The sequence below is a fragment of the Suncus etruscus genome, chromosome 6 (genome assembly GCF_024139225.1).
Source record: "Suncus etruscus isolate mSunEtr1 chromosome 6, mSunEtr1.pri.cur, whole genome shotgun sequence".
In the NCBI taxonomy this organism is placed as follows: Eukaryota; Metazoa; Chordata; class Mammalia; order Eulipotyphla; family Soricidae; genus Suncus; species Suncus etruscus.
This window is the reverse complement of record NC_064853.1, coordinates 98,535,978-98,680,156: the sequence shown is the minus strand read 5'-3', so window position 1 is coordinate 98,680,156 and position 144,179 is coordinate 98,535,978. Positions and strand designations below refer to the sequence as shown.

Here is a 144,179-nt window from a genome sequence, read left to right as displayed (position 1 = left end):
GGGCCCGGGTCGCGTCGCGTCGCGTGGGGACGGGCGGCGGGAGGACGCGGGTGCGAGCGGAGGCCCAGCGGCAGGCGCAGGGCGCGCGCGGAGGCGGGGCGGGGCGGCCACGGGTGGCCGCGGCCCGGGGGAGCCCCACGGTGGGAGCCCAGGGGAGGTCCGGCCCCGCCCGCCCCGGAAGCCCGAGCGCTCGGCCCGGATCGGCCCCTCGGCCCCGCCGCCCCCGGAGGCCTGGTGCGGCCGCGGCTCCGAGGCTCCGGCGGCTCCGGCGACGTTCCCCGCGATCGCAGGCGGCGGGTCCGAGCCCCGCGGTGAGCCGGGTGCGGAGGGACGGCGGGCGGGCGGGGCGGGCGGCTGCGGGGCCGGCCGGGTCTCGGCGCGGAGGTGAGGGCCGCGGCGCAGCTCCGGGGTCCCCGCCCGGTGGAGCGTCCCTGGGCTGCTCGCAGGTGCCTCCGCAGATCCGGACCGGAACGCGCGCTCGGAGCCTGGAGAACCGCCGCGGCTCTCTCTGGGCGTTCCTGCGCCGCTACGGGGTCCGGGGCGAAGGGTTGGGGGGGGGGGGGAACGGGACGGGGAGCGCCCGCGCGGCGCCGCCCTTCGCTGACCGGGAGCCCCGAGGGCGGACCGTGGCGGAGGCGCGTCTGCGGGCGCGCACAACGGTCCTGGGGGTCCTCCGGGCTCGTGGAGCACCCGCGATCGGTCCCCGCGTGGCCGCTGCCCTGGTCCCGCCGGCCCCGCTCGAGGAGCTTGGGACCCACCAGCTCGACGGAAACGCCCGGTGCGCACACTGTGCCTTGGATGGAGCTCCACGAGCAGCCGGATCATGATTTGCTGGTTCTATTTTGCGTCTATTTTAATATGACTTATGTTGGCACTAGCTACTCCCAGCGATGCTCAGGGGTTACTCCTGACTTTGTGCTCAGGAAGCAGGCGGGACGCTGGGGATCAAATCTGGGTTCACCACGTGCCAGTCAGGCGCCCTAACACGAACTGGAGAGCACAGGAGGGAGGCTAACTTCTATTTTTTGTTTGTTTGTTTGTTTGTTGTTTTGGTTTTTTTTTGGGGCCACACCCGGCCTTGCTCAGGGGTTACTTCTGGCTGTCTGCTCAGAAATAGCTCCTGGCAGGCACGGGGGACCATATGGGACACCGGGATTCGAACCAACCACCTTTGGTCCTGGATCGGCTGCTTGCAAGGCAAACGCCGCTGTGCTATTTCTCTGGGCCCGAGGCTAACTTCTGAGCAGCTGCTGCTGCTCATCCAGGATTCCCAGAGCACCGTCAGGGGTCACTTTGAGCCAGGAACAGGCACTGAGCACCGTGTAACCTAAAATACCAAAAATCAAAACAAAAGAGAATGATGGTAGATTTAAGTCCTCTCTGGACCTAAATTTTAAACCGAAGTCCTGGGTTGGGTAGGGAGGAGTATCTTTCTCCTGCTCCCTTTCCAAGGACACTTTTTTTTTTTGGGGGGGGGGGCACACCTGGCTGGCAGGTCCATCCTGGGTCAGCTATGTGTAAGTCAAATGGCCTACCGCTGCGCTATTGCTCTGGCCCCGGGCTTCGACACTTTTGTGGTGGTGCTCAGAGTTTACTCCTGGCTCTGTGCTCTGAGATCATTCCTGCAAGCCCTGGGGATCATTTGCAGTGCCCGGGATCCAACCAGATGAGCTACGTGCAAGGCCAGCACCCTGACACTATACTCTCAGTCCAGCCTCAGGACTCTTCTTTGAGAATCCCATCTGGATCAGATCCTAGTAGACATCACTGATAATTACTGCAATGCAAGATTAATTTAGATTGGGTCTTGTGTTAAGCAGATACAATCTGCAAAAATGATCCGTGTGGTGAGACCACAGAGATAGCATAGAGGTAGGGTGTTTTCCTTGCATGCAGAAGGACGGTGGTTCGATCCCGGCGTCTCATATGGTCCCCCGAGCCTGCCAGGAATGATTTCTGAGTGTAGAGCCAGGAGTAATTCCTGAGCGCTGCCGGGTGTGACACCCCCCCCCTAAAATTTTAAAGTCCTACTATCTCATATTGTCAATTTTTTTTTGTGTGTGTGTGTGTGTGGTTTTAGGGTCACACCAGCAGTGCTCAGGGGCTATTCCTGGCTCCAGGCTCAGAAATTGCTCCTGGCAGGCACGGGGGAGCATATGGGACGCCGGGATTCGAACCGATGACCTCCTGCATGAAAGGCAAACGCCTTACCTCCATGCTATCTCTCCGGCACCATATTGTCATATTTTTAAAAATATTTTGTCCTTTTAAAGTATATGATTCATTGATTTTAGAATAGTATGTTATTGATTTTTTTTTCAAATTGGGGTAAAAATATCTATACCAAAATTGGCTTTTCTAACCAAGTGTACAGTTCAGTGGCATTAAGTATAGTCATACAGGGGCCGGCGAGGTGGCGCTAGAGGTAAGGTGTCTACCTTGCAAGCGCTACCCAAAGAAGGACCACGGTTCGATCCCCCGGCATCCCATATGGTCCCCCCCAAGCCAGGGGCAATTTCTGAGCACTTAGCCAGGAGTAACCCCTGAGCATCAAACGGGTGTGGCCCGAAAAACCAAAAAAAAAAAAAAAAGAATAGTCATACAGGGCTGGAGCAGTGACGCAAGCGGTAGGGCATCTGCCTTGCACACACTAACTTAGGACTGATTGCGGTTCAGTTCCCTGGCATCCCATATGGTCCCCCAAGCCAGGAGCGATTTCGGAGCACGTAGCCAGGAGTAACCCCTGAGCGTTACCGGATGTGGCCAAAAAAAACCAAAAAAAATAAGAATAAAAAAAGAATAGCATACATTTTATAGTTATTACCACTGTCTAATTCCAAAACTTTTGATCATCATAACAGATACACCACAAATAAATGTTGCATGTGTGAATGACTGCTGATAGTTTAAAGAGGGGGAAATTCAATGTGATATTAACTCTCATGCACCAGAACTTTGGGGTCCTGGCTTCAATCCCTAATACTGCAAACAAATCCACCCCTAAATATTGTGTGTTGTCTTTTATAGCTCTTTATAAAAATGATTAATTTAGATAGTACTGTGTTTTTACTCATTGTGATCATATTTGGAGTTCCTTCTCCTGGAAAGTTGAGCAATTCTACCAGGTTTGAATTAGTGAACTTTCTGGAATCTCTTCAAGTTGAAAGCAAAATTTGAAACACCCACTTGCGTTCTGACTTGCAAAGGATGCTTTATCCAAATTTCTGTTGCTTGGCTCAGCTTTCTCTCTGGCTGTGTAAGTGCTGCTTTTAGACATGCTGGAAACCCTCCTCTCTCACAGCTCAGGGTTTCAGAAGAATAGAAAACCCACACATTTGAGGACTGCTCATTTAAAGAGAGTTTTCTTTTCAGTAAAAGTGTTTCTGAACCTATATCTAGTTTTCATTCTAAAATTCTTAGCTTTTCTTTGAATTGCTTTTATGGGTATCAGTCTTGTCATTCACACACACAAACACACACACACACACATACACACACACAAACACACGTGACTTTGGATTGTTTCCAGCCAAAGGTAAGCTCTTGTTTTCTTTTGTTTGGTTGGTTTTGGGCTACACCTGGCAACGCTCAGGTTTTACTCCTGGCTCTGCACTCAAAAATATCTCCTGGCAGGTTCAGGGCACCATATGGGATGCTTGGGATCGAATCCAGGTCCGTCCATGCTGGGTTTTTGCACAAGGCAAATGCCCTACCACTGTGCTATTGCTCTGGCCCCATGCTCTTGTTTTCAAGAGAGATCTCCCTTGGGCATCTCTTTGGGCGAAGGCAAGGCTGGTTTCACCTGGGCAGCAGAAAGCATTTGTTTCTCAGGTTTGCCAAGCTACACCAATTAGTTCCATGTAGTCAAATAAAAGGTGGGTGGTTTCCTGTGCATGTGAGTCACATTGCTTCTGCAAAACTGAATGAGTGTCACAGCCAGTTTGTTTATTTCATAATATTAGCTGTAGTGCTGGCCTGAACCCAGCTAGTGACCTGAGCAACTGTGAATCCTCTGTGGATTTACATGAGCTTAAGTCAGTGGGTAATTAAGTTTGCTCTTTTGTTTGTTTGTTTGTTTTTGGGTCACACCCGGCAGCTCTCAGGGGTTATTCTTCACTCTATGCTCAGAAATTGCCCCTGTCAGGCACAGGGGACCATATGGGATGCCGGGATTCAAACCACCGTCCTTCTGCATGCAAGGCAAATAAACACCCTACCTCCATGCTATCTCTCCAGCCCCAAGTTTGCTCTTTTTTTTTTTTCTCTTGGTTTTTGGACCACACCCGGTGGTGCTCAGGGGTTACTCCTGGCTATCTGTTCAAAAATAGCTCCTGGCAGGCACGGGGGGACCATATGGGATGCTGGGATTCGAACCAACCACCTTAAGGTCCTGGATTGGCTGCTTGCAAGGCAAATGCCGCTGTGCTATCTCTCCGGCCCCAGGTTTGCTCTTTTTTTTTTTTTTTGGTTTTTGGGCCACATCCGGTAACACTCAGGGGTTACTCCTGGCTATGTGCTCAGAAGTTGCTCCTGGCTTGGGGGACCATACGGGACACCGGGGGATCGAACCGCGGTCCGTCCAAGGCTAGCGCAGGCAAGGCAGGCACCTTACCTTTAGCGCCACCGCCCGGCCCCCCAGGTTTGCTCTTAATAAGCAAATTTACATATGCCTGTCGGCTTCCTGCAAACTCAACATTCCTTTGGATTGATCTAAAATGAAAAAAATTAATATATAGGAGTCAGAGCGCATGCAGTGACCAACCTGAATTAGGTCTCATATAGCTCCCAAGCAGACCAGGAGTGATTCCTGAGTGTAGAACCAGTAGTAATCCCTAAGCAGCACTAATTTTGGCCCCCAAAACCAAAATAAATAAATAAAATATACCATATATATGGTATATGCCATATATATATATATATACATATATATACACCATATATATATATATATATATATGTATATGTCGATGTCTGCCACCACAATACAGCTTGCTCAGATTAAACTGGAAATCCCATTTGAAGTTTGTTTCTACCCAGTAACACTGAAGCTCTGAGATGGTACATCCTGTTTGCCTCCCACTTTCTGCTGTATTTCTTCCCTGATTTTCCACCTTATGGCCTGGCAGTGTCTTATGCATCTGGGCCCCAGAGAAGCCCTAATTTTTTCGCAGCTCTGATGAGATATAGTCCTGAAACAAACTAGAGTTTATCCTCTGCATTTTGGATAGTAGAAACCCATATTGGGAAAATAGCATTCATTCATGTTTTACTTGATTCTTTGAAAACTTCAGGGTTGCAATTCTATTGTATGTAAGCTGTTTCATTATCAATTAAGTAAATACATTAAAAAAACTTTATTGATTGAGCGATTAATTGATTTTTGGGCCACACCCAGTGGTGCTCAGGGGTTACTTCTGATTCTGCATTCAGAAATCGCCCCAGCAGACTGGGGACCATATGGGATGCCAGAAATTGAACTGAGTCCCTCCTGGTTGGCCACAGGCCAGGTAAACATCCTGCCACTGTGCTATCTCTCTGGCCCAAGTAAATACATGTTTGAAAAATAAAATACAAAAAAAGGGGGAAAAATAACCCCACTAGTCTATCAGAAACTGCATACAATTGAAGCTCTGTATCTCAAAATTAGAAAACCCTGTGTAGAGGTCTTCTTTGTTGCTCTCAACCTTTCTTTGCTGCAATTATGCTTTTCTCTTTCCTGCCTGCTAATTGGATTAAAGACTCTTTTGGTAACCATGGCATCTGGAGATGACAGTCCAATCTTTGAAGAAGACGAAAGGTAACTGTCTTGCATTGCAATAAAAGTAACATTTCAAACAGTCAGGATTGTTTTGATTATTCACAAGAGTTATGCTGCCTTTTTCAAGGACGCATTTTGTCAAGTTGCCGAAGCTGTCCTGTCGCTTAGAATAAGGTTGATAGATATTAGCAAGCATAAAGGGGGCCCACTACAAGGCTCCCTATCCTAATGGATTAGGACCTGAGAAGTCTGTTCCCATGGCTTAGTGGTATCACTTCAAAATGTTTCAAGTATGAAAGGAAGAGAAGGGTGAACAAAGAACAGGATGGTAAGGCTTTGGATCCAAGGTTTACATCTCCTATGCTTGCTGTTATTGTGGCCTTGGACCAGCCCCTAGCCAGTCAGTCTGTTTCCTTATATATCAAACATAAATAATAATAGATCCATCTCACAGGGTAGGAGTCTACGCAAAATTTCTCCCACAGTGACCAGTTTCATCTAAGTATAAGTATAATAATCATTATGACTATAATATTGCTTCTCTCAAGGCTAACAATCTAGATCAATATCCAAATACTTTTTATGCCTTAGATAGGAAATTTCATTATCAATAACTGCATTTAAGTTGGACCAGAAACTCATAGCAAATCAGAATTTTTTTAATTAAGAATTTTCAGGCTACTGAATAGGATACTTTCTTACACTTTGCTTACTCTGATTCAGTCTCCTACTAGGCCCGATCCCTGAGCACTGTTGACATGGCCCCCAAACAAATAAATTGTTGGAATTTGGACATATGTTCTATTATCTTTTAACATTTTTATGTCTGTCATGGGAAATTTTCCCCAGAACTTCTCTTTTTCTCAATTTTAGTATAACAAATTTGACTCTTTCTTTTAAAGTTATTAAAGTTTCTATAAGTTAATATGGAATGAGTGTAGGTAGTACTTGTTTATGTAGGATTGGTCAGGATATTAAATAGTGAAAGTGATGGGTATGATATTAAATATTCTTAATATTTTAAGCAATTTAATATTTTAAAGCATTTTAAGTAGTATATTTCTAAATGGAGGGAGGAAGTAGATTATTTTCCCTGACCTTTACAAACATTCTGTAGCCCAGCTTAGAACACTAATTGGATAAACTTAATCATATTACTGTCGAGGTGACTTTGTTGGGAATTCCCTGACTGTACCATGTATACAACCATTTCATCTTAAAGGAACAGTGAAGAAGAGAGAGAAGATGTACCATTCATAGAATTCCTTATGCAATTTAACTTTTGTATTTTGTCATTTAGTGCTTTTATCTTCATCTTAGGAGTAATTTATTATTTTACTCTAATAATGTAATAGTAGGTTATATCTCTGCATTTTTGCCCATTATAATTGTTAAATTTTATTCCCTTAGCCCTCCTTATAGCCTGGAAAAGATGTCAGATCTTGTGGCTGTTTGGGAAGTTGCTTTAAGTGATGGCATCCATAAGATTGAATTTGAACATGGAACCACATCAGGCAAACGTGTGGTATATGTGGATGGGAAGGTAGGAGAGCTCTCAGTTCTGCTATAGAGACAAAATCATGTTCCATTAGCTTCTTCACATGTGTCAATCCCAGACACGTGTAAAGAAGTGATCTTTATATGGGTGGGGGGTTGATTGTTTTGTTTAGGATCACACCCAGCAGTGCTCAAAGCCTTACTCCTGACTCTGTACTCAGGGATCACTCCTGGTGAGTTGTTGAATCATATGAGGTTGAAAGGGTCTTGAACCCATGTCAGTGTATGTAAGGCAAGTGTCTACCTGCTGTACTATCTCTTTGGCCTTGAATCTCAATTTTTTTATGCAATAAAGCAGCATTATAGGAAAAGCTTAAAGCTGTCTAAAGTGACTTTTTAATAATAGCAGTATTCTTTTGAATATATGCTAAGGCTTATTTATTCCAAATATTCCACTGAAGCTGTAATTTATGTATAAAGAAAAAATATCTGAAATGAGAAACCCAAAATCTATTTGTCTTATTAACTATTACATGTAATTAACCTACTCCAAGGGTGGCGAACACACGGCTCTTGAGCTGTATGCGGCTCCTGGCCAAAATGAATGTGGCTCTTTGTCTCTTATAATTACCTTGTATACTGTGGCTCTTTGCCAAGTTTGATTTTGTTCTGCTGCTTCTGAGGAGGGACCTCTGAGGAGAGATCTCTGAGCGAGTAGTCCCGCCCCCAGGCTGCATCCTCCCATCTCCCATCCCTCGGAAACAACTGCACGGGCCAGGGGGGGAGGGGGCACCCGAGTGTCACATGTTGGGTCACATCTTGTCTTGAGTTCTTAGAGTGGAGGACACAGCACACCCTCACCATCACTGCAGGGTTTTTACCCTCACTCAAAATGGCAAAATGCAATATGTGTTTAATAGATTATTGTTAAAATTATATGCTTTTGTGTGTTTGTCTGTTTTGGCAGGTCACTATGTGGTGTGGCTCTCTGACTCTCACAGTTTAAAATTTTGGCTCTTTGTGTCGAACTTGTTCACCACCCCTGACCTACTCTGTCTTCAATGCTTGTATTTTCTTCCCTAGGAGGAGATAAGGAAAGAATGGATGTTCAAATTAGTGGGCAAAGAGACTTTCTGTGTTGGAGCTGCACAGACCAAAGCCACCATAAAAATAGATGCGGTCAGTGGTTTGGCTTATGAATATACTCTGGAAATTGATGGTAAAAGTCTCAAGAAGTATTTGGAGAACAGATCGAAAACCACCAACACCTGGATACTGCACTTGGATGGGGAGGATGTGCGAGTAGTGCTGGGTAAGTGGTGGCATTTCTGCAGCCCCAGCTGGCCCTGTGCACTGCTGGGGAATGAGAGCCCCTCCTCAGCCTGACTTCCAGGCCTCTGACTGCAGCTCTGAGTAGGGAAATGTGTTTATGGCAGTTGTATTTCTGAGGTGTCCTGTGTGAATGATGTACTTTTTTCTTTCTTTTTTTTGTATTTTGGGCCACACCTGGTGATGCTCAGAGTTACTCCTGGCTCTGCACTCAGAAATCTCTTTTGGCAGGCTCAGGGGACCATATGGGATACCAGGAATCAAACCTGGGTGGGATGCTCGCTTCGGCAGCACATATACTAAAATGGAATGATACAGAGAAGATTAGCATGGCCCCTGCACAAGGATGACATGCAAATTCATGAAGCATTCCATATTTTTTTAAAAGAAAAAAAATAAAGAGAAAAAACAAAACAAAACAAAAACCTGGGTGGGCTGCATGCAAGGCAAACACCCTACACTCTGTGTTATCAATCTGGCTCTGTACACTTTCTTTTGGGCCACGCCTAGCTGTGCTCAGGACTCCCCCCTGGCTTTGCACTCAGGGATCATCCTAGCAGTTCTCAGGGGACCTCTGGAGTGCTGGGGAGGGGGGTTTCAAACCCATGTCTGCTGTGTGCAAGGCAAGCATCCTTCCCACTGTACTATGCCACCAATCTATCTTGCATTATTTTTGTGTTTTTTGTTTGCTTGCTTATTTTTGGGTCACACTTGGTAGTGCTGAGGGGTCACTCCTGGATGTGCTCAGAAATTACTCCTGGTAGTGCACAGGGAACCATATGGGATACCAAGGATAGAACCCAGGTCAGCCACATGCAAATGCCCTCTCCATTGTACTTTCTCTCTGACCCAGTATCTTTATTTTATCAACTGGTGTGTATCTAAAATAGATGAGCACCAGGTTTTATAGTGATGGATTTAAAGATTATAACCATGAACTAAAGAAATGTAGGCAATGATATTTGTTATTTGATTGTGCTCTTTGAAGCATGTCTAAAGGCCACTAGAAGTTTAAGAGTCATCAGTGAGGGGGCCAGAGAGATAGCACAGCGGTAGGGCATTTGCCTTGCATACGGCAGAACGGTGATTTGAATCTGGCATCCCATATAACCCCTCGAGCCTGCTAGGAGCAATTTCTGAGTGCAGAGCCAGAATTAACTCCTGAGCGCCTCCAGGTGTGACCCGAAAACCAAAATCCAAAAAAAAAAGTCATCAGTGAGGAGGACATTTTCACTATGTGGCAATAGGTATTTTTGGTGGTTGTTTTGGGGCCATACCAGACAGTGCTCAGGGGCTACTCCTGGCTCTGCACTCAGAAATCGCTGGCAGGCTCTGGGAAACATGGGAATGCTGAGTGCACTAAGCTCTCAGGCTACTCCTAGTGACCTGTTCCCTCACATGCATGTGCCCGGGCCTATACACGCCTTTTGAAGTGAGCTGAGGCTGGCACAGGCACAGATACATGGTGTTGGGTTTCCCTACATATGGTGCAGTTCCTTGGCTAACCAGTGTTTTCTTCTGCGTGGTTTTCATTTCCCCCAAAGCAGAATGGAAGCTGTATAAGGTCTGGGCTGCCCACTGAGCACACGCAGGCTAGTGGGTAGCTGCATACATGGCTCTGTGAGAGCCTTTTGGTCTCTTCATGTCCTTTTCCAGTTGGGCAGTGTGGGAGGCCTGGGAAACATTGGTTACTAGGGCTGGAGCTCATCTGCATGGCTGTGTCTATGGCAGGGAGGGCTGGGTCTGTTTCTCATCAGTGTTGGGGAACCAGGGATCTCGCTCCTAAGAGACCATCTCATTTTGATTCTGTCTATCAACAAAGAGTCAGCACCATAATAAGACTCATAGATACACGGTTAAGGCTGTACCTGGTTAAGCTGACCCTGCATTATGACCCTTGTGTGATTCCTGTCACCACTGATGGGTCCCTGAGCACCACCAGGAATTATCCCTAGCACAGCCAGGTGTGACCCCCCAAGATAAAATAAGGAACAAATTTAAAGAAATTTCAAAGTCTCAACAGGCACTGAGTTTTGGAAAAATGAGTAGCGTTATAGAAAGCCAACCATTCCGCTTGGTAATGTAACAGCAAGAGTTAGCTTGCCCTCTGCACCACCAACTAATGCTTGCATCTTGTTGCTTTTGCAGAGAAGGACACAATGGACGTGTGGAGCAATGGCAAAAAGATGGAGACAGCAGTAAGTGATCTTCCCACCCTTCTCAGCACCAAACAGGGAGCCCCCTGAAAAGTTACTGTGCTTCCTAATGGGCAGATTGCAGAGGCAACCCAGGTGATAGTATTTAACACCCTAACAGACCACAGGTGCCAACTCCAGATCCCCATCTCACTGTCCTTTCTTCCCTAGAAGAGAAGATATGCCCACCCCCACAAAGGCTGGCACTCAACCTGTTCACAGCTTTATCCCAGATCTCATCACCCAGGAACTTGCTAAGTCCCCCCGTTGATCTGTTTGGAAGCTACTCCCTGTGGTGCTCAGGAGTGATCCCTCTCTCTGGCCCCACAGGCGACTTTATGAATAGGAAATCCTTACCTCAGTTGTTCAGAACAAATGATCCTATCCTAGAAGCAAATTATGGGGGTGGGAGTAAGAGGTGATAGAATATACCCAGTGTGGGATGACCAGGTAGCAAAGGGCACCATCATGGTGCAATTTGTCGATGAGAAGCGCCTAGGCAGGGAGGCTGTCCTGGCTCATGAGCCCAGCCCACAACCTCTAAGTCCCTGGGTAGATGCCCTGGGGCTCAGCCTCTGCTCTCAGCACCTGCAGGCAGGAATAAGGGAGCTCTGAGGGGAAGCTGGAGACTGAGAAGGTCACAGTGCCGAGAGGGGTGTTTCCTTTGCCTTGATGCAGCCATTGACCCCCATTCCTGTCACTAGTGTGGTCATGGGAAATACCCCCAAATCGAATGTGGTTTTTCTCTTCCTGGTGCAAAGGGCCTTTTGGGGGCCTTTTTTGGAGAGGGACATGCAGCAGTCCTCAAGGGTTTCTCCAACTTGGGGTAGAGGACACTCGAGGCCATGTTCAGGGGTCAAACCTGGGCCTATTCTCTAGTTCGTTCACTGCTATGGGCCCCAGGAAGGCAGTGTACCCAGACTTCAATGTACTCAGTGCTCAATTCAATTCAGTATCTTCCCAGCTTCTCAGTCCTGAATTTTCTTTATCCAGAGGCTCTCAGAGCAGGGAGTCTACATTTTGGGGGTCCCTCCTGGCTGCCTTCCTGCTGCTGTCCTCTCCACTTCTCTAGCTGACAGACACCAGTTTCTAACTTATTCCCTCCTGCCCACCTTCCCTTCCTCCCTCAAACAGAGGTTTGGAATGGATGAAGGAGGTTGAAAGTAATGGTGCAGCTGCCTCATCATTGTAACTCAGCTACTGTGGCAGGAAAGCCTAAAGTGTGGAACTCACCTGCTCTGGCTGCCCCAGGCTGGATCTTGTCTTCCCATCTCAAATGCAGTGCCAGTCACCAAGATGCTGTGCCTGCCAGCACCACCGAGTTCTGGCCTTCTCCTCTGCGTATTGTCCACAAAATCTGACCTCTCTTCCTTTTAGTGAGTCTCCATATTACAGGGCCAAGAGCCACTCTTAGTGCAGTTTCTACAGTTTCTGCTGTTACTCCCAGAAAGATCTGCTGTTACTCCCAGAAAGAACTGCTGGGCAGGAGGGAGCTAGGAATAGGTTGGAGCAGGCCTCCTTCCCTGCTGCAGGTTCTTCTCTTTGCCAGGGAATTAAGAAATCTTCACTTCTTAGCAGGCAGGTAAAAGCTTCTGAATGTCAGTTTTGCAAAGCTGAGCATTTCACGAAGATGTCACCAGTTACTTCTCCTTCAGTGGTGTTCAGGCAGTAGAGACGAGTCAGAGTTCCTAGAAAGAACACTAACCCCTTTTCTTGCCCCACTGTTGGCCTAGGGTGAGTTTGTAGATGATGGGACCGAAACTCACTTTCAAATTGGGAACCATGACTGCTGCATCAAAGCTGTGAGCAGTGGCAAGAGAAGGGAAGGAATCATCCACACACTCATCGTAGACAACAGAGAAGTCCCGGAGTTTCTGGAGTGAGTCCCTGCTAACCTAATCTGAGGAAGTCAGGATCAGGACTTGGAAATTACTGTGGCGATAAAATGTGTTCGGTATAGAATTCTTGGTAGACTTAGTTGGCCAGGGTTTTATTTTTTAATTACTGGAAACTAATGTTCCCAGAGCCAGGAGTGGGGGAAAATTATGTGAATCATAAAAATTGCAATTTATTTTGTATATAGCAAAGATATTTTCGAATCAAATGAAAAACAAGATGTGAACCAAAATCACTTTTTTTGGGGGTGGGTCCACACCAACCGGGGTTCAGGGCTTACTCCTGGCTCTGCACTCAGGAATCATTCCTGGCAGACTCAGGGAACCATATGGGATGCCAAGGATCAAACTTGGGTCCCTCCTGGGTTGGCAGCATGCAAGGCAAATGCCCTACCACTGTGCTATCTCTCTGGCCTCAAAAATCACTAATGTTTTACTAAGAGGCACTTTTTACTATAATAAACACCATAATAAAAAAAATAAACACCATAATAAAACTGCAGCTGCTTCTTGTCTCTAGAAAATAATGCTTTACATTCTTGGTCTGTGTACATAGTAAAGGCGTCTCTTTTGTTTAAAGCTGTTCGTTCATACATAATTAGCTAACCTAGAGAAAGAGGAGAAATGTTTTCTTTTGGGACTGGAGTGGTGGTGCAAGCGATAAGGCGTATGCTTTGCCAGTGCTAGCCTAGGAAGGGCCGTGGTTCGATTCCCCGGTGACCCATATGGTCCCCCAAGCCAGGAGCGATTTGTGAGCGCATAGCCAGGAGTAACCCCTTAGTGTCACCGAGTGTGGTTCCCCCCCCCCAAAAAAAAAAACAAATGTTTTCTTTTCTTTTGGGGTGGGTCACACCTGGCTGTGATCATGGCTTATTCCTGACTTTGAGCTCAGAGATCATTTCTGGCAGTGCTTGAAGGACCATATATGATGCCAGAGGTCAAAGCCAGGTTGGCAGCCTGTGAGAGCACCTCAGCCACTGTACTATCTCTCTAGCCCCCAGAAGTAAATTTCATTTTTTTTTTTTTGGTTTTTTGGGCCACACTTGTTTGATGCTCAGGGGTTACTCCTGGCTAAGCGCTCAGAAATCGCCCCTGGCTTGGGGGGACCATATGGGACACTGGGGGATCGAACTGCGGTCCGTTCCTTGGCTAGTGCTTGCAAGGCAGACACTTTACCTCTAGCGCCACCTCACTGGCCCCGTAAATTCCTTTATATAAGACTATTTTGCTTCACTAAAGAAATGGGGGAGGATGGCACTGAAACAATAGTACAGCAGGTAGAGTGCTTGCCTTGACTAAGGTCAAGCAGATTTGATCCCCATCATCCCCAAGCATGCCCAGAGTAATTCGAGTGCAGATAGTAGAAGTAAGCCCTGAGCACCACCTAGTATGGCCCCAAACCAAAAACAACTCACTTTTAAAATAAAATATTGAGCAGATAGGGCATTTACCTTTCTTTCTTTCTATTTTTTTTTTTTTTTTTTGTGGTTTTTGGGTCACACCCGGCAGTGCTCAGGGGTTATTCCTGGTTCCAGGCTCAGAAATTGCTCCTGGCTGTAGCAGGACAGCCCCTGAAGAGGTTGACTGATGGAGGGATGGAGAATGAGGCCTTTTTCTTCCAGCTCAGAGCACGTGTCTGCCACCCTGTCTAGCCCACGGTTCTGAGGTGAAACGGCGGGTAAACAGCTCGCAGACAATCAGGCTCGTGGAAATATTTGCTTTATTCGGATGGACAAAACTGAAGTCCAAAGACTCAGATTCAGTTCCAGCCAGCAAAAGCCACTCGCCTTCCACAGACCCTTGCTCTTATAGTCCAGAGTCAGGTCCCACCCAATGGTGGGATCAGATACCAACCAATGGTGGAAGCAGAATCAGGTCCTACCCTAGGGTGGGGGCAGAATGCCAGGTCACACTCTAGGGTAGGGCACAATCACCTAATCAGATTAGGGTGAGCAACATAGTAATCCCCCAAAATATTTACATACACAACAATTCCCCCTTTTGTTTTTAGTAAACAAACAATATTGTCTACAATTATTAAAAGAAAAATTAGTCAATAATAAAAGAGCGGCTGTTTGCATAAGCGCATCACAGGAAAATGTAAAGAAAAACTTCTAACCTAAGCACAGGGTGTCTAAAACCAGAAACATGTATCAAGGAATCAACTACAAGCTCCTGAGAAGATAAATCTAAGACGTACATAGATCTTTCGAAGAGACACCAGAAAGGTTGTGTAGCAGGCAAGAAGAAGCACCTTTTCTTTATTTGTTGTTGTTGTAGGTGGTGGTGGTGGTCGTTTCTGGGTCACACCTGGCAGTGCTCAGGAGTTACTCCTGACTCCACGTTCAGAAATCGCTCCTGGCAGATACCGGCATTTGAACCAATGACCTTCTGCATGAAAGGCCAACGCCTCGCCTCCATGCTATCTCTCCAGCTCCATTTTCATTCAAGTTCAGGTAGACCAGAAAGCCCATCTTTGAGGGCATTGAACTAGGCCTTTATTTCGGAAGAAGTGGCACATACACCCTCTGCACAGTGGGGAGCCACTGCAATGATGATCAATAGGTATCTGAACTTAGTCCAAGTTCTTAATCCGGTCTGAAGTCCATAAGATGTCTGAAATTGATGTCGACTATTTATAGATGGGAGCTTAAGTCACAAACCAAAACAAAATGTTTAAGGCAGAGACCCTCCCTGTGTAAATAAACAACTTGAGGGCCCATCCAAAATGGATGGAACCTTCTATAAACCTAGTATTTTGCCTATGATGCGCCCACGCAAAAAAAACCTGAGAACAGACAAAAATATCATTTGGGAAATTATAGACAATAATATCTAACTCACAAACCTAAAGTCAAGAAAGCAAAACCTTAATGTAATACATCGATTCCTAATATTAAAAACTAAAATAGAAAAACATTAATTACGATAGTCAAAAGAAGTGTAGTACCAAATATAACTTCAAAGGATTACAGTTATAGGAAAAACAACAGATGTAATTTCTACAGAGTTCAATACCAATCTGTAAATATGAGGGGTCTGGAACTCCAAAAAGACCAGCAGAAGACACTTGATGGGTCTGGAAAAGCGGGTTGAAGCCTTGTACAGGAGATAACATCAAGCTGAATGAAGAAGGAAGGCCAGTACAGTCATCCATGTGTTGGGGCATCCCCAAGCGTTACATCATTACATCATAAGTTGGTTGGGCTTCTGTATTTCCTTTGGGATGGGTGCAATCTTGGGGTAGCCATTGTAGAAACGGTCAACAATAGCATTTTGTATGTGGATGGAAAACCAGAAATTCAGATAGCACAGTTTAACTGGGATCCAGAGACTGTGGGTCTTGTCCATGGATCTTTTCTCTGGTGTTACATTGTGACACAAATCCCAGGTGGCTTCATTTCCAACAAGTTTGCAGCATATATGGTGTAAAACTCCAACAGTCATGGATTTCTTCTTCCCGCCGAGATCAGGAAGCTTGTAGTTGTGGGTGAAGGAGATGGGTTGCACATGTGAAATCCTGAAAATTAAAATGTTAAGGACTAGGAAGAGAGAAGGAAGGATAAGGAAGACTAATTTGGGGAAGATAAAGTTAGGAAAAAGGAAACTATATACAAAATATGTAGAACAGACAGACACTAAACAAGACATACACACACAGACTTCACAAAAAATATGGCCATAACACTCACTCATACTAAAAAATATTTGTTGGAAAGGATCCAAAATAAAGCAAAAGAAAAGAGAATTCAGCTGAATCAACTAAAAGCTCCTTAAAATGTAATAGCCGGCAATTGTTTAGATAAATCATTTCAAATTCAAAAAAAAATTTTTTTTTTATGGTTTTGCCTAGCAGATCTGAAAGAGAATTTCATGCGTAATACAAACATGGAAAACTCTACTATACATGTATATCAGTATATATACAAAGTTATTGTATAACAGTAACTTTATGATAATCAATCATAGGCAAGAAGCACTGTGAAGAAAGTCCACCTAAAATTATCATTATGTCAGCGTCTTAAAACCTAAATTGAGGGAAATAAAGCAATGATGTTAAAATAAAAAGAGTGAAAGTCGTTAAATGAGTATACCTAGAAAGAAAAACAACATTAATATGATGAGAAATTTCTCTTTCAGGTGAACCTTGACTAAATTAATTTGTAAAATTTCATGATTAACTGAGACCTAGAGCAATAATGAAATTAAGACATAAATCCATCCTACAAGGAAACACATTGGGGATTCATGATTTTCAATCTATATTCATTGATCATGCCTGTGGAAAGAATCCTAGAGCATTAATAGCAACTGATAAGGAAGTAAAATGATTATCTGGTGTTCATTGTAGATCTCTAAGAAGTATAAAACAGGATGTATGCTGCTGTGGATTTCACCAATGTATTAGGGACTTTTTTGATCTTCTTGTCATCAAAATTGATCCAGTGTTGTTTTGCAGCAATTTTACAGTATGAAGTACAGTGTCCATAGTGAACTTTACCATAATGGTTTGACACCGATGATAAGTTGTATTTCTTAATCTTGCTTTTATTCTCTGAAGTGAATTCCTCTAAATTGAGGTCTTCTAAAGGAAAATCTACATAAGTATGCAATTTTTTTATTTGTTTGCCATCAAAAGCAAAACGTTTCAAGTGTATTATAAGTACTGGTGGCAGTTTCCATAAGTACGTTTTCTTTGAAAAATCCCTTCTATTTTTGCAACTGTTGCACAGAACTTTGTTGTCATTTCTTTTTTTTTTTTTTTTTTTTTTTTTTTGGGTCACACCCGGCATTGCTCAGGGGAAACTCCTGGCTCCATGCTCAGAAATTGCTCCTGGCAGGCACGGGGACCATATGGGATGCCGGGATTCGAACTGATGACCTTCTGCATGAAAGGCAAACGCCTTACCTCCATGCTATCTCTCCGGCCCCTGTTGTCATTTCTTAATTCTTCTTCCTTAAAAAATTCAGAGAGGCATTCCTGTAATGTACATTTATCTGTAGATGTAACAGCCAAAGACAAATGAACAAATGTCTCATAAACCTCAGACTTTTGGTGGCAAGTGAGACACTGGAGTATAGATTTGAATTGTCCTTGAAAGAGATCATAAATAATAGATTTATGAGCCTTTTGGTGTTCTGGACTAAATTGTTCATAATTTTCATTTCCCATGAGATGTGTAGTTTTGTCTGTCATTAGATTTACAGTAAGCAAGACCTGATGTAATCCCTCTATTAGGAACATCAGTAGTTCGTGAGGATCCTGCTGATTGTGTCCAGCAAACTGGTCATTAAGTAAACCAATTGTTACTTTGAAGCTTTCAGGGTTAATATATCTATGAAATCCATTTCCCATGGTTTTGATGAGCCGACCAAATTCTTCGGCTAATTTACCTTCATGCCCCATCGGATTTTTCTTGTTAATATCCTTTTTATAATGATCTTTATAAAAATACTGAGTTAAGTCTGAAATATTATACAAGCATTGCAATATTGAGTTCATGTAGCAAGAGTTTCCTATATTTTGGAGCCCAGTTAAGACAGGTTCCTGTCTTTCCTTTTGCATCTCGGAGTGTAAGGGTTTATCACTACCATCAGTCTCACTCATTGTATGGTGTGTGACAGCTAAATCGTTCCCTGCCCCAGAGACCTTAGTAATATTACTGCTATTAGTGTCTGAAGTATTCTGTTTTTTCTCTGAAGGGGAGTTTGTAGTCTGAACCTGATCATTTGTGCTAGCCCGATTTCTAACAAGACGTAATGGAACCCAAAATTTCTTGGGAGGGTCATCATTTATAGAAACATAGGCATAACCCCTTCCTCTTAGGAGAAGATAGCCAGCTATCCATTTTTCATCCTCCTTGATCCAAATAGGTTTATGGGTTGTTTCTTGTCTCTGAATATCTTCTTTAAAATGTCTTTCCGCTGCAGTGTAGCTTTCCCCTTGGGGTAAGTTAAAGTAATTTAGTGTGATAAGAGTCAAAGACAGCAAATCCGTTGGTGGTAAACCTCTTTTTCTATTTTTTTGCAATTGAGTTTTTAAGGTTCTGTGAGTCCTTTCTACAATGGCCTGTCCCCTACAATTGTAAGGAATTCCTCTGAGATGTCTTATCTGCCATTCCTTACAAAAAAATTCAAAAGTTTTGCTAACATAGGCTGGCCCATTATCAGTTTTTATAGAATATGGAATACCCATCACAGAGAAACATTGTAAAAGAAAACTACAAGCAGCCTTAGATTTTTGAGAAGACATGGGAATTGCCCACATAAACCGAGAATAAGTGTCCACCACAACATGAAGATAAGGTTTCCTTGGAAATAAATCTGTTTGAGTTATATCCATTTGCCAAAGTTCGTTAGACTGTAAGCCTCTTGGGTTTGCTCCTGCTATGTGAGTCTTTTTTGTTAACGGTGCACATACGTTGCAGTTTTCTACGATTTCTCTAGCTTGCCTCCATGGAATTTGGTAATTCACATGTAAACGGCGAGCATTTGTGTGTAGGGCTGAATGTTCCTCTATAGGTGATTTAAATATAGGCATTGCTAGCAAGTCAGCAGTTTTATTTCCTTGAGCCATAGGTCCTGGAAGACCTGAGTGGGCTCTAATATGTGTGATGAAGATGGGCTCAGTTCGTTTTTGAAGAAGCTGCTGTAATTGTTTAAGTAAGTCCTGTATGATCGGGTTATTAGCATTAAGGGATGCAGTGGCTATCACATGACATAAATTTACCACATACAAAGAATCAGAAACTATATTCATGGCTTCAGATACATTTTCTAATAGGTAAATTAACATTGCTAATTCAACTTTCTGTGCAGATTTATATTTGGTATCTATGGTCATATTAATGTTGTCTCCAGTTATTCCTCCTTTTCCATTTTGGGATCCATCAATGTAAAAAACCTTGGCATTGGGAATAGGGGAATCCCGAACAATTGAAGAAATAACAAACTGAGTTTTCTTTAAAAAGTCCCAAATTTTTCCTGCTGGATAATGGGAAGATATTTCTCCTGTGAAATCTGAGAGGGCCCTTTGTAGAGATTCATTAATTGGCAATATTGACTCAATTTCCTTTTTTGGTACTGGCAAAACTATTATATCTGGATCAAAACCTAGTAAAGATATAGATCTGAGTCTTGCCTTGATAATAATCTCTGAAATCAGTTGTAAGTAGGGGACTACTGAGCGAGGAGGTTGTTTGTTATGTAAATACACCCATTCCAAAGGTCCTGACTGTTGCATCAAGGCCCCTGTGGGGGTTTCTATAGTAGGGAAGATTAACAGTAATACCTTTTCTCCTGGGATGAATCTTAAGAGAAACGATTTTTGTAATCTGCTCAAGAAGATGTCCAATTCATTTTTTGCAGTTGTTGTTAAATTTCTCGGGCTATCTAAAGCAGGATCACCCTCCAACGTTTTAAACAGATTAGATAACTCTGCATTTGGGATTCCTAGTGCAGGGCGGAGCCAATTTACGTCACCTAAAAGTCTCTGAAAATCATTAAGCGTTCTGAGGTTTTCTTTTTTGATAGAAAATTTTTGTGGACGTATAGACGTCCGGTCCAAAATAAAACCCAAATATTGATACGGTGGCATTATCTGTATTTTTTCTAAAGCTATTTTCAGTCCTGATGTTTGTAAACAGTCAGTAACATAAGAGTATAATTCCTGTAAATCTGTTTCGTTGTTCATTGTGAGCAAGATATCATCTGTATAATGAAATATCATTGCTTGAGGAAATTTTTCACGAGCAGGGCTCAAAACCTTATCTACAAAAAACTGACACATGGTTGGGGAATTCAGCATGCCTTGGGGGAGAACAGTCCATTGGAAACATCTGCAGGGATGGGTATTATTGAGAGAAGGAACTGAGAATGCAAAACGTTTTTTATCATCTGGGTGGATAGGAATATGGTAGAAGCAGTCTTTCAGATCAATTATAATTAGTGGCCATTCCTTTGGAATAACTACAGGTGATGGTAAACCAGTCTGCAATTTGCCCATAGGTATCATGGATAAATTTATAGCTCTAAGATCCATCAAAAGTCTCCATTTACCGGATTTCTTTTTTATAGTGAATATAGGTGAATTCCATTGAGAAAAAGATGGTTCAATATGTCCTAAACTTAGCTGTTCCTCCACTAATTCTGTCAGCACCTTTAATTTATCAGTTTTAAGGGGCCACTGACCTGTCCAAATTGGTTCATCAGATTTCCATTTTATTTTTATTGGTGCTGGTGTTTTTACGGCAGTGGCCCCCACTAAAAATTTTTGGTTTTTAAATCAAAAGAAGGTTCGGGCTCTTCTGGAGCTAATGGGATGTGGAATTCTGCTTTCCACTGTTTGTGTAGGTCACGGCCCCACAGGGATGGTGAAAATGGGCCCACGTGAGGTCTGATTATTGCTTTTTGATTTTCTGGGCCGTAAAATAGTATAGTCCTCGTACTCAACAGACAGGAACTCAGGCCTCCTATTCCTTCTAGGGAATATGGGATTTCCTGAAGAGGCCAATTTTCTGGCCATTCTTTATCAGAAATTACGGTAACCTGAGCACCCGTATCTATCATTCCATCAAAGGGTTTGCCTTCAAAGTGAAGTTTGATCATTGGGTGTTCATCTTTACATTTAGTAACCAGAGCCACGATTGGGTTTTGAGCAGCACCCGGATCTGTGCTTCCAAAACCTCCAATTCTAGTCTTATCTGAAGTCCCAAATTTGACATAAGGCACTATTACTATCTGGGCAATCGCTTCTCCTTTTTTAAAGGTCCATGTAACTGGTACAGTAATAACTACAATGATTTCTCCCATGGAATCTGAGTCAATGACACCAGTGATTACTGATATACCCTTTATGTTGAGGGAACTTCTGCCAAGAATCAAACCCATGGTATCTGGGGGTGGCGGGCCTACAATGCTAGTTTCTAACATGTAAGGGCATGCTCCTGGGTAAATTGTAATGTCCTCTGGGCATAATATGTCTAATCCGGCACTCCCTGAAGTAGAGTGGATTAATTCCCTTATCGTGATGAATTTTCTTGGGCTGGGCTTGGAAGGATTATTGTCTGTGAACTTTGCCCCTGATTTGGAAGGGCCTGGGGGGAGGCCCTGTGGGCGTTTCCCTGCATCTTGTATGTGTGTTCTTGGGGAGCTGAATTTATAAGGAGACGACAATTTCTTTTGATATGTCCCTGTTTTCCACAATGGTAGCAGGCGATTTGCCTCCTGGGGACTGTGTTGAAACCTCTACTTAGGTTATTATTAATGAGGTTTCTGGATCTGCAATCTTTCGCCCAGTGGCGACCCCTTTTGCATTTTGGGCAAAGACCTGGTTTCCGGAAAGTGTTCTGTCCCCGAGGGGAGTAAGACATTGTTCCCTTGGTAACTGGGAAGGTTTGTACTGAGTCTGAGTGGGGTGGAGGTTGGGGTTCCACATAGACATTCCGGCAGGCATAAAGGTAATCATTCAGATCTGACTTTTCATTTAATGTATTCAATACTAATCTACAGGCTGAATTTGCATTATGATAGGCCACAGATTTTACTAGGAAGTTTCTAATCTCCTCATCTTCCACCTGTAACTTCAGAGCATCTTTAATCTTACCTACAAACTCTGCAAATGACTCATAAGGGCCTTGGGTAATTTTTAAAAAGTTTCCTCTACCAATGCTGTTAGAATCAATTTTTTCCCATGCTGACAATGCAATCTCCCTGATTAAATTTAAGATTTCCTTAGGTAAAGCTGCTTGTGTCTGAATATTTGCAAATTGATTTTCTGCCATCAATAATTCATACGATAGAGTAACACCTGCCACTTGCTTTTTCATACCATCCGGACTATATAATTTAGCTTTTACGCCTTCTGAATAGTACATTTCCCATTCAGTTCGCTGTTTAGACGACAGGCATATTTCAGCGATTCTTTTAAAATCATACAAAGTCCAAGATGAGTTATGACTCCAAAGTCTTAATAACTCCACACTGTATGGCGATTTTGGCCCATTTTCTTTACATGATCTTTTAAACCGATCTAATTCTTCCATCTGATAGGGTACATAGTTAGAAACATTTACCCCGTCTATAGGGGATAAGGCCTGATTAGCAAAATTATTCTGAATAGAGCTCTGAGACCGAGCATGTGGTTCATCGTTTGAATCTGCTCTGCTCTGCGATTCAATTTTGTGACTAGAAGGAGGCATACTTCGTGGAGTTAGCACTGGAGGTAGATCATTATCTGAGTCACTACTGTCAAGCAATTCACTAGAATCCGGCTTAACATTCTGAGTTGTTTTTCTTCCAGCAAAAATTTCTATATTGTTGATGGTGGGGCTGGATTCGTCAGCCTGCACCTTGGTCCGAGTTTTCGTCAGATAAATTTCCTTATTATCTATACTGGTTTTAGCCTCACCATTTCTACACTTTCTATTTCCTAAATAGAAATAACAGCAAATAACTATGCTCATAATAATAACGTTAGTCAACACAGAAATTCCACAAACTATGATGGCTAGAGACACTACACTTTTCATTTGAAATATAGACCACAACCATCCAACTGCAGTGATTGTCCTTAGATCAAAACCAATTAGTTTTAAACAAAATGGAATGATCCACTTGTATACTAGAGCACCAATGCGTAAGACTAAGGGTGGTAAAATCCACATGACTAACCACAGAAACCATTTGATGGTCAGCATAGGAAATTTCCAATGAAATATTTCACTTACAGTTCTGAGGGTCCAGGGTTCAGGTCCCACCCAATGGTGGGATCAAATACCAACCAATGGTGGAAGCAGAATCAGGTCCTACCCTAGGGTGGGGGCAGAATGCCAGGTCACACTCTAGGGTAGGGCACAATCACCTAATCAGATTAGGGTGAGCAACATAGTAATCCCCCAAAATATTTACATACACAACACTGGCAGGCACGGGGGACTATATGGGGTGCCAGGATTTGAACCGGTGACCTCCTGCATGAAGGGCAAACGCCTTACCTCCTTGCTATCTCTCTGGCCCCTCTTCATTTTTAAAAAAACTTTATTTATTGATTGATTGGTTGTTGGGTCACACCCAGTGGTAGTCAGGGGTTACTCCTGGATCTGCACTCAGAAATCACCCCTGGCAGGCTGGGGGACCATATGGGATGCCGGGAATCGAACCAGGTCCCTCCTTGCATGTGCCACATGCAAGGCAAATGCCCTACCGCTGTGCTATCTCTCTGGCCCATCTTTGCCTTTCAAATGGCCAACCTGGGTCCTATCCTTGGCATCCCATATGGTCCCCCAAGCCTGATTTCTTTTTTTTTTTTTTTTGGTTTTTGGGCCACACCCAGCAGTGCTCAGGGGTTACTTCTGGCTGTTTGCCCAGAAATAGCTCCTGGCAGGCACAGGGGACCATATGGAACACCGGGATTCGAACCAACCACCTTAGGTCCTGGATCGGCTGCTTGCAAGGCAAACACCGATATGCTATCTCGCTGGGCCCCCAAGCCTGATTTCTGAGCACTACAGGTTATGGCCCAAAAACCAAAAGGGGAAAAAAAACACTTAGGATCACATTTCTGTATTATGTAAAAACTTTTACAGGAAACATATGCAGGGACAGACGGACAGAGAAGAAAGTGACAAAGGAATGCTTGAGAGAATAGGAAATCTGTTGCTATTAAGAAGTGTATAGGGGCCCGGAGAGATAGCACAGGGGCGTTTGCCTTGCAAGCAGCCGATCCAGGACCAAAGGCGGGTGGTTCAAATCCCGGTGTCCCATATGGTCCCCGGTGCCTGCCAGGAGCTTTTTCTGAGCAGACAGCCAAGAGTAATCCCTGAGGACCGCCGGGTGTGGCCCAAAAACCAAAAACCAAAAAAAAAAAAAAAAAAAAAAAGTGTATAGGCAGGCATGGGGCCGGCAAGATAGCATGGAGGTAAGGCATTTGACTTCCATGCAGAAGGACGGTGGTTCGAATCCCAGCATCCCATATGGTTCCCCATGCCTGCCAGGGGCGATTTCTGAGTGTAGAGCCAGGAGTAACCCGAGCGCTGCCGGTGTGACCCAAAAACCAAAAACCAAAACAAAACAAAAAAACCAGAAGAAGTGTATAGGCAGGCAAAGTGAGAAGTATCTTGAAATTTTGGTGCAGGTATATACTTTGGGTTGGTTTTTTTGGGCTGCACCTGACTGCACTCGGGTTACTCCTGGGCCAGAGAGATAGCACAGTGGTAGGGCGTTTGCCTTGCATGTAGCAGATCTGAGAGGGATCTGATTCAATTCCCAGCACACATATGGTCCTCTAGCCTGCCAGGGCTGATTTCTGAGTGCAGAGCCAAGAGTAACCCTTGAGCATTGCTGGGTGTGGCCCAAGAACATAACAATCAATTAAAAAAAAAAAAAGGTTACTGGGGCTGGAGCAGTGGCACAAGCGGTAGGGCATTTGCCTTGCACAAGCTAACCTAGGATGGACCATGTTTCTATCCCCTGGCATCCCATATGGTTCCCAAGCCAGGAGTAACCTGAGTGTCACTGGGTGGGGCCCAAAATCAAAAAATAAAAAAAGTAAAAGGATGGGGCCGGGTAGGTGGCGCTGGAGGTAAGGTGTCTGCCTTGCAAGCGCTAGCCAAGGAAGGACCGCGGTTCGATCCCCTGGCGTCCCATATGGTCCCCCCAAGCCAGGGGCGATTTCTGAGCACATAGCCAGGAGTAACCCCTGAGCGTCAAACGGGTGTGGCCCAAAAACCAAAAAAAAAAAAAAAGTAAAAGGAGTTACTTACTCCTGGCTCTTCACTCAGAAATCACTCCTGACAGGCTCAGGGTACCATATGGGATGCCAGGAATTGAACCTGTCCATCCTGGGTCAGCTGCTTGCAAAGCAAATGCTCTACTGTTGTGCTCTCTCCAGCCCCAGGGATATACTTTGTGTGCAGGAGGCATGGCTTGATTCACCTTAGCTTGTAGTCCTCTGAGCATTACCAGGAGCCAGGAGTATGCCCTTGAGCACTTCCTGATGCCCACCCACCTACTCCCCCCAAGTGCCTAAGATTTGCCTCAAATGAAATGAGGCAGAAACTGGGGGAAGAACACAACACAGGGTAAAGGCATTTATTTGCTTAGCATGTAGCCAACCCACGATTCCCAGCAGTCTCCCAAGCATTGCTAGGCATGACCCCAGAACAGAGTTGGGAATAGCTCCTAAGAACGACTTGGGTATGATATAAAACCCCAAAACACTCAAATGTACACAGAGTGAAGAATTAGTAGGATTGGGGCCGGAGAGATAGCATGGAAGTAGGGCATTTGCCTTGCATGCAGAACGGTGGTTGGAATCCCGGCATCCCATATGGTCCCCAAGCCTGCCAGGAGCAATTTCTGAGCATGGAGCCAGGAGTAACCCCTGAGAGCTGCTAGGTGTAACTCAAAAACAAAACAAACAAAAAAAAAATTAGTAGGGACAAGATTAGAAAATTAAAAACAAGTAATGCTAAGCTGAAGCAATAGTATAGCAGGTAGGGTGCTCGCCTTGTATGTGCCTGACCCCCAATTGATTCCTGGCATCACAAACGGACCTCGAACCCCTACCAGGAATAATCCCTGAGCACTGCCATGTGTGGCCCACATCTTGTTCCTTCACAAAATTAAAGAACCCTTGCTAGTGAGAACATTTTTAGGCTGGAGCAATAGCACACCAGTAGGGTGTTTGCCTTGCATGCAATTGACTACTGTTAGCGTAAGTTAAAATGTAATCCTGACACAGCAGTTACTTCTTTAGGCACTAGGAATTACAAAACTGTTTGTTCAACTCCACACCCACCACCTTAGTGCTGATATCCCTCCACCAGGTCCCGCCCACCCCGCAGACACATGAATGCATGCCTTGTTTGGGTCCATGCTTATAGTGTTAGCTCTAAAGGTTGACTTGTAGTTACCTTGTCTCCACACAACTGACAGGTCAAGGCCCTTGGTCATTGTCTGTTATTGCCAGTCCATCTTGTCTTCCTCCCCATTTCTCCTCCTTCCTGGGCATTCCAGGGAGCCAAGGGTTCATCCATACTTGGTACTTCCTGTTTCCTTGTCTAATTTATTATTATCACAGAGACGTGAGGAGTCCTGGAATTGATGCTTCTGCTGACTTGCCCCTTTACCTGCCTTCTTCTGTTCCAGAACACTGAGGTGCTTCTAGGAAAGCTAAGTCCCTGTCACAACCACTGCTCGTTCCCATCCCCTTCTGTATATGGGCTTGTCTCTCCATTCCCATCTGGACACAGGCTCATCTCTGCATCCCTGTCACACATGTCCCTGTAGCAGCCGGAAGAGGACAGGGGATTTAGTTAAGGGGACTAAGCACAGGTTCCCGCTGCAGCCTTGGCCCAGCCTCACCGGCTCTAGAAAAGGGTGTCTGGAATGGGGCTCAAGACTTGCATTTCTAACTAATTCCCAGTGATGTGAACAGTCCTCATCCTGGAATTACACTTGCATAAATTCACAGCAATAAGAAACTTAAATCATTCAGAAACCTAGACACAAATACAGATATAAATAAATCAATAAATCACTGTGGATATAAATCAAATTTATTATCAGTCTCACTTTACAAATTAGAAGGCTCATACCCTGAGAAATGAAATAAATACATGGGGGCCATGGGAAGCAAAGCTGGGATGTGACAAGGGCCTCTGAGTCTGATCTGCTCACAGATGTGAGAACTTAATTGGGAATTCGTGGCTAATAGTCTCCCTCTAGCCTCAGGCACACACTGATGCTGGCCTCAAGTAGAGAAATGTTTGGCTTTTGGAAATCTTGAGGGAAAACTGAGAAAATCAAGAGTTTGGGAATAAGAGTCACGGCTGACCGGTAGCCCTGACATGCCAAACATTACTAGGTTCACCTGTCTGCCTGGTCCACTGATCCACTGAGCTCACTCATCTTCTGCCTATCTGCACCCTTCTCTGCTCAGCCAGACCTCTAACCCTCAAGGACATGTAATTCAGAAGGCTATAGGCTGGCCCGGGTCCTGGTGATCTTTGAGGAGACCCACAACAGCCAGGTGTACTTGGTTGCCACACCACCTGAAGAGGCCAGTTTTCCTTCCCTGCTCTTCTCCAAGCAGCCGTGCCCATCTCTGTCTGACAGTGATCACCTCTCCAAGCCTTCCACCACCCTGCAGACCTAACACTAGCTACAGTGCTAGGGTCTGCTCTGAGCAGTGGCCCAAGGAAGAGGCTTCACACTAGCTCCAGGCCAGCCTTAGCTGCCACCCCGAAATTCAAGGGGTATTTGCCCAGGCCTCAGCTGCACCCTGAAGGGTGGGTGAAGCTGACTGAGGTAGCCCCGCCTTAAGCTCCTAAAAGCCTAAGAATCACAGGCTGCTGGAGGAAAGTGGCAGAGGGGCCTAGGCCTCAGCTTTGGTTGTGCCATTGCTCAGAGCCTCGGTACCAAAGCCCACAAGGCTCGTGCTGCTCAGAATGAAATGCCAAGAGCAGCTGAAAGCAGCTCCCTCATTGACTTGACTGGGAACATTAAGGAAGACAAAACTAAGCAATTTTTAATAGAATTCCTATGGGAAACTCAGTCACAAGGCAAATCCTCAGCTCCCAGTCAGCGAGGACTGAGGTTCCCCAAGACCCTCTGGAGAAGGAGCAGTAGTTCTGAGGGTGACACCAGTATACTCAGCATTCATTTACATTCAGACCAGTAGTTCCTATTGCACAGATTGACATTATTTGCCATCTAGCACCCTAAATACATGGTACCTCAACAAATAAATTAAAGAATTCCACAAAACCCATATCAATTTGAACTAATATCCTTGAAAAAATCACATTATTACAAGTTTTAATAAATACAGTAAGAACAGCTGGCATTTTTACTAAAATACTGCATTTTAGCTATGGAGTTTAATCCATAAATAGTTTCCTTTTCATTTGCTTCCTGCCTTGGATATATTTGCTCAAGTATAATGCTCTATGAAGTGAACACTTTCATAGATAACCAGGTAAAAAGTGTATTAATATGTGCCTCATTAGAGAAGCATCTGGAAGAACTGGATCATATAACCAAGAAGTTACTTAAGAAAATGCTCTGCTTTTTGTAAAACGTTAAAACAGACTGAAGTAAACCAAAGAAACATCTTTTCATACAGGACTCCTAATAGAAACACTGTAAATATATATATGCAGCACATATATTAGATTTGCCTTATCAGTAGATTTTCAGCAAGTCTGGTTGAGATGATGCAATTATGGCGATAAATAACAATATCATAAATGCTTCCACAGGTTTAAAAGATTTCTTTTTAAAAATAATCATAATTTCAAATTATATTATAATTTGTAATCTATACAATTTAAAATAGAAAAGAAAACAACACCTTTTTAAGCTTCACTTGTAAGGTAAGATCAGTCACCAGACCCTGATGTGGAAAAATTGGCTGAGTAGGTAACATTTAATCACAACACTAAAATGAAGTATTTACACCTTTCTGGAAAATGTACCAAACACTTAAGAAAAAGAAGAAACACAAAAAACAATCTCTAGTAGCATTCCTTGGCGTGCAAAGTCAGCAGGAAATGATTATCCGTAATGTCGACAGTTTTCATGATGAATCTTAGAAGCATTCAAAGAGCAGAGGTGGTCATCGGGACTGGAGATTCGGTTCTGTGGAATGCCTTGTTCTTGATGGAACTGAGTTTCAGGATTTCATTCCCTTTATGACATCTCTGGCAGGGTCATGTTCAATTTAGTGCAAGTGCAAAATGAAAACAAAACCCAACGGGCGGCCCCGCCAGTGGCCAAGGTTAGGACCGGTAATCTTTCCGGACCGTGTGGGCCATCCAGTTCACTTTAGTAGTCCAGCTTTCCCTGAGCGCCTCATCAAATTTTTGCTTGAATTGTTTGAGTGCTTCTTCTTCACTCTTCCCTAATGCAAGAGAATCCTAACAAAAGGAAAAGCACATGAAGTTTTCTCCAGTGACACACAGAGGGCTCAGCCAGGTGCCCCAGCCCACCACCTCAACCAGGGAATCTAGTTTGAAGGCTTGAGAAATAACATGGGGGTTCAGGCTTTATATTTGGATGATGCCACTTCAACTCCCAGCACTGGCTAGTCCTCCTGAGCACAGAGCCAGGAGTAACAACCACATGCTAACAGAAGGAAGAATGAATTCTCTCGGTGGACATCTCTGCCACAATGTTTTTGAAGATAAAACCAATTTCTGAGTGCTGTGGGACCTCTACACAGCTCCCTGCTAACCCACTCAGGAAAAAGAGGCTCTACTTGTGGTGAAACAGATGGGGAGAGCCAAGCTCCATGTCAACAAAGTCAAAACAGGAAGAAAAGGAGTTTATACCTTAAGATATTGTATGTCCTTGACTGATGTGAGTTCAGGCAGCCCTGCAGTCAGCATCAATGCAAAGAGAGTGATAAAGAGATTCCCGTGCCTCCGCAAAATCAGGTACGCATCCTCACAGCACTGCCGGAACCTTTGGGTAATAGAACCAGACAGAAGAGAGAGATATCAAAGCTGAAAATTTCCTGCTGCTTAAAGGTTCACTTCTCTAAAAATTTATTAAAACTTACATAAAATAAATCAAGCTGTCAAATCCATAAATGTCAACACCACTGTAACCATGTTATCTTAACTAAAAGCCCCAGAACTAAAAAATCAGTCCCCCATCAAACAAAATCAATTTAAATGTCTGTAACAAGGTCTAGAGAGGTATATTGGGTAAGGTGCTTGCCTTGCATATGTGTAAGCAGCTAGCCCTAGTTTAATCCTCTGAGCCGCACCAGGAATAATCCATGAAGTAAGGCCAGAAATATGGCATGATCACTACCTGGTGTGGCCCAAAACAGAAACAATTCTATAATAAAAAGCAATGACTGGGACTGGAGAGATAGCATAGAGGTAGCATTTGCCTTGCAGAAGGACAGTAGTTCAAATCCTGGCATCCCATATGGTCCCCTGAGCCTGCAAGAGCAATTTCTGAGCATAGAGCCTGGAGTAACTCTTGAGCGCTGAGAGTGTGAGCCCCCCACCAAAAAAGGCAATGACTTTTATTGTTTTTTTTAACTAATAACAAAATAAAAATTAAAACCAATAATAAAACCCTTAATCTAGGGTTTTTAACTTATGAAATGCAAAAAATGACTATAAGTTATTTGACTATTGAAATCAAGGGAATTTTTTTAAAGAGAATTTCTGAGTATATCTTTAGATCTAGATTTTGTGGTCTGTCTCTAGAGATTAATATCTTAGTGTCCCTAAATTGATGTTAAGTTTTAAGTCATACACCTCCCTCTCATTTTTTTTCTTCTTACTCTCCTCTTTAAAATGGCTTTTCTGCCAGAGCAGAAAAGCAGACAACACAGTGGTAGGGACACTAAGACATTAATCTCTAGAGACAGACCACAAAATCCCATATAGTCACCTGAGTCTGCCAGGAGCGATTTCTGAGGGCAGAGCCAGGAATAACCCCAGAACGACACTGGGTGTGACACCCACCCCCCCAAAGAAGGTTTTCTGATGTCAGAGCAATAGCATGATGGGTAATCCTGGCACTCCTATGGTTCCCCATATCCCACCAGGAGAGATTCCTGAGCTCAGAGCCAGGAGTGATCTCTAAGCATAGCCAAGGATGGCCTAAAAACCAAACCAAATTAAAATAGTCTTTCTAGGGGCCAGAGCTATAGTACAATAGGCACATTTGCCTTGCATGAGGCTGATAGGGACTCAATCTTTTCTTTTGGGACCACACTCTTTGAGTCTCAGGGGTTACTCCTGGCTCTGCACTCAGAAATCGCTCCTGGCTCAGGGTACCAGGGACTGAACCAAGGTTTGTCCTAGATTGGCCACTTGCAAGGCAAACACCCTACCACTGCGCTACCGCTTGGCTCCTGGGGCTTAATCTTGATATTCCCAAACACACCCAGGAATGAATCTTGAATGCAGAGCCATGAGTAACCCCATGAGCACAGCCATTCAATTTTGTCTCCCTGAGTTTTTCTGGGTGGTGGGAAGGCATAAACTACCCAGCAGCACTCAGGGCTACTCCTGGCTCTGCATTCAGGGATAACTCTGAGAGGAGTTCTTCTTGGGGGACTAAACGTGTTACCAGGAATTAAAACCAGGACAGCCCTATCCTCTCTATACTATACTTCCATCCTCCCTAACTTGCCAAAGAGAAATTTGTGCCTGCTAATACAATTCTGTAGAAAAACAAGTTATGGAGACGGAGCGATAACAGAGCGGTAGGGCGTTTGCTTTGTACGCATCTGATCCAGGACAGACCTTGGTTCGACCCAGGTGTCCTGGATGTCCCATATGATCCCCCAAGCCAGGAGCGATTTCTGAGCGCTTAGCCAGGAGTAACCCCTGAGCATCATTGGGTGTGCCCCGCCCAAAAACATAGGTTAAACTAGAATAATCATTTGATAAGTACAAGCACATCAGCTCCATCACTTATCTCTAACCATCATAAACCCTAAAATTTAATGATTATTTTCTCTCCATTTTAATATGAAATAAAGGTAAGTAATGTGACAGGACTATATAAGCAGCAGCATTAGATCATAGACCACTAAATCTGTCTCAGAACCTGGGCTCTTTTACTTCACTTCACATAGAACAACAGCGAAATCTTCATCCCCAGCATCTTAAGACAGTATTGAGTGTCTTTAGATTTTCAAAATATTTCTGGGTCAGAGCCATAGTACAACAGTTATGGTGTTCATATGGCCGACATGGGTTCAATCCTCAGCATCCAATATGGTCCTCAAAAACCACCAGGAGTGATTCATGAGAGTAGAGCCAGCAGTAACCCTGAGCACAGCTGGTTATTGCCCCCACCCCTCCTGAATAAATCTAAAACATAGGTAAAGTTGACAGGTATACTGGTAGAATAAAACCCAGACACTTCATTCCAGTTTCTACCAATGTATCTCCTCTCTGACCATTTCTGAACTAGGATTTAGATCTGACTATGGATCTAACCTCTGAAAGCAGCTTTTCTCCCAGATTTATATATAGTCCAACTAAGACATGCAGATGCAGGGAGATGGGTAGCATTGGTGATGGGAAGGTTGCACTGGTGAAGGGGGGGATGGTTTTTTTTTTTTTTTAAATGAAACCCAACTACAAAAATGTTTGTAATCATGATACTTAAAAGAAGACATGCAGGTGCAGCTGGTCATCTGGAGCTCGGACATAGGGGCAAAACTCACCGGCCAAACTTTTCTGTGTTTCCCGTTTTTCCTTGTTGAATCACATGAATGAAATCATAGGTGAGAATAAAAGGCACTCGTTCCCTTTTAATGCCAAATTTGGACTTGAAATTTCCAAGAATATGTCCGAAGTCAATGTGGAAGAGCTGGGGAAACAAATAATTTAATTTCCCTGTTTCCCTGGTTGGCTCTACACAGAAGTGAAAAGTCTAGGCACAACAAGCACCCAAGGCACACCCTTCTCTCTGCTAACTTAAGTCTGCACTTCATTTCTTTGTACTTTTTATTTTTTTTTTTTTGCACTTCATATTCCAACCCCCCCCCCCCCATCGGTTTTTGGGCCATACCCGGTGACTCTCAGAGGTTACATACTCCTGGCTATGTGCTCAGAAATCGCTCCTGGCTCGGGGGACCATATGGGATACCGGGGATTGAGTCAGCCACGTGCAAGGCAAACACCCTATCACTGCACCACCACTCTGACCCCTGCACTTCATTTCATAAATTTGACTTTATATTTTATTGGGCCCCTTTCCCTCACTGTTGTGATGCCTGAGATTTACTCCTTGGGAATCAGGGATTCAGAGATTGTGCAGGCAGATATGTGTACCAAGACGCAGAATAGTCTCACTCATCTATGGGTTTTAAGAAAAATAAAAGTCATTTTTGCAACAATCCTGAGACAATGAGAGGAGGGCTGGAATTTCCAGCTCACTTCATGAAGCTCACCACAAAGAGTGGTGATTGCAGTGATAGAAATAACTACACAGGGGCCGGGCGGTGGCGCTAGAGGTAAGGTGCCTGCCTTGCCTGCGCTAGCCTTGGATGGACCGCGGTTCGATCCCCCGGTTTCCCATATGGTCCCCCAAGCCAGGAGCGACTTCTGAGTGCATAGCCAGGAGTAACCCCTGAGCATCACCGGGTGTGGCCCAAAAACCAAAAAAAAAAAAAAAAAAAAAAAAAAGAAATAACTACACTGAGAACTACCATAACCATGTGAACGAATGAGGGAACTGGAAAGCCTGTGTAGAGTACAGGTGGGGGTGGGGTGGGATGGAGGGAGATTTGGGACATTGGTGGTGGGAATGTTGCACTGGTGAAGGGGGGTGTTCTTTACATGACTGAAACCTAATCACAATCATATTTGTAATCAAGATGCTTAAATAAAGATATTATAAATAAAAAAAAAGAATTGGACTTGGGTCTCACCCTTGAGAAACAGGCACTCTACCTCTGAGCAATCTCCCTGGGGCACACAAGCTTTGATTTGCTTAGCTTTATGGTGCTGGGATAGAATTGCATCACTAGCCTCATTATTATTATTATTATTTTTGGGCCACACCCGGTGATGTTCAGAGATTACTCCTGGCTATGCACTCAGAAATTGCTCCGGACCTGGGGGACACAGGGGATGGAATGCAGGGGGATCAAACCATGGTCCGTCCTAGATTAGCGCATACAAAGCAGATGCCCTACCGCTTCCACCACCACTCTGGCCCCCAGCCTCATTTTTTTTAATGCCTAGTAACAATCCTCAGCATTGGACTGTGAATAGTCAGCAGAAAAGAAAAATCTTCAAGAAAAAACACATCCAGGGGGCCCGAGCTCAACTAGCTAGCTGTGTGTATGTTTTGCATGCAGGTATCCTGGCCCGATCTCCCACACAGTATAGTTCTCCCAAAACCCGGAGTTCATAAACAAACATACAAATAATAAAATATATCTAAATTCTAAAGACTCAATTATAGGGGTTAGAGAAACAAAACAGGAGTTAAGGTGGTTGCCTTCTATGTAGCCAATATGTTCAATCCCCAGCACCACACATGGTCCCCAAAGACCACCAGAGGTCACTTCTGAGCACAGAGCCAGAAGCAGCCTCCAAACAAAGTCGGGGAGCATACATGCTACTACTTATTGTTTTTGTTTTTTGTTTGTTTAGAGGGCTTGCTCCTGACTCTGATCTCAGGGAACATGTGGACTGCTGGGAATCAAACCCAGGTCAATCACCTCCAAGGCCAGTACTCTACCCTTGTGTATTACTATTGGAAGGAAACTTATCAGTCTTGCCTGTGTTATTCCAGACATTTGACTTCATTTTCCTAAATTGCATCCTTTTACTAATGTATTACTCTTCTCTTCCTAATTTTGCACACATGATATTACCATTATGCCATTCATGCTGGTGTGCTGATGCAATGCTATGAAATGTCACACAACTTATTTTTATTTTAATTAAATATTCAATATTTAAAACGTTAATAAACCATGTATCCATTTAAAACTAATCCATATAGAGAGATAGTATGGAGGGTAGGGCATTTGCCTTGCATGCAGAAGGACGGTGGTTCGAATCCTGGCACCCCATACGGTTCCCCGAGCCTGCCAGGAACAATTTCTGAGCTTAGAGCCAGGAATATGCCCCTGAGTGCTGCCAGGTGTGACCCCAAAACCAAGAGAAACAAACAAACAAAACAAAACTAATCCATATAGTGGTAATATTCTGGACTATATTTCTTTTTATTCTCAATCCTTTTCCTGGATAAAACTTGATGGTGATGGTAGTGGTAGTAGAAGGGGTTGGATAAGTGGAGACTGATGTTCTATAGCCTTATCTGGTAAAATTGTCTAGCAGTGTCTGACATGCTGGGATCCCATCCATCAGAGGCCCTGGAGCTCTGTCCCACAACCTGCTGCCTGGAACTCCCTTTCACATTTCTACCAGGCAGTATCCTGAGCTCCACATCATATCAGATTCTCAGTGTGATCAGGGTTCCCTAACATTTGGGGTCTATTGTGAGTTTTGTGCTTAGATATCACTCTTAGCGGGCATATGGGGAGACTATATGGGATATCAGAGATGAAACCTGAGTTGGCTACTTTCAAGGCAAACTCTCTACCCACAGTAGTATCACACTGGCCCCTACTCTTGGAATATTTGGCAGCTCCTGACAAAATATTAAAAAAGTTCCCTTCGGGCCCGGAGAGATGGCACAGCGGCGTTTGCCTTGCAAGCAGCCGATCCAGGACCAAAGGTGGTTGGTTTGAATCCCGGTGTCCCATATGGTCCCCCGTGCCTGCCAGGAGCTATTTCTGAGCAGACAGCCAGAAGTGACCCCTGAGCACCGCCGGTTGTGACCCAAAACCTAAAAAAAAAAAAAGTTCCCTCCATTCAGTATCACCTTTTTTTGGTTTGGGGGAAACTCCAGTAAGCTCGGGGCTTACTCCTGGCTTTGTGTTCAAGAACTATTCCCAGCAGTGCTCAGGGTACGATATATGGTACCAAAAGTCAAACTAGGGGTGGCTGCATGCAACCAAAGTCTCATCCCCTCTCTGATCTCAGGAATCCCATTAGGTCCAAAGAATGTCTCTATTCTACCTCTGTACTTACCATGTACATAATTTTATAGTCATGTAGCTGATGGATAGTCTACTCTTTGTGGCCAAGTGTTTGTGGGAAGATGGTAAGACTTTCTACAGGGCACACTGAGAAGTCACAGTGAAGGGACTGACTTCATTTTCCTAAATTGCATCCTTTTACTAATGTATTACTCTTCTCTTCCATCCCCTATAAAAGATCTTTGTGCTCTTTGAACCTTTATGATTATCGATGCTGAAAAAGCACACTCATTTAAATTTTATTTGGGGAGGACTACAACTAGCGTACAATATAAGGGATGGGAAGCTGGGGCACATTTTTTGCATGCCAGAGGTCCTGAGTTTGATCCCCAGCACCACATGGCCCCCCGAACACTACCTGCAGCGAGTCCTGAACACCGAATCATTAATAGTCCCCAAACACCCAGTTATTCATTCTATACCCCTCCCAAAAAAGACAAAGGTATTTTTCCCCAAAACAACTCAAGAATTTGCCTGAGTTTTCACATCAAGACTGCTGTGCCCAAGAAATCTCATAGCTAAGGCCCAAAGCACATATATGAGTAGCTCACCTGCCCAGTCTTCTTGACCATGATGTTATCACTATGTCTGTCACCAATCCCAAGGACATAAGAAGCTACACAGTAGCCGGCACAGGACAGAGTAAACTCCTCAATGGCTCGGTCCAGGTCATCCCTGCAAAACAGGAAAAAATAAACCTAGGTCTTTAAAATCCACATAATGGGGTGGGATGAGAGCTGTTTCACACATAACCTGTGCCCCCTTCCCTCTGCATGGGGAGGCCTAGATTTGAGCAGAAGGCACTGGGCAGGCCAGCCCCATGAAGGTTAACATGGCAGGACAGGTGCCTCAACCACTCTGCTGGGGCATCTTGTGAGTCTGGAGAGGGTAAGGCCTGGGTCACATAGACCATCCATTGTTTGGATGACAGTGGGGTGGTTAGTCTATGCCTAAAATTATTTAAAAATTAACTGTTGGGGGAAAGGAATGAACGTGGAGCGAGTATATAGAGGGTACATATATGTCCTGGGCATCCCAGAGCATGCCAAGAAAATTCCCTGAGCACTGCTGGGTGTGGTCCAAAAACAACAAACAAACGAAAAATTAACTACTGGGGACAGAGAAAGAGTACATCGGATAGGGTGCTTGCCTTACCAAGAGTAAGCCCTGAGCACTACTAAGCATGGTTCCAAACAAACAAACAAAAAAATTAAACTACAATAAAAATAATCAACTGGTTGGGGGGGGGTGAGGCAGTTGGAGAGATAGCACAGTGGTAAGAAATTTGCCTTGTAAGCGGCCAAACAGGATGGATGGTGATTCGAATCTGGGCATCCCATATGGTCCCCAAGCCTGTCAGGAGCTATTTCTGTGCGCAGAGCCAGAAGTAACTCCTGAGTGTTGCCGGTGTGGCCCAAAAACCAAAAACCAAAAACCAAAAAAAAAAAATCAACTATATAATTCCAACCATCTAACTCAGTGACATAAATCAGAACATAAAAAAATCCTAAGATAAGATCACATTTTAGAAGGTCAACTATAGATACAAATCACTGTATTCTGAGGGTTGCAAAATTTAAATCTACCTTCCAAATCTTCAGTGAAAAAATACTTTAAGAATGCATCCTCCGGGCCGGGCGGTGGCGCTGGAGGTAAGGTGCCTGCCTTACCTGCGCTAGCCTAGGAGACGGACCGCAGTTCGATCCCCCGGTGTCCCATATGGTCCCCCAAGCCAGGAGCGACTTCTGAGCGCATAGCCAGGAGTAACCCCTGAGCGTCACCGGGTGTGGCCCAAAAACCAAAAAAAAAAAAAAAAAAAAAGAATGCATCCTCCAAGGCCTGAGAGACAGCGTGGAGGTAGGGAGTTTGCCTTGCAAACAGAAGGTCAGTTGTTCGAATCCCGGCATCCCATATGGTCACCCGAGCCTGCCAGGAGCAAGTTCTGAGCGTAGAGCCAGGAGTAACCCCTAAGCACTGCTGGGTGTGACCCCCAAGACAGACAAACAAACAAACAAAAAAACAGAAAAAAGAGTGCATCCTCCAAGTCCTGTGTATTAGGAGGCTCTACAGCACTCTAGCACTGCATTTTTCAAAGAGATGAAGTTTCCAAATTCATTCATTTAGATCCTAAACATATAGGGAAACCCTCGGGGCTCCACATGAAATTGCAGAAGATAGTACTCTTCAATGCTTGTCACTGAAGCACTCAGTTTCAGACCCACACCAACCCCAGTCTCTGCAGCATTTTGATCTAGGTAAGAGCTGAATCCAGTGCCTTGGGGTTGTTAAGGAAGGTCTATTTGTCATTTTGCTCTGGGTGGGAAATGGAGCAGAACCCTAATTATTTGCTCTAGGACAGTGAAAAGTCTAACTAAAATGAAGTTTTCTGCTTAGCTGCCCACTCCGAACAATCAATCACAAGAGCTCACCCGGAATTGTACTCCTTCAGCCAGTTCAGAAGGGCGTCTTTATTGAAGGCTGCTGCAGCAGCCACGTTGCTACTGTTCAGCTGAATGTCAGCGATTGTTTCCGAGGTGCTCACAACCTCGATGAGGCCAGAGCGGTCTCCAGTTGCAAGACAGCCGTAAGGCAGCATCCTGGAGGAGACCAAGAGCACGTAAAACACATGAATCAGATGAGATATTAAACAAGCATGCCTTTGGATTAGTAGTAGCATGTTTAACATAAGGGGTATTAACGTCAAGAAGAAAGCTATGAATTCAGTCTTCTATTGAAGAATTAAGAGTTAAAAATTTACTAGAATTCAACTGCATGCTACATGCATAATGTAGGCAAAGAATGTCTTCCTTATTCATACAGGTAGATGATAAGTAGCACCAGGACTGATCTGAGTGCAGAGCGAGGAGTAAAACCTGAGCACCACTGGCCCAACCCTCAAAATAATTCATTAAATGAAAGGGACATATTGAAACAAAATCATTATAAACAGTCATAAAATGCATGAGAGGCTTTAAGTTTTCTCAATGTTCAAATAGCTTTGAACAACCAAAGAATCAGTAAACATGATATGACAGTCAAGTACTGAATCACGGGCCCAGAGAGATGGCACAGCGGCGTTTGCCTTGCAAGCAACCGATCCAGGACCAAAGGTGGTTGGTTCGAATCCCGGTGTCCCATATGGTCCCCCGTGCCTGCCAGGGGCAATTTCTGAGCAGAAAGCCAGGAGGAACCTCTGAGCACTGCCGGGTGTGACCCAAAAACCAAAAACCAAAAAAAAAAAAAAAAAAAAAAAAAGTACTGAATCACAAAATAGAAGAATGAAGAAGACAAGAGTCTCAGGCCAGTGCACAGCAGCAAACTCACCAAGTAGTGCAGAAAGTCAGTCAGTGGCAGAAAAATGAGACACGGCAGATATTCTTGTAGACAAACACACATACCACTTCATGACCACATTCATCAGTGCTCAAGGATCAAACTCAGCCCATGAAGAGAATGCAGGAGGCACAACACAGTCCCTGCCTCCTTCAGCTTGCCCAAAAATTCACTAGAAATCTTACCGAAGATCCAGTCCAGCTTCTTTCCAGAGTAAATCCATTAAGCGAAGCATTTGCAGTGTTAGCATATCTTGTCGTAAATCTAAAGAGAAAAAGCGCTACATTAAAAGTGCTTTCTATTTTATATTTAACATGATAATCTAGTCAAACCCAGTGATCATTCAAATGAGTTGATTTGGTAAAACCAAGAAATGTGCTACTCCCAATTTCATATTTGTCTTACCTATTTAAATTGCTCTTATTTGTTAAATTAAATATTAGAGTTTTGGTCAGTGTGCCCTGCTAATACTTTCAGAAATTAAATAAGATACTTTAAATTATGGTGGAAAGACAGCACCGTTGGAGGGTATTGCTTTGCATGTGGCCAACTCAGGACAAATGGTAGTTCGAATCCCAATATCCCACATGGTCCCCTGAGTCTGCCAGGAATGATTTCAGAGCACAGAGCCAGGAGTAAGCCCCAGCACGGCTGGGTGTGGCCCCTCCAAAAAAACAACAACAAATACACCACCTTTAAATTATTTATCATTGCAGGCTCCCATGTTAATGAATGTCATAAACTGTCTATTATATAGTCAAATTATTACAACAGTGTGCTAGCATCCACATAAATACGAGTGGTGATTTAATTTTTCCCTTCCTGTGTGCTTTGAGGAATACACAGATGTTCTTAAGAACCTCCTAACGTGGGGCCGATGAGGTGGCACTAGAGGTAAGTAAGGTGTCTGCCTTGCAAGCGCTAGCCAAGGAAGGACCGCAGTTCGATCCCCGGCGTCCCACATGGTCTCCCCAAGCCAGAAATTGGGTGTGCCCCCCCCCACCAAAAAAAAAGGACCTCCTAACATGCTGGATTGACAAATCTGTAACAGTGGATTTGATCTACTATATATCCATGCCCCCAAGGGTGACAGAGGCGAGATGATATGCTAGTACTGGTTTCCACAAAATTACATTCAAGTGGTCAATTGGAGTTAAATATCTAGCAAAGGACCACTCAGTTCTTTTTTATGGCTGTAAAACATTCTATTATTACTTATATTCTTTATTTATAAAAAAAATATAGAGAGAGATGCTATAATCCTCAAGGATACGAGAACCTAGAGCTCAATTACTTTTAAGTGTCTTGTATGTCATCACATAAGGGCAATATCAAATTTGCTACTAGAGAAACAAGATAAATAGGACATTATTATTATAATACATATTTAAAATATTCTCTTATCAGTACAGTGGTAAGGTGTTTACCTTGCAGGCAGCCGACCCAAGACAGACTTGGGTTCAATTCCCAGCATCCTGTATAGTCCCCTGAGCCTGCCAGGAGCGATTTCTGAGTGCAGAGCCAGGAGTAACCAATCACTGAGTACACCGAGTGTGCCCCCCCACACCAAAATAAAGTATTTGACATACTCTCATATAATGCAAGACTTTTTTTATTTTTATTTATTTATTTATTTTGGTTTTTGGTTTGTGGGTCACACCTGGCAGCACTCAGAAATCACCATGGCAGGCACAGGGGACCATATGGGATGCCGGGATTTGAACCACCGTCCTTCTGCATGAAAGACCTTACCTCCATGCTATCTCTCCAGGCCCATATTGCAAGATTTTAAACAAAGAAGTAGAAAGACTATGCCCACTGTGGGGGAAAAAAAAGGGAGGCATACTAGCACAATGTATGCAAAATAAATTATGTAAGACATTTTCAAAGAGGGAAATTAAAGGGATCGAGGACATACCAAATTCTAATTTGTTTCATTTTGGGGCCACAGCCAGAGGTACTCAGTGCAATATGGGATGCAGGGTATTGAATCCAAGTCAGCAATGTACAAGGCAAATGTCCTCCCCACTGTACTATCACTATGGTCCCCCCCCAAAATGCTATCTTATGACCACTGATGCCTGCCTTTTGACTGCCACCTGTTACACATTTACACATCATCTTTCAGTTTATAAAGCAAACTAAACAAAAAAACAAAACCAAGGCATCTATAAAAATTCACACCTACCATCACCATTTTTAAAAATGACTCCGACTGAATCCTCACCAAACACCTTGTTGTTGTAGACTAGCCACAAGGGTTTCATTTTGGAATCCATGTATTTACACTTTTCAACACTGAAATCAAGCAAAGTGAAAATAACCACTTTAAGTTAAACATTTAAGTCTTCTCTGCAAGTCTGTTCTGTTAGGTCTGCAGAAATTACAAACCTACAAGTAAAACCCTATCTCCTTATTACTAACCTACATGTAAAAATCCTATCTCTCCCACCTGAAAGTTTCCCTTAATTTTTTGATACTATATGGAATTAACTAAAATGACACTATTTTGGGGCCAAGATGGTAGTGTGGAGCGGTAAGGCATCTTTTGCCTTGCAGGTACTAGCCTAGGACTAACCGCAGTTTGATCCTCCAGTGTCCCATATGGTGCATAGCCAGGAGTAACCCCTGAACGTCACCAGGTGTGCCCCCGCACAAGACACTATTTTACTAAGATAAAATCAAAATATATGGTGGTGGGAATGTTGCACTGATGAAGGGGGGTGTTCTTTACATGACTAAAATCATACAACTACAATCATATTTGTAATCACAGTGTTTAAATAAAGATAAAAAATATTTAAAAAATATTTTAAAAAGTAAATTGGGCCCAGAGAGATAGCACAGTGGCGTTTGTCTTGCAAGCAGTCGATCCAGGACCAAAGGTGGTTGGTTCGAATCCCGGTGTCCCAGATGGTCCCCCGTGCCTGCCAGGAGCTATTTCTGAGCAGACAGCCAGGAGTCACCCCTGAGCACCGCCGGGTGTGGCCCAAAAACCAAAAAAAAAAATTTAAAAAAATTAAAAATATCAAAATATAATTAATTTATTCCTGCCTGCTTTTTTAAAGAGTGATACATCTTGAGTACTAAAATATGGAAATATAAATTCTACAGTGTTACTGACAGTGAGTGAAACATTAAGAAATGATTTTAAGGGGCTGGAGAGATAGCACAGATTTAAAGATTTTAAGTTGAGTACCTGGTATCACTGTGTCAATGTGTTGCTTACCCGGAGACTGAACTCTGAGAACATAGCAAGACCACCACTCCCACCCCTTCTGTGGGGTGCTACTTACTAGAGTTCGGAGAGGATCACACAGGGGTTCAGAGGCGACTGCAGACCTGAGAGGGCTTCCCGGTACGCATTCTGCTTCAAACAAGTGTGCATGGCTTCTTTCCCTTTGGCTCTGTTTAGCTTCACCGCATTCAGTTTGATCAAACTGTTTAAAGTTTTTAACTTATTGAGTGCTTCAACCTGAAATAAGTTTTCCCACCACCAAAACAAATTTGATTAATAACAATAAAAAATATTCCCAATATGATCAACAACCCCCACTCATATTTGACAACTGCCCCATAGAAAAGCAATCTAGGGGCCTGAGAGAGCACAGCAGTAGGGTGTTTGCCTTGCATTCGGCCAACGCAGGACGAATCCAGGTTTGATTGCCTTAAAGGCAGCCGACCTGGGATGAACCCGGGTTTGATTTCCGGCATCCCATATGGTACCCCTGAGGCTGCAAGGAGTGATTTTTTTTTTAGTGCAGAACCAGGAGTAACCCCTGAGCGCTGTCAGGTGTGACCCCAAAACAAAAAACAACAAAAGAATCATTCCTCAGGTTTACCCAAACCTTTGTGAATGATATAACAGAAGAAAAGGCATCGAGTAGTATGTGGCAAAATGTGCATGCTGATGAAAAAAGGCATACCTGTTTGGACAGCACTTTCATGTACCCTACACTGCCCCGGCAGTACGCCTCCAGGATGACACCAAACTGGACTGAAACAGCAGGGATGTGCACTTCTGACCTGCAGAAGGTTAGACCTGTTAAAGTAGCCTGTCAAATACTTAGACTGCAAAATAGAAACCATGATTATGCATTAGTATAAAAGACTTTCTTTTACAGGGGGAGTAAGGGTTTAGCGGTGTCATACTCAGAGATGTTCAGGAATAAATACTCCTGGCTTTGCACTCAGAAATCACTCCTGACAGTGCAATGGGATGCCAAGGATGGAACCAGAGTCAGCTGTCGAGAGCCCTCCCAGCTGTACTCCTTCTGGCAGTCTTTTGCAAGATTTTATAATGCCAAGGAACAAAGGGAGGAAGAGGACTATTTTAATCCTAACAGGATTAGACAGCAACCTCAAAATTATTTCTGATGTTATTTTGGGGTATTGGGGGTAATTCTGGATGCTGTGCACATTTGGGGTGCTTGGGCTACTCCATGCTGTATTCAGGGGATGTGTCAGGAAACCATACATGTAAGCATGCAATTCATTCCAATTTTTCTCATCTAAAGTTAGTGTACATATTTAAACAGTGTATAATTAAATATGTATACCACACTTAAATATAATAGGAATTCTTTGTTTTGCTATTCCATGAGAATTAAAAATAAAAACAAAGATTGAGGGATTGGGGAGACAGAGGTGGAGCTCAGGCTGGCAAGTGCCAGGCCAAAGTTTGATCCTAGCACTCCATCTCTCCAATCAGCACCAACAGGGGACCCAGCACTGCGGGGTATGGCACCTCTGAAAAGTGATAGTAAGCAAAAAAAAGAAAATAAAAGTAAAGAAAATTGGATAAAGACCAGTTAAAAACAAGAAAGGAAGGGGCCAGAGCGATAGCACAGTGGTAAGGTGTTTGCCTTGCATGTGGCCAACAGAGGACGAACCCTGGTTCTAATCCTGGCATCCCATATGGTCCCCCGAGCCTGCCAGGAGTGATTTTTGAGCACAGAGCCAAGAGTAATCCCTGAGCACCACCGGTGTGACCCAAAAAGAAATACAAAAACAAAAACAAACAAGAAAGGATTAAAAGGACTATAATATAATAAACCAACAACCAGAAATAGAATCTCTAAAGTGAACCTTGGGAGTTTATTTTCCTTAATGGGCTTAGTTTAGAAAAACAAAGTAACTTCACCACTCTGAGATTCAAGTCATTTTAGAATTAAGCCCAAAGAAGTTAAACAAACAAAAAAAGCCTGTGCTCCCCTAGAGCTCTGCTATGTGAGAACTCCAGCCTCCACAGCCAGCTGTGTGCAACCCGAAGGAGCACTAGAACTGAGTAAATGCTCCCACTTATCATAGTAATGATGCTAAGGTAGGCAAGAAGGGAGGGAGGGGAGTAGGGAGAAATGGGGGAAAGAAAGAAAAATGTCTGCACAAAGTCATTGATGAAGAATAGAAGATGTTTCTAGAAAAAAGAGCTTTAATTTTTTTTTTTTTTTGTTTTTTGGGTCACACCCGGCGGTGCTCAGGGGTGACTCCTGGCTGTCTGCTCAGAAATAGCTCCTGGCAGGCACGGGGGACCATATGGGGCACCGGGATTCGAACCAACCACCTTTGGTCCTGGATCGGCTGCTTGCAAGGCAAACGCCGCTGTGCTATCTCTCCGGGCCCAAGAGCTTTAATTTTTTCCTAACTTCACTCTAATATAAATTGGTGAAATAAGACTGATATGTTTCTGATAATTTATTTAGTTATAAAAATTAAGTTGCTATTATTATACTTTAGTTTAAAAAATATTTTTGGTTTAGAGGGCCACACTTGGCTGTGTTCAGGCTTATTGCCTGCTCTGCAGTTGGGGACCACTCCCAGCGAGACTCAGGGGACCATATATGGTGCCGAGGGCTGGACCTGGGCCAGGTGGGTACAAGAGAAGCTGCTTTATTCACTGCACTCTCTCCATCTCTCTACAACTTTTAAAGCTTTATGCTATAATACCATTGGTTGATGGATTACATTTACTGGTTGAGGTCACCGCCAGTTGGACCCAGGGTTGACTGATGAGGCTTAGGTGGCATACATCAAACCCACAAGGGTTGTTTGCAAGGCAAACACCTAACCCACTGCACTGTCACCAACCCTAGATGGTAGTAAATTAACACACACAAATTTTGCAAGAGTTAAATCTGCTTTCACTCTAAACATTAACATAGTAAGCACATATTGCGGAAAAAAAGCAGTAACTTGTCAGTCTGGGTTAAAAAATCTAGGAGGTATGAAAGGACACTTATATGAACAACTTTGCCTGAGCATGAAGATTTAAGAGTTTGAACAGTAAAAATATAAAGACAAGAGTATAAAAGGCTCCGAACAAACTATTTTGTTAAGTCAGATAACTATTCAATGTCCTGGATTATGTAGATTTAATTTTTACAAATTTTTACAAGAGAGAATCGAGTCGAAATGGAACAGACTTACCTAAGGTGCCAAAACAAAAACTGGCCTATCCTCCGGTTAGCAAGTGCTCTTTCTAGCAGGAACCTAGAGAGGGCGCAGTCAAGAAAAGGCTCATACTTCAAGACTTGCACCAGCTGGAGAAGATACTGGGAGAGCTCTTCATCACTGAAGGAAACAAAAGACAAAGTCATTCACTTACAACCTGTTCCCAGAACGATTCTATCTCCTCCACTCTCCAACACTGACCCTACTGAACGACAATGGTTCCTCAAGGCCATGGTTGGTTTGATGAAACGACTGTGAAAATATACTACGACAGCAGCGGATGTTAGAGGTGTTGATGGCAGAGGGAGCAGCAGAAATGGACAAACAAGACCTTGTCATTAAACTAATTTGGCCCAGGTCAGAGTAATAGCACAGTAGAGAGGGCCCTTGTCTAGCTCAGTTAACCAGGGTACAGTTCCTGGCACTCCATATAATCCTGGGCTTGCCAGGAGTGATCCCTGAGCACAGAGCCAAGAGTAAGCCCTGAGCACTGTTGGGTGTGGTCAAAAAGCAAAATATATAAAAACACCTTAAAAATAACAGAAATTAGGGGCCTGAGAGATAGCACAGTGATAGGGCTTTGGCCTTACATGTGGCTGACTCAGGAAGGATGTCGATTCTCGGCATCCCATATGGTCTCCAGAGCCTGCCAGGAGCAATTTCTTAGCCCAGAGCCAGAAATATCCCCAGTGCCGCCGGGTGTGAACAACAACAAAAAAATAGGAATTAAACTAATTTGGTTGACATATATGATGAGTATATTTACAATCAGCACAGCTTTACAATAAAATTGTGTACTTTGGGGCCGGAACAGTGGCACAAGCCATAAGGCATCTGCCTTACTCATGCTAGCTGAGGACCTACCGCAGTTCAATTCCTGGCGTCCCATATGGTCCCCCAAGCCAGGAGCGATTTCTGAGTAACCCCTGAGCGTCACCGGGTGTGGCCCAAAAACAAAACAAACCAAAAAAATCGTGTACTTTGATTGTTTTCTTATGATACTAAAACAGCTATGTGTTTAGTCAACCAATAGGGATTCTTTGGATCACACCCTCAAGTGCTCAGGTCCGGGATCCTGAGTTGGCAACTTACAAAGAAACAATTCATTCTTAACTATGGTTTGGCTTACCAGCTCCTCAAATAAAAATGCTATTGATACTTCAGCAATTTATTTTCCCTTCCTCTCATAGTTAGGTACTTCCTATTCCAGATGATCAATGAATAATAAAAATCTTAATTTCAAATAGCTTAAAGGAAAAGGAAATTGAGAGTATTTTAAGTGGGAACTGATTCACTGATGTTAAAAAGTGAACTGAGCTGCATTGTTTAGTGGCTTTCTATTCTGTATCCACCTTTAAACTATCCACAACTAACTCCAGAGGTCACTTAAGATGTGATTACCAACTTAGGTTGACTGGTTACTACAATTTGGGTAATAAATCATTGAAAAAAATAGTCTGAGAGAGATCTGGGGCTGAAACAAAGAGTAATGTGTTCCAAGAAAATAAAACCTTTATCTCCAGGTTTAATTTAATATATAAAAGCACAATAGAATTACCTATGTGGAACATGGGGATACAGCCATTTCCTCTTTGGGATCAACACACTTAAAAAGACATTTGGGAGGAGCCAGAGCAATAGCACAGAGGGTAGGACACTTGCCTTGCAATAAACCAACCTGGGTTCAATACCTGGTATATACCTGAATCTGCCAGAAGTGATTCTGAATGCAGAGCCAGGAGTGACCCCTGAGCATTGCCAGGTATGTCCCAAAAATCAAAAAAGGAAAAACATTTTGGGGCCAGAGTGATACAACAAATAGGGCATTTGCCTTGCACGAGACCTACACGGATTCAATCCACAGCATCCATGTGGTTCCCCTAGCCTGCGGAGAGTGATTCTTGAGTGCAAGCCAGGAGCAAACTCTAAGCACTACTGGCTGTGGCCCCAAAACCAAAAGCAAAACCCAAACTGTGGTTCAGCCCAGGGCAGGCAGGAAGACCCCTCCCCCAATGCAAACTTAGGGAGAGTGAACACTAACTACGAACCTCATTTCAAAAATATATACAACAGGGCCCTAAACTGTGCAGACACCAGGGATCAGGTGAAACACTCATTTTCCTCCCAGGAGCAGAGGACTTTAACACAAAACTCATGTGCCTAGTAATACGTCTCGCATGGTCTTCCACCAATGACAGTGTTTTAAACAAGTTGCAATATTTGTTGCTGGGAAACTTCATTATGCTTGGTTTTTACTCCTACAGAAATTGTTTTTAGATATTTCTGCCTAGAGTCTTCCAGACTTTCCTCAGAATTACTTTCCTTTGCCAATTCTGTCAGTACCCTTTTGCTATCATGAACAGTCAAGAACAGGACTATAAGCAGAGTCCTCCTAGTAAAAGAAATGAAGGCCCACACTCTTTGTTTAATAATACAGTTCATGTGCGGGAGTAAAAGTGGGGAGAGAGGGAGGAAGCAAGTAATTAAACTCTGAAGACATCTCTAGACTTTTCCTTTTATATGAATATTCAAGCAGAAAGCCCCTTCTCTCTCCCCCCCCCTGCATTATTCCTTGTCCCCAAAATACCACTTGCAGGAGGTACCTCATTTGTCGGAGACAGCCTACCGCATATTCTCGCACATACTGGTCTGGGTAGTTGAAATCCAGAAGCTCCAAAGCCTCTCGTGGGGGCAATTTAGGCCAAATTTGAAGAAGCGCCTGAAGCTGTTATAAACATTGAAATGGGTTCAGAGATTACTAGGGAGAAAACGAAACTATTTTCCCTTGCATGAAGGAATGGAGGCACAAAAGTAAATTTGCAGTTACTTTGACCATAAAAATCCATACTTATTAATACAGATGGTCTTTTTTGAAATAGCCTATAAAAACAAATAAAAGAAACTATCAAATGCTTACCTGAAAAGAAAATAAGAAACAGAATGGCTAGCCATTAAAAATTGTGCATCGGGCACATGAACAGTCAAGAATAGGACTATAAGCAGAGTCCTCCTAGTAAAAGAAATGAGGGCCCACACTCTTTGTTTAATAATACAGCTATTTCTGAGCAGACAGCCAGGAGTAACCCCTGGCTGACCCAAAAACAAAAAAAAAAAAAAAAAAAAAAAAAAAAATTGTGCATCGAGGGCCCAGAGTGGTGGCGCAAGTGATAGGATGTTTGCACCATATGCGGCTAACCCAGGACAAACCGCGATTCAATCCCCCGGCATCCCATATGACCCCCCCAAGCCAGGAGCGATTTCTGAGAGAATAGCCAGGAGTAACCAGTGGGCGTCACCGGGTGTGGCCCAAACAAACAAAAATAAATAAAACCACAAAATGTCTACAGCAGAAGTCGTCCAAACTATAGAAGCTACACAGATAAAGACACTGGACACACAACCACACAAAGTGCTTGGAAAGATCAAAGAAATGATACCTTACCTGGGCAACATCTTCAAGTTTATTCCACTTGATTGATAGCAGTAATTTTGGCAGTGACTGTGGGAAATTCTCTCTACAGTCTTGCCTCAAAGTCCAAATAAGATCCATTTCATTCTCACACAACTGAGACAAGGGATCCCTGTCCAAGATTTCTTTGAGTACAGCAAGAAATTTTTTTCCGCCTCGACTCTAAGAAAATAAAAATTATTCATTATAAAGCTGAATTGTGTAAGCATAATTGAAGACAACAGAGATATAGATTTTTAAAAATTCATAGCACTGTGGTAGGGCATTTGACCCAGGTTTGATCCTTAGCATCCCATATGGTTCCCTGAATCTGCCAGGAGCAATTTCTGCTGAGCGCTGCAGGGTGTGGCCCCAAAACAACAACCAAAAATAAAATACTAATTTTCTCAAAACATTTAAAGGCTTTGACTTTAGAAACACTGAAAGGTATGGTAGTTCAATTTTTTTTTTTGTATGGGAAGTCACACCCGACAGCGCTCAGGGTTTATTTCTGGCTCTGCAACTCCCTGCTGGGTTGGCCACGTGCAAGGCAAACGACTTACCACTGTGCTATTTCTCCAGTCCCAGATACCGTCATTCTACAGAACTGACCTAACCATAGAGGAGGATATAATGAGGGAGACCCCTCTGGTGGAGGGCCAATGATGTTGGAATATTTTAGGATTACAATACACATGAAACCCTAACACCCTAACAGTGCTGTAAATTTAGATGCCTAAAAATATCTTAAACGCATTTAAGTAAAAAAACGGCTATATTTAGAAATTCAGGGGTGGGGCCGGAGATATAGCATGGAGGTAAGGCGTTTGCCTTTCATACAGAAGGCTGGTGGTTCGAATCCCAGCATCCCATATGGTTCCCTGTGTCTGCCAGGGGAGATTTCTGAACATGGAGCCAGGAGTAAACAAATAAACAAATTCAGGGGTGAGGGGAGAATAATGGATTCATGGGTGGAGAGCGAATCTCAACACACATCCCAGCCTGAAAGTATAAAAGTCCACATCACAAAAGGAGATGTGAAAGACATGTGCTCAGGCACCTTGTTCTCAGGGAATACATGTTCTTCACAAAAAAGATAAAAACAAAACAAAACAAAAAAAAATCTCCTTTTCAAAGCATGGACCATAAGGCACTAGTACAGCAGGTAAGGTACTTGCTTGCATAGAAATGGCTCAGGTTCAATCCCTATCACCCTTTCTGGTCCTCCAAAGGTCCACCATGAGTGATTCCTGAGAGAACCAGGAGTAAGCTATGAGCACTGCTGGGTGAGAGCCAATCCCAACCACAACCTAAAAGTAAAAAAATAAAGATTTCCTTTTAAAAAAGAACCTTGCGGGAAGATAGCACAGCGGCGTTTGCCTTGCAAGCAGCTGATCCAGGACCAAAGGTGGTTGGTTCGAATCCCGGTGTCCCATATGGTCCCCCGTGCCTGCCAGGAGCTATTTCTGAGCAGACAGCCAGGCGTATCCCCTGAGCACCGCCAGGTGTGGCCCAAAAACCAAAAAGAAAAAAAGAACCTTGGTTCGATCCCTAGCATCCCATATGGTCCCCCAAGCCAGGAGCGATTTCTGAGTGCATAGTCAGGAGTAATCCCTGAAAGTCACCGGCTGTGACCCAAAAACCTAAAAAAAAAAAAAAAAATATATATATATATATCTCCTTTCTGGTAAAGTTTTCACTGCTGGATATTAAGTTTCTATGTTCAAAATAATGAAAAAATGGTTTTGTAAACAATAGCCATGTGTAAACGCTAGGTGGCAGAATTGCATTCTGGATTAGTCATCTATTAGTGGAAGTAATTTTTTTATTGACATTTCAACTTCTACAAAGCACATGCAGTTTCTGAAAAAATGTAGCAGATTGCTTCTTGCTGAAAGGTATAATGCTATTAAGATTAAAAGATATGGGGCCGGGAAGGTGGCGCTAGAGATAAGGTGTCTGCCTTGTAAGCGCTACCAAGGAACGGACCGCGGTTCGATCCCCCGGCGTCCCATATGGTCCCCCCAAGCCAGGGGCGATTTCTGAGCACATAGCCAGGAGTAACCCCTGAGCATCAAACGGGTGTGGCCCAAAAACCAAAAAAAAAAAAAAAAAAAAAGATTAAAAGATATATATATATATATATATAGTTAAGGCACTTGCCTGCAGACCCTGATCTGATTTGAAGAAAGGCAGGCCAGGAGTGATTCCTAAGCATCATCCAATCCTTTCTCCCCTCTTTCCCCTCCCAGAAAAAGAAACCGTGGTAAAGGACATATAAAAATTAGAATTTTATATAATATAATATATAAATATAAAAATCAAGAGACATAATACAGTAGGTAAGGTGCTTGCATGTAGCTGACGCAGGCTTGATCCATAGCACCCAATACAGTCCGGTTCCCAGAGCCTGCCAGGAGAAATGCTTGAGCTCAGAGTCAGAAGTAAATTCCAGACACTGCCAGATATTGTTCCAAGGACAGGTTTGGTTACCTAACCAAAAAATTAGAATCATTTTGGAAAAAGGTGGGAATGAAAGATGGTTTGGTTACTATGAAAAAGTCAGCTCCTCAAGAAATTAAAAAATAGAACCACCATACCAAAAAAAAAAAAAAAAAAAGCCACACCCAACATATTATCTAGTAATTCTACTTCTGGGTGTGAATCTAAAACAACTAAAAGGGGGGCCGGGCGGTGGCGCTGGAGGTAAGGTGCCTGCCTTACAAGCGCTAGCCAAGGAACGGACAGCGGTTCGATCCCCTGGCGTCCCATATGGTTCCCCCAAGCCAGGGGCGATTTCTGAGCACATAGCCAGGAGTAACCCCTGAGCGTCAAACGGGTGTGGCCCAAAAACCAAAAAAAAAAAAAAAAAAAGTTTAAAAAATTTAGGGGCCGGGTAGGTGGCGCTGGAGGTAAGGTGTCTGCCTTGCAAGCGCTAGCCAAGGAAGGACCGTGGTTCGATCCCCCGGCGTCCCATATGGTCCCCCCCCCAAGCCAGGGGCGATTTCTGAGCACATAGCCAGGAGTAACCCCTGAGCGTCAACCGGGTGTGGCCCAAAAACCAAAAAAAAAAAAAAAAAAAAAAAAAAAAACAACTAAAAGGAGGATCTCAGAGATATTTTCACACGTATATTTATAGCAGCAATTTTACAATAGCTAAGAACTGGAAGCAACCCTAGGTTTCGTATACAGATGAATAATTCAATAAAATATGGTACAGAACAGGCAAAAGAATATTATCCAGCATTTAAAAGGAGGAGCATTTTCACGCATATTACATACAAGATGGATGAAATTTGAGAGCACTAAGTAAAACAAGCCAGTTGTAAAAACATAAAATCATGCAAGATTCCATGCGCATGAGGAAAAATTTCTATGGGCCAGAGAGAGTACAGCAGGTAGGACCTTTGCCTTGTCTATCCAGGATCAATCCCAGGCATTCCATATGGTCACCTTGAGCACTCCAAAAGTGATTTTTTCTTCTTCTGGTTCTTGGGTCACACCCGGCAGCATTCAGGGGTTACTCCTGGCAGGCTCGGGGAATCATATGGGATGTTTGGATTCAATTTGAACCACCATTCTTCTGCATGCAAGGCAAATGCCCTACCTCCATGATATCTCTCCAGCCCCTCAAAGTGATTCTTTTTTGTTTGTTTGTTTGTTTGTTTGTTTGTTTTGGGCCACACCCATTGACGCACAGGGGTTACTCCTGGCTATGTGCTCAGAAATCGCTCCTGGCTTGGGGGGACCATATGGGACACGGTAGGGTGGTTCAAATCCCAGCATCCAATATGGTCCCTGGAGCCTGCCAGAAGCAATTTCTGAGCACAGAACCAGGAGTAACCCCTGAATGCTGGGTGTGCCCTCCCCCCAAAAAAACCACACATCAGAGTAGTAAATTTACTTGATAAATTACACGCGTTTGTATTATACATGCACAGATATATATTGATTATACCAATCTATAATATTACATAATACATACCCAATTCAGTAAGTAAACTGAGCTGATTGTTATCTAAAGTAAAATGACTTAGTATAATGCAAAGTGGGATCAGGCATATGCCAGGCACATATAAGGACCCTGGTTAGATCCTGGTACCACATAAATTTACTGAGAACTGGGGAAGGGCAGTTCAGATCCAGAAATGATCAAGAGAGAAGAGAGTGGGGATTCCAAAAGCGACAGTCAATCTCCCCACCAGTAGAACAGCTTTCGGTTAGGCATGGCTCCACCTGGGCTGCACACAAATTGCAGGGGGTCTTGCTTACAGACTGAGATGAGAGGGGAAAAAGATACTAGGAAGTCACCAGCCCCAAACAAACAGAAATTTTCAGCAGAGCAGATGCTGACTCTCAGCAGGGCTTACCCTTCCTCCTACATAACTGGCAGCAGATTATAGTGAGTTGGCAGACAACTAGGAAACCACAAGTGTAAGACAAGCTAACTAAGAATAGAAATCCATTTAAAGAAACCAACACCCACCCCAGTCAGAAAGTGACAACACTTTAAAAAAAAAAAAAACAGGATTTCGGGCCTGGAGAGATAGCACATCGGCGTTTGCCTTGCAAGCAGCCGATCCAGGACCAAAGGTGGTTGGTTCGAATCCTGGTGTCCCATATGGTCCTCCGTGCCTGCCAGGAGCTATTTCTGAGCAGACATCCAGGAGTAACCCCTGAGCACCGCCGGGTGTGGCCCAAAAACCAAGAAGAGAAAAAAAAAAACAAAAACAGGATTTCATTTTCAGTAAGAACTAATCCATGACCAAAAAAATGACATTAATGAGAAATCATCAGAAGTTTTAAAATACTAAAATTATAATTCCTGTTTCTTGATTTCACAAAATACTAGTATCAGGTATCAATTTTTAAATACATTAAGCTTGAAAAGAAAAATACTGCATCCATAATAAGAAGAAAGAAACTTGGGGGAGGGGGAAGAGTGGTGGCATAGCGATAAGGCGTATCTGCCTTGCATGAGCTAGCCAGGGATTAACACATATGGTCCCCACAAGCCAGGGGCAATTTCTGAGCGCATAGCCAGGAGTAACCCCTGAGCACCACAGGGTTTGGTCAAACACAAAACAAACAAACAAACAAACAAAAACTATTAACTAGAAAAACTATGAAGAGGTCCCTATATAGCTGTTATCTCTCTTAAATTTAAAAACCTGTGCTTGGGGCTGGAAAGATAGCACAGCAGTAGGGCCTTGCACACAGCCAATCCAGAACAGATGGCGGTTCAAATCCCGGCATCCCATATGGTCCCTCATCCCTGCCAAGAGTAATTTCTGAGCGCAGATCCAGCCCTGAGTGCGGCTGAGTTTGACCCAAAAACAAAACAAAAACCCTGTGCTTATATGTTTCTTACATGTTTCACTTAATTGCCTGACAAACTAGTAACATATAGCAATAATCTATTTTTCACTCAAGAGAATAATTTCCAAGGTATCTATCTGTAGTAGGTAAATAATTTAAACCAAAGGGCCAACAAAATCTTTTAAAATCCTAAAGGCAGGGGCTGGAGAGATAGCATGGAGGTAAGGCATCTGCCTTGCATGCAGAAGGACAGCGGTTTGAATCCCAGCATTCCATATGGTCCCCCGAGCCTGCCAGGAGCGATTTCTGAGCATAGAGCCTGAGCACTACCAGGTGTGAGCCAAAAACAAAAACAAAAAAACAAACAAACAATAAAAATTCCTAAAGAAAATCTGGTCCAGAGAAGTCTTTAAATTAGCCACCATAATAAGTAGAATTTTTACTTGAAGCAAAAGAAACAAGTAATATACAGCAAAGACTGCAGTTTGTCCCCCAATCCAGTCTGCATCTTCCGTGTTTTTGGTGCCAGGAGCTTCTCTTCTTGGCTAGCATGACTTAACTTTCCTGGTGCTGAGTGAGAGAATGTGACTAAGTCTAGGCAATGTGAAGCCAGCATATAAGCAATATTAACAAAGTCTAAACTTTAAACAAAAACACGAAAGCCCTCACCCAACCCTACACCCAAGGCTACCATCAATCCCTGGATGTGCCTTTGGGAGGGGAAGTGAGGGAGATGAGAGAGAGAGATCATAAGGTACTACGATAACCCAAGCTGGTATGTACCACTGAACACAGACTATCTACAAACAGCTACCATTCAATAAAGTGTTATATCACAGGCACATTTTAATAAACTGTTGTGCAACTTCTGCAAATTAATTATCATAGAGGATATGAAGAAATTGAATCATGAGCACAGTATTAAAAAACTTGACACAGGCCAAAGAGATGGCTCAAAAAGCTAATGTGCACGCCAAAAAGCCAAGTTCAAGCCCCAGCACTGTATGGTCATTTTTATACTTACTGATACATTAGCACTGTCACTGCTTGCGATTTCAGCTGCCTTTTCGATGATCTATTAAAAAAAAAAGTTTTAAAATTAGATTCATAGTCTAATATTTAATGACTTACACTTGTACTTAAACTACAAAGAACTAAGTATTAGACATGGTACTTGCATGCCCTTACACTTTATAGTGTGATCTTAATCTTCATACAACCAGGAAATATAATTACTATAAGGACTTTGAGTCTCACAGGAAACTGGATTAAGATTATCTGTAGCTAAAGCAATCACCATTTTTTGTTTGTTTGTTTAGGGGGCCCACACCTGGTGACGCTCAGGGGTTACTCCTGGCTATGTGCTCAGAAATTGCTCCTGGCTTGGAGTACCATATGGGATGCTGGGGGATCCATCTTGGGTCAGTCGCATGCAAGGCAAATGCCCTACTGCTGTGCTTTTGCTCCGGCCCCAAGCGATCAACTTTTGATGGGGAGAGTGCATGCCCAGTAGTGCTTAGGGCTTACTCATTGCTCTACATGCAGGACCATTAGGTGGGGTTGGAGGACCATAAGGGATGCTGGGGATCAAACCTGGGCAGAACACATGTAAGGCAGACACCCTACCTACTATAGTCTCATACCCAAAGAAATCACATTTTAAAAGGTAAATGTACTACTTCTCTGTGCCCAGCAAAACCTTTTAGAGAATGAGACATGAAAAGTTAACTTCAAGCAGCCAGAGATAGTACAGTGGATAGGGCTTTGCATTGCATACCAGTTTGCAATCCTGGGTAGAATTCCTGGCATCCAGTATGAGCCACCCAAGCATCCCAGGAGTGCTTCTTGAGTACAGAGCCAGGAGTAACCCCTGAGCATCACTAGATGTGGCCTCAAAACAGAAAGTTATTTTGGAAATAAAATTCAATTAAGAGCTGGGGAGAGAGTACACAGAGCTCAAGACACATCCATGTGATCCTCAGCACCATCTGGTTCCCAATCTCCAGGGGCAGCCCTGGAGGCCCCTAGCAACTCTGGCATGAGCCACCTCTTGAGACCCACGTACTGCCATATCTTAGGTGTCTCTGGAGGCAAGAAAGATCCCAGAACTCTATCTAGAGATGGGGTGCCACTGAGCATTCAGATACAATTAAAAGGCTAGAGACAAGATGTGCCTTATGCCAATCTAATCCAATTCCCATCACCACTTAAGGTACCCCCAGCACCACTTGGTGTTCTCCCTGAGTGAGCACTGTGAAGTGTGGACCAAAAAACAAAAATGGGAAAGTAAAGTTAGGTTTAAGTTTAAAGGTGGGTTAGCTTAAAATATTTACTATAACATCGGTTTTTAAAAACATCTTGTCTCAAATAGATTAAGGAAGTACAAGAAACTTCTTGTTTATTATTCGGAGCTATGTTCACTTCCTCATACTAGAAGCAGCCATTCCTCAAACCAAAATGCCAACCTGAAGATAAAAATGTGACAGTTTTGTTGCTTAACACATAGAAAGTCACATCCCAGCTTAAAGAGAGACTCTCCTCGTCACCAAGACATACAGCGTGGGGACCAAGGAAAAGTATTTAGAAATAGCTGCTGAGTAAAATTGCACAAAAGGAAGTGATATCTGCTGGTCGACAAGAATCATCTATCTTTTAGTCTAAGCTCTGACAGCAGGAAGGATGTCTGGACTCTACGTCAACAGTCTGAACCCACTCCACTGAGATTCACACCTGGTCAGAGTCCCAGTGAACACAAGATGGACACACGGACAGCCCCTTTGTATTAGAGGATCTTAGAGAGTCACCATCACTTCCTAATTTTCTAAGGGAGGAGCCTGAACTCCAGAGAAACAATCATGGCTCTTTAACCAGTGACCAAGCCGGGAGTGAGTTAACTCCCCACTGTGGGTCGTTCCACTGAACAAATCTAACATAGATGCATAAGACATTTTGAAAATTAAAGTTTATGCTATAAACCTTTAAACATACATTAAAACCATTAAACGGTGGATTAACAACTTCACAATTCCATGTACAGCTTACCTTATCAAAGGGAGGGTAGTAATAGGGATGCTTTTTATTCTCTGGGAACTTAATATGTAAAGCTGTTGCATTTTCAGTGTATGGATTAGTTTGAACAGTTCCCATTGGATTCAACATTTCTTCAAGTTCATCTAAAGCATAAAAAATAATATTTATTCTTTTGGGTTTGGGGTGAGGAGGGCCACACATGGCTATACTTAGGATTTACTTCTGGCAGCTCAGGGAATCATATGGGATGCCAGAGTTTGAACCTGGGTCAGCTGCATGCAAAGGAAATGCCCTAACCAATGCACTATCTCTCAAATTTTGACTCTTGAGAAAATGTTTCCCATGATGAATTACACCTGAGGAGTTTGCCAGGCAATTCCTTTCAGTCTCTAGTTCCTATGAATGCTGAACCCAGAGGGCCCGGGGATGTGGCTCAGTGCTAAAACTTCTGGGAGTTCAACCTGGCACGGCAAAAAAAGGAAAAAAGAGGGTAGGATAAAGGAAAGATAGAAGGTCACCCTAAATAAGTAGCCATGCCCCCAAAGTTAAAGATCTGACCCCAAATTTGAACAATCCAACAAGTCATATAAGTCCTTAAAAAGAAAGTTGCTGAAAATGAATAGCTACCTCAATTCTTTTTTAAACTGTAAGTAATCCCAATCTTAAATGCAAACTTAATTGAAGATGTCTATTAAAATTCAGTTTTCCATGGAAAACACTTGTCTCATTTCTTTTCTTTTTTCTTTTTTATTTTTTTGGGCTACACCCGTTTGACGCTCAGGAGTTACTCCTGGCTAAGCGCTCAGAAACTGCCCCTGGCTTGGGGGACCATATGGGCACTGGGGGATCAAACCGCGGTCCTTCCTTGGCTAGCACTTGCAAGGCAGACACCTTACCTCTAGCGCCACCTCTCCAGCCCCAGCACTTGTCTCATTTCATCAAGTATTTTAATCATGTGTAATCTGACTGCCATGATCATGAGCCAAAGTGAAGACTTAAGCCATCAATGACATTCTTTTATTTATTTTTGGGGTTTTTTTTTTTCTTTCGGTTTTTAGGTCACACCCAGCAGTTCTCAGGGGTTACTCCTGGCTCTACGCTCAGAAATCGCTCCTGGCAGGCTCAAGGGACCATATGGGATGCCGGGATTCGAACCACCGACCTTCTGCATGAAAGGCAAACACCCTACTTCCATGCTATCTCTCCAGCCCCATATATATATATTTTTTTTTTCTTAATATAATCAATGTGGTTGATGTTCTCTATCAATCCCTATTTAGACACTTAAGCAGCCATCTGGTAATTTCTGGAACTCCATCAAGTGGTACTTTTTAACAACAGTTGAAAGAGGCTATGTTTGGGAGTTCTTGTACTTCGGACCCAATACTGTCTGACCCTCTAATTGCTGTATGGACTAATCTACTAAAGAGAGTGGAGAGGGGAAAAGAGAAGGAAAAACTTAAGCTTACTAAGGTTAATCATAACATTTTAGTATTCCTGTCAATCCCAAATGAAGGACTGCTTAAAGTGGTGGTGATCTGCTTTAAAATCATCATGGAAAAAAAAAACTTTATTCCAAATGGAGAATACTAATTGTTCAGTATAGAACATTCTACTGAAGAGCAATTTGTGCCAACTTGCTACAACGTGTTCAGACTCAATGGAAGCATTTCTGAGGTGGTCACAAGCACCAACCATTCTTAGCAGGTCAAGGGTCTGGCTTAGCAGTCGAGTCTCCCTTGCATGGGAGGCCTTAGGTTTGATCCCCAAATCCAGGGAAAGAGAGAGGGGAAGGGGAAGGAGAAACATCATTCCTAAGTAAAGTTTCTCAAAACACAATAAATATAACATGGTAATAATAAGAACACACTCACTGAAATAAACATACTAAGCTATGAACACTTTTAAAATTTATGTAAATAATCCAAGAAAATGTTTTAGAGCAAAAATTATGACAATCAGTGCTTTCTTTATGAACTAAAGAAAGTGAGTCCCAAAGAAACATGAACTAATCTACATGCAAAGAAGTTACTCTTTAAGACTAAGGAAAAGAATCTTACCAGGAAACGAAGACCAACTATGCAATATGCTATCTCCAGACCGCAGCTGTCCTTTAAAGTCAAAAACCATGGTATTTACCCAGGCTACAGGATAATGCTGTGAAAAGATAGCAACTGTATAAATATGCTAAGAAAAACTTCAAGGTATCACCAGTACATAAGCATTATTTCAGTAGGTTTTTTTTTTGGGGGGGGGGGTGGGGGGAAGCACACCCAGCGGCACTCAGTGGGGTTACTCCTGGCTCTGTGCTCAGAAATCGCTCCTGGCAGGCTCGATGGGATGCCGGGGATTGAACACTAGTCTGTCCCAGGTCGGCTGCCTGCAAATCAAACGTCTTATCACTGTGCTATTATTCCGGTCCCCAGTAATTTTATTTTTAGAAAATACTTAAGTTCTGGTGGGACCAAAAGATCTCTACAATGTATAGGGCACTTACCTTGCATGCAGCCAACCCAGGTTTAATCTCCAGAACCCCACAGGGTTTCCCAATTTCCACCAAGGAATGACCCCTGAACACAGAGCCAGGAGTGAGTCCTGAGCACTGACAGGTGTGGACCAAAAACAAACACAAACAAACAAGCAATATGAACAAGTGGTGAAAGAATTCAGAGAAACTAAGTCATCTGTGACTTTTTTTTTTTTTGGTGGTTTTGGGGTCACACCTGGCAGTGCTCAGGGGTTATTCCTGGCTCCAGGCTCAGAAATTGCTCCTGGCAGGCATGGGGAACCATATGGGACGCCGGGATTTGAACCGATGACCTCCTGCATGAAAGGCAAACGCCTCACCTCCATGCTATCTCTCTGGCCCCCATCTGTGACTTTTTAGACATTAGAACTTTCTCTGTGTGTGGTAGGGCGAGGGGGACACATGGCAACAGTGGTGCTATACCTGGCCATGCCCAGGGGATTATTCCTGGCTCTGGGACCAAGAAACCATAAAGGATTCCAGGAACTGAACAAGAGCCTTACACAATAAGCTCTCTACAGCCCTAAAATTCATTTTTAAAAAGCTAAATGGTGGGGCCAAAGAGACAGCACAGAGACAGGTGTGTTTGGCTTGCAAGCAGCTGATGCAGGACAGATGGTGGTTCGACTCCTGGCATCTCATATGGTCCCCCGTGCCTGCCAGGAGCGATTTCTGAGTGCAGAGCCAGGTGTAACCCCTGAGCACTGTTGAGTGTGACCCAAAATAAAACGAAACAAAAAAACCTGGTTGGAAATGACCTGAAGGAGGCTGAGCGCTTCCATCTGTCCCCTGGAGCATGAAAACCCATTTACTTTCCAGGGTGTGCTGGGTTACATATTAAGCCCTGGTGTCATGAGATTTAGATTTAGATGTAAGATTAGATCCAACAAACACTTGAAATTTCAATTAAGGGACTAAGGATATACAGTTGTTAGTCTTCTTTGAAGGGGTGGTCATACCAGGCAGCGCTCAGAAATCGCCCCTAGCAGGCTCAGGAGACCATATGGGATGCCCAGATTTGAACCATCATCTGTCCTGGATTGAAAGCGTGCAAGGCAAACAACCTACCGCTGTGCTATCTCTTTGACCCCTAAAATCTTTATATATATATTTACACACATATATATGTTTATATATTTATATAAAAATATATACCCATATATAATATGGGCTTTTAGGCCACACCCAGCAAGTGACAGGGATTACTCCTGGCTCTGCACTCAGAAATTACCCCTAACACGCTTAGGGGACCATGTGGAATGCTAGGGACCGAACCCAGGAAAGCCGAATGCAAAGCAAATGCCCTCCCCGCTGTGCTATTGTTCCAGACCCTCTTTATTTGATTTTACTGATTATTTGTTTATTTATTTATTCATCTTTTGATTTTTGGGCCACAACTGGAGACGCTCCTAGTGATGTGCTCAGAAATTGCTCCTAGTTTGGGGCACCATATGGGATGCCAGGGGATCAAACCACAGTCCTTCCTAGGTTAGTGCGTTCAAGGCAAACACCCTACCACTTGTGCCACCGCTCTAGCTGCCTTTACTGAACTTTTTTAAAGTTTTTTTTTTATTTATGAGGCTGAAGCGATAGTACAGCAATAAAGCATTTGCCTTGCACAGGGCTAACACAGGATGGACCCCAGTTCGATCCCCAGCATCCCATATGGTCTCCAAAGCCCACCAGGAGTGATTTCTGATAGCAGAGCCAAGAGTAACCCCTGCATGCTGCCGGGTGTGACCCAAAAACAAAACAAAACATAATTTTAGGGGCTGGAGTGGTGGTGCAAGTTGTAAAGCATTTGCCTTGCACATGCTAACCTAGAACAGCTGCGGTTCGATCTCCAGGCGTCCCATATGGTCCCCCAAGCAGGAGTGATTTCTGAGCGAAAAGCCAGGAGTAACCCCTGAGCATCACCAAGTGTAGCCCAAAAATAAAAATAAATAAATAAATAAAAAGTTTTTTTATTTATGGCTAGAGAAAAAGAGACTATAGGATTTATGGTACTAGCTTTGCATGCAGGTAACCCTGGTTAGATCCTGACACCACACATAATCCTCAACCACTGCCAGTTGTAAATTCATTAGCCTTGATACCCTATGAACAAATACTCCCAAACAGTTTTGTGTTTTATTTTTCCTGTTATTATTTTTGGTCGGGTTTATTTTTCGGTTGAGTTGGGGTTTTGGTTTTGACAAACCTGGCAGTGCTCAGGGATCATTCCTGGTGAGCTCAAGGCATAGTTTGGGAGATAAAATCTGGGTTGGCTGGATGCAAGGCAAGCATGCTACCTACTATACTATCACTCTAGTCTCAAAAAGTACTTCATTTTAAATAGAACATTTATAAATGACATTTACTATTTTAAAAGTTAAGAAAATGTAAAAAATGGGGCCGGTGAGGTGGCACTAGAGGTAAAGTGTCTGCCTTGCAAGCGCTAGCCAAAGAAGGACCGCAGTTCGATCCCCCGGTATCCCATATGGTCCCCCCAAGCCAGGGGCAATTTCTGAACACTTAGCCAGGAGTAGTAACCCCTGAGCATCAAACGGCTGTGACCGGAAAAAAAAAAAAAAAAGAAAAAAGAAAATGTGAAAAGATCACATAAAAATGTAGGTTGATAATTGACTCAGGATCATAAAGATTTGATCTCTAGCCCTGCAAATAGAACAATATATATACACACATGCTGCCCTTTTGAAACAATTCTTAGCAGCCAACCAGGTGATAAAATTTCATCCAAAAACATTCATTTCAAAGAGTCTTAAATTTATTCTATTCTATCATCATCCCTTTTTTTGTCCCCTCATAAAATAGTTGTATCAATTACCACTTTCCCAGCCTTCCTGATGGTTTGATATTTAGAGGGATTAATAGTTTTAGTTGATTTCTTCGTTTTCACTTTATCCAAAACTGCATAAACAGCAAAACATAATCGAGCCATTCTTGGCAGGTCACAAGTATTAATATCAAATTCCAGTGTTTCATTCCAAACGTAGTCATTTTTCCCTGATATTTCTGAGCTTACAATGGTTTTGCATAAGAGTTCAGTACCATGAAAAAGACCAGCCCTGACGTGAACCTGTAATAAAACAAACAAAAAACAACCACAAAACTGAATATCCCACCAATAAAACACCTCTATTAATGAAAATAAAGTAATTTTACTGAAACACTGCATCTCATATGGTCCCCTAAGCCAAAAATGATTTCTGAATGCATAGCCAGGAGTAACCTCCAGGTATGGCCCAAAATCCACCCCCCCAAAAAAAGTAGTTTTTTTTTTACTGAAGAAGCACATCAACCACTTCTATAGGTTAGTGTTACAACCTAAATGTGCCAGCTTTGGATAGCACCACAATTAAGTGGTCAGCCAGCCCCTATAATACACAGCAATACATACAAATAATGGGGGAATGGAGAGTGGGGTGGTCCAGCATAGTTTTAAAAAGAAAAAGAAAGTAGTCTTTATGTGTGTTTGTACTGATTTCACTTAATTGAGCTTTTGTTAGTGTGTAGATAAAATTCTCTAAAATCTCTGCATACTTCTAACCAGTTGATGAACTAGTCAGTTAACAACTTAAAAATATATTCCTTTTCATGACTTTCCTATACATAATTGTTTTTCATTTTGCTCTAAAGACTAGGTACAAAGTGATGCAAGAGAAATGAAAAATATCCAAAAAAAAACCTTTCATATGGATTACGTAATGATGTCCAGTTGGAAAATGGGTGGTAAAAAATAGAACTACACCGAGGAGTTTGAGAGAAGCTCTGGTCTTCTGGAAGAAGTCCGTGCTGAGAATGCCAGCCTTGCAAACACAGGGTCACAAGATAAACCACCGGTGTCCCACATGCCAGTAGTGTGGGAGCTGCAGCTCTGCTGCATGTGATTCTCAGTATAAGTGATTTCCTGCTGCCCCACAGCTAGATATGAATGAGCACCACATTAAAGAACTGTAAACCCCAGTGAGCACCACAGCAACCTGTGGGAGCACAAGAACCAAATTGTGGGCAACCACAATTTAAAAACTGTATGGAAGGGCAGGGCCATGCTGGCCAAGGAGGATCAGCTCTGTGAGCACTGCTATAGCACCAGCCAAAAATGAACAGGGAAAGTCACTGCAGCATTCTGCATGGACACTTAGCTGGTAAAACATCCAGCTGTGGAAAAGATCAGAGTAGAGGCAGGACTTCCTCTGGACAGAAAAGGTGAAAGGCAGTAGCTCAAAGAGAAGCCAGCAAAAGGTGGCAGTGGACACAAAATGCCACAAGATGCCAATCAAAGGAGGGAGAGTGCTGAATGCAAAGATTTTACAGAACTTCAGCTTTCTATTGGTGGAAGCTTTACACTTGCTGAATAGCAAGTTGTAGACGTAGAGGGTCTTGTTTAACTGACAAAGAGGATTCTGCACATTTTGCTGTAGGCCAACAATAGCACTTTCTGAGATGAGGCCCTGTAAAGAGGGTTCTGCACATTTTTCTGTAGGGCAACAATAGCACTTTCTGAGGTGAGGCCCAGCCAACAGGGCCCAGAGTTGGCCCACAAGATGGGCTGCCCAGGCTGACATAACCAGAGAGGCTCCTGTCAGGACACTGGGTGCAAAACTTTTTGATCCCTAGGATCCCATATGGTCCCGAGCCCACTAGAAATGCAGAGCTAGATGCACCTGATGGGTTTGGACCCAAAATAAAATGAAATAATGACGGGGGAATAATAATAACAATAAAATAATTCAAAGGGAAGTTAACCATAGAAACTATAATGCCATTTACAAAAGGAAAAAGCACTGGTGGTTGTTGGTAAGGTGCATCCTAACACCAGCAAACCTCTCAAATAAACTAAACCCCTTTCTTGGTCACAAAATAGCCAATTTCCTATCATGTGAAATTGGAGGAAATGCACTCTTTACTTTGAGACAAATGAGGTGTTAAATCTCCATGTAATTGTAAAGGGTTGTGTAATAAATCCCATGTCTTATACAACTTGTGATCTTTTCTAACACTTAGAAAATGAAATTACATTTTTTGTACGCAGCAAATTTAAAGGAAATGGGAGAAAAATCTGAATAAACACTGAAATTCAAATACTCACTTTTACAGTTTCTTCTGTGTTAAGTTTATTCCCCTTAACCAAGACAATTTGGAAAGGATTACTATTTTCAAAAATATGCTGTAAAAGAATAAAATAAGTAAAACATTTGAATACAAGATTTAAAAGAAATAAATACTCTGCAGCAATGAAATCATTTCATCAATTCTTGTATCTATTGAAAAAATGAAGACTGATCTCTAAACTAGCGAATGAAAACCACATGCTAGGTAAGCATCATGGTCACTGCTTAGTTCTAGGCAGTATTCCAATACTGAGAAGAGAAATAAACACTGAATCAGTATCAAAGGCTCTGAATAAATCAACAGCTGAGGGATACAGGTATCAGCCATCAAGAAGTAAGTAAGTCTGGGGCACATGTGTTGCCTGAGTATATGCTACTGAGCACGCACTGCTGCACCTGCTCTTCTGAGACGTAGACTTTCCTACTTGAATGCTGAGCTGTACCTGGGGCTCTTTCTGCCTTTGGAGAAACCTTCACTCTTCCTTGGTGCATTACTCTCTTTTTTGTCCTCTCTCTTTCCTTCCTCAATACCTTCAAATAAAAACTGTTTTTACTGGAAAAAAAAAAGTAACAAAATCTCACGATGATTCAATTACATTTTTATTAATTAAAAATTAATTTTTAAATGAAGTGATTAAACGACCAGTGCTTTAAAACATATATATCGATCTTTCTACTAGAATGTCCCAAGTTGTTCACTGAAATCTGTATTTAGATCTAATTTCAAAATACATAAAAAAATCTTTAATGGCATTCCTCTTTAATATAAAAGAACATCAAAACCCACAAATGACTATTTTTCTATTTATATGTAGCTTCAGTCAGGGAAGAGTGAGTAGCTAGGAAAATAATTTGTAATGAATGGTGATGGCTCTGACAAACATGCATTGGTTTCACAGAAGGGAAGTGAGTAAAGAAAGTCAGTGCAAGGCTTAAACTTACAAGCTAAGAAAATCACATGTTCTGGGTTCACCAAAAGTTTCCTTTCCACATGAAACTTACAGATATAATTCGTGTTTTCTTTGGTGGTAAAGGAAGAGGAAGATTAGACGAATTTCGATTTATGGCAGCCTCTATAGCAATCATTTCCTGTTCATACATCTTCTTAATTTTGCAGCATTCCACAAGTATAAAATGGGGCAAGGTCCTGTTCATTACACAGTTCCGTATATACTACAGTGGCAAGAAAAAACTGGTAAGGATTTCAAGCAAATACTAAAATAAACAGAAGAGGGATGGAGTTATAATACAGCAGACATAACACTTGCCTTGCAGGCTGCTGACCTGAGTTCAATCCCTGACATTCCCTATGAGCTCCAAAGCCTAACAGGTATATCACTAAGTGTAGAAGCCAGTACTAAGCACAGCCAGGAATAGCTTTTCTTCCCAACAATTAAAGCAAGATGTAAGGGATGTAGCTCTATGGAAGAGCACTGCCTTGAATAGGGGAATCCCTGGGTTTGGTCCCAAGCATCATACACTTACAAAAATTTATTAAAATAAATTAAAGAATTAGATGGGTAACACTATAATAAATGTATCAGAAAACTGAACAACACAGTATTAAAAATGAGAAACTGGGTCAGATAAATAGTATGATGAGTAAGGCATTTGCCTTGTTTTTTGGTTTCTTTGTGGTTTTTGGACCACACGCAGTGACATTCAGGGGTTACACCTGGCTCTGAGCTAAGAAGTTGTTCCTGGCAAGATCAGGGGACCATATGGGATGCCAGGAATCAAACACGGGTTCAGGGTTAGTGCAGTGGCGCTAGAGGTAAGGCATCTGCCTCACAAGCACTAGCCTAGGTAGGACGAACCGAGGTTCGAACCCTGGGAGTCCCATATGGTCCCATGTGGTCCCCCAAGCCAGGAGCGATTTCTGAGCGCATAGCCAGGAGTAACCCGAGTGTCACCCAAAAACAAAACAAACACACACAGGTCTGTCCTGGGTGGGCTGCATGCAAAGCAAATGCCTTACTGCTGTGCTATCTCTCCATCCCCCAAATTAAACTTTTTAATAAAACAAATTTACAGATTAACCTAAAGTAACATAATATTATAATATAGTCATTCAAAAGCTTTGAATGAAGTTTGGCTTCGTTTTCCTTCACAGTCTTTTATGTACTACTATATTGTATATGTCCTTTCATATCACTTTGTATTATTTTCTTCATATAATGAAGCCTTACTGATTTTTTTGTTTTGTTATAATAAACCCTTACTTTTTTTTTGGCTTTTGGGCCACACCTGGTGACATTCAGAGGTTACTTCTGGCTATGCACTCAAAAATCACTCCTGGCTTGGGGGACCATATGGTGTGCCAGGGGACTGAACCGGGGTCCTGTAAACCCTAACTTTTATTTGTTTGGGTTTTCTTTGTTTGAGAGCCACACCCAGTAATGCTCAGGGGTTATTCCTGGTATTACTTTGAGAATCTTATAGGACATTGGGGATCTAACCCAAGACCAGTCACATTCAAGGCAAGAGCCTTAGTCACTGCACTACCTGGCTGGCCCCATACACCCTAACTTTTATCAAAGTCTTCCCCTTAGGGAAAAGATAAAGTCTTCCATCAGAGAAGCAGAAGAGCAGGCCGGGAAGACAGCTCAGAGGACTGGGGTACATTCTTAGCAGGAGCCCCAGATCTGAGCCCTCCACCACACAGCCTCCCTAGCATTGAGCTGAGTAAGTGAAAGCAATAAAAACAGAAGAAAAAGCAGAGGCTACCTACTTAAATGCTGGCAGAAAATTTAGTAGAGGGGGAGGGGAAGAAGCCCTGCGATGATGCCCTAAGCATGATTCCTCTTTTTTTTTTTTTTTTTGGTTTTTGGGCCACACCTGGCATTGCTCAGGGGTTACTCCTGGCTTTCTGCTCAGAAATAGTTCCTGGCAGGCACGGGGGACCATCTGGGACACCGGGATTCGAACCAACCACCTTTGGTCCTGGATCGGCTGCTTGCAAGGCAAATGCCTGCTGTGCTATCTCTCCGGAACCAACAGGATTCCTTTTCCTTTGCTTGTTGACACCTTCAGTGGGACAACCTCCAAAACTGACACTGAAGCTGTAACTGCTGCTTTAACAGCAAAAACTAAGAATGAAAGGCCACACCAGCAGCCCCTCAGGGGAAAAGTTGTGAAATGACCTATAGTCTACTAATAAATCAGTTCTTTCTTCTCAAATAGATGTCCATATTTGTAACCCTCTTGCTTAAAACAAAACTTGGAAATGAGAGTGGTTCAATACACATTTTTAGAAAATTACTACCATTTATCTATAATTTGGCACTTAATCTATGATATTTTACATAACAATCTTTTTTTTTTAAGTTTCTAAATGTAGCTTTAACAAGAAATCGCAAGTTTCTTGACAAAAGCATGACTAGAATATTCTTTTTTTTTTTTTTTTTTTTTTTGGTTTTTGGTTTTTGGGCCACACCCGTTTGACGCTCAGGGGTTACTCTCCTGGCTATGCGCTCAGAAGTCGCTCCTGGCTTGGGGGACCATATGGGACACCGGGGGATCGAACCGCGGTCCGCCCTAGGCTAGCGCTGGCAAGGCAGACACCTTACCTTTAGCGCCACCGCCCGGCCCTGACTAGAATATTCTTTACATGGCAGATCTAGTCGCTGGGAAGAGCTGATGCAATGAATAATTTTTATTTAAAACTCTACTTTCAAGGCCGGAGCAACAGCACAGCAGTAGGGCGTTTGCCCTGCACGCAGCCAAACCCAGGACTGACTCAGATCAATTCCAGGCATCTCACATGATCCCTTGAGCCTGCCAGGAGCGTTTTCTGAGTACAGAGCCAGGAGTGATCCCTGAGCGCCTCCAGGTGTGGCCCAAAATCCAAAATAATAATGCTCCACTTTTTTTTTTGTTTTGTTTTTTGGGCCACACCCAGTGGTGCTGGGGGTTACTCAGGGCTATCTGCTCAGAAATAGTTCCTGGCAGGAACGGGGACCACATGGGACGCCGGGATTGGAACCAACCACCTTGGGTCCCGGATCGGCTGCTTGCAAGGCAAATGCCGCTGTGCTATCTCTCCAGCCCCAATACTCCACTTTTCTCCACAAGAAATATGAGGCATTTCAGTGTATGTGCAATAAACATATGACTAAGTGAAAATAAATACCTCAAAAATTAAGAAAGAAATGTTTTAGAGGGAGGGGCTAGAGCAATAGTACAATGCAATACTTGTCTCGCACGTGGCAGAGCCAAATCTGATCCCCAGCATCCCATATGTACCCCAAGCATCACCAGTGATTCCTGTGTGCAGATCCAAAGTAGTAGCCCCTGAGCATTATTGAGTGTGGCCCCCAAATCAAAAAATAAATTGAAAAAAAAAAAAAGAAAAGCTTAGAGGTTAACTTATTATAAAATTCCTATCAAATATGCGATTATTTCCAAAAACATGGAAAAGGGAAATTTTATTTATATATATATATATATATATATATATATATATATATATATATATATATATTGAATTTGTTTCCTAATTATCAAGTTATTTATTTATTTTGGTTTTTGGGTCACAACTGGCACTGCTCAGGGGCTACTCCTGGCTCTAAGCTCAGAAATCATCCTGGCAGGCTCGGGGGACCATATGGGATGCCAAGATATGAACCACCGTCCTTTGCATGAAAGGCAAACGCCCTACCGCTGTGCTATCTCTCCAGCCCCTTAACAAAGTATTTTATATTTTACTCACTCTCTAGCATTTAAATTTTTGTTTGTTTTGGTTTTGGGATCATACTCCAAGTGCTCAGGGCTTATTCCTGTCTCTGAACACACGAACCTACTGGTAGTATTCAAGAGATCATAAGGAATGTCAATGGTCAAATCTGGGTCAGCTGCATGCAAGACAAGTGCCCTACTCACTGTACTATCAATTCAGCTTTTAGTATCTAAATTTATATAAGGTTGCATAATATATAAGGTTACATAGCTATATAACAAATTACATTAAGAGTGCATAATTTGGGGCTGGAGTAATAGCACAGCAGTAGGGCATTTGCTCTGCACGCAACCAAATGCAGGACAAACCTGGTTCCCCAAACCAGGAGCGATTTCTGAGCGCACAGCCAGATGTAACCCCTGAGCATCACCAGGTGTGCCCCCCAAAAGAATGCATAATTTTATAGGAAGATAATTATAACCTAAAACAGTATGCCAAAAATTAAAAAAATCATAAGCCTAAAAGATATATAACTTCAAGTAAAGTGACAATATACAAAAATATTAACAATGGTTACGTTACCTCAAAGGTACTTGTTAATGAATTCTGTTTAATTTTCTAGGTTCTGAATGCTTATCATATATTTTTTTAACAAACTTGTCAAATATACAAGTGCATACATTGTGCTGATAAAACAGAAAAGTTATTCTTCATACCTGGAATTGAATTAATGGGTGATCACCGAACACATATTCCACTCTCCCGCTGACTTGTAACACATAATCATATGGACTGACTTCATCTTCTTTTCCATGAATAGTCAAACGTTTTTGGATTGCCAATTCATTTACTTTAATAGGATTCATATTAGGAGATACTTGAAAGCTAAATACATCCTGAAATGGGGGTTTGAAAAAGAAGCTAATTTATATTTGTGCTAAAAATAAAAATCACTCCTTACATCCCTACTTATTATCGTAACACATATAATTATACATACTTATGTAATGTAACCTTTACATTTACTATTTAGTAAGTTTTTCATTCTATAAATATAATGTGTTCTTATAAAATTTGTTAAGATGTTTAGTAAATTGCAAGCTATCTGATGTCATGTGTGGTGTACTTCAGTACACACAAGTGATATTAAAATGTAAATACTACTTATCAGATAGGTTACCTCAAACATTTCCAAGGGCTATCTTTACTAAAATAAGCTAAAAACAAAAACCACTGCTATCAAAATTTAGCCAACATTAAAATAATATAGGGGGTGGAAGACCTTAAGTGGTAAAGTATATCCCCAGCATAGACAAGGCCCTGTGTTTGAATCCAAGTACCATATGATTCCCAAGCATTGTTATGACCCCTATAAAAATAAAAAATTATATGTCGTCACTAGTTAAAAAAGCCAATTAAACCATATACCAACGAACATACTGAAGGAAACACATTTTTTGGGTACCCTACCCATGTGCCAATGCTATGGCTCATCAAGATAAGTTTTATAGATGCATGCCCATGAACAATCTAGTTTTTAAGTACAAACTGTAATCATTTATGATCTTTAGTTGACACATTGGAACATGGTTTTGAAGTATGAGTACAACCTCAGTTTTTAAATCATTTGTTGAATAGTTAGAGGCCCACAACCCATCACAATCCCTGGACCCATCATGATAAAACAGCTTCTAGCTTCTGTCCTGGCTATCTCATCTCATTGAGTTACAACTCACACATGACAAAGTTATACCTGCAAGATATGCAGGGTGAGAGAGAGAAAACTAACTGATTCCCAAGTTCCTAGAAAATCATGAACTCAGGCTGGAGAGAGGAATTGTTCTTTGCAGGGAAAGTTCCAGGGCCAGAGTGATAGCACAGTGATAGGGTGTTTGCTTTTATGCTGTTGACACGGACAGACCCGGTTCGATCCCTGGCATCCTATATATGGTCCCTCTAACCTGCAGGTTTCTTTCTTTTGTTTGTAGTTGGGTTTCAGTCATAAAAGAATACCTCCCTTCACCAGTGCAACATTCCCACCACCAATGCCCCCCTGCCCCCCATCTCCTTCCTCCCCAACCCCCTGCCTGTATTCGAGACAGGCATTCTACTTTTAACTCACTACAATTGCCATGATGGTTGTTAGTGTAGTTATTTCTCTAACTGCACTCACCACTTTTTGTGATAAGTTTCATACCATGGGTCAGTCCTACCAGGCCTCATTTCTATTGTCTCTGGGTATTATTACAATAATGTCTTTTATTTTTCTTAAATCCCACAAATGAGTGAGACTATTCTGTGTCTATCTCTCTCCCTCTGACATTTCACTCAGCATAATAGGGAAACACATTTTTATTAATAGGAATGAAATATAGCTGGGAAATATTATCAATGCTTTTCACCATATAAATGTCAAAGGCATAAACAATGAACATAATTTATTAACTATTAAAACCTAAAAAATATTTCCTATAATAAATCATAGGCCAGAGGAGATAGATGGTTGTATATGATTCTAAGCTTATTTCCAAATTAAATTTAAATATGGACTTTAATTAATGTTACCCATATAAAAGTTATATTCAATTAAATTAATAAATACATTACAAAGTATTTCTTTAAAAATATAATACTACCTGACAGTTTTCAAAGTGAACAGCCACAATAAGCTTTCCTCCATAAAGTTTATCTTCTAAGTTTTCGAGGACAGATGTTTCATGCTCTGGGGGGTATGTCTGCTTTAGCCAATCAATCCAAGACAATCCTACAAGTGAATGTAGCTTTTCCTCACTGAATTTGCGCATTTTTACACGAAACTCATTCACTTCTGGATCTTTCAAAGCATCAAATTCATGTAGACCTAAACACAATTCATAAAAGTAGCATTTTGAGTAATAGAAATAAGAGAATATAAAATATGGGCTGGAGTGGTGGCACGGAGCGGTAAGGCGTCTGCCTTGCCGGCACTAGCCTTGGATGGACCACTGTTCAATCCCCCCGCGTCCCATATGGTCCCCAAGCCAGGAGCAATTTCTGAGTGCAGAGCCAGGAGTAACCCCTGGATGTCACCAGGTGTGGTCCCTCCCCAAAGAAAACCCAAAACAAACAAACGAGAGAATATAAAATATGATCAATAAAAGTGGAATAGACTGGAAACTTGATTTTATCAGGGCAGGAATAAGCAGGAAAAATTAATTTCGTATATGAGAGAAAATTACATCTTTAAGGAGCATAAACATGCAACATTTAAATATAATGTGTGGGGGCCGGCGAGGTGGCACTAGAGGTAAGGTGTCTGCCTTGCAAGCGCTAGCCAAGGATCAGGACCCCGGTTCGATCCCCCGGTGTCCCATATGGTCCCCCCAAGCTAAGGGCAATTTCTGAGCTCTTAGCCAGGAGTAACCCCTGAGCATCAGGCGGGTGTGGCCCAAAAACCCTAAATAAATAAATAAATAAATAAATAAATAAATAAATAAATAAAATGTGTGAACAACAACCGGGAAGGGAAGGGACACCTTCTTCCATTGCTAGTAGAAATGTTGACTGGCTCAGCCTTTTGAAAGACAATTGGAAATTCCTAAAAAACAAACAAACAATAAACAACCACCAGAAATTGGATTCAGCCTAAGAGATCGGCAGGTGGTTGGGGTGGGAAAGGACAACGAGGGTCATTGGTGGCGAAAAGATTGCATTGGTGAAGGGTAGTGTACATTCTATGACTGAAACCCAATTATGAACATTTCTGTAACCACAGTGTTTAAATAAATTATAAAAGAAAAGAAAAAAAGAAAAGAAATTAAAGCCCAGCCAGCAATTCCAATCCTGGGAATTATACCCTGAGGCCCCAAAACAATGTTTTTTTTTTTCCAGGCCACACCTTGATGCTCAGGGGTTACTCCTGGCTAAGCACTCAGAAACTGCCCCTGGCTTGGGGGGACCATTTGGGATTGGGGGGGGGGGGATCCGGGAGCCAACCGAGGTCCTTCCTTGGCTAGCACGTGCAAGACAGACACCTTATCTCTAGCGCCACACCTCGACGGCCCTACACCAAAACACTGTATGAAAGACATCTTGGGGCCGGGCGGTGGCGCTAAAGGTAAGGTGCCTGCCTTGCCTGCGCTAGCCTTGGACGGACCGCGGTTCGATCCCCCGGTGTCCCATATGGTCCCCCAAGCCAGGAGCAACTTCTGAGTGCGTAGCCAGGAGTAACCCCTGAGCGTTACTGGGTGTGGCCCAAAAACCAAAAAAAAAAAAAAAAAGAAAGACATCTGCACTGCTATATTTGTGGCACTATTCACAATAGCCAAAAAAGTGGGAACAGTGCAAATGCCCATGTACAGATAAGTGGGTAAAGTAGTTATGGTACAAATACACAATGGAATACTACTTGGCCATAAGAAAAGATGAGTCAGGCACTCTGTTGATGGATCTGGAGAGTATCGTGCTAAATGAAATGAGTCAGGAGAGAGATATACACAGAATGATCTCACTCATATGCTGGATATAATAAAACATAGGAGGAGAATAACTAATGCCAAAGGTAATTAAAAAAAAAAAGAGCAGGAGAACTGTTCTTTAGTAGGAAGCTTGTTGGGGTGAGGGAAACAATAGGTCACAGGAGGCGCCCCTATGACAATGACAGTGGTCACTCTGGATGAGGACTGAGTGGTTGAAAAGGCATATACATGCTCCCTGATGCCTTGCTCCCTGCCTGCTTTCCTCATGAAGCAGCCAAGAACATAATCCCTTCAGGGCCCAACACCCTGTAAGCTATCTCCACCCAATAAGGTGAAGCCCCGGGCTGGTAAGGTGCCGCTAGAGGTTAAGGTGCCAGCATCCCATATATTCCTCCCCCAAGCCAGGGCAATTTCTGAGCGCTTAGCCAGGAGTAACCCCTGAGCATCAAATGGGTGTGGCCCCCCGCAAAAAATTAAAAACCCAAAAAAGACCAATAAGGTGAAGCCAGACAAACATGGCCGCTCTGCTTCACTCTAAGCCATGCACATCTTCCAGCCCATGAACCCCACTACAACACATAGTAAAAAACAACCTACAAGCATGTCAATGGGGAAACAGCTCAGGCCAACACCATGCGCAGAGAATGAGGATGGCAGCTCTGATCACCTGAAAAGTACCAAACACCTAGTTATCCTCTTAGATAAGGTGTTTAGAGAAGAAATATGGAGGATGGTCATAGAATTCAAAGAAAACATAGATCAACATGAACAGACCACAAAGATAGAAATCAGAAAACTCCAATCTGAAACAGCAGGGCTAAAAAAATTCAGTAGATAAAATGAAAACCTCAATGGAACGCCTCTTGAACAGAGTAACAGCAGCTGAGGAGAGAATCAGTGAACTGGAAGATGAGATGCAGAACAATTCCATACAGCAGAAGAGACTGGAAAAGAACCTTAAAAGCAAACGATCAAACAATGGAAAAAATACTCAAAGAATGTGAACAGATGAAAATAGAAGTCCTTGATAAATTCAACAGAAACAACATAAGAACCACCGGAGTCCCAGAGACCCCGAAGAGAATAATAAGGAGTTGGAAGAGTGAGAAGAGGAAGAGGAGGGGGAAGAAAAAGAATGGGGAAGGAGAAAAGAAAAGAAGATAAAGAGGAGGAGGTGGCTAGGGAGGTGGTTCAATTTGTAGAGCAGATGACTTATATAGGTGTCAATACTTAGATTTGATCCCAGATAAATTCGTGTTCATGCTCTAATAACACAACTTGTATGAATTTGTGTATATATGTATGTAAAAAAATATGTGATACACTTACCCATGCTCAGATCTAATAAAGCAACTGTGTAAAAATATAAATCTACATCAAAAACAAATTGCATCTCATAGCATGCATTGTAACTGTAAAAGTAACTTCTTTAAATGTAGAATTGTAGTTTATAGTTTTTACAAGTCAACTTATTAATTATTGATTTACATAGGGTTTTTTGTTGGTTTTTTTTTTTTTTTTTGGTTTTTTTGGGCCACACCCATTTGATGCTCAGGGGTTACTCCTGGCTAAGTGCTCAGAAATTGCCCCTAGCTTGGGGGGACCACATGGGACGCCAGGGGATCGAACCTCGGTCCTTCCTTGGCTAGCGCTTGCAAGGCAGATACCTTACCTCTAGCGCCACCTCACCGGCCCCTGATTTACATAGTTTTAAAAACATGACTTGATTTTAGAGTTTTCCCTAGAATTAAAAAATAAAATTTCAGTGGTGGGCTGGAGCAAAGGAATAGCAAGTAGGGCATTTTAAAAAATTAATAAACACAGTAGCTCTGTAAATAATTACTTAGAACGAACAGAAAATGGAATGATCAAACACCACATCTTTCAGGAAAAGGTATTTTTAGACCAGTCAGGGCAGCTAAGTCTGTAAGGATTCTATTGTTTTCTTTGAAGAGGAGGCAGCGGGCAAACTTGTTCCTGAAGTTAAATTGAAATAATTGTTTATTGTTTTCAGAAGTCATGACCTCACCAAGCTCCGGTTGTAGTGATCACATATAAATGGGCAACTACAAAAATTGAGTTGTTAGGTATCCAAAAACGAAAGCTCATTGTATTCATTCAAAGAGGCTGGTTCAACTTCCAAATTAATATTAATGCTTGAATTTATGTACAATCATGTTACCAGCTTCTCCAGATATAATGACTATCTAAAATACAGTTTAGAGAGCTTGGAACTTCATTTTATTTAAAGCAATAAAACACTACCTATAAAAAAAAAACATAACTTATATGATTATTTCAATTATAAACATTATTTTTGAAAGCTATGCAATAAGTTTTATGATGCTGAAACAGGTATAGTGATATAATATATATGTATCTTCCTATAAATATGTATATATATACATATATATATATACACACATTTTATATATCTGTAATCCCAGTGCTGTGTAATGAGGAAATTTCAGGTTCCCATGCCTCCAAAGTGAAGACCCTGCAAGGGGATTTCAGAAAAACAATTAATGGACCCCGGAGAGATAGCACAGCGGTGTTTGCCTTGCAAGCAGCCGATCTAGGACCAAAGGTGGTTGGTTCGAATCCCGGTGTCCCATATGGTCCCCCGTGCCTGCCAGGAGCTATTTCTGAGCAGACAGCCAGGAGTAACCCCTGAGCAATGCCGGGTGTGGCCCAAAAAACAAAAAACAAAAAAGAACAATTAATGCCTTCAAGTATATCTCAGACAAAACTTAAATCTTTTATACTCTAATTTGCCAGACCTGGCATACTGAAAAATGCTAAATGCTAAATGATGCTAATGCTAAATGATGAACCCAGTTTATGTTTAGAAGATGCTAATGCTAAATGATGAACCCAGTTTATGTTTAGAAGATCAAGACCAGAAAAGGAACAGAGTGATTTAAGTTTCTAAAAGATAGTGAAGCTTAAAGACATGTACCAATACCCTGAAGAAAGTCAGCTTTCCATATGGTGCTAAGCTTTTGGACTATCACATATTTCAATGTCCCTAACAATCAGTGTGGTTCTAGTCTGCTTCCTTCCACAAGATATACAAAAGTTAAATATTTAAAATTTATAATCATGCACACAGGCATAGGCATGTGCCTCCTCCACACGGCTTAGGATCCTGCATAATAAACAATTTTTTTCTTCTGTTTGCTCTTTAATTCAAGCAAATAATAAAATGCTTTATCTGATGAAGAGTTAAAAATCCAGAAAAAAAAATTTTTTTTTTTTTTGGTTTTTGGGCCACACCCGGTAACGCTCAGGGGTTACTCTTGGCTATGCGCTCAGAAGTCGCTCCTGGCTTGGGGGACCATATGGGACGCCGGGGGATCGAACCGCGGTCCATCTCCTAGGCTAGCGCAGGTAAGGCAGGCACCTTACCTCCAGCGCCACCGCCCGGCCCCCCAAAAATGTTTTTTTTTTTGTTTTTTTGTTTTTTTTTTGGGCCACACCCGGTAACGCTCAGGGGTTACTCCTGGCTATGCGCTCAGAAGTCGCTCCTGGCTTGGGGGACCATATGGGACGCCGGGGGATCGAACCGCGGTCCGTCTCCTAGGCTAGCGCAGGTAAGGCAGGCACCTTACCTCCAGCGCCACCGCCCGGCCCCCAGAAAAAAATTTAAAGCCTTTATATAACAGAAAGGAAAGTTTTTCTTTTTACCAAGGCAATTAACACTTAATTTTTTTTTGTATATTATAACTACAAACTTATTTAATGGAAAGCAGTTACTGTAGGAGCTGGAGGTTCAATGGGTATGGGCTTTTTTGCCTTTGCGTAGAGCCAACCCATTTGGGTTCCATGAGCTCTACCAGGAATGATCTCCAATTGCAGAGTGAGAAATAAGTCCTGAGCAATGCTGGCTGTTGCCCCAAAACCAAGAATTACTGAAGAAAAACAATAATATATATCTTCTGAAAAGACTTTTTTAATAGTTAAGCAAGTGGAAGTGTCTTGCTACAAAAGTAACCTCTATGTAAAGATATGTAAAGCCAAATGGGTTTGATCCCTGGCAACCCATATGATCCCCCAAGCCTGCCAGGAGTGATTTCTGAGTGTAGAGCCAGGAATAATCCCTAACCACCACCAGGTGTAGCCCAAAGAACCAAAAATGAAATGAAATAACAGAAAATAAAACAAAACAAATTCATACTTGTGAGATAGAGCACGGGGTAAGGGACTTGTCTAGCATACAGCTAACTCCCTAGCACCACATGGTCCTTAAGCTCAGAGCTCAGAATAGCTTCCAAGCACTGCTGGGTGTGACCCAATACCCAAAGGCATGCCCACATACAAACAAGACAAAACCAAAAACAAGATTTATACTAGGGCTGAAATTAATTATTGCATAATAAGCAAATTAAAATAACATTCCATGTTTCTAGACTGGGAGATTCTCCCAAACTCAATAGAGTCTACCAAAATTTCAACGGCATTTCTTCACGAAATAGGGGGATGGAGTGGGTAGGGCATCCCATCTGGTAACCAGAGCCCTCCCATGAGTGATTCTTGAGCAGAGCCAGGAAATAACCCAGAGCACCACTGGGTGTGGCCCAAAAACAAGCAAACAAGAAATGGAAGATATCATTGTAAAATGCCAATGGAGGGGGAGGGAAACAGCTCCAAGGACTGGCAAATGCACTTTTCATACAGAGGCCCTAAATTCAACTTCTGACATCCACAAAGTCAGGCAGCACTGCCAGTGGTCTGCAAACCCTGGAGTGGGTTGGGAGCACTCCCAGACGACACCAGGGAGGGTCGGGGTAGGGGTGGGGGTGGGAGGTGAATTCCAGTACAAAAAGGCTTATCCTACCTTTTCCTATCAGGACTCCGATTTTTGAGTCTAATTTTTCCCCTGGATCACAACTTCTTGTCACTAATTTTAGAACTGGAAGGAAAGGTCTGACGTCGCAGAGCCTTCTAGATTCATCCTCGAGCTCCTCGTAGACAGCAGTTTGATTCACACATGCAAACATATAGGAGTCGATTTCCATCAGAAGGTGAAACATGGGGTAGTTGTGAACTTGCTTCCACAACATCTACGGAGGAAATGGGACAGTTTGTATGAACCTACAACTCCACACCACAAGCCACTACTTAAAAATAAGGATTGGTGGAGCCAGTTGTTAGAGCTAGGGCGTTTGCCCTTGAGCGTCCTAACCTAGGACAGACCTTGGTTCCATATAGTCCTCCAAGCCAGGAACGATTTCTGAGCCCATAGCCAGGACCCCTGAGGGTCACCGGGTGTGGCCCAAAACCCAAAACCAAACCAAACGAAACCAAAACAAAAAATGAGGATTGGTTTAGTGACTTATAAACTACAATAGAAGGGCTGGAGAGATAGCAAAGCAGGTGTTTGCCTGGCCTGCAGCTGACCCCAGGAGGGACCTGGTTCAATTTCCCAATTCCAGGCACCCATATGGTCCTCCAGCCTGCCAGGGGCGACTTCTTTTTTTTTTTTTTTTTCTTTTCTTTCCTTTTTTTGATTTTTGGGTCACAGCCAGCAGTGCTCAGGGGTGACTCCTGGCTGTCTGCTCAGAAATAGCTCCTGGCAGGCACGGAGCAACATATGGGACACGGGGATTTGAACCAACCACCTTTGGTCCTGGATCGGCTGCTTGCAAGGCAAATGCCACTGTGCTATCTCTCCGGACCCGCCAGGAGTGATTTCTAAGTGCAGAGCCAGGAGTAAACCCTGGGCACCTCCGGGTGTGGCCCAAAAACCAAAAACCAAAACAAAACAAAACAAAAAAAAAACAAAAGGACAATGCTTCTGAATTATTGTTTTGTTTTTGGACCACACCCAGTGACACTCAGAGGTTATTCCTGGCTATGCACTCAGAAATCATTCCTGGCTTGGGGGACCATGTGGGATGTCGGGGATAGAGCTGAAGTCCATCCTGGATCAGCCGGAGTCCATCCTGGGTCAGCCATGTGCAAGGCAAACGCCCTAGCGCTATGCTATTGCTCTGGCCCCTAGTTCTGATTTTTTTTTAATTCTGCAAGTGAAAAAGAAGAACCAGATCAACAAGTCTTAACATGTGCAAGGTTCCCAAGTTCAAACCAGTACATGTCTCCCCACTCAAGTGCCTTAAGGAAAAGCCAGGAGGAAGGAGAGGGGATATTCTTATGAACCACAGGGTCCAATCATTGAATAAGGCCTGAATAGCCTGGTGGGAGGGGGAGAGTAGAGAAAGGAGAAGAGGCAAAGAGGAGAGGAGATGAAGAAAGGGAGAGATTAAAAAAATCATTAGGATTAAAAAAAGTAACAATGAAACACTACTCCACAGCCATAAAGACAAGGAAAGGAAGGAAAGAGAGAGGGAAAGGGGAGGTCCAGAGAGAGAGTAAGTACAGCAAGGAGGTACTTGAGCTGCATGTGGCTGCCCTGGGTTTGACCTTGTCAGCCAAACGGTTCCTCTAGCACACAGGAGTAAGCCAAGAGAAAACCCTGAATGCTGATGGGTGTGGGGACCCCCCCCCCAATAGAAAGTTAAAATTTAAAGAGCCCGGGGCCGGGCGGTGGCGCTGGAGGTAAGGTGCCTGCCTTACCTGCGCTAGCCTAGGAGACGGACCGAGGTTCGATCCCCCGGCGTCCCATATGGTCCCCCAAGCCAGGAGCGACTTCTGAGCGCATAGCCAGGAGTAACCCCTGAGCGTTACCGGGTGTGGCCCAAAAACCAAAAAAAAAAAAAAAATTTTAAAGAGCCCTTATTAATGGCTATGAAGAAAAATTAATTTAAAATAAGTATTAAAATAAGTATTCTCTCCACCAGTGGGTGGCCTGAAACTGTTCTCTCCTTTTTTAACTTCAGTTAAAACAGCCTTAGAACTGTTAATAGTGCAGTGAGTAGGGTGCTTGCCTTGTAGTCGGACAACCTGGGTTAAATCCTCAGCATCCCATATGGTCCCCCAAGCAACAAATAACAAAAAAATTAAAACTTGGGCCAGATATATAGTGCACCCATCAATCTCACATATTTAAACTCCACCACTGCGCCACAACAATCTTTAACATGCAATAATCTCAAAGTGACAATCTTTGCACAGACCATTTTCCACGAAATTAAAAATAAACTATATTTATGGAAATCTGACACAATGACATACCTGTTTAATATAGGAAATGGTGGCTTCCCGAGGTACCTCCAACTGTATATAGATTCCAGTGGGCAAAAGGAAATCCACAGGAATGGAGCCATCTGCTGCTATCTGTGAATCCACTGCCCAGATGTCAAGGGTGTCTGCCATAGCAGGAGACATTGTGACACAGAAGCACATTCAGAACCACGGGGCCCTAGAAACCAGCAAAAACAAAAATTTCTGTGAAACAAATAATCAAATTCTATACTAAAACATGATCAATTATGACTGAAACCCAAGTACAATCATGCTTGTAATCATGGTGCTTGAATAAAGATTTTATTAAAAAAATGAAATAAAATGAAATAAAACATGATCAAGCCCAACAATCAATAATTAGCCCTGGGTGGTGCAAGAAGTACAGTATTTGCCTTGCACGAGCTAACCTAGAACAGATGGTGGTTGGATCCCCCCAGCATCCAAAATGGTCCCCCAAGCCAGGAGCGATTTCAGAGTGCATTGCCAGGAGTAACCCCCAGAGCATCAACGGGTATGGCCCAAAAAACAACAACAAAAATATAATAATAATAATTAGCCCTGGTGGGGTTGGTGCTGGAATACTGAATGCCAGAGACAACTGTATTATGTGCAACTTTGTAAAACCAGTGTCTAAGCAATACATTTATATAACTATAATAATTACTCCTAGAATTTCAATATACCAAAATCATTTGGTTAAATGATTAACAGGAGACCCATTAAATTAATCAATAAAGTCACCAGGAATATTTAAATACTTTTGACTATCACCACATACATGATAAGCATTCAGCGTACACAGACTCAAAGTCAATGAAACATATTGTAACTGACAGATGAAATGTTTAAGAATTACAAGGTCGGGGGCCGGGTAGGTGGCGCTGGAGGTAAGGTGTCTGCCTTGCAAGCGCTAGCCAAGGAAGGACCGCGGTTCGATCCCCCGGCGTCCCATATGGTCCCCCCAAGCCAGGGGCGATTTCTGAGCACATAGCCAGGAGTAACCCCTGAGCGTCAAACGGGTGTGGCCCAAAAACCAAAAAAAAAAAAGAATTACAAGGTCTTGGGCTGGAGAGATAGCACAGCACCCAGCACAGGACAGATGGTGGTTCAAATCCCGGCAATCGTATAGTCCCCCGAGCATGCCAGGAGGGATCCCTAAGGAAGCCGCTGGGCGTGATCCAAAAACCAAAAAAAAGGATTACAAGATTTTTTTTTTTTTGGTTTTTGGTTTTTGGGCCACACCCGGTGTTGCTCAGGGTTTACACCTGGCTGTCTGCTCAGAAATAGCTCCTGGCAGGCACGGGGACTATATGGGACACTGGGATTCGAACCAACCACCTTAGGTCCTGGATCAGCTGCTTGCAAGGCAAATGCCACTGTGCTATCTCTCCGGGCCCACAAGATTATTTCTAAGTGCAGGGCCAGGAGTGACCCCTGAGCGCCAAGTGTGGCAAAAAAAAAAAAAAAAGTCACAAAAAAATTACAAGGAAAAGGTTCTTGGGAGAGGTGAACATGGAACATTATCTTGAGAAGGTTGCAAGAATATGTATACATACACATCAAAATGTATGGAATTGTGCTAGTTAATAGTTAAATGTGCAGTTTTCTGTAGCAAATACACCTCATCACACCATTACAAATGAAATAAGAAAGGCAAAATGCAGTCACTTGCAGAAGCTGAGAGATAAAAGCAAATTCCTGTTTTGACCTATGTGAGATTTTTTTTTTTTTTTTTTTTTTTGGTTTTTGGGCCACACCCGGTAACGCTCAGGGGTTACTCCTGGCTATGCGCTCAGAAGTTGCTCCTGGCTTGGGGGACCATATGGGACACCGGGGGATCGAACCGCGGTCCGTCCAAGGCTAGCGCAGGCAAGGCAGGCGCACCTTACCTTTAGCGCCACCGCCCGGCCCCCCTATGTGAGATTTTTGTTGTTAATCCCATCTACCTAGCAGTGAATCATACCATATACCCTATTTATATATGTATTTGATGATATTTATTTTATTTCACAATTAAAATGGCTTAAAACCTACAAAATTGACTGCTACTGCTAAGTATTTTTTTGTGCTATTTCAAATTGTATCAGAAAGTGTTGTCCCTTACTTTGTAGTTAATCTTGATTTCCATTTACTTAGGAAATATCACTCCTTGGGGCTGGAGTGGTGGTGCAGTAGTAGGGCATTTGCCTTACATGCAGCCAACCCAGCACAGACCACGGATCAAACCCCAGTATCCCATATGGTCCCCCAAGTCAGGAGCGATATCTGAGCACATAGCCGGGAGTTAATTCCTGAGCGTCACCAGGCATGGCCCCAAAACCTATATATATATATATATATATATATATATATATATATATATATATATATATATATATATATATATATATAGTTTCTTTTTTGATATCTTTATTTAAACACCTTGATCACAAATATGATTGTAATTGGGTTTCAGTTATGTAAAGAACATCCCCCTTCACCAGCGCAACATTCCCATCACCAATGTCCCAAGTCTCCGTCCTACCCAACCAGTGTCAGTTTCAAGGATGGTGAGCTAGCACAGTGGTAGGGCGTCTGCCTTGCATACTGCAGATCCGGGAGGGACCCAGTTCGATTCCCGGCATCCCATATGGTCCCCCAGCCTGCCAATGTGATTTCTGAGTACAGAGCCTGAAGTAATCCTGAGCACCACTGGGTAGATCAATCAATCAATAAATAAATAAAGTTTAAAAAAAATCCTCAAAGGGGACCGGATAGCACAGTGTTAGGTGTTTTGCCTTGCAAGCGGCCGACAAATGACCTACGGTGGTTTGAATCCCAGCATCCCATATGGTCCCGAGCCTACCAAGAGCGATTTCTGGGCAGAGAGCAAGTTGTAACCCCTGAGTGCCGCCGAGTGTGGCCCCCAAAAAAACCGGTAAAAAAAAACAACCCTCAAAGTGTCAACTAATTCTAAAAGACACTGGAGATCATGTAAAGGATTGCTGTGTTGGGGTCGAAGAGATAGCATGGAGATAGGACGTTTGCCTTGCATGCAGAATGATGGTGGTTCGAATCCCAGCATCCCATGTGGTCCCCGAACCTGCCAGGCGCAATTTCTGAGCATAGAGCCAGGAGTAACCCCTGAGCGCTGCGGGGTGTGACCCAAAAACCAAAACCAAAAACAAAAACGGAAGAAAAAAAAGGTTGCTGTGCTTGAGACCTAGAAAGGTTCTTCTTAGCAAGGCGTGAATTATTAAAGGAAATATTTCAAGGTAAAATAGTTTTTAAATATCAATCGCCATATAGATAATTTAATATAGCTGTTTTTAAGTTCAGCCTTTATAAATGCTTTGGGTGACCTGTATGATATGGGGACAAATTATAGTGTTTGTGCTTCCTTTTTGTTTTATTTTGGGGCCACACCCAGTGGCTCAAGCTCAGGGATTACTCATGCTCAAGGATCATTCCAAGGTGGGCTTGGGGTCCAAAGGAATTCAACCTAAGTTGGCCACATGCAAGGCAAACATCCTACCAACTGTAGTATCACTCCAGCCTCTTGTGCTTTCCTTTAATTCATTTTAATTTGGGGGGGGGGAGAGGGGGTTTGAGTTACACCCAGTGGAGCTCATGGGTTACTCCTGGCTCTGCTCTCAGAAGCACTCCTGGCAGGCACGGGGGACCGGGGACCATATAGGATGCCGAGATTAGAACTGCAGTCCCTTCTGAATAGGCTGCGTGCAAGGCAAAAAGCCCTGCTGTGCTCCGTTCCTTGTGTTTTCCTTAAATTAAAAATTGCTGACAAGTCAGGTCTCAAGATTTTCATATACTTTAAATACTATCTAAGAGAATGATTTTCAATACTCTCCTTCTTAATTCCTTTATTACTTTACACATTTTTAAATGTAATGATTTTAAGTTTTTATATATATATATATATTCAAAGCAGCCTCACATAACTTCCTAGCCAATAACATAAATAAATGCCTGGAGGACAGTAGTAGAGGATTCTAGACAATTTAGTAGATAGAAGGGTGCAATAACTTGGCATCAGCACCGTAAACTTTAAAACTAATGACACCTTATTTCCTAACCTAAATGTGTATAGATTTCTTTATAGTGAAAAAAAATACCTGGAGGGAATTTTTTAATTGCATTGTAGAGGGTACCCAGGGATAACTCAATAGCAAAAGCACCCATCTTCTAAGTCTGAGGGCTTCGCTTTGATCCCTTGCCGCCCACTTGTTCCTCTGCAATCCAGCAGCTCTGATGTCTGGAAGTCCAGGCATCACAGAAGGTGCAATCCCCAGCTGTAGGCATCTAAGTTTGTGTGAGTAAACTAAAGTGTATAATCTCCCAACATGCACTGAAATGGAAAAATCGAGCACACACAAAGGCCAAATAAGAATTCCTACCGAAGGTATAGGAGGCCCACAACTGAATGTGCATGTCCCTGGCAAGTGCTGAGGCCTTATGTGTGATCACCTCAACTAGAAGTGTGGTCTGTGAGCCACAACCAGGCATGAGTGCAAACCCCAGTCAGTCATCGAAACACTGGGGAGTTGAGGGTGGTTACATATTATCCTTGCCCTGTGCACTGCACCACCTGCTTTCCTAGCACCTACCCCATCACTTTATCAAGAACACCTACAACAAAATCATCTCTCCAAATTTCAACAGCAGCCCACAAGAGGCAGTTGACCCTCTTCACCTAGATGACTGCTATCCAGAACAATGGCTACGATTCTCACAGTCCACTACCACTGATCCAGAACTGAACAGAGCCTGGGCTTAAAATAAGAATCCAAACCTAAATAAATAAATAAAATAAGGATCAAGGAGAGTGGGAGGACTGTTTGCCAGTGACTGAGCATCCCAGACAGCATTTTGTTTTTTGTTTATTTTGGCTTTTGGTCACACCCAGCAGCACTCAGGGGTTACTCCTGGCTCTCTACCAGAAACTGCTTGTGCTATCTCTCAGGCAGTCTTTAAAGAGACAAGCTTCCCATCTCCCCCAAGAGTGGCTGGGGCAAGGATCCTCAATTCTCCCTTTTCATGGCCATCAGTCAAGTTGGTCAATGGAAGAGATGGCCAGTATGGCCAGCATGTGTGCAGGAGAGGGAAAGGGAAGGAGGAAGAGAGATGAATGAAGAGGAAAAAGAGTGGGGAAGAGAGGCGTAGGTGAGCAGGAGACAGACAGAGAATGATAGGTACCAGGATACTCTCACTGACTGCTTTCTAGGGTCTAGTCTTTAGGCAGCCAAGCTGAAGGCTAAATTCAAAAGAAACTTTAAGGACTGGGAAACAGGATGTGGGTTTGAGTTGAAAAGCCAGGAAAGGTGAAAAACCCTCTCATTTTGTATCTTCTTAAGTAGGGTAACCAGTGAGCACTATATAAGGCAGTTAAAAGGGGGGGAAGCAGGCAGACTGTTAGAGAGGATTATAGTCTGCAGATCCATTTTCTCTCTAATCTCACCCCATCTCCCTCCAGCCCTTTTTATCACTGTATCAACACCAGAGTCTACCCACAAAGTAACTTGGTTGCAGGTTGTGAGGGCTTATTTTAGGAGTTACAGACCGTTTTCATTATAAGAAGGAAATGTACTGCCCATGCAATTTCATTAATTAGCAATTAACTTTTTCCCTTTTATTCCTATCCCCTCCTTTTATTTTCTTTAAGGCAAAAGTTCTTCCAAGCTGTCCATTGGAACCCCACCAGTTCTGCATCACTTTTCTTAAAGCATCCAATCACGGGGGACACCCATGAAGGAAGCTTTAAGAGAAAATGATACTGGGAGAGTACAGGAACTTCAGCAATGACCATTAGCTCTACTAAGCCCTCAGACTGTAATTACAAAACCATATCCTGTCAATTGTTCCCTGGCTAAAAGGGAGGAAAGAGGTGAAATGTTTTCAGCTTCCCCAGCAGCAGGCCAGCAGCGGCCCTGCATTTTACATCTTTAAATCAAATGACAAGCAAAAATCAAAATAAACTAGTTATTTGGAAGAAATAGTTCAACCAATCATTACTTTTAAAAATATTTAAAGGGCCCGGAGAGATAGCACAGCGGCGTTTGCCTTGCAAGCAGCCAATCCAGGACCAAAGGTGGTTGGTTCGAATCCCAGTGTCCCATATGGTCCCCATGCCTGCCAGGAGCTATTTCTGAGCAGACAGCCAGGAGTAACCCCTGAGCACCACCGGGTGTGGCCCAAAAACAAAACAAACAAACAAAAAAAAATTTAAGAAATCGGGGCCGGAGATAGCATGGAAGTAAAGCTCTTGCCTTGCATGCAGGACAGTGGTTCGAATCCTGGCATCTCATAGGGTCCCTTGAGCCTGCCAGGAGCAACTTCCTGAGCACAGCCGTGTGTGACCCAAAAAAAAAGAGAAAGAAAGAAAGAGAGAGAGAGAGAGAGAGAGAGAGAGAGAGAGAGAGAGAGAGAAAGAGAGAGAGAAAGAAAGAAAGAAAGAGAGAAAGAGAGAAAGAAAGAAAGAAAGAAAGAAAGAAAGAAAGAAAGAAAGAAAGAAAGAAAGAAAGAAAGAAAGAAAGAAAGAAAGAAAGAAAGAAAGAAAGAAAGAAAGAAAGAAAGAAAGAAAGAAAGAAAGAAAGAAAGAAAGAAAGAAAGAAAGAAATCTGGGCCAGAGCCAAAGCACGACGGGTAGGGCCTCATGCAGGGCCTCACACACAGCCGACCTGGGTTCAATCCCTGGTATCCCATATGGTCCCCAGCACCACCAGGAATGACTCCTGTAGAGCCAGGAATAATCCTGAACACTGCTGGGTATACCCCACCACCACCCAAAAAGTAAGAAATTTTAAGAGAACAAAAGAAAATATTTCAATTAATTACGGTAGTATCTGCCCTGTATTTACTTCTATATGATGTACCAAGAACCATTTTTGTTTGTTTGTTTTGGAGCCATATATGATAATATTCAGGGGTTACTCCTGACTCTGCACCCAGAAGTTACCCCAGATGGGGATAAGGAGACCACATTAAATGCCAGGGAAAAAAACCTGGGTCAGCAGTGTGCAAGGAAAGCATTCAACTTATCACCTATCCTCTTATCTCTCTCTGACCCCCAGAGTGAAGGAATCTTAATTTATCTGGGCTTCCAGTCTTCCCACCTCCAAGGCTGAAAAAGAAAAATCAGAACAATCAGCCTGAGCTGTTGAAGTGATCACAGCAGATATTTAAGTAGACTAAAGAAAATTGTAAAGCTTCATTTTCTAAAGAGGGTTCTTTTATCTGAATCACTATAACTCTAGTAAAAAAAAAAAAAAAAAAGAAAGAAAAAAACAGTAAAAAAAAAAAGAAAGAAAAAACTCTAGGAAAAAAAAAGAATTCTACAAATCACCACAGAACAGTCACTTTACATTATATAAGGTCATTTATACTCTTTAATACTTAGACATACTCTTTTGTTACTGTGTTGCTGTGGAGGGTTTCACCTCCCTGTGTAGAGTCCACTAGGGTTTAACTTCTAGTATCTCTGGCATTTGGAGCCACCAAGAAATACCCAGGTGGGTATCTCAGACTCTGCTTCTTGGGGGTTGGGGGGAGTGACAAGACACACCTGGGGGTGCTCAGGGATCACTCCTGGCTCTGCACTCAGAAATCGCCCCTGGCAGGCTCGGAGACCATATGGGTTGGCCATGTGCAAGGCAAATGTCCTACTGCTGTGTTATCACTCTGGCCCCTCAGTCTACACTTCTTTAAAAAGAAAAAAGCCCAGGGTCCAGAGCCATAGTATAGCAGACAGGACATTTGCGTTACACAGTACAACCTGATCCCTAGCACCCCACCTTCCGAAAGTAATCCTTCAGCACTGCTTAGAGTGGTATTAAAAACAAAATAAAATTGGGGCTGGAGAGATAGCATGGAGATAGGACGTTTGCCTTGCATTCAAATGGACTGTGGTTCAAATCCCAGCATCCCATATGGTCCCCAGCGCCTGCCAGGAGCGATTTCTGAGCGTAAAGCCAGGAGTAACCCCTGAGTGCTGCCTGGTGTGACCTAAAACCAAAACAAAATAACACACAAAATAAAATTAGTGGGGCCGGTAGGGCGTTTGCCTTGCATGCAGCCAACCCAGGATGGACGGTGGTTCAATCCTGGCACCCCATATGGTCCCCCAATTCAGCCAGGAATGATTTCTGAGTGCAGAGGCAGGAGTAACCCCTGAGAGCCACTGGGTGTGACCCAACAACAACAACAAAAATAAAACAAAACATCAAAAAAAAAAAAAAAAGCCTAAGTGATGACTCAGTAGCAAAAGAAGGGCCTATTACTGAATGCAGGGCTGTGACTTGATCCATTGCCACCCACATAAGCTGAGCAGTCTGAGATATTCTGATATGTTTAGCACCAAAACAATAAAAGGTCCAAAAGCTCTGGGACACAGTTAGCTATATACAGCACAAGAACTCGAGTTTGGGCTCTTAGGGCATTTACTTTGCATGCAGCTGAACTGGATTCAATCCCAAACCGGCCAGGAATAAATCCTGAACAGAGAGCCCTGAGTACCACCAAGTAAACTCTGAGCACCGCCAAGTATGGCCCCATTACCAAAATGATAAAAATAAATGTTAGGGGCCTGAGCAGTGGCACAAGCAGTAAGGGGTCTGCCTTGCGCACATCAGCTTAGGACAGACCGCAGTTCAATCCCCCTTGCGTCCCTTATGGTCCCCCAAGCCTGGAGCGATTTCTGAGTGCATAGCCAGGAGTAACCCCTGAGCATCACTGGGTGAGGCCCAAAAACCAATAAATAAATAAATAAATAAATAAATAAATAAATAAATAAATAAATGTTAACTTTTGAATAAATATTAATTGTTACAATCAGGTTACACATTTCATCTTAGAGTCTGTGCTCAAAATGTTTTAAAAAAATTTTAGGTGCAGGCCAGAGTGATAGCACCAGCAGTAGGGTACTGCTTTGCATGCCAACTGTGGACAGACCTGGGTTCAATCCTCAGCATCCCAAATGGTTCACTGAGCCTGCCAAAAGTGATTTCTGAGTGCAGAGCAAAGAGAAACTGAGCTCCACTGCCAGGTGTGACCCAAAAACCAAAAAATAAATAAGTAAGTAAAAAAAAATTAAGGTACTATTCCTTGTGGCAAAATACAAATACAATGTATATAAAGAACTAAAGATGTTCCAAAGGTTGCCATTAACATTGATAAAGTTAATGGTACTGTTCCAGAAGGAAAGTAAGATGAGCCAGTGCTGGAATTGCTGCAAAAACTATCGCTGCAGTGTGTGACAATGACGGCAAACAATCTAAGGGAGCACTTCCTCCCACATGTGTCCACAGAGGCCAAACTCCTGCACGTGTCTGTCATGAAGAGCAGCTCAGACAGCTCCAAGGGAATCCTACGCCCACAAGGAGAAGCAGAACAGGCTGGCATTGCTGAGCCTCAGGCATCCGTGACTTTTTTCCTTTTCTGAGCCTCCCAGGCAATGGGAGTGGGGGGGTGCATGAGTTAGGGGTGACACCAGACAAGATTTGGCCAAATAGAGCTCAGGCAAACACCCAGTGCATGCTGGGAGTCCTGGCAGTGAAGGGGAAAAACCTGGGTCTCCCAAACAAGGCCCTGAAATATCGTCAATGGTTCTATTTTTTAAGTGCATGTGTCCTTCCTTTGTAGATATACTTAAGAATTATACAGCTCTTGCTGCCTGTACTTGCAGCAATTCCATTTCAGCACAAGTAAACCAATGGCATTTAAATTTGCTGGTGCCAGAGATAGGCATGTGGCAGCCTCCTGTTTGATTCAGCACACGGGATCCCAAGCACCATCAAGTACCCCTTGCACAGGAATATAAACTAGATGAACCTTAGCAGTCTTCTGGGTTCCCCTTAGGTCTTCCTTCGAGACTGCATCTCTCCTCTTCTCCCTAATAAGTCACTCAAATGATTTCAGTGCAGGAGGGAGGCAGACGTAAGCACCGAGTTTCTAAACACGTGTGTGCTTAGATGACGAATGCTCCTCACTCCAGTGACAGAGAACACAACACGCAAAACGAGCAATATGTGTTCCTCCAGACGCATCTAGATCTTAGCCCAGAAATGGCAGCCATCAATTTATGGTCCTTGTTTAAAGCCAGTGACATCATGGCCATGAGAATGGCCCAGCATCAGAGGAGACCAACATGCCAGTGAGGTTAAGATGAGTCATACGCCCAGTCACATTAGTGTGTGCTGGTGAGTAACGAACCAGCAGGCTCAATCAAGGAATGGAACTCAAGTCAGAAAATCTTCTGAACTTTCTGTAACAGATAACAGGAAAACAGGTAACAGGAACAGGAAAAGAATCTTAAATAGCTTTCGGCTGTAGAAAAAAAGCATTATTCCAGGCTCAAAACCTATTACGTATCGGCTGTCATTTGAAAGTAAGTAGTAAGTACAGAAATTAAAAGAGCATCCTTGCAAAAAGCTGGCATCCCTCCCAAGCCCTCAGGACTACTTGGCAGCATGCTGTTTAAGCTGCCGGTGCTGGTCTGAGCTCAGGGTTTTCCTGAGGGACCAATTACTGTTCAGCACCAGAGCTGGGAATGGCAAAATGGTTTCATGTGCAACTTTCATTTCCCCTTCACTATGGGCAGTAAACAAGGGATAAACTCTTAAACTAGAACGCCAAGAAAAACCAGAAGGAAGATCCATCCTTGCTTGGTATCGAGTTCTCTTTCTCTGGAGAAGGGCCCCATCACCCATCTGAAAGGGGGTCATGGTCAAAGAATAAAGCCATGGGAGCAGTGTCCATCTAAACCTGCAGCCGAGCTCTGAGTAGAAGGCAGGCCAATCCTACTTAACTCAGATGGAGTGCCAAGGACTTGTGATGAAGCAGAATAGACAGTGAAAAGTATCCATGACAGGCTCTGGTTCTTTCACCTCAAACCCCAAAGGCTCAAACCTAAAGATGCTGGGGGTGGAATACTGGGACAGGAAGTAAAGAGACACTTCAGGTGAAAGCTTTTCCGAATCCCACAGCCTCCCTGGCCTACAAGCTACACACAGTACATCCCAGGGCACTTGGTTTCCGAAAGATTTAAAACCCTCACCTACAATTGTTCCAGATCAGACTGTCATATTACATGTCTAGCATTACCTTATATGCTCTGGATAGAAAAAGAACAGATAGGTTAGGGAAAACAAAGGAGGAAGGGGGTCAAATGGTATAAATTCTTATTATAAAATAAATTGGTCAGGAGGATAAAAATGCAGCACTGTAAACAAAAAAGGGGGGGGCAGAGAGATAGCATACAGGGAGGGCATTTGTCTTGCATGCAGCAGGACAGTGGTTCAAATCCCGGCATTCCATATGGTCTCCTGAGCCTGTCAGGAGCGATTTCTGAGTGCAGAGCCAGGAGTAACCCCTGAACGCTGCTGGTTATGACCCCCCCCAAAAAAAAAAAAAAACAAAAAAAAAAAGAAAAGAAAATATGCAGCATTATGGCCATTAATAATAATAATAATAAAAACAGTATGTATTTGAAATCACAAAAAGAAATCAAGATGCCTTAAAACAAGGCTATGAGGTTGAAGCAATGGATAGTACACTCGGTACATTTGCCTTGCACGTAGCCAACCTCTGCAATTACTGAGTGCAGAGCCAGGAGTAATCCCTGAGCGCTCTATTGCTGTCACTCAGGCTCAATGAGTCTAGACTGTGAGTTCCAGACTCACAGGGACTCGCTGTGGTTCCTCACTTTCGTGAAATGGTCCTGAGGAACTAAGTGCTAAATGATTAATAATTTATAGGGGGCCAGAGTGATTGCACGGCAGTAGGGCATTTGCCTTGCATGAGCCAACCTGGGACCAACGGGATTCAATTCCCAGCATCCCATAGGGTTCCCCGAGCCTGCCAGGAGTGATTTCTGAGCACAGAGCCAGGAGTAACCCCTGAGCACTGCTGGGTGAGTCCAACAAACAAACAACACAAAACAAAACAAGACACATATATAATACTAAGCTACAAGGGTCCAGAGCAATAGATAGACCAGGGGATAGTGCATTTACCTTGCATGCAGCCAACGTGGAATGGCTTTTTATTTTTTTTTAATAAATCTTTATTTAAGCACTGTAATTACAAGCATGTTTGTAGTTGGGGTTCAGTCATACACAGAATACCCTCATTCACTAGTGCAATATTCCCACCACCAATGGCCCCTTCCTCCCCCACCCATCTGTATTCGGGACAGGGATTCTCCTCTCATTCTTTCACACTGTCATGCTAGTTGTTAATGTAGTTATTTCCCTAACAGCATTCACCACTCTTGCGGGGAGCATCAAATTGTGAGCAGGTCCTTCTGGCCCTTCTAGCCTTTAACTCTATTGTCTCTGGGCCTTATTACAATAATGTACTTTTTTTTTTTTTTTTTTTTTTTTGGTTTTTGGGTCATACCCAGCACCACTCAGGGGTTACTCCTGGCTCTATGCTCAGAAAGCAATCCTGGCAGGTTCGGGGGACCATATGGGATGCTGGGATTTGAACCACCGTCCTTCTGCATACTATCTCTCCAGCCCGATAATGTACTTTTTTTTGGAAGGGGGTGGGGCTTGGGGTCACACCTAGCAGTGCTCAGGGGTTACTCCTGGCTCTATGCTCAGAAATCGCTCCTGGCAGGCTTGGGGAACTATATGGGATGCTGGGATTCGAACTATCGTCCTTCAGCATGCAATGCGAATGCCCTATCTCCATGCTATCTCTCCGGCCTCTACTATAATGTCTTTAATTTTTCTTGGAACCCATATATAAGTGACTATTCTGTCTATCTCTCTCCCTCTGACTTATTTCACTCAGCATAATAGATTGCATGTATATCCACATATACGAAAATTTCATGACTTCATCTCTCCTGATGGCTGCATAATATTCCATTGTATATCTGTACCATAGTTTCTTTTTAGCCATTCATCTGTTGAAGGGCATTTTGGTTGTTTCCAGAGTCTATTCCACTGATCTGAGGATGTCTCTATTCCAATACCATGCCATTTAGATAATTTTTGCTTTGTAATACAGTTTAAAATTGGGGAGGACCCTGGTTCTATTCCCAGCACCCCATATGGGTCCCCAATCCTGCCAGGAGTAGTATCTGAGCACAGAGCCAGAAGTAACTCCTGAGCACAGCCAGGTGTGGCCCTGAAATAAAAAAAAAAAAAAAAAAAGCTAAGCTACCATGAGAAAATAACACTGAGTTTAAAATCAGGCAACGAAATATATAAATAAATTAATTAAATAAAACAAAACAAAAAAACACACATATATGCACACACAAACGTGCCAAAGTGCTAGCACAGCAGGAATCACTCCTGGGGGGGCAGAATAACATAGTGGTAAGGTGTTTGCCTTGCACATAGACAACACAAGATGGACAGTGGTTCGAATCCTGGTATCCCATATGGTCCCTCGAGCCTGCCAATAATGCAGAGCCAGGAGTAACCCCTGAGCACCACTGGATGTGACCACACACACCCCCAAAAGAAAGAAATCACTCTTGGTAGGCTCGGGACCAAATGAGATGCCAGGGATCAGCCCCACCCCTTTACAGTTTTTTTTTTTCCCTTTACAGTTTTAGGGCTGCATAGGAAGTACAGAAGGAGGCCCCCAAAGGTGCTTTAAAATCCTTGCCCATGAAGCAGAGAGACAGTATGGAGAGGCAGGACACTCACCTTGGGCTTAACTAGGTTTGATCCCAAAAACCCCACAGGAATGATCCCTGAGCACAAAGTCAAGAGTAAGTCCCGAGCACCACAAGGTATGGCCCCAAAGCAAGCTAACAAAAATATACTTGCCCAAATCAGGGGTTTATAGTCATGGACTGTAGAGAATAATCTCTATTAACTGATGTGGGTATTCCCTCCCACAACTTGTTTATCCCACCTGAATGATCAGAACTGCCCACACCTGGAATGGGTGGGTAGAGGCATCTGGCTGGGGCAGGAGAGAGGGAATAAGAAGGAGAGTTCGAGTCAGCAAGGGGAGTCAGTCAGCAAGGAAGCCTGGAGAAGCAGCTGAAAGGAAGACAGAAGAAGAGAGAGCCAAAGAAGGAGCAAATAAGTAAGTGGCTGCTTGGAAAAGGCTTATCATAGAAGCCGTGTGAGGAAATAAATGTACATGGCGGTTAGCACTGTGAAATAAAGCTGGCCGACTCCTGGAACTTCATCTGATTGCTTTGGAATTTCTCCGCTGTCACCCTGCAACCTTCAGACTTGCCAAGCCATAGGGGCTGCTGGAGCTGGGCCGAGAAAGGCCTCACCATCCCCCTACCAATACAAGTAGACTGTCTCATTATATTAAAATAACAAATTGGTAACTACTAACTTTAAGGTTTCATTGTGTTTGGGAGGGTATTTCGGAGGTTAATGCACCCAGAACTGCATGGAGGCCATGCAGGGCCAGGCAGTTACTTAGAGCCTGTGCATGAAAGGAACATGTAAAAAAAAGTAGATTCCCGATTCGCGAACGAGCGAGCGGGCGAGGTTGCAAGCGGAGAGGAGCAATGCCTAAGTCAAAGGAACTTGTTTCTTCAAGCTCTTCTGGCAGTGACTCTGACAGTGAAGTGGACAAAAAGTTAAAGAGGAAAAAGCAAGTTGCTCCAGAGAAACCTGTAAAAAGGCAAAAGACTGGTGAAACTTCCAGAGCCCTGGCCTCCTCTAAGCAGAGCAGCAGCAGCAGAGATGACAACATGTTTCAGATTGGGAAGATGCGGTACGTGAGTGTCCGGGACTTTAAAGGGAAAGTCTTAATTGATATTAGAGAATACTGGATGGATACGGAAGGAGAAATGAAACCAGGAAGAAAAGGTATTTCTTTTTTTTTTTTTGGTTTTTGGGCCACACCCGTTGACGCTCAGGGGTTACTCCTGGCTATGCGCTCAGAAGTCACTCCTGGCTTGGGGGACCATATGGGACGCCGGGGGATCGAACCGCGGTCCGTCCAAGACTAGCGCAGGCAAGGCAGGCACCTTACCTTTAGCGCCACCGCCCGGCCCCCAGAAAAGGTATTTCTTTAAATCCTGAGCAATGGAGCCAGCTGAAGGAACAGATTTCTGACATTGATGATGCAGTAAGAAAACTGTAAAATCAGAGCCATATAACGCCTGTCCTGTTCTAGTTGTTTTAATCTGTCTTTTTACATTGGCTTATGTTTTCTAAATGTTGTTTTCCAAGCTATTGTATATTTGGATTGCAGAATAATTTGTAAGATGAAGACTTTTTTTTTACGTGCATTATTAAAAATGTTCTGAGTGAAGCTAATTGTCACCTTTATTAAGGAGGATTGCTTTGTGTCTACCACGTGTAGTGTAAAATAAAAATCACATAACACAATCTTAAAAAAAAAAAAAGTAGATTCCCTTCACAAAAAAGCAGCAATTTATTTAAATCTCAGACATATGGTGCAGCAGTAGGGCATCTGCCTTGCACACAGTTGACCGAGGACGGACCTCGGATCGATGTTCCCCCGGGCATCCCATATGGTCCCCCAAGCCAGGAGTAACCCCTGAGTGTCCTGGGTGTGACCCAAAATCCAAAAAAAAAAACCTCAGGGTGTTTGCCTTGCATGCAGAAGGATGGTAGTTCAAATCTCAGCATCCCATATGGTCCCCCGAGCCTGCCAGGAGCGATTTCTGAGCGTAGAGCCAGGAGTAACCCGAGCGCTGCCGGGTGTGACCCAAAAACCAAAAAAAAAAAAAAAAAAAACTCAAGACATATCTTATCAAACCACACTTAAATGCATTATCCATAAAATTAGCTGGTTCTCCATATGAGCACAAATTCAACACACAAGCGATTACTTAGCAAGCACTTGCAACAACACTTCACTGAGACCAACAAGGCAGCCATTTATGCTGCCCTTTACAGTCTATTTCCTCTGTCATGTGGCAGTCAAAAGGGTAAGTGAGATGCTTGTAGCAAAGAAAACAATTTTGAAAGGTCATGCTACACAGATAGCCAGAATTTCTTTCACAATATCCTTACTGTCCATGCTAAGCTATATGACAATTTGACCATAGTTATTTTCTGATTAAAAGCAAAAAAGCACATTATCAAAGGAACAGAAACTGTAGCAGTTCAACAATCTAATCTTTGAGTAATTTTTTTCTAATTGCGTAAACATGCAATGCATATTAAGGAAAAAGTTACCCTGAGGCAGAGACAAAGGGACAAAGAACTGGAGGAAAAGGAACTAATAAAAACAAATGCACATTTAGGGGCCAGAGCAGTGGCGCAAGCGGGGTAAGGCTGTCTTGCACGCACTAGCCTAGGGAAGGACTGCAGTTCAATCCCCTGCATCCCATATGGAACCCCAAGCCAGGAACAATTTCTGAGCACATAGCCAGGAGTAACCGCTGAGCTCACCAGGTGTGGCCAAAAAACAAAACATAACAAAAAAAATCTAAGAGACTCTAAATCAAATATAAACCTAAAAAACAAAAACAAATGCACATTGAACTGTACCACTTTTTCAAAGCAAAACATGTAATTTACCCCCCTAAAAAAAAATATCGAAGAAATATGACCTTCTTCAAAATTTCTAAAGTGTTTTGTTTTGCTTTGCTATGCTACGAGTGCTGACTGCTCAGGTCTGACACATGCAAAGCTCACATGTTCTGTGTTATGCTATACAAGTTTCGTTTGGCCCCAAGTGTCACAGCATTAGTTATAAATATATATATGATGCAAAGCGTCAAAAACATCTCCAAGACCTGTAATCTCATCAACATTTTTCCTTAATAAATTACTAGCCAAGGGTCGGAGAGATAGCATAGAGGTAAAGCATTTGCCTTGCACGCAGAAGGTTGGTGGTTCGAATCCCGGCATCCCATAAGGTCCCCTAAGCCTGCCAGGAGTGATTTCTGAGCATAAAGCCAGGAGTAACCCCTGAGTGCTGCTGGTATGACCCAAAATCCAAAAAAATAAATAAAATTACTAGCCAATTATTATCCACCTGAACCATCATATTTTTCTCAACTATTATATATGTGTCAGTCAACAAGATGAAAAGTTTCTCCAGCTCCTTAGAAAATTCTCCAATCTAGGGGCCGGGCGGTGGCGCTAGAGGTAAGGTGCCTGCCTTGCCTGCGCTAGCCTAGGACGGACCGCGGTTCGATCCCCCGGCGTCCCATATGGTCCCCCAAGCCAGGAGCGACTTCTGAGTGCATAGCCAGGAGTAACCCCTGAGCGTCACTGGGTGTGGCCCAAAAACCAAAAAAAAAAAAAAAAAAGAAAGAAAATTCTCCAATCTAAAGCTTAATAAGTGGGAAGCAAAGAGAGTACAGCACTAAGGCACTTGCTTACCTTGCACTTGGCCAACTCAAGTTCAATTCCCCAGTACCCCAAAATGATCCCTTTATCAGGCAGGAGTGATTCCTGAGAACCACCAGTGGAAGGAAAAAAGGGGAGGGAGAGAGATGGAAGGGAAAGAGGGAGAAGGGAATGGAAGGGCAAGGAAAGGAAGGGAAGGGAGAAAAAGGAAAGAGAAAAAGAAATAAAAGAAAGTGTGTCTGGGGCCCGGAGAGATAGCACAGCGGTGTTTGCCTTGCAAGCAGCCGATCCAAGACCAAAGGTGTTTGGTTCGAATCCTGGTGTCCCATATGGTCCCCTGTGCCTGCCAGGAGCTATTTCTGAGTAACCCCTGAACACTGCCGGGTGTGGCCCAAAAACCAAAAAAAAAAAAAGAAAGAAAGTGTGTCTGCTGTCACTTAGTAACAGCAATTCAAATCAATGAGATAAGATTTCATGCCAGAAAGAACAACAACAAAAAAGCCTGAAACAATTAGTGGGGATGCAATTTAAAAAAAAAGGGGGGGGGGGGCAGAGGGATAGCACAGCGATAAGGCGTTTGCCTTGCATGCAGGATGGTGGTTTGAATCCTGGCATCCCATATGGTCCCCCGAGCCTGCTGGGGGCAAGTTCTGAGCATAGAACCAGAAGTAACCCCTGAGCGCTGCCAGGTGTGACCCCCCCCCCCAAAATATAATGAACCCTGACTCTTCATTGATGGATATGTTATCTGGTTAAATCTCTATGTAAAAACAATATGGAGGCTTATCCAAAAAGAATGAAGCTTCTTTGTGAAATTTCAATTTTATATGTTGGCATCAATCCCCCTCCCCAACAAAACGCATTCATTCAAAAAAGATCCTTGCACACCTCATGTTCATCACAGCAAATCACAGCCAGGATATAAAAAATAATCCCAAATGTCCAACAAAAGAAGTTAAAGTGTCCTGAGAGGCAGATAATACAAGGTTTAAAGCACATGCCTTAACCCTAGTTGATCTAAGTTTGATCCCTGGCACAATACATGATCCCCTATCACACGCTATATTCCATACCCCAACCAAAATAAATAAATAAAAACAGTTGAGCAGGTATGGGGAAATACTTCAAGTGGTCGAGGATGTGCCTTGCTTGTGCAAGGGTCTGAGTCTGATCTCTGCCAGGCTTCCTCAAGTCCCATACCACTGGGGTATACAAAGACTTGGCCCATGAGCTCCATAAAACAAAATACTTGTGGGCCAGAGCAATAGCACAGTGGGTAGGGCACTTGCCTTGCACGAAGAAGACCCAGGTTCGATCCACATGGTCCCCCCAGAGTCCACCTGGAGTGATTCCTGAGGGCAGAAGTAGCAGGTAACCCAAGTGCTGCCCCATGTGGCCCAAAAGACAAATATAATAGTAAAATAAAATATGTGAGCAATTACATAATGTGATATATTATATCATAATAAATCTAGGAGGAAATAGTTGGCATTATTGATCTAAAAGATGACTGAATTAAGATATACAAGACCACCACCACCCACCAGAAAAAAGTAAAACCACCATAAATGAAAAAAAAAAAAGAAAGAAGATATACAACAAGATACACAGATATGCAAATTCTAACTCCAGTACTTAGAACTGAAAAGTAACTTTATCACCATCTTTTCAAGCTTAACTTATTGTTTCTTGACATTTCCTGGGGCAACCAATGACCACCTAACTGGTAGAATCCAATAAAACTAGTTTTCAATTAGCCTCTCTAAAAAAAAAATCCACTCTCACTTCACAAAAATTCATTAGCTCCGTTATAAATAATCCTAAAACTCAGACCATCCATAGAAAATAATAATTATAATAATGGACCAGAAAGATAGTACAATGGATAAGGCATTTACCTTGCACACAGCTGATTTAGGTTTTATTTCTGGAACCAATACAGTCCTCTGACCCTGTCAGGTATAAACCCTGAGTACCATGTGTGTGGCTCAATAATCAAAATAATACAACAATAAGTCCCAAATTTCTTTCCTCACCTTCTCCTCAGATCAAAAAATTTAGATTTGAAACATATTTTACATTTTCCTTCTATTTTTAAAATTAGAAAAATAGGGGCCGGAAAGATAGCACAGCGGCAGGGTGTTTGCCTTCCATGCAGCCGACCTGGACAAACCCGGATTCAATTGCCAGCATCCCATATGGTCCTCTGAGCCTGCCAGGAGTGATTTCTGAGCACAGAGCTAGGAATAACAGCTGAGAACCACCAGGTGTTGCCCAAAAACTTAAAAAAAAAATCCTTGGGCCTGGAGAGATAGCACAGCGGCATTTGCCTTGCAAGCAGCTGATCCAGGACCAAAGGTGGTTGGTTCGAATCCCGGTGTCCCATATGGTCCCCCGTGCCTGCCAGGAGCTATTTCTGAGCAGACAGCCAGGAGTAACCCCTGAGCACCGCTGGGTGTGACCCCAAAAAAAAAATAAATCCAAAATTAGAAAAATAAAGGGCCAGAAAGATAGCACAGCAGTAAGGAAAGATAGCACAGCATCGGTCCTGATCCTACCAGAAGTGATTTCTGAGTGCAGAGCCAGGAGAAACCCGAGTGCTGCCGGGTATGGCCCAACAACCCTGCCCCCCAAATTTTTTGAAAATAATATAATACTTGAAGATTTTAAAAACTAGTTACTTACCTTGGAAAGATAGCTCCCATTTCAGTCTTTGAGAAAAACAAATGGCATTACTTGTTTTTTCAGTTGAAGATTTCATGGAAGACTTTCAGATGAAGTTTCAGATGAGAGGTTAACTACAAAAACAAAAACAAAAAGAATTTATCTTAAAAGGTATTAACACCTGAATGTGCTAAATTATAAAGATGGGAGCACAGAATGCTAGCATAGTGAGTAGAGAACTTGCTTTGCATATGACTGACCTGGGTTAGATCCCCAGCACCCCATATGGTCCCCAGAGCCCACAGGAGTGATTACTGAGTACATAGCCAAGAGTAAACCTCTGAGCATAGACAAGTGTGGCAAAAAACAAAGGCAGACTAAATCAGATCAATTGTTCACTTACATGCCATTTTACTTATAATGAATATGGGAAACTTCTAGAAAACCCATGAGCCCCAGTATTGTGATGAAAGGCAGTTGTCATTGGGAAGGTCTATGGTCTGCATCTAACCTGTGCAGCTAGCCAAAAGAGCCTGTTTAGATCTTCTAGTTTTGTTTCTTAGTTCATTCCTTTACATCACAAACTTCTGAGAGCAGCCTATTTCATTTTTCTCTTCACCTTTATTTATTTTGTTTGGTTTTTGGGTCACACTCTGTGCTCAGCTAATAGGAGGAGAGAAGAGGAGAGGAGGGGGAGGGGAGGGGAGGGGAGGGAAGGGGAGAAGAGGGGAGGGGAGAGGAGGGGAGAAAGAGAGAGAAAGAAAGAGAAAGAGAGAAAGAAAGAAGAAAGAGGGAGGGAGAGAGGAAGGAAGGAAGGAAGGGAGGAAGGGAGGGAGGGAGGGAGGGAGGGAAGGAAGGAAGGAAGGAAGGAAGGAAGGAAGGAAGGAAGGAAGGAAGGAAGGAAGGAAGGAAGGAAAGAAAGAAAGAAAGAAAGAAAGAAAGAAAGAAAGAAAGAAAGAAAGAAAGAAGAAAGAAAGAAAGAAAGAAAGAAAGAAAGAAAGAAAGAAAGAAAGAAAGAAAGAAAGAGGGGCCGGGCGGTGGCGCTAAAGGTAAGGTGCCTGCCTTGCCTGCGCTAGCCTTGGACGGACCGCGGTTCGATCCCCCGGTGTCCCATATGGTCCCCCAAGCCAGGAGCAACTTCTGAGCACATAGCCAGGAGTAACCCCTGAGCGTTACCGGGTGTGGCCCAAAAACAAAAAAAAAAAAAGAAAGAAAGAAAGAAAGAAAGAAAGAAAGAAAGAAAGAAAGAAAGAAAGAAAGAAAGAAAGAGAAAGGAAAGAAAGAAAGAAAGAAAGAAAGAAAGAAAGAAAGAAAGAAGAATGAGAGAAAGAAGAAAGAGAGAAAGAAAAAAGAAGGAAGAAAGAAAGAAAGAAAAGAAGGAAGAAAGAAAGAAAGAAAGAAAAGAAAGAAAATGAAAGAAGAAAGAAAGAAGAAAGAAAGAAAGAAAGAAAGAAGGAAGGAAGAAGGAAGGAAGGAAGGAAGAAAAAGAAAGAAAGAAAGAAAGAAAGAAAGAAAGAAAGAAAGAAAGAAAGAAAGAAAGAAAGAGAGAAGAGAGAGAAGGAAGAGAGAAAGAGAGAAAGATAGAAAGAGAAAGAAAAGAAAGAAAGAAAGAAAGAAAGAAGAGAAGAAAGAAAGAAAGAAAGAAAGAAAGAAAGAAAGAAAAGAAAGAAAGAAAGAAGAAAGAAAGAAAGAAAGAAAGAAAGAGAAAGAAAGAGAGAAAGAAAAGAAGGAAGAAAGAAAGAGAAAGAAAGAAAGAAAAGAAAGAAAGAAAGAAAGAAAGAAAGAAAGAAAGAAAGAAAGAAAGAAAGAAAGAAAGAAAGAAAGAAAGAAAGAAAGAAAGAAAGAAAGAAAGAAAGAAAGAAAGAAAGAAAGAAAGAAAGAAAGAAAGAAAGAAAGAAAGAAAGAAAGAAAGAAGAAGAAAGAAAGAAAAGAAAGAAAGAAAGAAGAAAGAAAGAAGAAAGAAAGAGAGAGAGAGAGAGAGAGAAAGAAAGAAAGAAAGAAAGAAAAGAAAGAAAGAAAGAAAGAAAAGAAAGAAAGAAAGAAAGAAAGAAGAAAGAAAGAAAGAAAGAAAGAAAGAAAGAAAGAAAGAAAGAAAGAAAGAAAGAAAGAAAGAAAGAAGAAAGAAAGAAAGAAAGAAAGAAAGAAAGAAAGAAAGAAAGAAAGAAAGAAAGAAAGAAAGAAAGAAAGAAAGAAAGAAAGAAAGAAAGAAAGAAAGAAAGAAAGAAAGAAAGAAAGAGAGAGAGAGAGAGAGACGGGGCCGGGTAGGTGGCGCTGGAGGTAAGGTGTCTGCCTTGCAAGCGCTAGCCAAGGAAGGACCGCGGTTCGATCCCCCGGCGTCCCATATGGTTCCCCCAAGCCAGGGGCGATTTCTGAGCACATAGCCAGGAGTAACCCCTGAGCGTCAAACGGGTGTGGCAGAAAGAAAAGAAAAGAAAAGAATAGAAAAGAAAAGAAAAGAAAAGAAAAGAAAAGAAAAGAAAAGAAAAGAAAAGAAAAGAAAAGAAAAGAAAAGAAAAGAAAAGAAAAGAAAAGAAGAAAGCTCCTGGCAGGCTCAGAGGACCATATGGGATGGGATGCCGGGATGTGAACCACCTTCTGTCTTGGGTCAGCTGCATGCAAGGCAAACACTCTATTGCTGTGCTGTTACCTTTAATAATGCCTAAGAAGCAAAATGAGAGATGCCCTGTTTGCATACAATGAAAACTACAAAAAACTCAAACTGCAAAAGTCCAATAACATATTCACCAACATGCTCCTCTCATCCCAGTTTTTATTAAATCTTTAAAATTAGGTTTCAGTGGGCTGGAGAGATAGCACAGCTGTAGGGCATTTGCCTTGCACACAGCCGACTCAGGACCAACGGTGGTTCAAATCCTGGCATCCCATATGGTCCCCAGAGCATGCCAGGAGCAATTTCTGAGCATAGAGCCAGGAGTAACCCCTGAGCGCTGCCGGGTGTTGCCCAAAAATCAAAAACCAAAAAATAAAGGGTGGGGGGCAGAGAGATAGCATGGAGGTAAGGCATTTGTCTTTCATGCAGAAGGTCATCAGTTCGAATCCCGATGTCCCATATGGTCCCCCCTGACAGCCAGGAGCAATTTCTGAGCATGGAGCCAGAAGTATCCCCTGAGCACTGCCCGGTGTGACCCAAAAACCACACACACACACACACACACACACACACACACACACACACACACACACACACACACACACACACACACACACACACACACACACACACACACACAGCTTTCAGGGACCAGAGTAATAATAAAAGGTAGGATGCTTGTCTTGCACACAGCCCACCCAGTTTTATTCCCAGCACATCATATGGTTCCTCGAACACCAATAGAAGTGATTCCTGAGCACAAAGCCAGAGGTGATGTGTGAGCATCCCCAGGTGTGGCCTAAAATTTAAATAAGGGCGGGAGGGGCTGGAGAGATAGCATGGAGGTGAGGTGTTTGCCTTGCATGCAGAAGGTCAGTGGCTGGAATCCCGGTAACCCATATGGTCCCCTGAGCCTGCCAGGAGCGATTTCTGAGCGTAGAGCCGGGAGTAACCCCTGAGCACTGCTGGGTGTGACCCAAAAGCCAGAAAAAAAAAAAAGTCAAATCAAAAGCAAAAAATCACATGGACTAGATTTGGGAAAAAAGGGGGTGGTTAAGGAGAACTATCAGACTCCACTAGAAGAGCAAACTTCATAGCTAATTTAAGAAAACTAAGGAGGTTGTAAGATCATATTCAAAGAATACTAGAAGGGATAGAGCAATGAATAGGAAGTATGATGATTCCCTTGCATGTAGCAAACCTGGATTTGATCTCCAGCATCTCATATAGTCCCAGAGCACCTCCAGGACTGATTCATGAGTGCAGAGCCAGTAATGAGTCAACCTTGGTATTACCAAGTGCAGCCCAAAAACCCAAAACAAAAAATATAGCTGAGAATTTCCCAAAACTATGGAAAGAACTGAAATCAGCCAAGAAGCTGAGTAAAACTCAAGTTTTCATTTTTGAGGGTGAAAAAATTGTGGGGTACATAAGCCGTGTTCTATTGTTCTTTACTAGAGACAGGAGCCCCAGATCAGAATTTAGAGAAGTAGTTATTTTGAATAGGTAAACTCAAAGTTTTTGTTTTTGTTTTTGTTTTTTTGTTTTGGGGCCACACCCGGTGACGCTCTGGGGTTACTCCTGGCTATGTGTTCAGGACCACGAGACCATATGGGACGCTGGGAGATCGAACCACAGCCTGTCCTACGTCAGCGTGTGCAAGGCATATGCCCTACAAGGTGCGCCATTGCTCTGGCCCTCACGTTTTGTTTTGTTTTGTTTTGTTTTTTTAAATCCAAATGACTATGCTGGGCCGGGCACAGTGGTGGAGTGTCATGTATGCGGCCAACCCAGGATGGAGTCAAGTTCAATAGATTCCAAGCATCCCACATGGTCCCCTAAGCCTGCCAGGAGTGATTTTTGATTACAGAGCCAGGAGTAACCCAAAGGCTGCCAAATGTAGCCCTCCCCCCCAAAAAAGAATAATTCAACAATGCTAAAATATTATGTTTATCAGTGATATCACAAGATACAGTGATCAATTTTTTCCTTCTCACCAGTATATGAGTTAACAGCTTCCTTGAAGATATTAGTAATCTAGAGGTTCTCTATATGGGAATCCTTATTTTAACAGTGATACTCAAGTATTCACCTAATATCTTCAAGATTGACTTACACTGAGTAGCACATTCTGGCTGATTAAAAAATTCTTGCCCGCGGGACCGGAGAGATTAGATCAAGGTAAAGCGTTTGCCTTGCATGCAGAAGGTCAGTGGTTCAAATCCCGGATTCCTGTAAGGTCCCTGAGCCTGCCAGGAGCGATTTCTGAGCATAGAGCCAAGAGTAACCCCTGAGCACTGCTGGGTGTGACCCAAAAACCAAAAAAAAAAAAATTTCTTGCCCAGGGGCCTTGCACACAGCCAACACAAGACAGACCCAGCTCGAATCCCAGCCCAAGTGCTGCCAGGTGTGACCCAAAAACAAAAACAAAATATAAACAAACAAACAAAAAATTCTTGGGGCCAGAGAGAGAGCATGGAGGTAAGGTGTTTGCCTTTCATGCAGAAGGTCGGTGGTTCAAATCCCGGCATCCCATATGGTCGGTCCCCTGTGCCTGCCAGGGGTGATTTTTTTTTTGTGGGGGGGGGTGGTTCCAGGCCACACCCGTTTGATGCTCAGGGGTTACTCTTGGCTAAGCAATCAGAAATTGCCCCTGGCTTGGGGGGACCATATAGGATGCCGGGGGATCGAACCGCGGTCCTTCCTTGGCTAGCGCTGGCCAGGCAGGCACCTTACCTCTAGCGCCACCTCACCGGCCCCAGCCAGGGGTGATTTCTGAGCATAGAGCCAGGAGTAACCTCTGAGCGCTGCTACCAGGTGTGACTCAAATATCAAAAAAAAAAAATTCTTGCCCAGTGAGAAGGGCATTTGCCTTGCATGTGGCCTACTAGGTTCAATCCCCAGCATCATATATGGTCTCCCAAGCCTGCCAGGAAGAATTTCTGAGCGCAGAGCCAGAAGTAATCCCTGAGCATCGCCATTTGTGGCCCATATACCCCCAAAAAAGGTTCTAGAGAAAGGGAAAACGCCTTCCTCTCAATGACCCCTTTCCTACTGCACAGAAATACTGTTCTGAGACTACCACCCTCTCACAAGTGCAGCCAATAGCCTGGAGTTCACAGCTCAACAAGAAATTTCATTTATAATGCCTGCCTCATCTTTCATCAGTTTTTAGTTCAATAAAATGCTTCTTTGCAGCTAATAAATAGCTCTTTAAGGGTCAGATCATAAGTAGACAAAATTTCTAAATGAGCAACAGCCTTTTATTTTCATAATACACCCAAGTTATGCTGGAAGTACTCTAGTACATACTCAGATGTGAGGTCAGAGCAATAGTACAGTGAGTAAGGTGCCTGCCTTACACAAGCCAACCTGAATTCTATCTATGGCATTCCATATGGTCATGGTCCCCAAGCACCAAAAGAAGTGATTCCTAAGTTCAGGGCCAGAAGTGTGGCCCCAAAATACCCTGAGCACCATAAGGTGTGATTCAAAAAACACCCTGAGCAACATCAGGTATGCCCAAAAACTAAAGCAAAAAAACCCACTCATATCTGCCCTAGACAAAATTTACCCAAAAGATAAACATAGGGGCTGGAGTAATAGCACAGCTGGCAGGGTGCTTGCCTTGCAGTTGACCTGGGTTCAATCCTCCTGGCATCTCATATGATCCCCGAGCCTGCCAGGAGTGATTTCTGAGTGCAGAGCCATGAGTAACCCGAAACGCCACTGGGTGTGGTTCAAAAACAAAAATAAAAACAAAATAAGATAAAACATCAAGGGGCCAGAGAGATAGCACAGCAGTAGGGCATTTGCCTTGCATGCAGCTGACCCAAGACAGATGGTGGTTCAAATCCCGGCATCCCATATGGTCCCCCAAGCCTGCCAGGAGCAATTTCTGAGCACAGAGCCAGGAGTAACCCCTGAGTGCCTAAAGGTGTGACCCAAAAAACAAAGACAAAGCAAAACAAACAAAAAAATGATAAAATATCAAGATCCATTAGAGGGGCCAGAGCAATGGTACAGCAAGTAGGAAGCTAGGGGAGTTTGGGACACAGCCAACCTGGATTAGACTCCCCACCCTGGATTAGACCCCCTACCCTGGGCCCCCAAGCATGTCAAGAATGATTCTTGAGTGCAGAACCAGGAGTAAGCCCTGAGCAGGTATTAGGTGTGGCCCAAAAACAAAAACAAAAAGAGATCCGTAGGCATAACAACTAGGTGTCCACACATCTACAAGGCATGTGCTTCCCTCAAGCCTGTTACAGTTTCCACACATGACCCGACTGATGTGGAGATAAATATTCACTGTGAGCCCAGGAGGTGCTCAAAAGGTTAGAGAGTGCAAGTTTGGCATGGAGCTCCTTGTTAGCTGCTGGTTAGCATTTGATTCCCAAGGTACTGAGACCAGAGGAACTTCCAAGGGCAAAGAAAGGTAGATCCAAAACTAGAAAAGAAAAAAAAAAATCAGGAACTATCTAAGCTAAATGGTGATTCATCTGGAAAAGTCAAAACATTAGAGGTTTTTGCTGGGGGCCAGAGTAATAGCCCAGCAGTAGGGCATTTGCCTTGCTCACAGCCGACCAGGGGTTTGATACCCAGGTTCCATCCGCAGCATCCCATATGGTTCCCCAAGCCTGCCAGAAGCAATTTCTGAGCTCAGGGTCAGGAATACCACCGGGTGTGGCCCAAAAATAGTGGGGGTTGGGGGAGAGAGAAGGTTTATTGCTAAAGCAATGTTTTTCAACCTTTCTGTGCAAAGGTACTTTTTTCATGAAAAAAAAAAAAATCACGAGGCACACCATCATTAGAAAACGTTAAAAAAAAATTTTAACTCTGGGGCCGGAGAGATAGCATGGAGGTAAAGCATTTGCCTTGCATGAAAAAGGATGGTGGTTCGAATCCTGGCATCCCATATGATCCCCTGAGCCTGCCAGGAGTGATTTCTGAGCATAGAGCCAGAAATAACCCCTGAGCTGCTGGGTGTGACCCAAAAACCAAAAATTAAATAGAATAAAATAGGGGCTGGAGAGATAGCATGGAGGTAGGATGTTTGCCTTGCATGCAGAAGGACATTGGAATCCTGGCATCCCATATGGTCCCCTCCCCCTCCCCCTAGCCAGCCAGGAACAATTTCTGAGCATAGACCCAGGAGTAACCCTTGAGCACTGCTGGGTGTGACCAAAAAAAAAACAAAACAAAACAAGGGCTGGAGAGATAGCATGGAGGTAAGGCATTTGCCTTGCATGCAGAAGGGCAGTGGTTTAAATCCCGGCATCCCATATGGTCCCCCGAGCAATGGAGGGGACTAGGACTACAGTGATAGCAGAGCAGGTAATGCATTTGCCTTCCATGTGGCCAACCTGGGTTCAATCCCCAGCATCCCAAGTCCCAATCCACAGTCCTCCAAACCTGCCAGAAGTAACCCCTGAGCACTACTGGGTGTAGCCCAGAAACAAAAACAAAACAAAACAAAAAAGTCAAAATGGAGAAACAGAGGCAGGAGAAGCAGCTCGATGGGTTTAGCACATGTTTTGTATGTGGAAGGCCTGGTTCCCAGAAGACCACCAAGAGAAACTCCTGAACAGAGCCAACAGTTGTCCCTGAGCATTTCCCCCCCCCCCACCAAAAAAAAAAAAATTCCAGGCCAGGGGCCGGAGAGATAGTACAGTGATAGGGCATTTGCCTTGCATGTAGCTGATTCAGGAAGGAAGGTGGTTCTAATCCCAGCATTCCATATAGTCCCCCATGCCTGTCAGGAGGCGATTTCTGAGCAGAGCCAGGAGTATCCCCTGAGCTCTGCCGGCTGTGACCCAAAAACAAAACAAACAAACAAAATTCCTGGCCAGAGAGAAACACAGCAGATCAGGGCATTTGCCTTGCATGTAGTCAATCTTGGTTCGATCCCCAGCACCCTATATATGATTCCCCAAGTCTGCCATGAGTGACTGCTGAATGCAAAATCCAGAGTGATCCCAGAGCACTACAGGGTATGGCAAAAAAAAATTAATTAATTAAATAAGATAAGATAAGATAAAAGGACCCAAGCAATAGTAAAGCTATAAGGGCACTTGCAACCAGGGCTCGATTCCCAACATCCTATGTGGTCTCCCAGGCACCATCAGGAGCAAACCTATGGTAATTTTTAATCCCTGACTATAGCTGGGTGTGGCCCAACCCCCCCCCAAATAAATAAAATAAAGATGAAGAAATAAATATGGAAATTCCACAACTCACCAACACTACCAGTTCTAGGCATTTATCCAAAGGGCATGGAAACATTAATTCAGAAGGATATTTACATTCATAACATTCTAATTCACACATAATAGGAATATTATTCACAACAGCCAAAACATATAATCAATTTAAATTCCTATGGAGATGACTGGAGAGGCTGTAGTAGGCAGAAGAGATGCTTCCAGGCATCTCTTTACATGCAGGAGGCCAAGCTTTGATTCCCAACACCATAAGGTCCCCAGAGCATCCTTGAAAATAGAGCCCAAGACAGCTAAATGTGGCGCTACTCTCCACCCACTCCAAAATAGGCCAGAAAGGATGTGCCATATACACTCAATAGTATCCTACTCTACCATTTAAGCCAATGAAATTGTGTTCTTGGGGGCCCGAAGAGATAGCACAGCGGTGGGGCATTTGCCTTGCATGCGACAGACCCAGGACTAGCCCAAGTTCGAATCCCAGCATCCCATTATGGTTCCCCAAGACTGCCAGGAGTGATTTGAGTGCAGAACCAGGAGTAACCCTGAGCGCTGCTGGGTGTGACCCAAAAAAACAAAAAAAAAAGAAAAGAAAAGAAAAGGAAGGAAGGAAGGGAGGGAGGGAGGGAGGGAGGGAGAGAGAGAGAGAGAGAGAGAGAGAGAGAGAGAGAGAGAGAGAGAGAGAGAGAGAAGAAAGGAAGGAAGGAAGGAAGGAAGGAAGGAAGGAAGGAAGGAAGGAAGGAAGGAAGGAAGGAAGGAAGGAAGGAAGGAAGGAAGGAAGGAAGGAAGAAAGGAAGAGAGAAAGGAAAAAAGGAAGAAAGGAAGGAAAAAAGGAAGAAAGGAAGGAAAAAAGGAAGAAAGGAAGGAAAAAGGAAGAAAGGAAGGAAAAAGGAAGAAAAAGAAAAAAACAGAAATTGTGTTTTTAGGCTAACGTAAGGAAGGCTGAAGATCAAACTTGAGCTAGCCATATGCCATACCAACTATATTATCCCATTAGGTAGTTATGCTTAAGAGAAATAAGGAAGGGGCCGGGCGGTGGCGCTGGAGGTAAGGTGCCTGCCTTGCCTGCGCTAGCCTAGGACGGACCGAGGTTCGATCCCCCAGTGTCCCATATGGTCCCCCAAGAAGCCAGGAGCAACTTCTGAGCGCATAGCCAGGAGTAACCCCTGAGCGTCACAGGGTGTGGCCCAAAAACCAAAAAAAAAAAAAAGAGAGAGAGAAATAAGGAAGTGGAGCCAGAGCAGTGGCACAAGAGGTAAGTCTGCCTTGCCCAAGCTAGCCTAAGACTGACCGTGGTTCGATCCCCTGGCCTCTCATATCGTCCTCCAAGCCAGGAGCAATTTCTGAGCACATAGTAGGAGTAACCCCTGAGCATCACAGGGTGTAGCCCAAAACAAAACAAAACAAAAACAAAAAAAAACAAGAGAAATAAGAAAGTGAAAGACTGGCCCGGAGAGATAACACAGGTGTTTGCCTTGCAAGCAGCCAATCCAGGACCAAAGGTGGTTGGTTCAAATCCCAGTGTCCCATATGGTCCCCCATGCCTGCCAGGAGCAGGAGCTATTTCTGAGCAGACAGCCAGGAGTAACCCCTGAGCACCGCCGGGTGTGGCCCAAAAACTAAAAAAAAAAAAAAAAAAAAAGTGAAAGACATTTATTGGATGCTTTCATTCATCTGCAGAATATAAGCTATTAAAGCAAATAGTGATGTTAGAGTGAGGGTAGAGTGATAGTAAGCGAGGAAGTCACTTGCCTCCTGACAGTCAACCCAAATTTTTTTTTTTTTTTTTTTTTTTTGGTTTTTGGGCCACACCCGGTAACGCTCAGGGGTTACTCCTGGCTATGCGCTCAGAAGTCGCTCCTGGCTTGGGGGACCATATGGGACGCCGGGGGATCGAACCGCGGTCCGTCTCCTAGGCTAGCGCAGGTAAGGCAGGCACCTTACCTCCAGCGCCACCGCCCGGCCCCGAACCCAAATTTTTTGATATTTTTTTTTCTATTTAAACATCGAGGTGGGAGATGGGGGGGGGGGGGTGGCACTGGTGGTGGGAATGTTGCTCTGGTTAAAGGGGGTGTTTTTTGTATGACTGAAACCAAACAACAATCATGTTTGTTATCATTGTGTTTAAATAAAGATACTATAATAATTAAAAAAAAAAAACACCAAGGTAGGGGCTGTAGTGATAGCACAGCAGTAAGGTATTTGCCTTACATGAGCTGACCCAGGACAGACCCAAATTCAATTCACAGCATCCCATCTAGTCCCCAAGCATGCCAGGAACAATTTCTGAGCACAGAGCCAGCCAGGAGTAACCCTTGAGCACCACCCGATGTGGCCCAAAAACCAAAAAATGAATAAACATCATGGTTACAAAGTTGTTACACTATAGTTTTTTTCAGATACAGTTGTTCATGACTGAGTTAGCCATACAATGTACAACAATCTTCACCATTGCGCATATTGCCCCTATTTCGCATTTCCCACCACCAATGTCAACAGTTTCCTTCTCACCCTCCCTGATGTCCTCTATCCACTCCTTTTATTGACACTGTGGTTTGCACTATGTTAATGAGGGAATGCCTCATTATGTCCCTTTCATAATAGACCCTTCTCTACTCTAACTGCACTCTCCGCTCTTGGTGGCGAGCTTCTTACCATGGACCAGTTGACCCAGATTTAATCCCTAACATCTGGTATGATCCCCAAGCCCACCAGAAAAGATTCCTAAATGCAGAGCAAGAAGTAATCCCTGAGTACTCCTGGCTCTGTGCTCAGGAAACACTCCTAGATGAAGGCTCAAGGGAATATATGGGAGAGAGACCAGGGTTCATGCATGGGTCAGCCACATGTAAGTCAAGTGCCCGAATACCCACCACCATTTCTCTGCCCCCTAGATGGCTCCGTGCTGTGGATATAGTACTAGGACTCTAGTGGGGAACTGCTGACAACTCTAAACAAAGAGTAAAACCTAAAACCTAAAAACCTAAAAGTAAAACCCTAAAATCCTGGAAATCAAAGATAAAATCCACGTAGAAAAGAGTCAAATAGGGCCCGGAGAGATAGCACAGCGGCGTTTGCCTTGTAAGCAGCCGATCCAGGACCAAAGGTGGTTGGTTTGAATCCCGGTGTCCCATATGGTCCCCCGTGCCTGCCAGGAGCTATTTCTGAGCAGACAGCCAGGAGTAACCCCTGAGCACCGCCGGGTGTGGCCCAAAAACAAACAAACAAACAAAAAAAAAGAGTTAAATAAAATAGCACAATCGGATGGGTGCTTGCTTTGCACGTGGCAGACCCAGATTCAATCCCTGGCACCCCATGATTGATTCCAAAGTACAGAAATGGGGGAGGGAAGGAAGAGAGGGGGGAAAGAATTTAAGAGAGGGGAAGCTAAAGGCACTTGCCACAGTCACAAAGTTCCATGTTCTGCAGCCCTCAAGCCTTGGGTTTAACCCCTGGCACCGCCAAAAACAAATCTTTCCAAGGTGCTAAACTGCTTGATTTGAGCTATCTACATCCTATTCAACTCATTCACATCTCTTCCCTCTCCATCCACACTGTACTATAAATATAAAACACCATGTTAACCAGATGATATAGAGAGAAGAAAATCTAGGGCGTGAATAATCTCCTGATTAATAGCCCTAATACTTAGCAAAACATGCTACATGTGAAAAAAAAAAACTATTATTCAGCAATAAATAGAAAACGATAGGGCCCGGAGAGATAGCACAGCGGTGTTTGCCTTGCAAGCAGCCGATCCAGGACCTAAGGTGGTTGGTTCGAATCCTGGTGTCCCATATGGTCCCCTGTGCCTGCCAGGAGCTATTTCTGAGCAGACAGCCAGGAGTAACCCCTGAGCACTGCCGGGTGTGGCCCCCCCCCAAAAAAAAAAAACAACTATACATACTACAACATGAAACTTGAAAATGCTATATTAAGGGCCCGGAGAGATAGCACAGCGGTGTTTGCCTTACAAGCAGCCAATCCAGGACCTAAGGTGGTTGGTTCAAATCTCGGTGTCCCATATGGTCCCCCGTGCCTGCCAGGAGCTATTCCTGAGCAGTCAGCCAGTAGTAATCCCTGAGCACCGCCGGTGTGGCCCAAAAACCAAAAAAAAAAAAAAAAAAGCTATATTAAGTCTAAAAGGTCTTATAATTCAATTACATAAAGTCCAGAACAGGCAAATCTATAGAGACATAAAGCAGAGCTGTCATTCTGAAGGTGGGAAAGGAACAAGATTAGACAATCAGTTAAATGTTTCCAGGTTGCTTGTTTTCCTTTCGTTTTGTTTAGTTTTATTTTGATTTAGTTGATGAAAATATTCTGAAATTGTCTATGTTATGGTCACACAGTTAGCTATGAAAAAAAAAACAAAAAAACACTGAATTGTACACTTTAAATCAATTCTATGGCATACAGGTTTCATGGTCTATAAAGCTGTTGCTGAAAAGGGGAAAGAGCAAAACTCTGCAAAAAACATGCTAAATAGGACGCAAAGTAAAAACCCCTAAAATGTCCATGTAGAAAAGTAGGGGGCTAGAAAGATAGCACAGCTGTAAGGGCACTTGCTTTGCATGCAGCCAACCCAGGAAGGACCCGGGTTCGATCGCTGACATCCCATATGGTCCCCTGAGCTTGACAGGAGCGATTTATGAACAGAGCCAGAAGTAACCCCTGAGTACTGCCAGGTGTGACCCAAAAATGAAAAGAAAAGAGGGGCCAGAGAGATAGCACAGCGATAGGGCGTTTGCCTTGCATGCAGCAGACACAGGACAGACTCCGGTTTGAATCCCGGCATCCGATATGGTCCCCTCCACACTCCCTAGCCTGCCAGGAGCAATTTCTGAGCACATAGACAGGAGTAACCCCTGAGTGCTGCTGGATGGGACCCAAACCAAAACCCTCCAAAAAAAAAAAGAATTCAAGAAAAGTAAAATATTTTCTCAGACACACTAGTATACCCAAAACTTAGATATATTAAGCTACACTAAGAGCTAGAGCAATAACACAGCAGGTAGAGTATTTGCCTTGTACACAGACCACTTAAGTTTGATCCCTAGTATCCCATAAGGTCCCCGGAGCCTGCCAGGAGTAATTTCTGAGTGCAGAGCCAAGAATAACCCCTAATTGCCACCCAGTGTGGCCCAAAACAAAAACAGAAGCAACACTGAATCATGTCAATGAGCACAAATAAACTGCTGATCTTAAAATATCTTTTAAGATAAAAACTAGCATATAACATAAAGCATACCATCTGAGGCCTGAGAGATAAGGGCCTTACATGTTATGTTGCCTTTTAAGGTCTATACCCATGCATTCCATATGGTTATGACTGGGTTGGCCCCTAATCAAGAAAAATAAACAAAAATTATGATGTAGATGTCAGACATACAGTACAACAGATAGGACATTTGCCTTGCACAAGGCTGACCTGGCGTTCATGAGGCATACCTTATGGTCCCCTGAAGTAGTCAGGGAGTGATCCATGAGCACAAAGCCAGGGTTAAGTCCTGAGCAACACCACAGAGTATAGCCCCCACCAAAGAAACATATAACATGTTATAGACCAGAGAAATAGTACAAGGAATAAGCATGTGGTCAACCTCAGTTCTGCTCCAGGCACCACATATGATCCCCTGAACACTATCAAGGAAAACTCCTTAGCATAGAGCCAGGAGTAGCCTCTTGAGCACTGCCAGATAGGACAGAAGAAAAAAAAAAAAAGTCATAGTGTAGGGCCAAGAAAGATAGTTCAACAAGCCTAGATCATTGACGTCACATGTAAGAGGCACAGAACAAAAAAGTCATAGATCACAGATTAGCCCCAAGCACTGGCCAATGTGGCAAATGCCCCTACTCCCATAAAAAGGCAAAAAAAGAAATTTCAAGAGGCCAAGGGTTGGAAAATGTTTATATTTTGTCAATTTGTTGTTTAAGTTTTTAGACCATATGTGGCTATGCTCAGAGCCAAACTGGTTTCGTGTCTCTGAACCCTGTATAGACCCCCCCAACTCCTGCCAGGAGTAATCCCTGTGAACAAAGTCAGCAGTAAATTCTGAGAAACATATGGTTTATAACCACCCCTCCCTCAAAAGAGGCAGTTTTGTTTTGGGTTTTTGGGGAAGGGGCACACCCAGCAACACTCAGGGGTTACTCCTTATTCTATACTCAGGACTTACTCCTGGTGGTGCTCAGGGGACCATATGGAATGCCAGGAGTCGGACCTGGATCAACCACCTGTTAGACAAATACCCTACCCATTGTTCTATCTCTGGCCCAAAAAGGCAGTATTAGGGCTGGAGCTATGGCTCATAGAGCTAGTGCAGGCCTGGTTCTATCCCTGGCACCAAACATCCCCCAGCATCTGCAGGTAAAATCACAAAGTTGAGAGGAACCAAGACCCACCCCCAGCACTGCTAGGTGTGGCCAAACATTCCCAAAGAATAAAGACAAACTAAACTAAAGAGGCACATTTCCCCTGACAGAAGAAATTGGTCAAAATTTGTCAAAATTTTCAGCTTTTGCATACCAAAAACACACAAGTGCACACACATATATGCATTTATGAAAACAGAGCACCTAGCCATCCAATTCCTTCTGACAGATGGACATTGTCGTTATTTGGATATCTAGTTTTTAGGGCTGGGGTGAGGGTGGAATCAGGAACTGGTGTGCCTTTTATTTTGTAGTGCCAAGGAGGAACCCAGAATACCAGCCCTTACACATGAGCATGCCCTCTACCAGAGAGACACCCCTGGCCCTCCACAAATGTTTCTACTCTTCCCAGAAACTCAGTTCTCCTCTTACATTATCTTTCTAAAGCACATTTCCCTTTCCTGTGCCACTATCAGACTTATGCATCCCTTGCTGCTCTTATGGACTATTCCAATATAGCCTCTCTAGCCCTTTATCTTAGAAAAGATTCTTTCCCCACAAGCCACCTCCCCAGCCAATATCTTGAATGAGCATTTCCCCCCAAAGGGCAGCAGCAAGCCACAATGTCCATGCAAGAGCTTCCAGTCATCAGGCACAGGAAAAAGACTGAATTTAGTTCAAGACAGACTATAGTGACCTGGGGAATATGAAAATATATAAAGTATGCACACAAAAGCCTATACTGTCAGAGAGCATAGAGTGGGTTAGGCAGATAGGTAGAGAGATAGATGACAGGTGATTGAGAGATTGGCTGACTGATTCTATTCCCTTTGCTTTTATTTTTACTTATTTTGGGTCAAACCTAGTAATGCCTAGGGGATACTCTGTGCTTGGGGATTATTCCTGGCAGTACTGGGGCGTGTGGTGCTGGCAAGCAAACCCAGGCCTCCCAGGTGCAAAGTAAGCCATCTGGTAAGCATGAGGCAAGCATTTTTATTAGGACAAGTATTCATGGGCAGTGAGTGATATATGGCTAGTGACCCACCCTCATGTTGGTTCCTGGGGTCCAACCGGGCCTGCATGCAAGACAAGTGCCTTACCCCCTGTACTGTGTCTCCACCACTGACTTAAGTCTTATTCAAACAACTGAACCACAGGGGGCCAAGATCTAGGCTCAGTGATCAGGGGTAGATACGCCAGACAGTTCTGAGATCTAACCTGGGCCCACCTGCACCCACCTGGACCCTGAGTTTCAGCATGGCTCTGGGAGGACCTCAGCATCTCTGGGTGAAATAGCCTAAGATATCCTCAGGCCCAGGATTGACCCACCTAGCCTGTTTGGTCAAGAAGGGCTATAGTGGTCCCTAGGACCACTAAGCATGCCTTATAAGACCCCCTCCCACAAAGAACATATGTGTGCTGAGGAATAAACATAGGTCATTAAAAGAAGAATTTAAGAATGAGACATACCTGGACTTGAAATCCCTCTCCCACTTAAAAGTTGTGCCCCGCCGGCATGGTGGCGCTAGAGGTGAGGTATCTGCCTTGCGAGCGCTAGCCTAGCTCCGGCGTCCCATATGGTCCCCCAAGCCAGGAGCAACTTCTGAGAGCATAGCCAGGAGTAACCCCTGAGCGTCACCAGGTGTGGCCCAAAATCCAAAAAAAAAACAAAACAAAACAAAAAAAAACCGGAGCAACAGCACAGCTACGTTGTTTGCCTTTCACGCGGCCCACCCAGGACTAACCTGGGTTCAATTCCCGGCATCCTATATGGTCACCTAAGCCTGCCAAGAGCAATTTCTGAGCACAGAGCCAGGAGTAACCCGAGTGCCGCCAGGTGTGGCCCAAAAACCAAAAAACTAAAAAAGTTAAGACAACATATAATTTCCAGTATAAACATAAAATTTTTATAACTTGGGAGCCAGAGATAGAGTACAACATGTAAGCACTTGCCTTACCTACAGTCAACCTGGATTCAATCCCAAGCACCAGGTCCACTGAGCTTACAGCAGGGGAACCCTAAGCAGAGCAGTGTGGCCCATAAAGAAAACAAAACAAGGGGGCCGGGCGGTGGCGCAAGAGGTAAGGTGCCTGCCTTGCCTGCGCTAGCGTTGGACGGACCGCGGTTCGATCCCCCGGTGTCCCATATGGTCCCCCAAGCCAGGAGCGACTTCTGAGTGCATAGCCAGGAGTAACCCCTGAGCGTTACCGGGTGTGGCCCAAAAAAAAACCAAAAAAAAAAAAAAAAAAAGAAAACAAAACAAAACAAAGCAAGAAAAGAACCTTTAAACTGCACTAAACTTGTAATCTTGAATGTCTAGAAATACTGGTTTGAGTATGCAAATCACAAAAACTTAACAATTTAAATGAATAAAGTACAAACAACATCACAAAATGTAGTTTTACCTCTTGTTGACAGTAGAACACAAATTTCTCTAGTGGCTCAGCAGGTAAGGAATTCATGGAATTCAGGTCTTCAAGGTCTGCTGAGCATTATGGTTAAACCACCCAGTCAATTACGAAGGGCAATGCCTGTTGATTATCTAGTTTCTTTAATCCCTCCCATCTCTCTCTACTTCATATAGGCACCACTTCCGAATGGAGAAAAAGAAAGGGGTGAATTAGTAATTGATATAAATCACTTAATAGAAAAGCAAAGGAAAAAGAATGATTAGGAATATGGTTGGTTGCATTTTAAGTAAATCTTCTGGATTACCCATTCATTTTTTTTCTGATCCACAAAATCTCCTATCCGAAAGGCCTGGATTAATCAGGTTTCTACTTCCCTTTCAGGTATCCAGAGGCCCAGGATGCCAAGGCAATTCTTCCTAGGTGCATGCTTAGGGTCCAGGTGAAGACCCTGCTGTAGGAGTGAGGAAACTATTACAAAGCCCTATGAAACAGACTTCATGGGCTGGAGGATTCTTTAAGGGCCTACAGCATGGGTAGGGCATTTGCCTGCTCACCTTCGCTTGCAAAGAACATTCATTATGGAATGTTTATTATGAAATGGAATTATGAAATGGAAGTAGGAGGGCCCGGAGAGATAGCACAGCGGTGTTTGCCTTGCAAGCAGCCGATCCAGGACCTAAGGTGGTTGGTTCGAATCCCGGTGTCCCATATGGTCCCCCATGCCTGCCAGGAGCTATTTCTGAGCAGACAACCAGGAGTAACCCCTGAGCACCGCCGGGTGTGGCCCAAAACAAACAAACAAACAAACAAACAAACAAAAAAACAAAACAAAAAATAAATGGAAGTAGGAAAAGAGGTCTTAGAGCCTGGATTCAGAGAAAGGATTCTGGGCTTTTCACATATTTTTGCTTTGCCTTTTTTGTGGGCCACACTTAATGATGTACCCCAACACCATCTTGTACAAGGGATCAAACCCATGCCTCAAGGTGAGAGAGTACAGGGGCAAGGTACTTACCTTGCATAAGTTAATCAGGTTTTATCCCTACATTCCATATGGTGCTCCATGAATCACCAGTGATGATCCTCAAGTATATAGTCAGGAGAAAGGCCTAAGCACCCCACCCCTAAAACAACAAAATAAAAAAACCATGCCTCAATACAAAACATGCACCCCACACCTTGAGTTTACTTCCAGTCCAAGATTTGTGATTTGTTTGCTTTGTTCTGATTTGGGGGTCAGACTTGGCCATTACTCCTGGCTAAAGTCTCAGGGCTCATTCCAGGCAGTGTTCAGATTATACAGGGATCTGCTGTACTATCTCTCCAGTCCCAGGATTTTTGAATATGTTAAAAAAAAAAAAAAGGAAAAAAAAAAAAAAGGAAAACAAAAGTTTAAAAAAAAAATAAAGGAGGTGGAGCAGGAATGATAACATAGAGGGTATGGTGCTAGCCCTGCATGCATGCTGACCTGGGTTTAATCCCTGGCATCCCATATGTGCCCCTCCCCAACCTGCCAGGAATAATTATTTCTGAGCACAGAGACAGGAGTAACCATTGAGCACTGCCAGGTATGGACCCCTGCCCCCAAATTTTTAAATAAAGGTGCTGGATCAAGAAGGAAGAGAGGGAGGTGTAGATAATAACCTGAAACCAAGTTAACCATTACAGAAAGCTACATCTGCAACAGGGAGGTCCTGGTAATGTGGATTGAGAAAACCTGTCTGGAACCTAGCAAGTAGGAAGGCTTTTGAAATACAGAATCCCTCCAAGGAACACTGAGAGAGGAGGCTCCAGGTCTGCAGGACAAAAGCTGCAATAAGAGCTGACAATGGATCACCAGAAGGTGAATGCTTTTCCCAGGAAAAGACCAATTAATTCATACCCCAGTAAGGAATTCCAGATCAAGGCAATTATGAAAAATATTTCTTATAATCCCATCCTAAAGGGATCTAGAGTTTATTCTCCAGAGACTGGCCCATCCCCACCTGAGCTATTTCTCTCCCTCCCTCTCTCCCTCCCCCCCTTCTCACTTATCTAGTAAACACAGAAAATTTATTTAAATAAAACTATTTATTCAAAGGGCCACAGCAATAGCTCAGCGGTAGGGCATTTGCCTTGCACATGGATGACCCAGGATGGACTTGGGTTCGATTCCCGAAGTCCCATACGGTCTCCCCCAAGCCAGGAGCAATTTCTTTTTTTTTTTTTTTCTTTTTTTGTTTTTTGGGCCATACCAGCGGCGCTCAGGGTTACTCCTGGCTCTGCAGTCAGAAACTGGTCCTGGCAGGCATGGGGGACCATATGGGATGCCAAGATTTGAACCACCATCCGTCCTGGTTAGCCGCTTGCAAGGCAAATGCCCTACCACTGTGCTATCTCTCCAGCCCCGCCAGGAACAATTTAAGAGCACAGAGTCAGGAGTAACCCATGAGTGTCACTGGGTGTGGCCCAAAACAAACAAACAAACATTCATGATTTTGTCTCATTGAAATTCTTTTCTTTCCTCACACCTATATTCATTGCAGCGCTATTTACAATAGCCAGACTCTGGAAACAACCAAGATACCCTTCAACAGATGAGTGGCTAAAGAAACTGTGGTACATATACACAATGGAATACTATACAGCCAACAGGAGAGATGAAGTCATGAAATTATCTATACATGGATGTATATGGAATCTATTATGCTGAGAGAAATAAGTCAGAGGGAGAGAGATAGACGCAGAATAGTCTCACTAATCTATGGGTTTTAAGAAAAATCAAAGACATTTTTGCATTAATTCTCAGAGACAAAAGAGATGAGGGCTGGAGGTGCAGCTCATGACATGAAGCTCACCACAAAGAGTGATGAGTGCAGTTAGAGAAATAACTACACTGAGAACTTTCCTAACAATGTGAATGAATGAGGGAAGTAGAAAGCCTGTCACAAGTACAGGTGTGGGTGGGGAGGGGAGGAGGGAGATCTGGGACTTTGGTGGTGGGAATGTTGCACTGTTGAAGGAGGGGTGTTCTTTACATGACTGAAATCATACAACTACAATCATATTTGTAATCACGGTGTTTAAATAAAGATAATTGAAAAAATTATTTTCTGTGTGGAAAAGTAACATTACTGGAAAAATTTGGGCAGGAATTAAGACTGACTTTCTTCTTCTGGCAAGAGCAATCCATCCCCAGCCTGAGTTCAGGGCTCTTCAGAACTGGGCTAGGGAAAGCAGTTCCTGCACCCCACAGACTGGGTGGGTCTTGGGTGAGGTTTAACAGAAGCCTCAGGGGGCTGATGGAACACTGGTGTCCATGACACGTAAGTTCTGGTAGATGGGTGATGTGTGTGGGTCAAGCAGAAAACTGGAAGCATGGTTTTCAAGGCTCTCCACTTCACATAAACTATATAAAACAGTATTTTATCCCCTAAATCCCTAAGTGCTGGAATAAAAAACCAGCTAGAGATCTGGGAAGGAAAATTGCACCCTCATAATTCTTTGGGTGAGGGAAGGGCCACACCCGACGTCGCTCAGGGGTTACTCCTGGCTCTCTGCTCAGAAATCACTCCTGGCTGGCTTGGAGAACCATATGGGATGCTGGGATTCGAACCACCATTGGTTCTGGTTCAGCCGCTTGCAAGGCAAACACCCTACTGCGGTACTATCTCTCTGGCCCCACCGTCCTAATTCTTGACTAAATCTCTGGCTTACCAAGTGATAGCAGAGAATAAATATTCTGAATGTACGTACCAGAGAGTGGGAGGATTTGTAATGGCATCAGTTGATTTAATCAGACAGCACCTCAAATTTTTATTTGTAGTAGCCAGAGAGATCACAAAAAATGTAGGGCACTTACCATGCAAGTGGCAAATCCACTAGATCCAGGCATCCCTTATGGTCTCCCAAGCACTGCCAGGAGTGATTCTTGAGGTGCAGTGCGAGGAATAAGCCTTGAGGCACCATCAAGTGAGGTTAAAAAAAGTTTTTCTTTTCTTTCTTTTTTTCCGTTCTTAGGCCAGTGGTTACTACTGACTATGCGCTCAGAAGTCACTCCTGGCTTGGGGGACTACATGGGTTGCTGGGGGATCAAACCACAGTCCGTCCTAGGTAAGGCAGACAATTTACCTCTTGTGCCACTGCTCCGGCCCCAAGTCTTTTTTCTTTAGATGGCAATTTTTCTTTTTTTAGATGGGCCATTTTTTGTTTGGTTTTGCTTTGGGGCAACTTTTAGCAGTACTCAAAATTTAATCCTGGCTTTCTGCTAAAGGATCACTCCTGGGGTTCAGAGACCATATGGTACAGAGAATCAAACTCAGACTGGAACCAAAAAAAAAAAAAAATTGGGACTGTAATGATAGCAAGGCTGTAGGCCATTTGCCTTGAACTTGGGCAACACAGGACAAACCCAGGTTCGATTCCAGGTATCCCATAAGGTTCCCCGAGTCTGCCAGGAGCAATTTCTGAGGGCAGAGCATTGAGAAGTGTGACTCAAAAAAAAAAAAAAAAAAAAAAAAAAACAACACCCAGGTTGGCTGCATGCAAGGCAAGGAAGTACCCTACCCATACCCACTATCCTATCTCTTCAGCCCTATATGGCCCTTTCATAAGGTCACTTTACAGGATTTATCTCACTTGACAGGTTCTAGAAATTATTCATCATTTGGGGGATTGGGTCACACCCAACTGTGTTCAGGGGTTAATTCTGGTTCTATGCTCTTATATTATTTTATTTATTTATTGTTAATTAATTGGATTTTGTGCCACATCCGGCTCTGCACTCAGATATCACCCCTGGCAGGCTGGCAGGCCGGGGGAGGGAGAGGACCATATGGAATGCCAGGAATCCAATCGTCTGTCCTGGGTTGGCCACATGCAAGGCAAATGCCCTACCACTGTGTATCTCTCCAGCCCCTGGCTCTATGCTCTTAAAATCTTTATAAACAATTCATCTGCAAGGTCAATTTACTGCATAAAACCCGCTCTGATGAAGATTGGAATTCTCATTTACATCTGTAATAGGAAACCAACATTAAGGCTGAGCAATTAACCACTTAGTCCAGTTCTGACATATTCTATCCATGACAGTGTCTAAACAATTCCAGGGTGTGGGGTGTGACTACAAAGAGTTCCCATGAAGAAACTCCTTGGAATGACAGAATTGTTCTGTATAATGTTCATGGGGGGAGGGACTGTTAACCAGTCTGTGCTTTGATAAAACTCCTTTGGTCCTTGGTTAAATGGACCAGGTAAGGGAAGTAACTTAAAGGTCTGGAGTACATGCCTCAGGTTCTCTAGGTACCAGGAGTAGCCCAGAGCACCATGCCAGGAGCAGTAACTGAGCACTACCTGTGACCCCAAAACCAAAACCAAATAAACACACAAAAGAAAAAAATCCATGGAGGCTGGAGATGGGTGTTTGCCTTGCATGCAGCCAGCCTGTATTTGATCGTTGGCATCTCACATGGTCCCCCAAACACCACTAGGTAAATGCCCTAGGTAAATGCCCTACCACTAGGTAGGTAAATGCCCTACCTGCTGTGCTATGGCTCTGACCCCAGGGAAGGATATTCTTAAAAACAAAATTTACAGGACCAAACACAAAAAAGGAAATCTAAGTTTACAGCCTGTAAAAGTTTCATTCTGTACTTTTAGTGACATCTTATTAAAATCTTTGGGTCTGACAGGTAGCACAAGAGATAAAGCACCTGTCTTACATGCAGTGGTGTTGACCACAAGAGATTCAAACATCACTTACAGTTCCCCGACTTTTATCAGGGCTCACTAGTGAGCAAAGAACAAAAATAGCCCTGAGCACTGCGAGGTATGGTCCAACTTCAAGACAAAAGTTTTTCTTGGGGCCAGAGAGACAGAAGGAGTTGGGTGCTTGCCTTGCATGTGGCTGACCTCAGTTTAATCCCTGGCACCACAAATAGTCCTCCAATCACCACCTAAGCAGGAGTAAACTCTAAGCACTGCTGGGCATGCTTCTACCCCCAGTCCAACAAAATATCTTCAAGTCATTTTTAAAATGTGATTCTCCTGACTTTCAGAAAGATCTAAATTAGAGGTATGCAATCCATAATATTCAAACAAATGCTGGTTATCACGCTGAACACACCCAACCATGCAGTGTTCCTGTTACTTTGCCAGGGAGAAAGTACTATAAAAACTAAAAACTACCGTGAAAGATTCCCAAGGCGATTCCTTAGAGCAGGGGTCTCAAACTCAATTTACCTGGGGGCCACAGGAGGCAATATCGGGATGATCCTTGAGTGCAATGTCAGTAGTAAGCCTTGAACATTGGGGGGTGTGACCCAAACAACTAAAACAAAACAAAACAAAACAAAACAAAAAAGATTCCTCTAGGGCAGGGCAACAAAATGCTGTACGGAGGGCTGTTTGCGGCCTGCGAGTGGCGAGTTTGAGACCCCTGCCTTAGAGGCACCCTGTGCTGATGTTTAACTAGTTTAACTGCCAACTAGTAAAAACAGGACAAATAGGGGCCTTGTACATGCCAATCAGGATTTGATCCCCGACCTCCCATAAGGTCCCCAGAGCCCACCAGGAATGATTCCTGAGTTCACAGCCAGCAGTCAGTCCTGAGCACAGTTCACACACACACAGACTGCTTAATCCACTAAAGCAGAAACAAAACCATTATTTATAATAATACCTTGCAGACTAGCCTTTTCACCTAATTTTCTATAATGAAAGCTGTGTTCTAAGGTGAGGATGATTTTGAGCACTGGAGAGAAATTCCTGTTTCCTAGCCACTGAAAACCACTTACTAAACGGTCACACTGGAGCCCTTGGTAGAATGCTATATCACAATTATGAAGACTCAATAAGGTCTTCAGAAGAAAAGTAAGCTTTTCATTCACACAAGGTGTTTAGCACTTAGGTTAGTAAACTGTAGGTCACTGCCCCATATGCAGCCAAGTCGCTTTTTAAAAATTTGTTTTAGGGAGGGCCCGGAGAGATAGCATAGCGGTGTTTGCCTTGCAAGCAGCCGATCCAGGACCAAAGGTGGTTGGTTCGAATCCCGGTGTCCCATATGGTCCCCCGTGCCTGCCAGGAGCTATTTCTGAGCAGACAGCCAGGAGTCACCCCTGAGCATCGCCGGGTGTGGCCCAAAAACCAAAAAAAAAAAAAAAAAAAAAAATTTGTTTTAGGGGCTAGAGCGATAGCACAGCAGCAAGGCGACCCAAGACAGATCCAAGTTCGATTCCCAGCATCCCATATGGCTCCCAAGCCTGCCAGGAGTGATTTCTGAGTTCAGAGCTAAGAGTAACTGCTGAGCACTGCCGGTGTGGCCCAAAACCCAAAACTAAATAAATAAATAATAACATTTTAAAATAAAAATTTGCTTTAAAATAAATTTCTTCATGCACTGGAGTGGCAGTACAGCCTTCCATGTGGTTGACCCAGCTTCAATCCCCAACACCCCAGATGGTTCCTTGAGCCTTCCAGGAGTAAGCCCCGAGTGCTGCCAGATATGAACCAAAAGCAAAGTAACCTACGCATCAGCTCTTTTGTGAAACTCCAAATAGGGCCATAGAGGATCTGGTATGCTGAACTGTATCAGCACTACCGTGGCAAGAGCCAATCCCCTAACTAACTGCCTCAAAAGAACGAAACAAGGGCTGGAAAATGACTCACAGAGCTGGAACACATGCTTTATATGAGGAATGCCAGGTTCAATTCCCCACACATTCCCCCAACTCCTAGCACTGCTGGCAGCAACCCCAAGCACCACCGTGTGTATTCCAAACATCAAGAAAGAAAAGGCCTGAACACTTATTTGGTTACTTATTTACAAAAATATTAAAAGTCTAGCAAACAATGAACAAATTCACAGAGACTGGAGATCATCAGTGAAGACAAGGGAGACCGAACAGAAACAGTAGGCCTTCTGGTAACTTCCTCAATTGCACAAATCTGGAACCCAAAAAGGGTAAAATGTGTTCAGAACACATTACACTTGGAGTCAGGAGATTGTGTAACTAATTTTATTCACACATTAATTCATACAACATTAAATGTTCCAGACACTGTTCTAGTTAGAGCAATACCCCAGGAATAATAGACAAGGTGCAGGGACGCGCGCATGTGTTGTGCTGTGTGTGTGTGTGTGTGTGTGTGTAAAACATGAAGCTTAAATTGTATTGGAAGAAAATTAAAAAACTAATAAATAAAACAAGAAAATCAACTGATGATGCAAGGAGTTTAGAGCTACTTCTTTTTTGTGTAATAAGAAACTGTTGGGACAAGAAAGTAAATTTTGCTCTGCTGTTTGTTTGTGGGAGAAAAGATTAGGACCCACATTCCGGCAGTGCTGGGAGACCATAGAGACCATAGACAACCCTTGCCCCTTCGCTCTAAAAATGCTGTCCAAAAATGAACTCGAGAGAGAGCTCAACAAGCTGAGCTCAAGCTTCATAGACACCAGTACAGGTTGAATTCCCACCTCCCCAGCACCACGCCAGGAATAGCCCAAAGCAGCACTATCATGGGTGGCCAAAAGTCAAGCCAAGAAAGAAGACAAGGAAATGAACTCTAAGCAAGCAAGATCAGAGCAAGAAGTCTCGTGAAGGGGCCAGAGCAATAGCACAGTGGTAGGGTGTTAGCCTTGCACACTGCCAACCCAGGTTCATTCCCCAGTATCCCATCTGGTCCACCAAGCCTGCCAGGAGCGATTCCTGAGCATAGAGCCAGGAGTAACCCCTGAGCTCAGCCAGGTGTGACCCAAAAAGAAAAAAAGAAAAAAAAAAGTCTCATGAAGAAGATGGAAGATGCTCACTAAGAAATACCAGATAGAGAAACAACAGAAAAAGTATGAACTGGGCTGTAGCTGGTGATGGAGGTGGGATGTACAGAGGACTTGCATGTGTTTCCAGCACCACAAAACACACAGAAACACACACACGTGTCAAGGGCCAAAATGATAGCTAAAATGGTGTGTTACAAACCAGCATGGCCAAGAGACACTGAGACCCATCCAGCACCACTTGCCCTACCTACACAGTGTCTGGCTATGACAGACTAATAGGCAGGGCCAGAGAAGCATTAAGGCATTTGCCTTTTTGTAGCTGACCCTGGTTCCATCTCCCAGAGTAGAGCCAAAAGTAAACCCTGAGCACTGCCAGACCTAAGAACCCATATAAAACCCTCAGAGGGCTAATGTTCATGTTTTGCATGCTGAACCCCTAGGTTCCGTTCACAATTCCCAGCACAGCAAAGTCCCCAAGTCCCACTGACAGCAATCCAAATCACATTGCTTAGGGCCAGAGCGGTGGTGCAGCGCCTTGCACGCGATAACCTAGGATGGACCATGGTTCGATCCCGCGGCATCCCATATGGTCCCCCAAGCCAAGAGCGATTTCTGAGCGCAGAGCCAAGAGTAACCCCTAAGCATCTACCAGGTGTGGCCCCCAAAAAAAAGGGGGCCAAAAAAATAACACTGCTGGAAGTAGCCCTAGAGCTACTACTAGAGTATGGCCTAAAACAAAAAGAAGTAGAAGAAAAGGAGACTGTTAGGGAAGGAACAGGTTAAGGAATGAAAATCAAAGGCTCTCCAGTTTGAACATGTTATACATCTCAGATGCCTACAGACAAATGAAGGGAAGTTATCATGTAGCAGATAGGCTGGCCAAAGACATCTGAAGTTCAGGATTGAAGATAAAACTCTGAGCTTCAACATCATATTGACCAGAGGGTAGAATGAGATCACAAGAGCACGGTAGGAAAAAGGAACAACAGGCCAGGCTTGCAAGTCCTAAAGCACTAGGATGTTTTTGGAAGAGAAGAAAAAGCCAACAAGAAACAGTGACATCGTCAGAAGGAAAAGTATATATGTAGAGTATCCTATGTCCCACAGATAACTAAATGGTTGAGCACATGCTTTGCAAGAGACCTGGGTTCAGTTCCCAGAGCCATGTGGCTCCCCAAATACCAGGAGAGACCCTGAATATAGAGCCAAGATAACCCCAAGCAACTCCAGTAAGTGCCCTAAACAGCAACAAAATACATAATCCTGGGAGGTTTCTTTAGACCACAACCCTCTCAACACCTCAACACACCTGTCACTCATATACTCAAATTCTCTAAGTTTAAAACAAAAATTCAAACAGGGACCAGATGGGGCCGGAGCGGTGGTGCAGTGGTAGGGCTCTTGCCTTGCACTCAGCAGACAAAGGACAAACAAAAGTTCGATCACCCGGCGTGTCCCATATTCCATATGGTTCCCCAAGCCAGGAGCAATTTCTGGGTGTATAGCCAGGAGTAACCTGAGTATCACCAGTGTGGCCCAAAAACCAACCAAACAAATAAACAAAAAAACAGGTGCCAGAGCGATAGCACATCGAGTAGGTCATTTGCCTTGCACTCGGTCAACTCGGGTTCGATCCCTGGCCTCCCATTTGGTTCCCTGAGCCTGTCAGGAGTAATTTCTGAGCCAGAGCCAGGAGTAAAGCTGAGTAAAGCCCCCCCACCCCACTCCCCCAAAAAAGGAGCACTGCTCTAAATACAGTCAACCTGAATTTAATCCTCACATTCTAGGGGTCCAAAGCAATAGTATAGCAGGTAGAGTACTAACCTTGCTTGAAACTGACCTGAGTTCAATTCCCAGCATACCACCTGCCTGAGCACTGCCTTGAGTACTTCCTGAGCATCACTGGGTGTGGCAAAAAAAAAATTCTAGGCATCCTAAATAGTTCCCCTATCCTCACAAGGAATGACCCATGAATGCAGAGCCAGGAGTAAGCCCTGTACACTGTGTGACCAAAATATAAAATAAAAATTTAAAAATCTGTGAAAGGTAAGGCTGAGATGGAATTCAGTAGTAGAGCTTGTATTTCCCACATAAGGCTCTGTGTTTGATCCCTGGTGCCAAAAACCAGTCCCAAAAAGATTGAGTAACATCCCCAAGACCCCAGCTATTCGACTCTGAGCCTTATTCTTTCAACTTAGCTAGCACGGCATATACTATTGGGTCCAGAGGGCTGATGAAAAACAGGGAAAACCATAATTAGACAACAAGGAAGCACATAATTTAATTTACAAGGGTCATTTAAAAAATTGGTTTTTCCTACCGGACCAGAGCAATAACTCACAAGGCTGCCCACGGACTATGCATGCAAAATCCTCTGGTTTCATCTTTGGCACCCCAAGCACCAAGCACAGAACCAGAGAAAATCCCTGAGCACTGCTAAATGCAACCCTTTAAAAAAACAACAGGGGAAGGAGCAACAGCAACAGCAGTAGAGCGTTTGCTGAGCACGTGGCCAATACGGGACAAACTCGTATTCGATTCCCAGCATCCCATATGATCCCCAGCCTTACCAGGATCTATTTCTCTGAGTGCCACCAGGTGTAGCTCAAAAAGAACATTATTAACAACAAAAAACCAACAGGGGATAAAAAAAAAAAAAATGGGACAGCAAGTTGAGCACTTGCCTTCTAAGTACCAATCCATTTTATGTACCCAGCAGTGATGCAGCACAGAACCAGAGTTAATAAATCCTGGCTAAAGCCAGATTGGTTGGTGTGTCCAAAGATCAAAAAATAGGGGCTGGAGAGAGAGCACAGCGGTAAGGTGTTTTGCCTTGAATGCAGCCGACCCAGGAGGGACCCGGTTCAATTCCCATCGTCCCATATGGCCCCCAGCCTGCCAGGGGTGATTTCTGATTGCAGAGCCAGGAGTAAACCCTGAGCACTGCTGGGTGTGAGCCAGAAACCAATCAATCAATTAATAAACAAATGAAGTTTAAAAAAAATAAAGACCAAAAAAAAAAAACACACACACACACACACACACACACACACACATTTAAAAAAATCACAGAAAGAGCCAGGGAAATCGCTTAACAGGTTAGAATCCATACTTTCCACACAGGAGGCCCTAATTTCATTCCTCGTACAACCAGAGCACACTACTAAGAATGATCTCCAGCATAGGAGTAGCCTCTTGAGTATGGGTGTGGCCAAAAAAAAATTGTTTTTATTCCACTCCATTCACAAAACAAGTTGGATCAAATGCCAAACTCTAAGAAAGGCTGAAAATATTGACAACAACAGATGACAAATAGCAATCAATTAAAAACCCAGCAAAATGCCCTCTGTTTGAAGCAGCCCATAGAACAGCAGATAGGGCATTTGCCCTGCATGCAACCAACCCTGGTTTCCATCCCTGGCACCCAGGGGGCCCGGAGACCCGCCACGAGTGATCCCAAAGTGCAGAGATCAGGGTGTCGTGGGTGTGCTCCCCACCCCGCAATAAAAAAAAAATGAGTTTATTTTAGTTTCTTGCTGTTATCTTTGTTTTGGGGAGCTATACCCGGCGACACTTAGGGTGGACTCCTGGCTCTGGATGAGGGGACCGAATGGGATGCTGGGGATCAAACCAGGTTCTCCCTGGGTCAGCCTTGCTGCAAGGCAAACGCCCTCCCGCAGTGCTACCATGTCTTCTCATTCCTTCAGTGGATACAACGCCACTTAAAAAAACTCGAGATGTTTCACTTTGTTGCCCCTCGGTCTTCCGAAACTCGCTGCAGATCTTTATCCCCGCCGACCGCCCAAGGCCCGAGCTCCGCGCACCCAAGCCGCTTGCCCACTTAGTTCTGCTTTTCAGAAAGCGTCCGGACCTCCCTTCCCGGCGAGGGCGGCGTGCAAAATCCCCCGCGACGGGGAAGGAAGGGCCTTGCTGCCGAGACAGCCGTCGGGCTGGCGGGAAGACAGACGGCGACGTGAGGAGGAGTCGTGTTTGCAAACACTCCCGGGGCTCCGAGCGAGTGCTCGGACGTCCGACTCCACTCGACTCGCCTCGCTCGCGATGACTTCACCGGACAGCCGCGATGTTGACCGAGCGCCTGTCACTCCCTCCCCGATGGCGGATGGGGCAATCGGCGCGGACGGACAGGGAGGGCCGCTCCCCGGGCTAACACTCGGGGCGACCGCTCGGGGATCGGGACGCCCGGACGGGCAGATCGGGCCGGGGAGCGACGGTCCAAGCCTGGCCGGCCCCGCAGGAAGCCGGCGGGGAAGTTGCGGCAACAGCAGCCGGCCCTTCGCAAGACGCGCGGCCGCCCAACGCCCGAGAGCGCCCGGCCCGGGCTGCGGCACCGGCAGCGGAACCGGCGCAAGAGCCTCCCTCGGGCGCCGCTGGGCGGCCTCAGGCTCGGGCCGGCGCCCCGGGAGGGTCGGGCGTCGCCGGCGGCGGCAGGAAGCGCCGCCCGGGCCCCGAGTGGCCGCCGCCGCCTCCCGCTGCACCGGACGACGGATCCCAGCGCGCCCCCGCCCGGGACTCCCGCCCCGCCGCGCCGCGCCACTCACCTGCCGCCGGCCTCAGCAGCCCCGCCGGCCCGGCCGAGGCACTCCCATCCCCGCCTCGCCCCCCGTCACCCCGCCGGCCCGGCGCGGCGCTACACCCGCCGGCTGCCCGCAGCCATGGCCCGCCGCTCCTCCTCCGCCGCCGCCGCCGCCACACCAGCCGCCGAGCACGCGCGCGCCGACACCGTGCCCGCGTCCGCGCCTCTGCCAGGACGGGCGCGCGCGCGCCGCCCCCGACTGGCAGTCCCGGCTCTGGTCACGCCTCCGCGCGCCGCTCCAGCCAATCCTCGCGCCGCCCCGACTGGCAGCCCCGGCTCTGGCCACGCCTTCGCGCGCAGCTTCAGCCAATCCGCGCGCCGCCCCGACTGGCAGACCTGGACCAGGCCACGCCTCCACGCTCCTCCCTAGCCAATCCGCGCGCCGCCCCGACCCGGCCCTGACCACGCCTCCACGCGCCGTCCGACTGGCAGTCCTGGCCCTGGCCACGCCTCCGTGCGCCGCCCCAGCCAATCCGCGAGCCGCTCAGACTGACCACTCCGGGCATGGCCACGCCTCCGCGCGCCGCCCCGGCCAATCCGCGAGCCGCGGAGGCTGCGGCAGCCCCGAGGCCGAGGAAGGGCCGCCCCGCCCCGCCCAGTCCAGCCCCGCCCAGCCGAGCAGGTCGCTGGAGGTGGGAGGCGGCGAGAACTCCACCGGCAATCGCTGGTCGGGAATCCCCGGCCAGCCCACCGACCGGGAGCGGCTCACCGCCGACCTGGCCTCCGGAGCCTGCCTTGGCGCCATGCCCGCCCCGAATTCCGCGTCGTCTGCTTCCTTACCTGCCTGGACTGCAATGTAGATCTGCGACGTGGCTTGGACCTCGGTGCCAGCCGCTCAGCCCCGCGCCAAGCCTCGGCCGCCTTGGTCACCTGCATTTGGGTTGATGCTCGGAAAAGCAAAACTTAAGACTTCCGAGCCCAAGAGGCTCTTTCCTACGTCTTCCTCTCTGCTTCATTTGTTTGTTTGTTTGTTTGTTGTTTGCTTGTTCAGACCATAGCAGTTTAGTTTGTGCGTGGAACTACGCCGTACACCCAAGACCCGTTTTGCGACTGGTGCACTTGCGTGTCACCTATGAAAAACCAAAATTTTAAGTTTCTGTGAAACTGATAGATAGTAAAGTTGTCATAGGTGGCAAACAAGTCGATGATAAAAGGCTATTTTGGAGCCGGAGTCATAGCAGCTCAGAAGTAACCCCTGAGCGCTGTCGGTGTGGCCCAAAACAAACAAATTTTAAAAAGTGTATATTTTGATTGGCCATGCAGGTTTAATTGACGATTCAAAATAAAACTAGAAGCATACCACGTTCTAATTAATACCAAGGATAAATAGGCTGAAGTGGCAGGCAATGATAGAGGGTGTGGTGTTAAAACATTATGCGCTTTAAACCCTACCATCAACAGTATTGTATATAATGTAACAGTGCTGGAAATAAAAATAAATATTTATAACTCAATTCCACATAAGAAATAATTTTAGGGGCCGGAGAGATAGCACAGAGGTAGAGCGTTTGCCTTGCGTGCAGAAGGAAGGTGGTTCGAATCCCGGCATCCCATATGGTCCCTGAGCCTGCCCCCGAGCGCTGTCAGGTGTGATCCAAAAACAACAACAAAAATAATAATAATTTTAAAACTTCCAAATAAAAGATACAAAGATATTTGCACCAGAGCAATAGTACATCTACCAGGTAGGGTGTTTGCCTTGCAAGGAAGTTTGTTATGCGTCATCCCATCCCTCAAGCACTACAGGAGTGAACCCCCAGCGAAGAGTCATCAGCCCTGAATACAACCAGGTGTAGCCAAAAATAATAATGATTATATATATATATATATATATATATATATATATATATATATATATATGCAGAAGGCCTTAGATCATCCCAGCATCATATTATCTGCTGAGCACTGCAGGGAGCCACCCAGAGCACCAAGCCAGAGCCTTAGGATGGACCGCTGTTCCATCCCTCGGAGTCCCATATGGGTCCCCAAGCCAGGAGCGATTTCTGAGCTCATAGCCAGGAGTAACCCCTGAGTGTCACCGGGTGTGGCCCAAAACACCCCCCCAAAATAGAATAGAAGTATAAAAATAAAATGGGATACTTACCTGGCAGGGGAGATACCATGATCACGAAGGTGGTTTCCCCAGGGCGAGGCTCACCCATTGCACTCCGGGTGTGCTGACCCCTGAGATTTCCCCAAATGTGGGAAACTCGACCGCGTAATTTGTGGTAGTGGGGGACTGTGTTCGCACTCTCCCCTGAAAATAAATAAATAAATAAATAAATAAATAAATAAATAAATAAATAAAATGGTACGACCAGAGAGATAGCATAGCGGTAGGGTGTTTGTTTGCCTTGCAAGTAGCCAATCCAAGATGGATGGTGGCTCGAATCCTGGCATCCCATATGGTCCCCCGTGCCTGCCAAGAGCAATTTCTGAGTGCAGAACCAGGAGTAACTCCTGAGAGCCGCCATGTGTGGCCCAAAAACAAGCAAACAAACAAAATAAATAAATAAATAAATAAAATAAAGTTGTGACCAGAACAATAGTACAGTGTGTAGGGCAGTTGCCTTACATGCTGCCAAACCAGGTTAGGTCTCTGGAATTCCTTATGATTCCCTGAGCCTTTGACAAATGATTCCTGAGTGTAGAGCCAGAAATAACCCCTGAACATTGCTTAGTGTACCCGCACCCCAAATAGGGCCAAATAGATAGCTGGCATCCATAAGGTTCTCTATATGGTCCCTGAGCACTTCTAGGAGTGCTTCCTGAGTGCAGAGCCAGGAGTAACCCCTGAACATTAGTGGATATAGCCTAAAAACAAACAAATAAAAAAGATAGGCAAACACATTGTAGCTCCAACATAGAACAATTTCTATAAATGAAAATTTAAAATATGCACAAAATGGCCAATTCATGGAACAGAAAACTCCAATTGCTCATTAAAAAGATGCATGTTTGGGGCCGGGAAGGTGGCGCTAGAGGTAAGGTGTCTGCCTTGCAAGCGCTAGCCAAGGATCAAGACCGCGGTTCGATCCCCTGGCGTCCCATATGGTCCCCCAAGCCAGGGGTGATTTCTGAGCGCATAGCCAGGAGTAACCCCTGAGCATCAAATGGGTGTGGCCAAAAAAAAAAAAAAAAAAAGATGCATGTTTCACTCATAGTCATAGAAAAGCAAATAAGGGCCCGGAGAGATAGCACAACGGCGTTTGCCTTGCAAGGTGGTTGGTTCGAATCTCGGTGTCCCATATGGTCTCCCGTGCCAGGAGCTATTTCTGAGCAGAAAGCCAGGAGTAACCCCTGAGCACCACTGGGTGTGGCCCAAAAACCAAAAAAATTTTAAAAAAATTTAAAAAAAAGAAAAGCAAATGAAAACAATATCCATTGTTCATTCACCCAGTAGATTGACCAACAGTATAAAGAACTTCCAGGTGTCAGAGATAGAACAAGGATTAAGGGCTTGTGTGTCCTGACACCAGATCAAGGTTCAATTCCTGGCATTACATATGGTCCCCTAAGCACTGCCAGGAGTGCTCCCTGAGTTCAGAGCCAGGACTAAGCACTGAGCACAGAGTACATGAATACATGGACCAAAGACTCCAAGAGATAGTTCCCCAAACTATTGTGGTTTTTGTTTGGTTGGTTGGTTGGTTTTTTGGTTTTGGGGTCACACCCGGCAGCACTCAGGAGTTACTCTGGCTCTCTGCTCAGAAATCACTCCTGGCAGACTCGGGGGACCGAGATTTGAACCACCGTCCTTTTGCATGAAAGGCAAATGCACCACCTCCATGCTATCTCTCTGACCCCTCGACTATTGTACTTGTTTGCATCTGGGAGCCTGGGTTCAATCTTCAGCATCTTCAGTATGATATGTCTGACATTTCCAGGAGTATTCCCTAAAAACTGTTGGGTATAATCCCCAAATCAAATAATGATCATCATAAGAATAAAATAAGATACACATACCTGGGACTGGATCTAGCTCAGTAGTAGAGTACTTGCTTGAATATGTGAGGCTCTAGGTTCACCTACAATCCTACAATAAACCAATTCAAACACGAATGTATACATTGCTTAATAATATATCTATAGATCAAAAGATACATTAAACTGTCCTACACAGAAACTATCAGGGCCAAAGTGATAGTAGAGCAGGTAAAACATTTGGCTTCCGTGGGATCAACCCAGGTTCAATCCTCAGCATCCCAGATGGCCCCCTGAACACCACCAAGGGTGATTCCCGAGCACAAAGTCAGGATCCCTAAACACTGCTAGATGTAACCCAAAAACAAACAAACAAATAATAGAAACTACAGAGACCTGGGGCTGGAGCAAAAGTTTTTCATGCAAGAGTCACAGGTTTTTCTTTTTGTTTTTGGTTTTTGGGTCACACTTGGCAGTACTCAGGGGTTAGTCCTGACTCTGTGCTCAGAAATTACTCCTAGCAGGCTCGGGGGACCATATGGGATACTGGGAATCAAACTATTTCTGCATGCAAGGCAAACACTACTTCTGCATGCAAGGCAAACACCCTACCTCCATGCTATCTCTCCGGCCCCTGGAAGAGTCACAGGTTTGATCCCTGACACTATGTGGTTCCCTGAACACAACCAGGAAAACTTCTGGGTTGTGACCAAAAAAAGAGAAAGAAAAAATAAACTAAAGAAAGCTGTAAGGTGGGGCTGGAGTGGTGGCGCAAGCAGTCCGCACTAGCCTAGGATGAACTGTGATTCAATACCCTAGCGTCCCATATAATCCCCCAAGACAGGAGCAATTTTTGAGCATATAGCCAAAGAGTAACCCCCTGAGCCTCACTGGGTGTGGTCCAAAAAAAAAAGAAAAAAACTAAGAAAGCTATAAGGATATACACAGCTTATTCAGTAGGCTGAATGTCAGCCATTCAAAAGATAAGCACCGGAAGTTCAGAAAGGTTCAAAGGCCTGGGGCCTGGGAGACCTGGGTTTGATTTCTAGCACCGCCTGGTCTGCCAGTAGTAGCCCTTGAGCACTAGGCCTGAAACAGTCCCAGATCAGGGCTGGGTGTGAGACCAAATAAAGATGATAAGTCCAGGGGCTGGAGAGATAGCACAGCTGTTGGGGTTTGCCTTTCACTAAACCAATCCAGAACAGATGATGGTTCAAATCCTGGCATCCCATATGATCCCTCATGCCTTCCAGGAGCAATTTCTGAGCACACAGGCAAGAGTAACCCCTGAGCTCCACTGGATATGACCCAAAAACAAATTAAAAAAATATAAGTCCACCTAAAACTTATTTGGAAAAAATGTTCTTCACCAGAAGCAAGGATGTGGCTCAGCAGCAGAGCAGTAGATTTGCATTTTCAAGGTCCTGGGTTCTAAAAGAAAAGTGGATCCAGAGCGATAGCACTTCTTTAGTAGGGTCTTTGCCTTGCACGCAGATGACCAGGGATAGATCTAAGTTAGATTCCTGCCATCCCATATGGTCCCCCGAGCCTGCCAGGAGCGATTTCTGAGTGAAGGCTCAGGAGCAACTCCTGAGTGCTGCCGGGTGTGACCCCAAAACTAAAAAGAGAAAAAAAAGAAAATAAAAAGACTTTGTACAGATAATCGAGTGATGTTATAGAATTGAGACCATCCAGGATGAGATCATGGGAGAGGGAGATTTAAGATGCAGAAGCACAGAGAAGAAGGTGGAGGTGCAGATTCAGAAAGACCAGGTCTGATTCCATGGACCACAGGGTTTTCCCCACTCTTATCCCACCAGGATGGACGTCAAGCACAGATCGAGGAGTAGCACTTCCCTGAATGCACTGCTTGATGGCCCCGAAACTAGACAGACAGACAGACAGACAAATGATAGTTAAGAGGGGGACAGGAAAACATTCTCCCTAGGAGCTTCTAAAAGGAACCCCTCCTTCTAGAGGAAAGCAATTTCTGAGGAAAGCAATTTAGTTTTGTTTTGTCTGGGGGCCACACCCAGCTGGGCTCAAAGGTTACTTCTAGCTCTGTGCTCAGAAATTATTCTGGCAGGTTTGCGGACCATATGGGATGCCAGGGATTGAACCTGGGTTGGCTGCACGCAAAGCAAAATCCCTACTTGCTGTGCTATGGTTCCTGCCCTGCAATTTTTTTTGTTTGTTTGTTTTTGGATCACATCCAGCGGCACTCAGGATTTACTCCTGGCTCTGCACTCAGATGTCACTCCTGGCAGGCTTAGGGGACCATATAGAATGCCAGGATTCGAACCAGGGTTGATCCTGTGTTATCCACGTGCAAGGCTACGTACACACCTTACCTCTGTGCTATCACTCCTGCCCGTGCCCTGCAATTTCTTACTTTAAGCTTTTTTTTTTTTTTTTTTTTTTTTTTTTTTGGTTTTTGGGTCACACCCGGCAGCACTCAGAGGTTACTCCTGACTCTGCTCAGAAATCGCTCCTGGCAGGCATGGGGGACCATATGGGATATTAGAATTCAAACCACCATTGGTCCTGCAAGGCAAACACCCTACCACTATGCCATCTCTCAGGCCCCTATTTTAAGCATTTTAAGCTCAGCCTCCATTAGTGTTAATTTATTCTTAGTTGCTTGTTTTGTTTTGGGGCTACACCCAGTGGTAGGAGGTTTGAGAGACAGTAAGCAGGAAGGAAGTTTGTCTTGCACGTAGCCAGCCCTAGTTTGGTGTCCAATGCGCATATGGTTCCCAGATCCACACCAAGTGCAGTTAAGAGTAAGTCCTGAGCACAGGCAGGTGTAGCCAAAACAAACCAACCAACCAAACAAACAAAAAACCAACCACACTTGGTGGTGTATTCCATTGGCTGACTTAATCTCTCTAGCTCATTATTTTAATTTTTGTTTGTTTGGTTATTTGTTAAAGTAGTCATAGGAAGGGTTAGGGATGTAGCTGACTGGCAAAGCACATACCTTACCTGCAGGGAACCAGGGTTTGATCCCAAGCACTGAAAAAAAATAGTCACAAGAAATAAATATTGATATTGAGTTAGTATTATTTGTAGTGCAAAGCAGACTTTACATAACAAATGAAATCCTATGAATCACTTGTACAACCTCCCTGGACTATGATGTAATGAAAATGAGTTAGACTTCTTTGGATTGGTTCAGACATTTCTGATGTATTGCTAAAACAGAAACTGCACATTACTGAGTGTTGTAACAGTGTTATGTATGATCCAATGAGTATATTGCAACTATTTTCCTTTATACTCAAGTTAGCATAAAGAAAAGCCTGCAAGAGTTTGATAATAAACTCTACCACTGGAATACAGTGTCAGCCCAGTAATGAATGCGATTTTGTTTTGTTCTGTAGTTGCTGCTTTTGGGGGGAATCGTAGCCAGTGGTGCTTAGGAATACTCTTTTTTTTTGTTTTTGTTTTTGGGCCACACCCGGTGGTGCTCAGGGGTTACTCCTGGCTGTCTGCTCAGAAATAGCTCCTGGCAGGCATGGAGGACCATATGGAACACCCGGATTCGAACCAACTACCTTTGGTCCTGGATCGGCTGCTTGCAAGGCAAATACCTCTGTGCTATCTCTCCGGGCCCAGGAATACTCTTGACTCAGTCCTCTAGGGTCATTTCCAAAGCTTGGGGCACCTGGCCAGAGCAATAGTACAGTGGGTAGGTTATTTGTTTTGCACACAGCTCACCTGGGGCTGACTGGGTTTCGATTCCTCGCATCACATAAGGTTCCCTGAGCCTGTCAGAAGTGATTTCTGAGCACAACAGAGTCAGGAGTAATCCCTGAGAACCCCTGTTTTTGGATGTGATCTAAAAACAACAAAACAAAAACAAAACCAAAGCTTGAGGACCGTGAGGTGCCAGAGACCAAACCTGGGGCTTCATCATGAAAAGCACGTATGAGAAAAGGTCCCGGAGTCCTTTGGGCCTTGTTCCTAGCCCAAAGAATACAGCTTAAAAAACTTAAGAATATATGCTCGCTCCGGCAACACATATACTAAAATTGGAACAATATAGAGAAGATTAGCATGGCCCCTCTGCAAGGATGGCATGCAAAAAACGTAAGAATAAACGGGACCGGTGCGGTGGTACTAGAGGTAAGGTGCCTGCCTTGCCTGCGCTAGTCTAGAACAGACCGCGATTCGATCCCCGGCGTCCCATATAGTCCCCCAAGCCAGGAACGACTTCTGAGCGCATAGCCAGGAGTAACCCCTGAGCGTCACTGGGTGTGGCCCAAAAACCAAAAAAAAAAAAAAAAGAAAAAAAAGAAAAAAAAGAATACAATATAAAAATTCAATTAAAAATTATATAACATTAAAATTGATCATTTATTTGAAAATATTATTATAATTTGGGGTGGAGAAATAATAAAGTTGGCTAACGACACTCAACTTACATCTGGTTGACCCATTTTCTTTTTTTTTTTTTTTTTTTTTTTGGTTTTTGGGTCACACCCGGCAGTGCTCAGGGGTTATTCCTGGCTCCAGGCTCAGAAATTGCTCCTGGCAGGCACGGGGGACCATATGGGACGCCGGGATTCGAACCAATGACCTCCTGCATGAAAGGCAAACGCTTTACCTCCATGCTATCTCTCCGGCCCTGGTTGACCCATTTTCACCACCAGCACAAAATACAGTCCCTGAACACTGTAAAGAGTGATCCTTAGGAGAAAAAAAAATAGAGTGATTCTAGAGCACAAAGCTAGGAATAAACCCTGGACACTATGAAGTGTGGTCCTAAAACAAAACAAAAATTACAATGCAGGTCTGAAACTATAAACATAGCAGGTAAGGCTTTTGCCATGCACGCAGCTGACCCAGGTTCAATCCCTGGCATTATCCTTGGTCCCACGAGCACAGTCAGGAGTAATTCCTGACTTCAAAGCCAGGAGTAATCTCTGAGCACTGCTGATGTGGCCCTAAAATAAACAAACCAAAAGTAATTAATAATATTGTATAAAGCAATACAATTATAAAATACAGTTGTGATGGGGCCGAAGTGATAGTACAACAGTAGGGCATATGCCTTGCACACTGCCAACCCGGGACAGACCGGGGTGCAGTCCCTGGCAACCCATATGGTCCCCTGAACCTGCCAGGAGTGATTTCTGAGTGCAGAGCCAGGAGTAACCTCTGAGCACTGCCAGGTGTGGCCCCAAAACAAAAATAAAATTATAGTTGTGATCTTATATGGTAAAATATATTTATATATATTCTTTGGCTTTTCATCCTATTCTTTTTCTATCCATCTGCATATTATCTAGGTCTTTTATTTTTCCTTTTGAGAACTTGGGTGCTTTATTATCACGTATAAGTAATAAAGTCACATGGTTTGAAATCCAAAATATGCTGCTGAATATATAATAAAACTCTCTTCTTCATCTTTGAGACTCTTCTCATAGACAACCAATATCATCTGTTTACTGATTTAGTCATAAATAAGCAAATGTGAGGCTGCAGAGATGATAAAAAGGTTAAGCCATTTGTCTTGGATGCAGCCAACCCCCGTCCCTTAGGGAGCACTTCCAGGAATAATCCAAGAGCACTGCTGGGTGTGGTGCAAAACAAAACAAACCCAAGTAAGCAAATGCACATATACTTAGCTATTTCATTACATAAATGAAGTGTTGGATTCATCTGGCTGCTCTTTTAACACATATTATCTCTAGAAAAAAAAATGTCTGTATTGTGAAAAAATTCATCAGAGTATAAGATTCATATTTTAAAATAATAGGGTTCTGGGCCCGGAGAGATAGCACAGCGGCGTTTGCCTTGCAAGCAGCCGATCCAGGACCAAAGGTGGTTGGTTCGAATCCCGGTGTCCCATATGGTCCCCCGTGCCTGCCAGGAGCTATTTCTGAGCAGACAGCCAGGAGTAACCCCTGAGCACTGCTGGGTGTGGCCCAAAAACCAAAAAAAAAAAAAAAAAAATAATAGGGTTCTATGTCTGAAGCAATAAAATTGTAGGAAAGGTGCTTACCTTGCACACAGACAGTCCTGGTTCAATCCTTGGCACACTCTGCCAGGAGTGATTCCTGAGCATGAAGTCAGGAATAGAGCCTAAGCACTGCAGAGTTTTCCCAAAAACAAACAAAAAGCTACAGGGTATTCCATACCGGTTCTACTGTTAAAATAGAAGGCTATAGAAATGTTCAGTTATGGGATCCCTTGGTGACTGGTTGGATTCTAGCTCAAAGGATAAGGATTAGGTCATCTTTGAGGCTAAACAAATGCTTTGCATGCAGCAGGCCTGTGTTTGATCCCTAATACTGCATGATCCCAGAGCACCCCCAGATATGAATTCTGAGCACTATCCAGCAAGAGTCCAGCACCATCAGATATTGTCCCAGAACAATAACAAAAACGAAAATAGGGGGCTAAAGTGATAGCACAGCAGGAAGGGTATTTATGCCTTGCACATGGCCAACCTGGCTTTGATCCCTGGCATCTCATATGGTCCCCCCTGAGCCTACCAGAAGCAATTTCTGAGCACAGAGCCAGGAGTAATCCCTGAGCGTTACTGGGTGTGGCTCAAAAACAAACAAAAAGAAAACCCCCAAAAGTAGACTCCATCAATTTTCACTAAATACTACTGACTAACCAGTTCTTAAATTAATCGAGAAAAGTTAAACTTAGGGCTGGCAAGATACTACAGTAGTTAAGGCACTTGTCTTTCAGCCTTTCAATCTTGGGTCATTTCCCTGGCACCAAAAAATGGTTCCCCAAGCACTCTTAGGGGCCACTCTTGAGCTCAGACCCAGGAATTTGGGCCACTGGGTTTAGCCCCAAAATCAAAACAAAGCAAGTGGGTAGGTAGAATATGATCAATATCTCCAGGGCCACTTGGAAGCCCTTCCAATCCCTTCCTGCCACCAGATGACCATTGTTCCAGTTTCTAACCAGAGATCCCCTTGTTCTCCTGGATTTTTTTTGTTTGTTTGTTTGTTTTGCTTTTTGAGCCACACCTGGCGGTGCTCAGGGGTTACTCCTGGCTGTCTGCTCAGAAATAGCTCCTGGCAGGCATGAGGGGACCTTATGGGACGCCAGAATTTGAACCAACCATTTTAAGTCCTGGATCGGCTGTTTGCAAGGCAAACATTGCTGTGCTGTCTCTCTGGCCCCGTTCTCCTGGTTTTAAACTTTGATTTCCCTTGGTTCTATGTGAGCTCTTTAGGGCTCAGCTTCTTTTCTTGACATAGTTCTGATAGAGTGGCGTGTAGGAATTCATTTTGTTCATTCTCGTTGTTATAGAATATTTTATTGTATTGTCTTTTATTTATTTATCTTATTTTATTATAATAATTTTGTGGAGGGGCAGTCCTGGCTCTGCACTCAGGAATCACTCCTGGCAGGTTCAGGGACAAGATGAGAAACCAGAGATCAAACCATGATTGGCTAAATGCAAGACAAATTCTGGCCTCTCAGCATTTTATTTTATGGCTATAAAATGTGCTGTTATAATCATACAATATCACTTATATCTCCCCCCCATTCTTTTATATTTTGTTTTGTTTTTATCTAGTTAGGCTTATTCCTGGTTTAGTTCATAGCACTTCTTATAAA

The 144,179-nt window shown here is 43.8% G+C and overlaps 3 protein-coding genes and 3 non-coding genes across 8 annotated transcripts in view; 5 read left to right on the top strand and 1 right to left on the bottom strand.

The window, feature by feature from the left end:
• Positions 1–13,122, top strand: part of FAIM (Fas apoptotic inhibitory molecule) — a 13,562-nt gene extending 440 nt beyond the window's left edge. The window contains exons 1-6 of one of the 3 annotated variants that reach the window (XM_049775897.1): positions 182–311; positions 5,739–5,797; positions 7,169–7,301; positions 8,339–8,567; positions 10,733–10,782; positions 12,513–13,122. In XM_049775897.1, coding sequence (XP_049631854.1) covers positions 5,754–5,797; positions 7,169–7,301; positions 8,339–8,567; positions 10,733–10,782; positions 12,513–12,662 — 606 coding nt within the window. In that variant the 5' untranslated portion in view covers positions 182–311; positions 5,739–5,753 and the 3' untranslated portion in view covers positions 12,663–13,122. Of the gene's footprint in view, positions 1–181; positions 312–5,738; positions 5,798–7,168; positions 7,302–8,338; positions 8,568–10,732; positions 10,783–12,512 lie in introns of those variants that run through there. The other 2 variants (XM_049775899.1, XM_049775900.1) reach the window with 2 other exon arrangements.
• On the top strand, positions 8,860–8,965 carry LOC126013048 (U6 spliceosomal RNA). The gene has a single exon (XR_007497384.1). It is a non-coding gene; the product is annotated as a U6 spliceosomal RNA (small nuclear RNA).
• A 14,092-nt stretch (positions 13,123–27,214) lies between the features above and the next one.
• On the bottom strand, positions 27,215–101,811 carry PIK3CB (phosphatidylinositol-4,5-bisphosphate 3-kinase catalytic subunit beta). Its single transcript, XM_049775819.1, has 23 exons — positions 101,719–101,811; positions 81,767–81,953; positions 79,470–79,695; positions 72,812–73,035; positions 70,892–71,071; positions 66,500–66,670; positions 65,476–65,553; positions 63,211–63,462; positions 59,917–60,013; positions 57,869–57,999; positions 55,851–55,901; positions 49,502–49,690; positions 48,663–48,784; positions 46,036–46,179; positions 43,536–43,635; positions 42,906–43,084; positions 41,798–41,907; positions 39,795–39,873; positions 38,706–38,873; positions 36,828–36,951; positions 32,881–33,026; positions 30,008–30,140; positions 27,215–29,593 (listed from the first exon to the last, which is right to left on the bottom strand). The coding sequence occupies exons 2-23, from the start codon at positions 81,935–81,937 to the stop codon at positions 29,456–29,458; spliced, it is 3,213 nt and encodes a 1,070-aa protein (XP_049631776.1). The 5' UTR covers positions 81,938–81,953; positions 101,719–101,811; the 3' UTR covers positions 27,215–29,455.
• LOC126012099 (activated RNA polymerase II transcriptional coactivator p15-like) lies at positions 96,242–97,081 on the top strand. The gene is made up of 2 exons (XM_049775906.1): positions 96,242–96,570; positions 96,768–97,081. Exons 1-2 carry the CDS (start codon positions 96,267–96,269, stop codon positions 96,845–96,847), a joined length of 384 nt encoding a protein of 127 aa, XP_049631863.1. The 5' UTR covers positions 96,242–96,266; the 3' UTR covers positions 96,848–97,081.
• Positions 101,812–134,758: 32,947 nt separating the features above from the next.
• Positions 134,759–134,922, top strand: LOC126013168 (U1 spliceosomal RNA). The gene has a single exon (XR_007497496.1). It is a non-coding gene; the product is annotated as a U1 spliceosomal RNA (small nuclear RNA).
• A 5,668-nt stretch (positions 134,923–140,590) lies between these two features.
• On the top strand, positions 140,591–140,698 carry LOC126012393 (U6 spliceosomal RNA). The gene has a single exon (XR_007496884.1). It is a non-coding gene; the product is annotated as a U6 spliceosomal RNA (small nuclear RNA).
• Positions 140,699–144,179: the final 3,481 nt, after the last annotated feature.

What these genes read in the sequence shown, in the direction of transcription:
- LOC126012099 (XM_049775906.1), top strand. Translation starts at nt 96,267, where the DNA reads ATGCCTAAGTCAAAGGAACTTGTTTCTTCAAGCTCTTCTGGCAGTGAC. An exon ending in AATGAAACCAGGAAGAAAAG is followed by an intron (nt 96,571 to 96,767) that starts GTATTTCTTTTT and finishes CCCCCAGAAAAG; the next exon opens with GTATTTCTTTAAATCCTGAG.
- PIK3CB (XM_049775819.1), bottom strand. Translation starts at nt 81,937, where the DNA reads ATGTGCTTCTGTGTCACAATGTCTCCTGCTATGGCAGACACCCTTGAC. An exon ending in CCATTTCCTATATTAAACAG is followed by an intron (nt 79,696 to 81,766) that starts GTATGTCATTGT and finishes TTTCCTCCGTAG; the next exon opens with ATGTTGTGGAAGCAAGTTCA. An exon ending in TCAGGAAGGCTGGGAAAGTG is followed by an intron (nt 60,014 to 63,210) that starts GTAATTGATACA and finishes ATCTTTTCACAG; the next exon opens with CATTATCCTGTAGCCTGGGT.